This window comes from Vipera berus (assembly GCF_964194415.1).
Source record: "Vipera berus genome assembly, chromosome: 2".
Taxonomy (NCBI): domain Eukaryota; kingdom Metazoa; phylum Chordata; class Lepidosauria; order Squamata; family Viperidae; genus Vipera; species Vipera berus.
Genome location: NC_138203.1, coordinates 1,559,300 through 1,703,478, shown reverse-complemented (window position 1 = coordinate 1,703,478; position 144,179 = coordinate 1,559,300). Strand labels below are relative to the sequence as shown.

The window sequence follows — 144,179 nt, the reverse complement described above, 5'->3', positions numbered from 1 at the left end:
CTTCCAGTATCTCAGGGGCTGCCCCAAAGAAGAGGGAGTCAAGCTGTTCTCCAAAGCGCCTGAAAGAATGCCGACTGGTGGCCCCCAGTCGACCATTCTTTGAAAGGCAGGACAAGAACTAAAGAGAAATTTCCTGACAGTGAGGACAATTAACCAGTGGAACAACCTGCCTCCAGAAGTTGTGGGTGCTCCAACACTGGGAGTTTTAAAGAAGAGACTGGGCAGCCATTTGCCTGGCTGAGGAATTCTGGGAGTTGAAGTCCACAAGTCATCACAGGGCCAAGTTGGAAGACCCCTGGGTTAGAGCAAAGATTTAGGGATTAGGAATTCAATTTGTATTAGTGAACAAGATACTCGGACAAAAACATTTTGTTGAATGATTACTATTGAATTCTATTAAAAACATTAATTAATAAAACTTTATTTTAAAAAAAAATGCAACAGCACTTAAAAAGTGGCCTGTGACCATTTTCCCACACTTAGAACCATTGTAGCATCTCCATGTCATGTAATCAAAATTCAGCCACTTGGCAACTGACTCACAAATATGACAGTGGTCATGTCCTAGGGTCGTGTCCACACTTTTTATGAACCTCTGGCAAGCGAAGTCAACGGGGAAGCCAAATTCACTTAGTAACCATTACTAACTTAAACTGCAACGATTCACTTAGCACCTATAGCAAGATAGATTATAAAACGGGGCAACTTAACAAAATGTTTTCCTTTAGCCATATGAAATTTTGGGCTCAGCTCGGACCATTAAGTTGAGGATTATCTATGTTTGCACATTTTCAGATGCACCCACTGCCCAAATGTTTACTTAGTGTTGGTTTAGGATCAAGGTATTCCTGTGTGTGTCATTGTATCTTGTGTGTAAAAGGAGGGGCTTTTCCAGTGGTGGGATTCGAATATGTGAACAACCCGTTCTCTGCGCGGATGCCACTTCCGGAAGTCCATTCTGGGCCTGGGCAACAAAAAATTAGCTACTAGTTCTGCCAAAGTGGTGCAAACTGGCTGAATCCCACCACAGGAAGGAAGGAAGGAAGGAAGGAAGGAAGGAAGGAAGGAAGGAAGGAAGGAAGGAAGGAAGGAAGGAAGGAAGGAAGGAAGGAAGGAAGGAAGGAAAATGGGAGGGGAAAAGAAGGAAGGAAGGAAGGAAGGAAGGAAGGAAGGAAGGAAGGAAGGAAGGAAGGAAGGAAGGAAGGGGGGATAAAAGGAAGGAAGGAAGACAAATGGGAGGGGGAAGGAAGGAAGGAAGGAAGGAAGGAAGGAAGGAAGGAAGGAAGGAAGTGAAGGAAGGAAGGAAGGAAGGAAGGAAGGAAGGAAGGAAGGAGTTGTGGGATTCAAATATGTGAACAACCGGTTCTCTGCATGGATGCCACTTCCGGAAGTCTGTTCTTGGCCTGGGCAACAAAAAATCAGCTATCGGTTCTGCCGAAGTGGTGAGAACTGGCTGAATCCCACCACTGGGCTTTCCCCCCTTAGTCCTGTGAAATCTTTAAGACAGAAAAATCCAGAGCTATTAGATGTAAGTTAATCAAGAACAGAACTCTATTCATCTATTTTTCCACCATCTTTTCTTTCCTAAGGACCCTGGCATGTCTCCGCAGCCTTAAATATAAATTAGCGTATACATTCTAGGGAACCGTCATCTTGAAACGGAATCGGGCCTTTATCAGCAACTCTATTAATATAGGAGTCGATGCAACCATTCCATTTGTAGGGTTATAATACAGTATCAGTCTTCTTAAAAGGAGCAATTTGCTTGCTGTGTTCCTCTTTCCCATTTCTAGCGTTCTTTATCTTCCTGTTTTTTTTCTTCTGGGTTTGCTTTTTCAAAGGAGGAGGAGGAGGAGGAGGAGAAGAAGAAGAAGGAGGAGGAGGAGGAGGAGGAGAAGGAGGAGAAGGAGAAGAAGGAGGAGGAGGAGGAGGAGGAGGAGGAGGAGAAGAAGCAGAAGCAGAAGCAGAAGAAGAAGAAGAAGAAGAAGAAGAAGAAGAAGAAGAAGAAGAAGAAGAAGAAGAAGAAGAAGAAGAAGAAGAAGAAGAAGAAGAAGAAGAAGAAGAAGAAGAAGAAGAAGAAGAAGAAGAAGAAGAAGAAGAAGAAGAAGAAGAAGAAGAAGAAGAAGAAGAAGAAGAAGAAGAAGAAGAAGAAGAAGAAGAAATTATAAAAGATCGAGGCAAGGAAAGCTACAGAGCAGACAGCCATTTCCAAGAATTCAGCACCACCCAGTGTCAGAGCTTCAAATATCATTGGGGGGGGGAAAAGGAAATTCTCTTAGCAAAAGCGAATTGGGGTTATTCAAAATTTGGAAATTATAAATATTGGATGTTGAATTCGGTTATTGATGGGAAACTAAAAATCGGGAAAAACTAATTGGGACATTGATTGTCTAAAAGGATTGAATGTTAAAGTAACTGGGATATGTATTGATTAAAACTTATTGATGTAATGTAAGAAAATTATTTTTATTTAGTTGATGTAATAAGAATTGTATCAGTTTAAATATGAGACAGTAAATACCAAAGGGAAAAGAGAGGAAATATTTAATGTAACAGTCCGAGATCTGTACTAAAGATATTTGTATGTTATTAAATTACTGATCAACTCAGCCGCCACATTGCTTTTCAAATATTTAAATGTAAAATTAGAAAATCAATTTAATTTTTTTTTTAAAAAAAGGAAATTCTCTTATCAAACATCAGACAATTCTTTCATTGGGCCTAATATTGCCAATATTGGTTCTTAGTACATTCCAAGGCGATCTGATCCACCTTTGAGCCAGACCGGTTCCCTCTTAAGAACAGGCCACATGGATGAGATTGAAAAAAATAAAATACAGGTAGTTCTCAATTTGAAGGGACGCGGTGGCTCAGTGGGTTAGGACGCTGAGCTTGTCGATCGGAAGGTCGGCAGTTTGGGGGGTCGAATCCCGAGTGCCGCGTAGCAGAGTGAGCGCCTGTTACTCGTCCCAGCTTCTGCCAACCTAGCAGTTCGAAAGCACGTAAAAAATGCAAGTAGAAAAATAGGGACCACTCCGGTGGGAAGGTAACGGCGTTCCGTGTGCCTTTGGCGTCTAGTCATGCCGGCCACGTGACCACGGAGACGTCCTCGGACATGCGCTGGCTCTTCGGCTTTGAAACGGAGATGAGCACCGGCCCCTAGAGTCGGAAACGACTAGCATGCATGTGCGGGGGAACCTTTACCTTTTGTTGTTGTTGTTAGCTGCGAAGTCGTGTCCGACCCATCGCGACCCTATGGACAATGTTCCTCCAGGCCTTCCTGTCCTCTACCATCTTCTGGAGTCCATTTAAGCTCACGCCTACAGCTTCAGTGACTCCATCCAGCCACCTCATTCTCTGTCGTCCCCTTCTTCTATTGCCCTCGATCTTTCCCAGCATTAGGCTCTTCTCCAGTGAGTCCTTCCTTCTCATTAGGTGGCCAAAGTATTTGAGTTTTAGCTTCAGGATCTGGCCTTCTAAAGAGCAGTCAGGGTTTATCTCCTCTAGGACTGACTGGTTTGATCGCCTTGCAGTCCAAGGGACTCGCAGGAGTCTTCTCCAGCACCATAGTTCAAAGGCCTCAATTCTTTGGCGCTCAGCCTTTCTTATGGTCCAACTTTCACTGCCATACATTGCAACTGGGAAGACCATAGCCTTGACTATACGCACTTTTGTTGACAGGGTGATGTCTCTGCTTTTTAGTGTGCTGTCTAGATTTGCCATGGCTTTCCTCCCCAGGAGCAAGCGTCTTTTAATTTCTTGGCTACAGTCCCCATCTGCAGTGATCTTGGAGCCCAGGAAAATAAAATCTGTCACTACCTCCATTTCTTCCCCATCTATTTGCCAGGAATTGAGAGGGCCAGATGCCATGATCTTGGTTTTCTTAATGTTAAGTTTCAACCCAAGTTTTGCACTCTCCTTCTTCACCCGCAACAAGAGGCTCTTTAGTTCTTCTTCACTTTCTGCCATTAGAGTGGTATCATCTGCGTATCTTAGGTTGTTGATATTTCTTCCGACAATCTTAATTCCAACTTTTGATTCATCTAGCCCTGCCTTTCTCATGATGTGCTCTGCATATAAGTTAAATAGGCAGGGTGACAGTATACAGCCTTGCCGGACTCCTTTCCCAATTTTGAACCAATCAGTGGTTCCGTGTCCAGTTCTCACTGTTGCTTCTTGACCCGCATATAGGTTTCTCAAGAGACAAATAAGATGGTCTGGTACTCCCATCTCTTTAAGAACTTGCCACAGTTTGTTATGATCCACACAATCAAAGGCTTTAGCATAGTCAATGAAGCAGAAGTAGATGTTTTTCTGGAACTCCCTAGCTTTCTCCATGATCCAGCGTATGTTGGCAATTTGATCTCTAGTTCCTCTGCCTCTTCGAAATCCTGCCTGTACTTCTGGTAGTTCTCGATCCACATACTGCTGAAGTCTAGCTTGTAGGATTTTAAGCATGACTTTACTAGCATGAGAAATGAGTGCAATGGTGCGATAGTTTGAACATTCTTTGGCACTGCCTTTCTTTGGAATTGGAATGTAAACTGATCTTTTCCAATCCTGTGGCCACTGTTGAGTTTTCCAAATTTGCTGGCAAATTGAGTGTAGCACTTTTACTGCACTGTCTTTTAAGATTTTGAATAGCTCAGCTGGAATACTGTCACCTCCACTAGCTTTGTTGTTGCTCAGCTTTTCTAAGGCCCACTTCACTTCACATTCTAGGATGTCTGGCTCGAGGTCAGTGACCAACTCATTGTGATTATCTGGGACGTTAAGCTCATTCTTGTATAGTTCTTCTGTGTAATTTTGCCACCTCTTCTTAATCTCTTCTGCCTCTGTTAGGTCCCTGCCATTTTGGTCCTTTATCATGCCCATTTTTGCATTAAACGTTCCCTTCATCTCTCCAATTTTCTTGAAAAGATCTCTGGTCCTCCCTATTCTATTGTTTTCTTCTATTTCTTTGCACTGTTCATTTAAGAAGGCATTCTTATCTCTTCTAGCTATTCTCTGGAATTCTGCATTCAATTGGGCATATCTATGTTTTTCTCCCTTGCCTTTTGCTTCCCTCCTTTCCTCAGCTATTTGCAAAGCTTCCTCAGACAGCCATTTTGCTTTCTTGAATTTCTTTTTCTTTGGGATGGTTTTGGTTGCTACCTGTTGTACAATGTCGCGAACCTCTGTCCATAGTTCTTCAGGCACTCTGTCTATCAGATCTAATTCCTTAAATCTATTTGTCACCTCTACTGTATATTCAACAGGGATATGATTTAATTCATACCTGACTGGCCTAGTGCTTTTCCCTACTTTCTTCAGTTTAAGCTTAAACTTTGCAAGGAGAAGCTCATGATCTGAGCCACAGTCAGCTCCTGGTCTTGTTTTTACTGACTGTATAGAGCTTCTCCATCTTTGGCTGCAGAGCATATAGTCAATCTGATTTCTGTGTTGACCGTCTGGTGATGTCCATGTGTAGAGCCGTCTCTTGGGTTGTTGGAAAAGAGTGTTTGCTATGACCATCGTATTCTCTTGACAAAATTCTATCAGCCTGTGCCCTGCTTCATTTTGTACTCCAAGGCCAAACTTGCCTGTTATTCCAGTTATCTTTTGGCTTCCTACTTTAGCATTCCAATCCCCCATGATGATAAGGACATCATTTTTTGGTGTTAGTTCTATAAGGTGCTGTAGGGCTTCATAGAACTGGTCAATTTCATCCTCTTCAGCACTGGTGGTTGGGGCATAGACTTGGACTACTGTGATATTGAATGGTTTGCCTTGGATTCGAACTGAGATCATTCTGTCATTTTGAGGATTGTATCCCAGTATTGCTTTTCCTACTCTTTTATTGACTATGAAGGCTAATCCATTTCTTCTGAGGGATTCTTGCCCGCAGTAGTATACCTGATGGTCATCTGAATTAAATTCACCCATTCCTGTCCATTTTAGTTCGCTGATACCTAAGATGTCGATGTTCAGTCTTGTCATCTCTTGTTTGACCACGTCCAGCTTTCCTTGATTCATGGATCTTACATTCCAGGTTCCTATGGAGAAAAAATCTTTACAGCATCGGACTTTCCTTTCACCACCAGACACATCCACAGCTGAGCGTCCTTTCGGCTTTGGCCCAGTCGCTTCATTCTTTCTGGCGCTACTAGTACTAGCCCTCTGCTCTTCCCCAGTAGCATATTGGACGCCTTCCGACCTGAGGGGCTCATCTTCCAGCGTCATATCATTTTGCCTTTTGGAACTGTCCATAGAGTTTTCATGGCAAAGATACTGGAGTGGGTTGCCATTTCCTTCTCCAGTGGATCACGTTTTGTCAGAACTCTCAGCTATGACCTGTCCGTCTTGGGTGGCCCTGCACGGCATAGCTCATAGCTTCATTGAATTACGCAAGCCCCTTCGCCACGACAAGGCAGTAATCCATGAAGGGGACCTTTACCTTTACCTTTACCTTTAGTTCTCAATTTACAACATTTCATTTAGCGACCATTGGAAGCTAACATGGCACTGAAAAAGTGACTTCTGATCGTTTCTCACACTTACAACCATTGCAGAAATACACGTGATCGAAATTCAAATGCTTGGCAACCAACTCGTACTTATGACGGTCGCAGCATCCCGGGGGGGGGTGTTCACGTGATCCCCTTTTGCGACCTTCTGGCCAGCAAAGTCCATGGGGGAAGCCAGATTCGCTTAACAACCTTGTGACTAATTGAACAACTGCAGTGATTCGCTTAAGAACCGCGGCGAGAAAGATCATCAAATGGAGCGAAACTGACTTAACAAGTGTCTCTCTTAGCCACGGAAATGTTGGGGTCAGTTGTGATCGCACGTTGAGGACTAGGTGCATGTAACATGGATCTTTTACCATAAGCCTATCTTCAGATTTTTGCTCAGTAGATGTCTGGTGCGAAGTGTGTTTATTCCCTCCCTGTTTTTTAAGGCTGTGACCGTTCCAAGCAACATATAGCATTGATGTCTCATATAAAGCACACAGAGAAATGCAAAATTAACACCGTCATCAATATTAGGTCAACAATCAAACAGGAAGCCATACCCCAATCCAAGACTACCAACTCAGCGTGTGGTCCTCAATGGAACCGCATCTACATGGAAGGAAGTGTGTAGTGGGGTGCCCCAGGGCTCTGTTCTGGGCCCAGTGCTCTTCAACACCTTCATCAATGATTTGGACGAAGGGATAGATGGGGAACTCATCAAATTTGCAGACGACACCAAGCTGGCAGGAATAGCCAATACTCCAGAAGATAGGCTTAAGATACAGGAGGATCTGGACAGACTAGAAGACTGGATGCTATCTAACAAAATGAAATTCAATGGTGAAAAAAGTAAGGTTCTGCATTTAGACAGGAAAAATCAAATGCACAGGTATAGTATAGGTGGTACCTTGCTCAATAGTAGTAACTGTGAGAGGGATCTCGGAGTCCTAGTGGACAATCCCTTAAATAGGAGCCAGCAAGTGTGCTGCAGCTGCCCAAAAAGCCAACACAGTGCTAGGCTGCATTAACAGAGGGATAGAATCGAGATCACGTGAAGGGTTAATACCACTTTACAAGGCCTTGGTAAGGCCACACCTGGAATACTGCATCCAGTTTTGGTCACCACGATGTAAAAAAGATGTTGAGACTCTAGAAAGGGTACAGAGAAGAGCAACAAAGATGAACAGGGGACTGGAGGCTAAAACATATAAGGAACGGCTGCTGGAATTGGGTAAGTCAAGTTTAATGAGGAGAAGGACGAGGGGTGACATGATAGCAGTGTTCCAATATCTCAGGTGCTGCCCCAAAGAAGAGGGAGTCAAGCTATTCTCCAAAGCACCTGAAGGCAGGACAAGAAGCAACAGATGGAAACTCGTCAAGGAGAGAAGCAACCTAGAACTAAGGAGAAATTTCCTGACAGTTAGAACAACTAACCAGTGGAACAACCTGCCTCCAGAAGTGGTGAATGCTCCAACACTGGAAGTTTTTAAGAAGAGACTGGACAGCCATTTGTCCGAAATGGTATAGGGTTTCCTGCCTGAGCAGGGGGTTGGACTAGATGACCTCCAAGGTCCCTTCCAACTTATTATTATTATTATTATTATTATTATTATTATTATTATTATTATTATTATTATTATTATTATTATTATTATTATTATTATTATTATTATTATTATTATTATTATTATCTCAACAAGCTAGGAGTAAACAACAACCTAAACAAAGGAACCACCAAGACAATCCCCACCAACACTGACAGAGCAAGCCACTAGCAAAGCCCCCCCCCCCCTTCTAGCACTGATGATGTTCCCTAGCTGGGTCATGAAACGTCTGAGCGAAAACAAGCAAGCTCAGAGAGCATCAAGGAACCCACAGTCCTTTCCTCCTCCTCCTCCTCCTTTTCACTCCTTTTTCTCCTTCTTCTTTTCCTCCTCTGCCTCTTCTCCATGACCCCCACTTCCTTCTAGCACTGATGATGTTCCCTTGTTTGGGTCATGAAACATCTGCAAGAAAACCATCAAGCTCAGAGAGCACCAAGGACACCACAGTCGTCCTCCTCCTCCTCCTCCTCCTCCTCCTCCTCCTCCTCCTCCTCCTCCTCCTCCTCCCTGCAATCCCCCCTCCCTTCTAGCATTGATGATGTTACCTAGTTGGGTCTGAAATGTGTGCAAGGAAACCATCAAGCTCATAGAGCACCAAGGACACCACAGTCCTCCTCCTCCTCCTCCTCCTCCTCCTCTCTGCAATCCCCCCTCCCTTCTAGCACTGATGATGTTATCTAGCCAGGTCATGAAACGTCTGCAAGAAAATCACCAAGCTTAGGGAGAACCAAGGACCCCACAGTCATTCCCCTCCTCCTCTTCCTCCTCCTCCTCCTCCTCCTCTCTGCAAGCCCCCCTCCCTCCTAGAACTGATGATGTTACCTAGTTGGGTCATGAAACATCTGAGCGAAAACAAGCAAGCTCAGAGAGCACCAGAGACACCACAAATGCAAAACATAAAATCGAATACCAAAACAATGTTACAATAAGATGAACACTGACCATATCGTTCCCAAATATCCTCCGGAAAAGCTTACTTTTAGACAATTTCCAGCAGAGCAGCAGCCAACAGCTCAAGCCTTAACCAAGAGACCATTGCAGCACTCTAGAACCGCCACCACCCAAGAGAGCCTGCCAGCTGCCCCTTTAAATTGTAGTCAGGAACCCCGCTGGCGCCCCCTGTAGTGCCCAAAGGCTGATTAGGGGATGCCACGTTGCTCTTAGTGACTTGCATTGGCAGATTTTTCTCCGTGATGATCTGCCTTCAACGTGGTCTTCAGGTCTCCCAACACACGTCACTACTCCGATTGAGTCCATCCACTTCACAGCTCTGCTTCACTTATTCAATTTCTTTTTTTCCCTTCCATCTTTCCAGGCACTAGTTGGAACTTGGCATGATGTGTCCGAAATATGATAATTGGAGCCTGGTCTTTTATGCCTGGGATAAGAACTCAGGGTGGGGCGAGTATGTTTTATCTGATATGGGAAAATGCAGGGTGCTGCCTTTTCACCCAACTGCAGTTTTTAGATGCTCTTCAAGGTATTGAAGGCTGCAAAAATCCAGGTGGGTCATGATATATCAGGGGCAAGAAACCCAAGGCCAGAGGTGAACAGCCTCAGGCTGAAGCTTTGCCGTTTATCGCCCATGTTACAGGAATCTCATCAGGCTGTTTGCCTTCAGCTGGGAACTACCCAGGTAAAGCTTTATGGATCATGGGGAAGGTGGTGCTTATGCCATTGACGGCTACACAAAGATTCCAAGCTAGCGTTCTGTTCCAGCCTACGACCGGCCCTGTTTGTGTGTCGGGGACAACCCCTTTTTTCTTTTTACAGTCAATAAGCTGGAAAAAACCCAACCCAAATTTATTTATAGTTCAAACAAAAAAGCAACAGATATTTCCTTCAATAAATGAATCAAAATATCAAACAAGAGTCAACAAACAAGAGTTAAACAGAAGTATCAAGAACAGACCAGGATTCCCTTAGAATGTCTCCAAACGGTTGCCTTCAGCAACCAGCCCTGCCCACACCTTCCCCTCTTATTATCTGTCCCAAGGTGTGGCTTCTCACTGCCTTCTCCTCCTCTCACTGAGTTGCCTCATTGATTTTCTCTGCTCTGCTCTGCTGGATTGCCTTCTGCTTCTAGTGTCTCTGAACAGATTCAGCTGTGACTCTTCTGAGTCCGACACCTCCTCCTCACACAGCTGAACCTCATGAGGAGCATGACTGGAGGGGCCAGGCTGAGAGTCCTGCAGTGCATCAGAGCCTCCCTCCGACACCAAAGGCTCTCCAAACCCCTCCTCCTCCTCCTCAGATTCATCGGTCTCAGCTGTTGGGAGCACAGGCTGACACTGAATCACAACAACTAGGCCCTTGCTTGACGCCTCCATCCAGCCTAGCTGGCAATTCCGTAATATGGTAAAAGCCTAAGTATCTATTGGCAGGCCACTTCAGTTATGTGTCCCATAGCAATTAAATCTATGGCCCTGCGTTCTTTCTCTTTCTCTTTAGTAGGAGACGCTTTCATATGGGAGTCTTAAGAACCCCCTTCCAACTCCAAAAACAAGCTAGCAGTAAACAACAGTCTAATCAAGGAATCAGCAAGAAAAATCCCACCGACGTTGACAGGGGAAGCCATTAGCATATAAGAAGAGGGCAAATCCCACTCCCTCCCAGACCTGATGATGTTACCTAGTTGGGTCGTGAAATGTCAGCAGAAAAACAACCAAGCACAGGTCTTGATTAAATATTCCACACTATCCATAAATGTTCCACGGATAACCAACCTGGGTTTGATGACTGGGATCAGTGGCTGGGTTTGTAATGACCCCCTTCCCCAGAGTTTATTCTAACCATGATTTATATCAATTCACCAATTCCCTGGATTCACCTAACACAAGCCATAAATCATGTCTATCCTCCTCCTTCCGTTATGTATTCAAGATGGGCAGCGATGAATATTTATATGTTACTTATATGTAAGGGGGTGTAGATCTACACATATGTTGTATACACTATGTTTAAATGTGTGTTATGTATGTGTACACTTTGAAAGCAAGCAACTATATTTCATTTTTAATGTGTGCCATTGTGCCCACAGTAAGAAATGACAATAAAAGTTTTCTATCTATCTAGCTAGCTAGCTATCATCTGGCTATCACCTAGCTAGCTAGCTATCATCTATCTATCATCTATCTATCTACGGTATCTGAAGTGAGGAAGGCAAATGTAAGTGGTCAGACCAAATATCTTTCCAAGACAGTGAAATTCTTGATCTGTGAGGAATATTAAGGCCAATAAGTCTAAAGGTAAAGGTAAAGGTTCCCCCGCACTAGTCGTGCTAGTCATTTCTGACTCTAGGGGCCGGTGCTCATCTCCGTTTCAAAGCCGAAGAGCCAGCGCTCGTCCGAGGACGTCTCCGTGGTCATGTGGCCGGCATGACTAGACGCCAAAGGCACACGGAACGCCGTTACCTTCCCACCGGAGTGGTCCCTATTTTTCTACTTGCATTTTTTACGTGCTTTCGAACTGCTAGGTTGGCAGAAGCTGGGACGAGTAACAGGCGCTCACTCTGTTACGCGGCACTCGGGATTCGACCCACCAAACTGCCGACCTTCTGATCGACAAGCTCAGCGTCCTAACCCACTGAGCCACCGCGTCCCTTCCAATAAGTCTAGAGAGTCTAAAATGTCCTAACTGCAACACTATTAGACTTTGCAAAGTTTAATCAGTCTAGTCTAAAAGTCTGATTAGAAGACATTTTTACTTCAAAAACCTATAACTTTTGAACAGGCGATTTTGAGAAATGAACTTAATTTGTACGAATTTTTAGGGCACAGGAGATTCTTAGCAGCAATTTCCCGGCATTGCCAAATATATAATACATAATTCTGGGAGTTGAAGTCCAGAAATGTTAAAATTGCCAAGGTTGGATATCCCTGCTGTACCCAAAAAAAAAAAGTTACATATTTTTCCAATTTGGGGGTAAATAGATGAGTAGGTGGAGAAAACATAACCTTAGAACCTCATAAGGAAGGAAAGTGCCACAGTTAGTAGAGAATAATTCAGTCATTTTGCAGGAAGTTATTTTGTAGGCCATTAAATTAGCAACTGCAATTTCTATGGCTCGAATGCTATATTTTCCCCATGCCCTGGAGGTACAGTCAAAGAGGCCGGGATACCATTGTGTTCCTATAATTATTAAAAGAAAAAGCTAATTGCTTTTCTCAGGAAGGGAAAAACAACACAATTAGCGGGATGTGCTCTGTAACACAACTGTTGTTGGCTTTCCATGATTCTTCCATTTCTGTGGTAGATTCCAAGTCACTTCCAATCCTCTGCTGCCACCGTGTGGCGACGTGATGTGAAACAGCTAATAGTAAGCCAACATGAATCCAACATTACTGTTCGTCTCCGCCCCACTTTTAGGAGAATTCATTCCATTCGGGTTCACAAAACGACAAACAGATTGCAGGGTGCCTTAATGTGATGGTCTGATTCGCACAACTAACGACCTTAATCTAGCATGCTGTACATCTCCAGCAAAGAGGCCAGAGGAGAATAGGGCAGGGAAGACAATACGCCTTCAAGCCTGGTTTGTGCTTTTCGCTGTAAAATCATAGAATACGGAACGGCAGAGTTGGAAGGGACCTTGCAGGTCTTCTAGTCCATCCCCCTGTTTCAGCAGGCTATCCTATACCATCTCAGACAAGTGACTGTCTGGTCTCTTCTTAAAAACCTCCAGTGATGGAGCGCCCACGACTTCTGGTGTCAAGCTGTTCCACTGGTTGATTGTCCTCACTGTCAGGAAGTTTCTCCTTAATTCCAGGTTAGAATAGAATAGAATAGAATAGAATAGAATAGAATAGAATAGAATAGAATAGAATAGAATAGAATAGAATAGAATAGAATAGAATAGAATAGAATAGAATAGAATAGAATAGAATAGAATAGAATAGAATAGAGCTGGAAGGGACCTTAGAGGTCTTCTAGTCCAGCCCCTTGCTCAAGCAGGAGAACCTATACCATCTCAGACAGGTGATTGTCTAGTCTTTTCTTGAAAATCTCCAGTGATGGAGCGCCCACGATTTCTGGTGTCAAGCTGTTCCACTGGTTGATTGTCCTCACTGTCAGGAAGTTTCTCCTTAATTCCAGGTTTAGAATAGAATAGAATAGAATAGAATAGAATAGAATAGAATAGAATAGAATAGAATAGAATAGAATAGAATAGAATAGAATAGAATAGAATAGAATAGAATAGAATAGAATAGAATAGAATAGAATAGAATAGAATAGAAGCTGGAAGGGACCTTAGAGGTCTTCTAGTCCAGCCCCCTGCTCAAGCAGGAGAACCTATACCATCTCAGACAAGTGACTGTCCAGCTTCTTCTTGAAAACCTCCAGTGATGGAGCCCCCATGATTTCTAGTGTCAAGCTGTTTCACTGGTTAATTGTCCTCACTGTCAGGCAGTTTCTCCTTAATTCCAGGTTGACCCCCCTCTTCTCTGTGGTAGCCCCTCAAATATTGGAACACTGCAATCATATCACCCCTGATCCTTCTCTTCATTAGACACACCATTCATCGTAGGGTTTCACCACCAACCCCCTAAGCATCTTGGTTGCTCTTCTCTGCACCTTTTCTGGGGTCTCAACATCTTTCTTGAATCGCAGTGACCAAAACTGGATGCAGCGTTTCAAGAGTGGACTCAGCAGCACCCTAGAAAGTGGTGCTTTCACTTCACAAGATGTTGAAATTATCCTCTAGTATGCAACCTAGGAATGTATTGGGTTTTTTGGCAGTTGCAGCACATGGCTGACTCGTGCTGAAGTGGTGGTCCACTACATTAGGACTCCAAGCATATTTTTCAAAAGGAAATTCTCCAAAGCGCCCGAAGGCAGGACAAGAAGCAACGGATGGAAACTAGTCAAGGAGAGAAGCAACCTGGAACTAAGGAGAAACTTCCTGACAGTCAGAACAATCAGCCAGGGGAACTGCTTGCCACCAGAAGTTGTGAATGCTCCAACACTGGAAGTTTTTAAGAAGAGACTGGACAGCCATTTGTCTGAAATGGTATAAATGGTTTTCTGCCTGAGCAGGAGGTTGGACTAGATGATCTCCAAGGTCCCTTCCAACTCTGTTATTCTGTTATCCTTCCTTTCTTTCTTCCTCCCTCCCTCCCTCCCTCCCTCCCTCCTCCAACACTGGAAGTTTTTAAGAAGAGACCAGACAGCCATTTGTCTGAAATGGTATAGGGTTTCCTGCCTGAGGAGGGGGTTGGACTAGATAACCTCCCAGGTCCCTTCCAACTCTATTATTACTATTATTACTATTACTATTATTATTATTATTATCACCATCACTATTATTATTACTATTAATATTATTATTATTATGCATTTCATTCTGAAGTTTCAAAGCCCAGCCCCACCACCACCACAGTCACACGGCTGCATGTCAGGCACTCACATTTTAGGACTGTTTTCAGCCTCCCGCAATCATCTGACAGCATTTTACATTTTTGCCAAAAAAAAAACAACATTTACTTCTGGGGTTCAGACAAGCTGGCTCATAGCAAACATGAGTTTGGATAAAAGAGGACATTTGTGGAGTTGAAATGAGCTACATCAGTGAGGGCTGGCACGGATGATGTTACCTAGTTGGGTCATGAAACGTCTGCAACAAAACAACCAAGCTTCGGAGAGCACCGAGGACCCCTCAAACATTCCTCTGTTTAATGACTGTCACCTTCAGTTAACCACCGCCAATAATAGATAGATAGATAGATAGATAGATAGATAGATAGATAGATAGATAGATAGATAGATAGATAGATAGATAGATAGATAGATAAATCTGGTCGGACGTTGGGTGATAAGTTACTGTTTTTAAGCCAGGTCTCACCCAATTTGTACTGGTGCCTTTGATTTTTCCTGCCTAAATGTAAAACTTTGCTTTTCTCCACATTAAAACTCATTTTGTTGGATAGGGCCCATTGTTCAAGTCTATCAAGATCTTTTTGGATCCTAAGTTTGTCTTCTGGGGTGTTGGCTACTCCTGCCAGTTTGGTGTCATCTGCGAATTTGATGAGTTTCCCCTTCAATTCCCTCGTCTGAGTCATTGATGAAGATGTTGAAGAGTTTACTGGGCCTCAGACGGAGCCTTGTGGTACCCCTCTGCTTACCTCTCTCCATGTGGATGTGGTGCCATTGAGGGCTACTCATTGAGTACGGTTTGCCAGCCAGCTACAGATCCATCTGGTGGTGATGTTGTCTATTCCGCCTCTTTCTAGCTTACCAAGGAGTAGGTTGTGGTCTACTTTATCAAATCCTTACCTTGCTACCATGTTGCCATTCTCTCCTTGGGCCCACCCTTGAGCTGTATTGTGAGCAGGTGGGGGGGGTCTTCATCTTCGAATTAAATGGGATTTGACTGGGCCAGGAAAGTCAATTTGGATCGGATGGGACAAAGAGCTGGGCCTGGGTTGACTCTGCTCTCCTGCAAAAGACAGCGGAGAAGAGAATTTCTCCTCCGTTTTGTCTATTTTTCTCCCCCCACAAGCAAAACTTCTCCAGGGCACATCTTGAGGTTCTCCTTGCTGTCCAATGACCTGAATTTCAGGATAAAGACAAGGAGCAGAGCACCAAGGTTCCCCAAGCAACAACTCTGTCCTTTCCCAAACTCTACTCTATCATGTCCCCGGACAGACAATGCAAAACAAGGTTCTTGCGGCATCGTTGCCTAGAAGGTTCCATGCCCAAATCTTCCTCGGCGTAGATACGTAGATAAACCTTTATTGCCATTTTTTCTTTTTTCTTTTTTTTACTGTGGGCGCAACGGCCCACGTTAAAAAATGAAATTTAGTGGCTTGCTCTCTAAAGCCCTGTGATCTCGTCTCCTTTCTGCCGCCGCCCCCCCCCCAGTGACATTTGTTTTGGTAACCTGTTCCAGCAGCCTCCCTCTTTCAGCCCGGCCTTTCTCCAAAAAGTCTTATCACTCAGCCTTTTATCTTCGGTCTTCTACGGTGCAATTTCAAAACAAAACAATTCTGCCTCTCCTTCCTTGCGCTGGCTCCATCCAAGTCACGCTGGACGCTTAGCGCCAAGGGCCTTGGACAGCCCAGACACAACTTTGCCTTTGTGGACCAGTTGCTACCCGGAGGAAGTTTTCAAGCCTACACTTGGGGACCCTCTTATCTTCAGGTCTTCCGAGGCTAGCCATGATTACCTTGCATGGCCATCTTATCAGCGGTGTAAATCCGTGGGACTGTCCTTGAGAGTATCTGCCTTTTGCATCGCACTAGTAGTAGTTATTATTATTGTTGTTGTTGTTGAAGAAATATGCTTTGGGGAGATTGGCACAGAAAGGCTAGAATAGTTTACATTTTCAGAATAGAGAATAATAAGAACGTTGGAAGGGACCTCGGAGGTCTTCGAGTCCAAGCAGAAAAGCCGAAGCTGTTCTGGGCAAATGGCTGTCCAGTCTCTTCTTAAAGACTTCCAGTGTTGGAGGGACGATGATGATGATGATAATAATAATAATGATGATGATGAAGAAGAAGAAGAAGAAGAAGAAGAAGAAGAAGAAGAAGAAGAAGAAGAAGAAGAAGAAGAAGAAGAAGAAGAAGAAGAAGAAGAAGAAGTTGGAAGGGACATGGGAGGTCATCTAGTCCAACCCCCACTCAGACAAGAAACCTTATACCGTTTCAGACAAATGGCTGTCCAGTCTCTTCTTAAAGACTTCCAGTGTTGGAGGGATGATAATAATAATAAAGAAATTGGAAGGGAGCTTGGAGGTCATCTAGTCCAACCCCCTGCTCAGGCAGGAAACCCTACACCATTTCAGACAAATGCTTATCCAATCTCTTCTTGAAGACCTCCAGTGTTGGAGCATTCACAGCTTCTGGAGGCAAGGAGTTCCAGTGTTTAATTGTCCTCACTGTCAGGAAGTTTCTCCTTAGTTCCAGGTTGCTTCTCTCCTTGATGAGTTTCCATCCGTTGCTTCTAGTCCTGCCTTCAGGCGCTTTGGAGAATAGCTTGACTGCCTCTTCTTTGGGGCAGCCCCTGAGAGATTGGAAGAGTTGCTATCATGTCCCCCCTCGTCCTTCTCTTCATTAAACAGGACATACCCAATTCCAGCAACCGTTCCTGATATGTTTTAGCCTCCAGTCCCCTGATCCTCTTTGTTGCTCTTCTCTGCACTCTTTCCAGAGTCTCAACATCTTTTCTATATTGTCAGGACCAGAATTGGAGGCAGTATATCAAGTGTGGGCTCACTAGTGTGATATAAGGCAGTACTACCACTTTTAGTGATCTTGGCTACCCAAGAGCTAAGGTTGCCCACCGCTGACCTATATTAATGATGACTCCTTCTTAGAAACCTGAGTTGATCTATATTAGGACAGCCAGCCAACCAGGACTGCACGCTTTTTAAGTCATTTGAGCAATGTAAACACACTACAAAATCTAATGAATTTCGGCCTTAGCTTGGAAAAAATGGCCTTTAGGAAAAGTGCTTTTAGGAAAATCAAATAAGATGCATGAAATACAACAGGAACGCAAGGGTTCTTTTGCACCATATTTTTCACACACACACCCCCAAATGTGGAAAATTGCATTAGAGGTAAATCTTGACTTACAGCCATTGATTGAGCGACCCTTGAAATTTTTGGCAATGCTGAAAAAAGTGACTTATGACTGTTTTTTCATACTTAGGACCATTGCAAGAACATCCTGGTCAAATGATCCAAATTTGGATGCTTGGCAACTGGCGTATACTTGTGACGGTCACAGTGTCCCAGGGTCATGGGGTCCTCTTTTGTGACTTTCTGACAAACAAAGTCAAAATGGGGAAGACAGATTCACTTAACAAATGTCTTACTAACTTAATATGAAAAAGATGTTGAGACTCTAGAAAGAGTGCCGAGAAGAGCAACAAAGATGATCAGGGGACTGGAGGCTAAAACGTAAAAGGAACGGTTGCTGGAATTGGGGATGTCCAGTTTAATGAAGAGAAGGACCAGGGGTGACATGATAGCAACTCTTCCAGTATCTCAGGGGCTTCCCCAAAGAAGAGGGAGTCAAGCTATTCTCCAAAGCGCCTGAAGGCAGAAGAAACAATGGATGGAAACTATTCAAGGAGAGAAGCAACCTAGAACTAAGGAGAAATTTCCTGACAGTGAGAACAATCAACCAGTGGAACCACCTGCCTCCAGAAGTTGTGAATGCTCCAACACTGGAAGTTTTTAAGAAGAGACTGGACAGCCATTTGTCTGAAATGGCATAGGGTTTCCTGCCTGAGCAGGGGGTTGGACTAGATGACCTCCTAGGTCCCTTCCAACTCTGTTCTTCTGTTAACTGCAGTGATTCACTTGACAACGGCGGCAAGGACGGCTGTAAAATGGGGCTAAACTCACTTAACAACTTTCTCGCTTACAACAGAAACGTTGGGCTTCATTGCGGTTGTAACGTCGAGGGCTACCTGCGGCCTGATTGAATTTGCACCCCTGTTTTCCCCCAATGGTCTGTTTGAGGTCTCTGGGTGTTCCACAGAAGGATCCTTCCAGTGGTGATTTAAAGGGGTGGGGGGGGAGAGAAAAAAAACAGCACACACTCACACACGCAGCAGGAGGTACACAAAGTGTTTGTCAAGGAGCAAAAGAATTGCCTCCACTCTGAAGGACTCCGAGCTCTCTTTCCAACTATCTGCTTTTGTAATTCCAACATGCGTGTTTATGAAAATGTGGATTTCATTTGCTTTTTTCCCCCATGCCCCGCCTGCTGCCCCCGCCCCCACCCTCTAAGGCTGCTTGGCTCTGGGTTTAAACGATTCCCAATTTAAATTTCCATGATTAGAGACTCGAGCCCTTTTTATTTTATTTTTTTTAATGTTCCAAATTCAATTTTAAAAAAGTTTCCGAGGGCACGAAGAAAAAGCAGCAGCAGCAGCTTCGGCTTGAAAGAGACCCATTGAATGTATGGAAGCTGTCGGTTCAGTCCAGAAATCGAATCGTTTTCCAATCTGGATTTTTTTAAAAAAAAATAAATAATAAAAATAAAAATAAGCGTGCGTCAGTGTGTGTGCAGACTTTTGAATTAATGCTGTCTCTTGACAACTTCCTGGACTAAGCTTTGCCATTTTCTTTAAAAGATTTCAGAAGTAGCTTGCCTTTTTTTTTTCTTCCTAGCGCTGAGAGAGCAGGAAGAAGTCACCCAGATGTCTTTCTTTCTTTCTTTCTTTTTCTTTCTTTCTTTCTTTCTTTCTTTCTTTCTTTCTTTCTTTCTTTCTTTCTTTCTTTCTTTCTTTCTTTTTTTCTTTCTTTCTTTCTTTCTTTCTTTCTTTCTTTCTTTCTTTCCCTTGCTTCCTTCCTTCACTTTCTTTCTTCCTTCACTTTCTTTCTTTTTCTCTCTTTCTTTCTCTGTCTTTCCCTTCCTTCCTTCACTTCCTTTCTTTCTTTCTTCCTTCCTTCCTTCCTTCCTTCCTTCCTTCCTTTCTTTCTTTCTTTCTTTCTTTCTTTCTTTCTTTCTTTCTTTCTTTCTTTCTTTCTCTTTTCCTTCCTTCCTTCACTTTCTTTCTTTCTTTCTTCCTTCCTTCCTTTCTTTTTCTCTTTCTTTCTCTCTCTTTCCCTTCTTTCTTTCTTTTTCTTTTTCTCTCTTTCTTTCTCTTTCCCTTTCTTTCTCTCTTTCCTCCCTCCTTCTTCCTTCCTTCCTTCCTTCCTTCCTTCCTTCCTTCCTTCCTTCCTTCCTTCCTTCCTTCCTTCTCTTCCTGCCTTTGATATTTTCATAAACAACTCAAGGTTGCTAACATACCTAATACTCTTTCCTATTTTCCCCACAACGCCTTCTCTGTGGGCGCTCCGGATTTATGGAATCGGTTGCCGGTCGAGCTCCGGATGGCGCCTGACCTTCGCTCCTTCCGACGCGATCTGAAGACGCACTTATTCGAACAAGCCGGCCTGGCCTGATGGGGGATGGGTTGGGATTTTACTGTTGTTTTTAATATATCTATTTATTGTTTTAGCTGGGCATTGTGTTTAATTCTTTTTAACTTTTGTATCTTTGTATTTTTATATGTTTGCCCTGTTCACCGCCCTGAGTCCTTCGGGAGAAGGGCGGTATATAAATAAAATTATTATTATTATTATTATTATTATTATTATTATTATTATTATTATTATTATTATTATTATTATTATTATTATTATTATTATTATTATTATTATTATTATTATACTACAATCCTTCAGATAACCTGGTCCCACACCATGTAGGGCTTTAAAGGTGTCCACCAGCATCTCAAATTGTACCCGGTCATTAAAGATTCATCTTGTTGGGTCCAAGAACTTGGCCATCCACCCAACCCACACACCATCTTCAGAGCTATGGATGGCTCCTATCTTCCTAGCTTTGCATTAGAGTTGGCTGTTTCTCCAGGCTTCAGGGCTGAATGGTTAGCCAAGCTCTGCCGGTTAAAGCCGGTTAAGACTTTTTGTCTTCTAATTGGGTTTGCGCTGGTGCCTTCAGGCCTAATGTTTGTGGTTAAATGGGTTGTTTCCAATCCTTCTAGGCCACCCAGAGTCATTTTTCCTGAGCTGGGTGTTGGCCAACTAAACTGCAGAAAGTAGTTTAGTAAATATTTTATTTCTTTGAGGTTTCTCTGCATCAGGTGTCATCAAACTGCATCCAGTTTTGGTCCCCATGATGTAAAAAAGATGTTGAGACTCTAGAAAGAGTGCAGAGAAGAGCAACGAAGATGATCAGGGGACTGGAGGCTAAAACATATCAGGAACGGCTGCTGGATTTGGGGATGTCCAGTTTAGTGAAGAGAAGGGTGAGGGGTGACATGATAGCAGCCTTCCAGTATCTCAGGGGTTGCCCCAAAGAAGAGGGAGTCAAGCTGTTCTCCAAAGCCCCTGAAGGCAGGAGAAGCAGCAACAGATGGAAACTCATCAAGGAGAGAAGCAACCTAGAACTAAGGAGAAACTTCCTGGCAGTGAGGAGAATTAACCAGTGGAACAACCTGCCTCCAGAAGCTGTGAATGCTCCAACACTGGAAGTTTTTAAAAAGAGACTGGACAGCCATTTCTCTGAAATGGTATAGGGTTTCCTGCCTGAGCAGGGGGTTGGACTAGATGACCTCCAAGGTCCCTTCCAGCATTATCATCATTATTGTTATTGTTATTATTATAGAATGGAATGGAAAGAACAGACAGAACAGTAGAGAATACAGGACAGGAGAGGACAGGATGCGGAATGCAGAATAGAATAGAATAGAATAGAATAGAATAGAATAGAATAGAATAGAATAGAATAGAATAGAATAGAATAGAATAGAATAGAATAGAATAGAATAGAACAGAACAGAACAGAACAGAACAGAACAGAACAGAACAGAACAGAACAGAATAGAATAGAATAGAATAGAATAGAATAGAATAGAATAGAATAGAAGAAAATGTGGAATGGAATGGAATGGAATAGGATCCTGAAGGCAGGACGAGAAGCAACGGAGGGAAACTCATCGAGGAGAGAAGCAACCTGGAACTAAGGAGAAATTTCCTGACAGTGAGGACAATTAACCAGTGGAACCACCTGCCTCCAGAAGTTGTGAATGCTCCAACAATGGAAGTTTTTAAAAAGAGACTGGCCAGCCACTTGTCTGAAATGGTGTAGGTTCTCCTGCTTGAGTGGGGGGCTGGACTAGAAGACCTCCAAGGTCCCTTCCAGCTCTATTCTATTCTAGAATTTATGTAGGGTTTGTTTTTTGGTTTTTTTTCTATTTCGAAACCGCTTCTGGACATTTTGCTTGAAATTGGGGGGAAAAACAAAATTGGTGATTAGAATGATTTTGTTGCTGTAGACATGGCTTGAAATGTTTAGACATGCTTAAATGTGTCATTGCATCACAGCCACCATTCCTACTGTCCATATTACCTACAAATAGTAGAAATGATTAGGGTTGAAATCCCACTAGATGGGTCTTGAAATCCTTCTGTGTGGGTATGTGATACATGTGTGGGTGTGTGTACATATATGTGTGTCCATTTCTTGTCTGAAATGGTACAGTTTCCTGCTTGAACAGGGGCTGGACTAGAAGACCTCCAAGGTCCCTTCCAGCTTATTCTATTCTATTCTATTCTATTCTATTCTATTCTATTCTATTCTATTCTATTCTATTCTATTCTATTCTATTCTATTCCATTTCATATTTTCTTTATTCTATTCTATTCTATTCTAGTCCATTCCATCCCATCCCATCCCATTTATTCCATTCCATTCCATATTTTCTCTATTCTATTCTATTCTATTCTATTCTATTCCATTCCATTCCATTCCGTATTTTCTTTCTTCTATTCTATTCTATTCTATTCTATTCTATTCTATTCTATTCTATTCTATTCCATTCCATTCCATTCCATTCCATTCAATTCCATTCCATATTTTCTCTATTCTTTCCATTCCATTCCATATTTTCTTTCTTCTATTCTATTCTATTCCATTCCATTCCATTCCATTCCATTCCATTCCATTCCATTCCATTCCATTCTATTCTATTCTATTCTATTCTATTCTATTCTATTCTATTCTATTCCAGTCCAGTCCATATTTTCTCTATTCTATTCCATTCCATTCCATTCCATATTTTCTTTATTCTATTCTATTCTATTCTATTCTATTCCATATTTTCTTTATTCTATTCTATTCTAGTCCATTCCATTCCATTCCATATTTTCTCTATTTATTCCATTCCATTCCATATTTTCTTTATTCTATTCTATTCTATTCTATTCTATTCTATTCTATTCTATTCTATTCTATTCTATTCTATTCTATTCTATTCTATTCTATTCTATTCTATTCTATTCTATTCTATTCTATTCTATTCTCTAATTCTATTCTGTTCTAATTCTAATTCTAATTAGCCCCCTGCTCAAGCAGGAGACCCAATAGTATTCTGGGAAATGTGATAGAGCTTTGAGAATTTCCCATCAACCCATTTGAGAGCCCTGAAGATGTAGGGCTAAAATGGTCCTTTCCCCTTTGTGTACCAAATACAGAAAAGTTCCTTTCTGATTTCACATTTGCCGAAGGAGGCCTTGCGCTGAACCCAAGTTCCACAGATAAAGTCTGTTCGGGATTAAACCTGCTCACGCCAAAGCCAACTTTTTATAGATCCAAGGAGGCTTGCAGATCCACATTTCCTAATAAGCTGCAGTGGGCTAAAAACACGCACAAAAAACATCAGCGTTAGGGGGGCAGAGGAATTTGTATAGGATGCATCAGTTCAAGCTTAACTGGCAATGGAAAACCTGGGTTAAAAATAAATCAGCTTGAAAGCCAACACACACACACACACACACATACACAAACACACACAGAGAAATCCCAAAACAGACCCTAGCCTGGAGATAATTAAAACCTCCCAACGCCAGTGCACTCAAACGGAAAAGTCCTATTTTCAACATGCGATGCACGGATTGAAAAATGGAGAAAGTATTTGCTGAACCCAATTAAAGCTAAATAAAATTATTCCTTGATTTTCCTCTTCCCTCCCACCCCCCTTTCTGTACTTAATTCCCATTACAATAAGTTCCACTCATCTGGATGCAGAGTATAATTGCCATCACTAGATGCTCTCGGATGGTTCTGGACAATTGTCCCAATAGATCAGGAAGTTACGGAAAGCTATCTGAGTTTTATGTTGTAAACACAGAACAAGGGGGTGGGCAGGGTGGGTGGGAAGGCGATGGGAAATCGTATGCAAAAAAATTTTTAAAAGTGGGTGGGGGATTTCCATTGCAGTCACAGAGCAATTATTTGCAGGCTTTTTAGACCAACTATGAGCAGGGAGACATGGAATAGAATAGAAGCTGGAAGGGTCCTTGGAGGTCTTCTAGTCCAGCCCCCTGCTCAGGCAGGAGAACCTACACCATCTCAGACAAGTGACTGTCCAGTCTCTTCTTAAAAACCTCCAGGGATCGAGCGCCCACGATTTCTGGTGGCAAGCTGTTCCACTGGTTGATTGTCCTCCCTGTTAGGAAGTTTCTCCTTAATTTCAGGTTGCTTCTCTCTTTGATCCGTTTGATCAGATGCTTCTCTCTTTGATCATTATAGAAACAGAAGAATCTGTTTTTTTCCCTTTTTGAAGATGGGAACTACATCAGCTCTCTTCCAGTCCTCTGGTAGTTCCCCAGTGCTCCAGGATCTTTGAAAAATATAGTTCAGTGGTTCTGAGATCACGTCTGCCAGTTCCTTGAGAACTTTGGGGTGTAATCCATCTGGTCCTGGTGATTTGAACTCGTCTAGGCTGGACAGCTGCTCACTTACCATTTTCTTGCCTATCTTAACTTGCGTTTCTATTCTGTTTTTTATGGCACTGGTTTGGGTAGGTTGGACTGTTCTTTCCCTTTGTGTAAAGACAGATGCAAAAAACGAATTAAATAGTTCTGCTTTCTCCCTATTGCTTGTCACCTTCTTGCCACTTTCCCCCACTAATGGACCAATCATTTCCTTCACTTTTTTCTTGTTTTTATATGTTGAAAGAAGCTTTTTTTGTTATTTTTGACTTTGGTCTCAAGCCTTAGTTCATTTTGAGCCTTAGCTTCCCTCACTTCATCTTTGCAGGCACGGGCTATTTGCTGATATTCTGCCTTAGTTATGTGCCCCTCTTTCCAATTCTTATACTTGTCCTTTTTATCTTTCAATTTATCAGAGAGTTCTTTATGCAGCCATGCTGGTTTCTTTCGAGAGCTGTTATTTTTCTTCTTTGTTGGTATTGTGCTAGACTGGGCTTTTATTATCTCACTTTTCAAAATTTCCCAAGCTTCTTGAGTTGTTTTCCCTTTGAGGATTCTCATCCATGGAATTCTTCCCAAGGTCTCTCTAAGTTAATTGAAATTAGCTCTTTTAAAGTCCAAGACTCTAGTCTGGCTGTGTTCTATTGCTTGTGCTTCCAGAATGTTGAATTCCAATATTGCATGATCGCTTCCCCACAAGGTTCCTGTGGCTTCGACACTTTCTATCATTTCATCTCTGTTAGTGAGAATTAAATCCAATATGGCTAATCCCCTAGTTCCCTTCTCTACTTTTTGGGAGAGAAAGTTTTCTGCTAGGTTTGTCAGGAATCTGTTAGATCTTCCACTTGGTGCAGAGTTTGTCTCCCAATTGATATCAGGGTAATTAAAGTCCCCCATTACTATTGTGATGTGCTTCCTACCTACTTTAGTTAGCTGACTAGCAAAAAGTTCATCTATTTCCTCTGCTTGGTTGGGCGGCCTATAGTATACATCTATGGCAATGTCATTTTCCCCCCTTTTATATTGACCCAAATGCATTCAAGTTTACAGTTTTCATCATTGTTGTGCTCTATTTCTGTAGAGATAAAGTTATTTCTTATATAGAGAGCAACTCCACCTCCTCTTTTGTTTAGTCTCTTTCTTTTAAATAATTTAAATCCCTCTAGCTGTGTGTTCCATTTGTGGGTTTCATCCCACCATGTTTCCGTAATGGCAACAATATCATATCCGCCCTCATTTACCTGAATTTCTAGTTCACCCTGCTTACTGTTCATACTCTGCGCATTGGTGTATAGACATTTGTCCTTTATGACTGACCCTGTGTTTACTTGCTACATACTTGTGTAGTGACTGACTTCCCCTATTTTCTTAGATTGCCGGGGCCAGTGATGTTCTGTATCAATTAACTCACTGTCCCCGTTGTTTAGTTTAAATATTCCTCCAGAAAAGCCATGAATTTATTGCCAAGTAACTCAGTCCCTTTCTTGGATGGATGCAGACCATCTCTTTTGTACATTTTTTCATTGGACCAGCTACAGACATCGTGACTAATATAACCAAAGCCTTCTCCTTTACACCACTCCTTTAGCCACATATTAAATTCTGCTATACGCTGGCCTTTTCCATTTTGCTCCTTATACACTGGTAAGACCTCTGAAAAAGTGAGCCTGCAGCCTATTGTGCTGAGTTCCTGGCCCAAGCTCTGGAAATCATTCTGCACAGAGAGTACATCGTTTTGGGACAGATCGTTAGTGCCAAGATGTACAATGGCATCCACACCACAGTCCTTGCTGGCGTTCTTGATTATTTTAGAAATACGCTTCTTGTCCCTACTGGCAGTAGCACCTGGAAGACACCTGACCTCTTTCGAAACCTCTGTGTCCTTTCCTAAATTTACATCCCTTATAATTGAATCACCAACCAGAAGGTGGCTTCTCTTTTTGGATGCCTTTCTGTTCTTGCATGACTGGTGTGTAATACCAGATTCACACTTCTCCCTGTCGAAAACAAGTTTTTCATCTTGGACCACGATCCCCTGCTTATTTGAGTTGTTATCACAGATACCTTTACCCGTCTCCTTAATGTCCCTATTAAGGTCAGCAAGGGCACTGTATGCAGGGACACAGCGAAAGCTTTGGGTTTATGGTTCACAGCTCTCACCCTCCCAGATCCCACAGTTGTCCACACTGCCCTTCTCCTGCAGGATCTTTGCGGTAGAGGGGGTTGATAGCGCGGAGGCTCAGTAGAGTAGGAGGGCTGAACTGAACACCTAATTTCCGCCTGAAGAGCGCAGATTACAGACGCTAGATGAATAATCTGTCCTTGTAGACTAGTGATTTGTGTACAGATAGGAGTTTCCCAGTTTGAAGTGCTGCGAAAGACAGCTGCAAAACAAGTGTTGCACTGAACTAAGCCAGACAAGCTGAGATGAAAGGAATCTCAGATGCACTTGCCCTGAATGTACCATTTTTGATTTTGTTATGTGATTCGCGGGCCGTTCAGCGCGCAGGCTGCTACTGTGCTCCTCCACCCACCTTCTCCTTAACTCACGGTATTGTAGCTTTTCCCAGCAGCCTCTGGCAGTTTAAAAGTTCTAGTCCCGCCTTAGGCACGAAAGTGGCTAGGTGACTTTGGGCCAATCACCGCCAGGAGACGGCATGTTCGAGTCCCGCCATAGGCACAAAAGTGGCTAGGTGACTTTGGGCCGATCACCGCCAGGAGACGGTGAGTTCGAGTTCTGCCTTAGGCACGAAAGTGGCTAGGTGACTTTGGGCCGATCACCGCCAGGAGACGGCAAGTTTGAGTCCCGCCATAGGCACAAAAGTGGCTAGGTGACTTTGGGCCAATCACCACCAGGAGACGGCGAGTTCTAGTCCCCCTTTAGGCATGGAAAACCGGCTAGGTCACTTTGGGCCAGTCCCTCTTTTTAAGCCCAATCCAAGACTGCAGCTGTGGGCGGGGGGGAAATAGAAGGAAAGGGGTCTTAGGCACATTCGCTCGTTTGCCCGATTTTTAAAAGTAACAACGGTAGCTTTAAAAAAAAATCCAAAAATTTTTTGCCTGTGCCAAGACAGTTAAGGCAGACCACGGCATTCCCCTCCGCCATTTTGCCTGACGGTAAATAATCCTGTGATGTACCATTGACTGGAAGGATTGGCTGAAGTCCCCAAGGACGTTTACCTGGCTCAAGGTGGATTCCACGTTGGTTCTCACTCACACGCATGAACATTCAAAGTCACAACAACAACCCACCTTGCTCACACATATGGAGGCCAAGAGCCCTCCCCTGCTCCAGCTCTTCTGAGGTCCCTTCCCTAGCGCTCCCAGAGGACCACCATCCCTCCATCCTGGGCCACCAGAATCCAGACCAAGGGTTTTCAAACGTGGCCGCTTTAAGACTTGTGGACTTCAACTCCCAGAATTCCTCAGCCAGCCCTGAGGGGCTGGCTGAGGAATTCTGGGAGTTGAAGTCCACAAGTCTTAAAGCGGCCATGTTTGAAGACCCCCGATCCAGAACTTCAGAGAAACCTTCTGGGCTCACACACAAGAAAAACCTTGATCGTTGCCTGCCTTGGCTCAAGTTACAGATGTGGCATCACATCCAGATGTGCTACTACAGCGTCCTCCTCTGATCTGGCACCCAGACCTTCGCCCCGGACAACCGTTGGGGCTTGCGTTCGACAAAATATTTTTAAGACACCCCCCCTCTTGTAGGCCCAGCTGGCCGGCAGAGCGTTCCCGCCAAAAGCACCACACGAGAAAAAAAAAGGGGGGGGAGGGGGAGAATTAAAACTTTTATTAGTGTATTCACATATTAGGCAAATGCAACACAGATGAAAGCTTCCCTCTCGCTTTTGATTCATTCATTGATTTATTTATTTTTATTACAAGTTCTACCAATACATATGAGGCGCTACTGGTAAAACTACACAAATTTGGCAACTCTTGGCCCGTTCTTCTGAATCGCCCGGCCCCGCTTGGTTTCCACCCTCCCTCCCATCGGCATTATTATTTATTTATTTTTAAAAAAAAATTAATTAATTTTTAATTTTTTATTATTATTTTTTTTGGTATTGCTCTCATGCCCCTATTTTTGTGACGGCATTTAAAAAATAGAAAATAATAATAACATTAATAATAATAAAAAGAATCCCTCGCTGCCTTCGGTTCGGGCAGCCGATTTACAAAGCTTAACACTGGCCAAAACGTTAGTTGTCAAAAGCTAGGGATTGCCACTAGGTGTACTTACAAAGTACAAGACTAGCGCAGCAAAGTAACCTTTTTGTGGGTGGGTGGGTGGGTGGGTGAAGGAGGGAAGAAACGAGACGAATAAGGCAATCCTGCCACTGCCACGACGACCAGGACCGACAGATAGATCACAAGGCGGTTAGTTCAAAGATGTATATAACTCAAAAGCCGGAAGAGGCCTTTCTGTACAGTATTCCCAACCCAGACGTTATCGGTAGAATATAATTCAAAATATTTTTTACTTTTTAAAAAAGAAAAAGAAATAGCCAAGGGTCCGGATGTAGGAGTGTCTTTTAAGATTCACCCTAACGTGAGCTGCTGCGGAGGGCCATCCTTTGGTCAAGCCGTAAGCAGCCCCACGGAAGCCACGGCTTCTTCGGCCAGATTGTCTCCTGGATGCTCGTGGCCCGGTTCCACCAGCCGAAGCCTTTTGGGCTTCCCGGAGAGCCTCTTTTGCCATCTGCAAGAAACAGCCAAACTTCTTGTGGAGTAGGAACTTGGGAAGTAGGGATTCCCCCCCGCTGCGGTCCAACGGGAGACGTGGTGGTCTCACTCCTCCTCCTCCAGACGTAGCGGAAAAGGGAAGTTAACGGGAGAAGCGGTCCCCCACCCCGTCTGGCCTTCCCCTTTGTCAACTTGATTTAGAAGCCTAGCAAGCAAACGTGTCATTTAAAAAAAAAAAAAACATACTATTTTCAGGGTTGTGTGCAGGCTTTGCAGGTCTCCTCTGCAACCTCCCAGGGATCCCTCCTCCTTTGATCCTGGTAAGAGCAACGATCAATCGAGCTGTGCCTACTCTTAAAAGAGCAATCCGCTGCCCCTCTTCGGTTGAGGTTTGACAGTCTACCCACCGGGGATAGTAAGAGGCGTCCGTGTCTCGAAAGGAGCAGCGGGTGAGAAAAGCTGAGCGATTCCCGCCGCTTAGGGAGAAAAATCTGATCGGCTCATCGGTTACGAGAACCAAGCCGGCTTACGGCCAAGACTACTCCGTGCGCGCGCAAGCGACGCACCGCGAGTCGGAAGGAGCCCAGCGGAGATGGCCAGCCGCAGGTGCCCTTGCTGATCAGACAGGACGTGTCCCAATGAGCGGAACCGGATCATTGGTAAATTCCAGGAGCGAGGAAGGAACTCCGCTTATTTGGTACGCGTTCAGTCTCAGCAAAACTTCGGGCGAGTAAAACCCCCAACGTTTCATCTCTCTACAGTCCGCAGTTCCAAGATAACTGGGAACTGGCAGCTTTGTGTCGCAAAGACTGCTCGTGGGGCAGTGAAAAGCCTGCACACACACACACACACACACACACACACACACACACACACCCGATATGTATACAAAAATATATATTAAAAAAAAATATGGCGAACCAAGTATTTAGGCTCTTTTAGGAGATGCCTGCTTAAGCTGGATCTCTGTAACTGCTGCCTTGCTTTGGAGAGGCTTCCTGACCTATTGCTAACTGTACTGTCCGTGTTACCGGTAAACCTGTAGGATACTCGATTTATATGTACCCAATTTTTTTTTTAAAAAAACACCATTGAAGTCTTTTAAATGTCCCCTCCCTCCTTCGGGAGAAGATGTTTCTATACACTAACATTTCACCTAGTATCAGAGTATAGGAAACGAAATCCACAAGGTGCTTGAAAATTCATGACATTCTCAAGTGCTCTCTCTCTCTCCCTCTCTCTCTCTTTTTCTTTCTCTCTCTCTCTCTCAGAACCTTTTTGGGATAGGAAAACAGTTCATGGAGACCACGCGCGAGTTGACTGCCGGGACTTCCGTCTTCTGAGCCCGCCGAGATTACGACATGCTGGAGCAACGCACGGAGGGGGACCCCATCTGAGTCAATACTTTATCCAGCCACTGGAGAGGCCCGTTCAGGTGCAGCTCGATCCAACAGGGGGTGCTGGTGACCGTCTGGCGCCTGGAAGGGCAAAAAGGGGACGGATGGGGGGGGGGGGAGAAAGAGAGGGGGCAGAGAAGGAAGGAAGGAAGGAATTAAAAAAAAAAAGCCTTTGTGGCGTTGTGAAAACAGCACACCGACCAGAACAATGTGCCTTTCTTAATACAGGCAAATAATAAATAAATAAATATAATAATAATAATAATAATAATAATAATAATAATAATAATAATAATAATAATAATAATAATAATAATAATAATAATAATAATAAAAAAAACAATAACAGAGTTAGAAGGGACCTTCGAGGTCTTCTAGTCCAACCCCCTGCTCAGGCAGGAAACCCTATACCATTTCAGACAAACGGCTGTCCAGTCTCTTCTTAAAAACTTCCAGTGTTGGAGCACTCACAACCTCTAGAGTAGAGTAGAGTAGAGTAGAGTAGAGTAGAGTAGAGTAGAGTAGAGAAGAGAAGAGAAGAGAAGAGAAGAGAAGAGAAGAGAAGAGAAGAGAAGAGAAGAGAAGAGAAGAGAAGAGAAGAGAAGAGAAGAGAAGAGAAGAGAAGAGAAGAGAAGAGAAGAGAAGAGAAGAGAGAAAAAATGGAATGGAATGAAACAGAATAGAGGATAGGATAGGATAGGATAGGATAGGATAGGATAGGATAGGATAGGATAGGATAGGATAGGATAGGATAGGATAGGATAGGATAGGATAGGATAGGATAGGATAGGATAGGATAGGATAGGATAGGATAGGATAGAATAGAATAGAATAGAATAGAATAGAATAGAATAGAATAGAATAGAATAGAATAGAATAGAATAGAATAGAATAGAATAGAATAGAATAGAATAGAATAGAATAGAATAGAATAGAATAGAATAGAATAGATGGATTGGAATTGGAATTGGAATTGGAATTGGAATTGGAATGGAAGAGAAGAGAAGAGAAGAGAAGAGAAGAGAAGAGAAGAGAAGAGAAGAGAAGAGAAGAGAAGAGAAGAGAAGAGAAGAGAAGAGAAGAGAAGAGAAGAGAAGAGAAGAGAAGAGAAGAGAAGAGAAGAGAAGAGAAGAGAAGAGTAGAGAGAAAAAATGGAATGGAATGAAACAGAATAGAGAATAGGATAGGATAGGATAGGATAGGATAGGATAGGATAGGATAGGATAGGATAGGATAGGATAGAATAGAATAGAATAGAATAGAATAGAATAGAATAGAATAGAATAGAATAGAATAGAATAGAATAGAATAGAATAGAATAGAATAGAATAGAATAGAATAGAATAGAATAGAATAGAATAGAATAGAATAGAATAGAATAGAATAGAATAGGATTGGAAGGGACCTTGGAGGTCATCTAGTCCAACCCCCTGCTCAGGCAGGAAACCTTCTACCATTTCAGACAAATGGCTGTCCAGTCTCTTCTTAAAAAACTTCCAGTGTTGGCACATTCACCTTGACTGACAACTGATCGTTCGGAGTTACAACCGTTTGTCACACTTGCTGCATCTGCTGCAAGTCACCCTAATCGAAACTCGGATACTCGGCAACTGGCTCATCTTTGTGATGGTTGCAGTGTTCTCAGGTGTTTGTGTGCGTGTGTGATGTGATTCCCCCCTTCCCAGAAGCAAACTAAAATGGGAAAGCCAGATGCACTTAACAGCCGTCTTACTAGCTTAGCAAATGCAACGAATGATTCGCCGAAGAACTGAGGCTCCTCAGAAGGATCGTAAAACGGGGCAAAAAACTCACTTGACAATTCCTCTCAAGCAGGATTTCAAATCAGAGCCCGTTCTGTTGCTAATTTGCTTAGCAACAGAAATCTTGGGATTCCCTTGTGGCTGTAAGTCCAGGATTACCTTACACAGTCACTTGTCTGAGATGGTACGGGTTCTCCTGCTCGAGCGAGGGGCTGGACTAGAAGACCTCCAAGGTCCCTTCCCGCTCTATTCTATTCTAATAGTCTAATTATGGGCCAGCCCTTGAAGAATAACCTGGCTCCCCTCCCCACCCCCAGCCACCCCCATATCAGCAGTTTTGGTACCGTTTCCACCTCTTGTAACCCCTAACCGTCAGAGGGCGCCTGAGAAGGCAACAGCGCTAAAGCTGTCTGAGTGACCGATTTCCAAAAGTTAGGCTATCTGGTTATTATTTGGGTGGGAAACTACCAGGAACACGAAGCTGATGAGTAGAGCAGAAGTTAAAAACACATCTTGGAAGAGGAAATAGCCAGCTCTTTCCCTATATCTGGCAAGGAAGCCATAGGGAGGTATAAAAAATACAAAGAACGGTTGCTGGAATTGGGTGTGTCCAGTTTAACGAAGAGAAGGGCGAGGGGGGACAGGATAGCAACTCTTCCAGTATCTCAGGGGCTGCCCCAAAGAAGAGGCAGTCAAGCTGTTGTCCAAAGCGCCTGAAGGCAGGAGAAGAAGCAACGGATGGAAACTTATCAAGGAGAGAAGCAACCTGGAACTAAGGAGAAACTTCCTGACAGTTAGAACAATTAACCAGTGGAACAACCTGCATCCAGTTGTTCATGCTCCAACACGAAGTTTTTAAGAGGAGACTGGACAGCCATTTGTCTGAAATGGTATAGGGTTTCCTGCCTGAGCAGGGGGTTGGACTAGATGACCTCCAAGGTCCCTTCCAACTTTTATTATTATTATTATTATTATTATTATTATTATTATTATTATTATTATTATTATTATTATTATTATTATTATTATTATTCACCAGGAGTCAAGCATGAGACTTCCCTGAGAAGGCCAAAGGGGCCCTTGTGGGCAAACTTAATTCTTCTCATGCCATCTAAGTGGGCTTTTTCTGGCTCATTTCCTTCTCAGCTTCCTTCTTTCTCACAGCCACGAAACCCTTTCCCTACTTCACCTACCTCCACGCACACACAACCCTGCGACTCCCTCACCTGCGTTTTTTCACTGGCCTATCAGCCCGGCCTTGAGGGTTGCTGTCCTACTGCGTAAGTCGGAACTGGTAAGCAATTTTATTATCTAGGTTCAAAAAAGCAACCCTTCTCTTTCTTTGCCAAAACAAATGTCATGTCCCAGTTGTTTGGGGCAGTTTATCTTTAAAAGTTTGTGAAATCGTTCGTATTAAATTTTAAGGGTCCATTTTTTCTTTCTTCGGAGTAACATAATAATAATAAAGTTGGAAGGGACCTTGGAGGTCATCTAGTCCAACCCCCCGCTCAGGCAGGAAACCCTATACCATTTCAGACAAGTGGATGTCCAGTCTCTTCTTAAAAACTTCCAGTGTTGGAGCATTCACAGCTTCTGGAGGCAGGTGGTTCCACTGGTTAATTCTCCTCACTGTCAGGAAGTTTCTCCTTAGTTCCAGGTTGCTTCTCTCCTTGATTGATTTCCATCCATTGCTTCTTTTACTGCCTTCAGGTGCTTTGGAGAATAGCTTGACTGCCTCTTCTTTGGGGCAGCCCCTGAGAGATTGCATGGCTGCTGTCATGTCCCCCCTCGTCCTTCCCTTCATTAAACTAGACATACCCAATTCCAGCAACCGTTCCTTATATGTTTTACCCTCCAGTCCCCTGATCATCTTTGTTGCTCTTCTCTGTACCCTTTCTAGAGTCTCAACACCTTTTTTACATCCTGGTGACCAAAACTGGATGCTGTATTCCAGGTGTGGCCTTGCCAAGGCCTTGTAAAGCGGTATTAACCCTTCACGTGATCTCGATTCTATCCCTCTGTTGATGTATTATGAGAGACCGGAAAAGCCTTGATGTGTACTTTAAGTGCTTAATAAAATGGGCTAGGATGGAGTTTGGGAAGTTATCAAGTACTTCATAAGAGTGGTGGGGTGGTGATTTTTTTTAAAATGAATTTTTATTATAGGATGGATTTTTAAAAATATCTAGAGTTGCAAGAAAAAGTATGTGAACTCTTTGGGATTACATGGAGTTTTGCATGAATTGGCCATAAAATGCGCTCTAAACGTCATGTAAGTCACAACAGAAAAACACAGTCTGCTTAAAATAATACCTTGTGGACTTCAACTCCCAGCATTCCTCAGCCAGGCATGCTGGCTGAGGAATGCTGGGAGTTGTCCAAAAGTCATAAAAGGGCCAAGTTTGAAGGCCCCTGAGTTAGAAAATCAAACCCTAATCATGCCTAAAAGAGACCTTATATACTGCTCTTAGATATAAGGATGCAACAAATAAAAAATACTATGTTCAATCATACAAGGATGACGTCTAGAACAATCACAAATCACCACTCACCCCTTTTTAATATTGATATTAAACGTCCTATTTTTAATAATTCAGCCCAATATTTAACTGAAATGTAAACTTTACCCACAAAGCATTATTTTAACCCAGGGGTCTTCAAACTTGGCCCTTTTATGACTTGTGGACTTCAACTCCCAGCGTGGCTGATCTACACTGCCAGAATAAGCACAAGGCCCTGCTCGTTTTGTTTCTGTTTGCTGTCTCTTTCACCCTCAGAAAGTGTTCTCTTACTCTAGAGTAGAGTAGAGTAGAATAGAATAGAATAGAATAAAATAGAATAGAATAGAATAGAATAATAAAATACAGAATAGAATAGAAATATAGAATGGAATGGAATGGAATGGAATAGAATAGAATAGAATAGAATAGAATAGAATAGAATAGAATAGAATAGAATAGAATAGAATAGAATAGAATAGAATAATAGAATAGAATAGAATAGAATAGAATAGAATAGAATAGAATAGAATAGAATAGAATAGAATAGAATAGAATAGGAGCTGGAAGGGACCCTGGAGGTCTTCTAGTCCAGCCCCCTGCTCAAGCAGGAGAACCTATACCATCTCAGACAAGTGAATGTCCAGTCTCTTCTTAAAACCCCCCCGTGATGGAGCGCCCACTGCCAACCTAGCAGTTCGAAAGCACGTAAAAATGCAAGTAGAAAAATAGGGACCACCACGGTGGGAAGGTAACAGCGTTCCGTGCGCCTTTGGCGTCTAGTCATGCCGGCCACATGACCACGGAGACGTCCTCGGACAAGCGCTGGCTCTTCGGCTTTGAAACGGAGATGAGCACCGGCCCCTAGAGTTGGAAACGACTAGCACGCGTGTGCGGGGGAACCTTTACCTTTTTATTTGTGTGTGTGTGTGTGTGTGTGTGTGTGTTTGTGTGTGTGTGTGTGTGTAAATTTTTTGGATTGCTAACAGAATTAAAGGGAGACTGATACTTAACAAATACTTAACATATATGTGTGTGTGTGTGTGTGTGCGCACACACACACACACACAAACCTTGATAAGATTAAAAATGTGCATCCCAGGCATATTAAACTTAACAAACTAAGCGAACACTGGGATGGGATAAGAAAAACTAAAACAGTTTTTATTGCTAAAAGATCAAGCTTTCCTTGGCTAACTGCCAACGTCGTCAGAATGGAAACGCTGGGGTGGGGAGATCGCATTTATACTGTTGGTGTCTGCACTCTGCTCATGGAGCGCGTCACCGGTCTGTTTCTTGACGCTGGCCGTATTCCTTTGAGTTGTATGTACTATATACTGTATCTGTCTCCCTTTATTCTTTGTTAGCAAGCCAAAAAATTTACACAAATATGAGCTGCCACTGCTGTGGCTACTGCCTGTAGATGGCCTTGGGTTAGGCTGAAACAGGAAATAAGATTTGTCCCGTGTTTGGGACCTAAGCAAGTGCATTCTAAATACTTAACAAACATTTAACACATATCTCCCTTGCTTCTCAGTCAACAAAGAGAGAGAGAGCCTGTGGCCTAGGGGTTAAAACAATTGCTTAAGACGCAGTCGGCCCAGGTTCAAATCTCAGAAGGGTATGGCTGACTGATGAGAACAAATGAGTTTGAAATGATCTTATCTGTCTCCCTTTATTCTTTGTTAGCAAGCCAAAAAATTTACACACACACACACATATATATATAAAAGAATGCTGAGACTGGATTCTGTTTAGGGAGGTGGGGAGCGGTGGGGAATTCAACCCTGCCCCAAGGGAATTTTTTGAGGAGGCTCTGCACCCACCTGTATTCAGCTCCCCATCCTTTAACGAAGCTCATCCTGATGGTGCACATCCGGGTCAGCTGATACACGGCTTCGAAGCCCTGATTCACAGACTGAGCCAGGAGAGCAGCAAATTCCTGGTTATTAAAGATCTTCAGGTTGCAACCTATATAAAGGGGAGAAGACAGCTGTGGGTTACCGATGGCCAAGTTACCAGCATCCTCTCCGGGTGCGTATTATATAACCCAGTGGTCTCCAAACTTGGGCTACTTTAAGACTTGTGGACTTCAGTTCCCAGAATTCCTCAGCCAGCAGAGCTGGCTGAGGAATTCTGGGAGCTGAAGTCCACAAGTCTTAAAGTGGCCCAGGTTTGGAGACCACTGATATAACCCTAACCCTTTAAAAGATTCTGCCGCATTCAAAAAAAAACAACACAAAACCTAACAGCTTTTTGGAGACGCTGGAATTCATCTCCCGATATTCCCAGCCGGAGTTTCTGCTGGTTAGAAAATAAGGATTTGAATGTCGAGGTTCCGACAGACACGACCGAGTCGGTCAGGACGCCGAGGCCTGAGACTTGCCTCGAAGAACAGCCGGGTTCGTTGCAGAGTCGACGCTGACGTTCAGAAGATCAAAAGAAGGCGTCGGCCGGAAGACACCCCGCCTTGCAACGCCGGAAATGGATTCTAACGTATGAAATATAAATATATGTATATATATATTTTTTTACTTACCTGGCGGGATTTTGCACACGGTTGCCGGATGCCAGCCGTATCTCTGGTTGCAGTTGGGACTCTGGACGAAGATGGCGCTATCACTTAAGCACTCAGCAAAAACCTCTCCACCGATATAATACAGACGCACTCCCCTTCCTGGGGGTGGGGGGGGGGGTAGGAGAGGGGGGGGAACAACAAGGGACAGAGAAAAGAGAAAGGCTGAAGATTAACATCTGAAGAGCTTAGGTCCCGGACTGCTATTCTTTTATAGCTAGCATGCCACAAAGAACTCAACTTTGCTTCTTCTTGTATTGCTTGTTTAAATGCTTTTATGTAAGTGAAAGAAGACAGAAAAAGAGAAAGACAGAGGGAAAGAGAGAAAGAAAGAAAGAAAGAAAGAAAGGAAGGAAGGAAGGAAGGAAGGAAGGAAGGAAGGAAGAAAGAAAGAAAGAAAGAAAGAAAGAAAGAAAGAAAGAAAGAAAGAAAGAAAGAAAGAAAGAAAGAAAGAAAGAAAGAAAGAAAGAAAGAAAGAAAGAAAGAAAGAAAGAAAGAAAGAAAGAAAGAAAGAAAGAAAGAAAGAAAGAAAGAAAGAAAGAAAGAAAGAAAGAAAGAAAGAAAGAAAGAAAGAAAGAAAGAAAGAAAGAAAGAAAGAAAGAAAGAAAGAAAGAAAGAAAGAAAGAAAGAAAGAAAGAAAGAAAGAAAGAGTGTTGTGATTCAGGGTCAGCCTGTGGGTTCGGCAGTTGGGTCGGACGACTCAGAGGAGGAGGAGGAGGGGGGTGTTGAAGAGCTTGCTGAGGGGATTGGACAGCTTGATGAGAGTCCTCAGCCAGGCCCCTCTCACCTGGTCACCACGGAGACCCAGCTGTGTGAGCCTGACAGCATGGATGAAGATGACCCACAGCTGGCCCTGTTCAAGGACGCCCGACGCAAGAGGCAGTCAATCAGGAGTAAACAGAGGAAGGCAATGGGGCTCCTCGGAAGGAGGCAGAGAGAAGCCACGCCCTGAACTGTATAAAAGGGGAAATGCGTGGGAGGGCTGGTTTGCTGAAGGCAACCGCTTGTAAAGCTCCTGTTTCTTGGTTCGTGTCTTGTTCTATTTGTTTTTGTAGCAATAAATTTGGCAGGCGTAATTCCAGCCTCTTGCCTTCTTGTAAAAGGGGTTGTCCCTGCCTTTTCTGCAGGGCTGGTACAGAACAGAGAGAGAGGGAGGGAGGGAGGGAGGGAGGGAGGAAGGAAGGGGGAGGGAGAGAGGGAGGGAGGGAGAGAAGAAGAAAAGGAGAGGGAGGGAAGGAAGGAAGGAAGGGGGAGGGAGGGAGGAAGAAAGGAAGGGAGAGGGAGGGAGGGAGGGGGAGGGAGAGAGGGAGGGAAGGAAGGAAGGAAGGAAGGAAGGAAGGAAGGAAGGAAGGAAGGAAGGGGGAGGGAGGGAGGAAGAAAGGAAGGGAGAGGGAGGAAGGGAGGGAGGAAGGGAGGGGGAGGGAGAGAGGGAGGGAGGGAGAGAAGAAGAAAAGGAGAGGGAGGGAAGGAAGGAAGGAAGGGGGAGGGAGGGAGGAAGAAAGGAAGGGAGAGGGAGGGAGGGAGGGAGAGAGGGAGGGAGGGGGAGGGAGAGAGGGAGGGAGGGAGAGAAGAAGAAAAGGAGAGGGAGGGAAGGAAGGAAGGAAGGAAGGGGGAGGGAGGGAGGGAGGGAGGAAGAAAGGAAGGGAGAGGGAGGAAGGGAGGGAGGAAGGAAGGGGGAGGGAGAGAGGGAGGGAGGGAGAGAAGAAGAAAAGGAGAGGGAGGGAAGGAAGGAAGGAAGGGGGAGGGAGGGAGGGAGGAAGGAAATAGGGAGGGACGGAGGAAGGAAGGAAGGAAGGAAGGAAGGGAAGGAGGAAGGGAGGGAGGGAGGGAACTGAACTGTGAAGGGCAGAAGACCGTGGAGGACAAAAAAAGGCCGCTCAGCTCTACTACCTATGTGCCGTCTTGTCATCTCCACCGTGGCGTTCCGGTTGACGTTGGAGAGCAACCCTAGGCAGAATCGCTCCGAGTTGGAGGGGTCCGTGAAGCCATCTACAGTCAGCGAAGGCTGCGACGCGTGGAACGTTTCGCCCACTCTCTGATTGAGTTCATAATATGCTATCGAGCACCAAAAGGCCGGCTCCGAATAGGTAACTGGCTGCAAGTCTGGCACGGGGGGAGAAATCATTCTTAAAAAGAATTCTCAATAGCCACGATTGCGCAACAGTCTGGCAGTCCTGGTTCTTTGGAACGAAACCGCCATCAAAGCTCTGTCGCTTATTCTCAAAATTAACCGGTTCCCCTTTCAACAGGCAAAATGAAAATATCACACATTTTATCTAAAAAAGCGTGCTTACTCTAACTCAGCGGTCTTCCAACTTGGCCCTTTGATGACTCGTGGACTTCAACTCCCAGAATTCCTGTTTCATTTTCCCCAGCCTGCCTGGGAATTGAAGTCCACAAAGGTCTTAAAAGTGGGCCAGGCTGGAGACCCCTGCTCTAAATTTTATTTTTATTTTATTTTTTATTTTAATTCCATTTATATCCCGCCCTTCTCCGAAGACTCAGGGCGGCTTACAAGCTTAGCAGGGTTGTGTTTTTTTTGTTTTTTTTTTAAACATGAAACGTGTACCAGGCAGAAGTGCCAACTCATGCAATTTCTGCATTTCTTAAAAAAAAGGTTTTATTAATTTTCTACTTTTACATTTAAATATTTAAAAAGCAACGTGGCGGCTGAGTTAAATCGGTAATTCGATAATGTATAAATATCTTTAGTAAGAGTCTCAAAACTGTTACGTTAAAATACTTCCTCTCTTTTGCCCTTAGCGTTTACTGTCTCGTGTTTAAACTAGGACAATTCTTATTACATCAATTAAATAAAAAATAACTTTCTCACAATTTCTGCTCTTCTTGCTACAGGGTGCCCTTCCTCCTTATCTCTTAAGATCTAATGCAGCTGCTTACCTAGGCTGTGATTGACAGGTGACAGTGTGCTAGGAGACAGCTCTGCCGGCGATCCTGGGAAAACAATCGAAAACGTGGTTTAATTTTTTCCCTCCTGCACGCATGCACACACACACAAACTCAAACACCGAAACACTTCACACAAATCATTTAGAAAGAAATCCAGAGGCTGTATTTTTTTCCCCACAAGCTGGACACAGTAATCAAGAGAGAATCTGGAATCGCTTTTGTTCCTTCCACTCGGTGAAAAGTTGGAAAGATTGGAAAATGTTGGGGGGAACCTTTGATTGCCATGAGAGAATCTTAGTTCTAGTAAGTAGATTAAAATTTATCTTCCTCCTATGAGCAATAACGTAACAGAAATCAAGGTTAGGAGATGAGGATAGGTGACAGCTATTAACCTACTGAAAAGGGCGTTTAACCAACCCTTTGCCATTTTATTTATCTCATAACCCAAGAAACATTAAATGTTCAGGTGGTCCTAGGCCAGGGGTAGGCAGCCTTGGCTCTTTTGTGACTCGTGGACTTCAACTCCCAGAATTCCTGAGCCAGCCAGGCTGAGGGGAAAGGGAGAGGTTTCCAAGCTGAGCCAGGCTGGCTCAGGAATTCTGGGAGTTGAAGTCCACCAGTCATGAAAGGGCCGTGGTTCCCCCATGCTGGCTCAGGAATTCTGGGAGTTGAAGTCCACCAGCCATGAAAGGGCATAATTCCCCCATGCTGTCTCAGGAATTCTGGGAGTTGAAGTCCATGAGTCATAAAAGAGCCAAGGTTGCCTACCCCTGGCCTAGTGCAGAGGTCTTCAAACCTGGCCCTTTTCTGACTCTGTGGACTTCAACTCCCAGAATTCCTGAGCCAGCATGGGGAACTATGGCCCCTTCGTGACTGGTGGACTTCAATTCCCAGAATTCCTGAGCCAGCATGGGGGAACTATGGCCCCTTCATGACTGGTGGACTTCAACTCCCAGAATTCCTGAGCCAGCATGGGGGAACTATGGCCCCTTCATGACTGGTGGACTTCAACTCCCAGAATTCCTGAGCCAGCATGGGGGAACTATGGCCCCTTTATGACTGGTGGACTTCAACTCCCAGAATTCATGAGCCAGCATGGGGGAACTATGGCCCCTTTATGACTGGTGGACTTCAACTCCCAGAATTCATGAGCCAGCATGGGGGAACTATGGCCCCTTTATGACTGGTGGACTTCAACTCCCAGAATTCATGAGCCAGCATGGGGGAACTATGGCCCCTTTATGACTGGTGGACTTCAACTCCCAGAATTCCTGAGCCAGCATGGGGGAACTATGGCCCCTTCATGACTGGTGGACTTCAACTCCCAGAATTCATGAGCCAGCCTGGCTCAGCTTGGAAACCTCTCCCTTTCTCCTCAACGTGGCTGGCTCAAGAATTCTGGGAGTTGAAGTCCACAAGTCATAAAAGAGCCAAGGCTGCCTACTCCTGGCCTAGGGCCACAATTGAGCCCAATATTTCCACAGTTAAGTGAATTGTGCCCCATTTTACAACCTTTCTGGCCACGGCTGTTGGGTCAATCCCTGCAGTCATTAAGTTAGTAACACGGTTGTTAAGTGAGTCTGGATTCCCCCACGGACTCTGCTCGCCAGAAAGTTGCAAAAGGGGATCAGTCACACGACCCTGGGATGCTGCGACCATCATAAATATGAATCGGTTGTCAAACGACTGAATTCTTAAACACAGGACCAAGGGGACGATGCAATGGTCATAAGTATGACAAATGGTTGTTAAGTCACTTTTTTTCAGTGCTGCTGTAACTTAGAATGAGGAGGGGAGGGGAGGGGAGGGGAAGGAAGAGAAGAGAAGAGAAGAGAAGAGAAGAGAAGAGAAGAGAAGAGAAGAGAAGAGAAGAGAAGAGAAGAGAAGAGAAGAGAAGAGAAGAGAAGAGAAGAGAAGAGAAGAGGGAAGGGATCCTGGAGGTCTTCTAGTCCAGCCCCCTGCTCAAGCAGAAGAACCTATACCATTTCAGACAAGTGACTGTCTAGTCTCTTCTTAAAAAGCTCCAGTGATGGAGCACCCACGATTTCTGGTGGCAAGCTGTTCCACCGGTTAATTGTCCTCACTGTCAGGAAGTTTCTCCTTAGTTCCAGGTTGCTTCTCTCCTTGATGAGTTTCCAAGCGTTGTTTCGTGTCCTTCCCTCTGGTTCTTTGGAGAATAGTTTGACCCCTTCCTCTTCCTTGTGGCAGCCCGTCAGATATTGGAACTCTGCTATCATGTCTCCCCTATTTCTTCTTTTCTCTAGACTGGCCAAACCCAAGTCCCGCAGCCGTTCTTCGTATGTTTTAGTCTCCAGGCCTTGGATCATCTTAGTGGCTCTTCTCTGAATTTTTCCCCCCAGACTCTCAACGTCTTTTTTGTGATACGGTGACCAAAATTGGCTGCAGTATTCCAGGTGTGGCCTCACTAGGCTTCTTAAACCAAGGACTACCCGAAATCCATTAGAATAACTGCCGTTTGATCGCAAGATTTGGACGTTTAGGAAATTAAAAAGCGGAATTTAAATCACGATGGTTTTATCGGTGCATTTCTTCTCCCTCTAATCAACGGTGATACTTTATGCCGATTCTGCTATTAAGCTGCAACGGATGGTTGAACGGGCTTTTCCCCTATCTTCAGCATCGCGTCTTTTCTACAGGATGCAGATCGCCAGAGTCCACTGGAGGTAGGTGGCCAATAAGTTTCAACCAACTAATAAACCATGTTGCCTTTAAAGCTTAACCTTGATGCAACCCAAGGACAATTTTTTTTGTCACAGAGATACATGCAAACCTAACACCCCCCCCAAAATGGGCACAAGACTTTTGAGCACCCCATAAAAACGAAGGCATTTTTACCTGTATCCATGCTTTGGTTCAACTGCTGGTCACTTGTCTCCCCATCTTCACTGATGTAGCCAGGAGGAGGTGTTTCTTCCAAGAGGGGAAAAAAAATGCAATGGAGAACCCTTTTAAAATAAAACCTTCACCCAATACCAAGGAGGCTGGATGTTTTATCAATAAACAAAGAACAGACAAAATATTTAGGAATCAAACTGCAGCCCGCGAGCTTATCTAGACCCACCTCTGGGTAGACGTTGCGCTGCCACAATTTGACAGCCAAAACCAAAAAAAAAAAAAAAACCAGTTAATATGAGGTTCGGGGGGGAGAGGGAGGAAAAATCAGTCACTTGCATTTCCCTTCTTTTCTCCTTACCCCAATTCTATAAGCCACAGGTTGCAATCCTTATACAGCGTAGACCTGTTCAGACATTAGAGTTGATACCCTACGTTTGAAGACTGGGGAGTCAGTTTTTGATTTTGAGGAGATTGGCCTTTTCCAAAATGGGAATAGGAAACGGGAAGCTCTGCACATCCTGGTCCCCAGTTTTCCACAGACAGGCATATAAGGTTTTCCCAGTTGCAATGTATGGCAGTGGAAGATGGACCTTAAGAAAGGCCGAGCACCAAAGAATTGAGGCCTTTGAACTCTGGTGCTGGAGAAGACTCCTGCGAGTCCCTTGGACTGCAAGGCCATCAAACCGGTCAGTCCTAGAGGAGATCAACCCTGACTGCTCTTTAGAAGGCCAGATCCTGAAGCTAAAACTCAAATCCTTTGGCCACCTAATGAGAAGGAAGGACTCACTGGAGAAGAGCCTAATGCTGGGAAAGATCGAGGGCAAGAGAAGAAGGGGACGACAGAGAATGAGGTGGCTGGATGGAGTCACTGAAGCAGGAGGCGTGAGCCTCAATGGACTCCAGAAGATGGTAGAGGACAGGAAGGCCTGGAGGAACGTTGTCCGTGGGGTCACGATGGGTCGGACATGACTTCGCAACTAACAACAACAAAGTTCAGACATCTTCAAACTCGGCCCTTTTATGACTTGTGGACTTCAACTCCCAGAATTCCTCAGCCAGGATGCTTTAAGACAGGGATCTTCAAACCCGGCCCTTTTATGACTCCTGGACTTGAACTCCCAGAATTCCTCAGCCAGGAGTCATAAAAGGGCTGGAGTTTGAAGACCCCTGAGCTAGGGAAATGTAATAAAATAATCCTGACGGTTTGCAGCTCTTCGGGGGGAAAGTTTGAGAAAAGGGTCCTTAAAATGAAACTTCGACACAGTGGCGCAAGCAAGACACGAAGAATTTAAGTTGGGTATTCCAAAACAGGGAGGTCTCTTTCAAAAAGAAAAAGAAAAATCTCAAAAGGACGGTTGGAAAAAAAAAATTCGGCAAGAGTTCCTGAACGTTAGGCCCGCATAACTGAAAAGGGAATTTACTCTGGAGTTAGGTTTAAACATTAGGACATTTTATTAATTAAAATCTACCAGAAAAAGCCAGATGGTTGATGATACCCCCTAAGCTCAAGGCATCAACGGATGGTTCAGATGGTTCCGTTGGCAATTCTCCATTAGAGGCAGTTCTCAACTTACAACTGGGATTGGGACCAGACCTTTCGTTGCTAAGTGAATTGTGCTCGATTTTGTGACATTTGGGGGCCATGGTTTCCCCACCCCCCCAGTGACTTTGCCTGTCCGGGAGGGGGGGGGAAAGACAGCAGAGATGGTGATGGCATGACCCCAGGATGGCGCAGTTGCTGTAGAAAATGTGCCGGAGGTTAAGAGTTCGAATGTTGCTCTCGTAACCGAAAGGGTGCCGCCGGGGGGGGGGGGGGGTGGGGAGGTCATAAATGCAGGGACTGGTTGCCAGTCATTTTTTTTCAAGGCTGTTGTGACATTAAACGACAACAGTAAATTGTTGTAAATGGAGGACTATCTATAACAGGCATCTTCAAACTTGGCCCTTTTATGACTTGTGGACTTCAATGCCCTGGCTGAGGAATTCTGGGTGTTGAAGTCCACAAGTCATAAAAGGGCCAAGATGGAAGACTCCTGATCTATCATGTCAAAATCCATTATGGCTAGGCAGACTGGCTGTCAGTGCTGTTAAAGATCTTCATGATAAAAGTATACTGGCAAAGTTTCTGCTGAGAGCACGCCAACAATTATAAAGAAATATCCCCATGCTAGCAAGCCATGCCAGGCTTCCCGTACCATTAAATTTTTATTTTGGCATGTCCCAAAGTTGCTTTTCCCAGGAGGCAACTGGACTTTCTCGATTTTCTTGGAAGACCTTTCGGCTTCTCCTCCAAGAAGCTTCTTCAGCTCTAACTGGATGGGTGGGGCATGGAAGCCAGAACTAGAGAAGCTTCTTGGAGGAGAAGCCGAAAGGTCTTCCAATTAAAACAAGGAAGTCCAGTTGCCTCCTTGGGACAACCAGGAGCCGGATAACTGGGAATCTCCACAGATGCTTTGGCACGCTACACACAGTCGGCTTCGGTTTAGTCCCAACTTGCATTTGCATGAATACCTGGTATGTAATTGCTCTGGGGTTCAATTCCTGCGGGAAAATTAGTGTTTTCAGGAATGGAATGAGTATAGTCATCCAGGGGTGGCAGTTCAGTCAGAATCTCGGCGTGTCGTGGTACCAAAACAGGAGGCAAAACTAGGAAGAAAGAAAACATCCCAAAACGTTAAGCCCAATTTACCACGCTTAAATACACGACGAGACAAATACTCCTCTATAAAACATACAAAAGCAGACTCTTATCGTCAAATGACATGGTTTTAATTCAAAGCGCCGATCGTTCAATTCTTTGCCTATTCAGAATCAAAAGCCAAATTTTGGCAATGGGCCCAGGTAAGCATGGAGAAAATCACAGCAATCAGCATAAAAATGCTAATTTAAGAAACTTGGGGGGTGGGAGAGAGAAGGAGAGAATATATGTCACATCCAAACATCCACGGTGAATATGATTACTGCTGTCTGTAAACTTAGCCGTGGAGTCTCCAAGCATAATGCCTCCTTAAGTAACACCAGCTGCCTGCAATTAGTGCAGGTTCGAGTCCCACCAGGCTCAAGGTTGACTCAGCCTTCCATCCTTCCCAGGTAGGTAAAATGAGGACCCAGATTGTTGGGGGCAATTAAGCTGACTTTGTAATAATGCCGCTTGGGGGGGGTGTGTGAAAGCCCTAACAAGCAGGCATATACACAGAATGAAGGCTACTGCTAAGCTTGTAAGCCGCCCTGAGTCTTCGGAGAAGGCCGGGATATAAATGGAATTAAAATAATAATAAAATAATATTTACTGGGGGAAAAAAGGTTATCGTCCTTATTTCCATGTGTTCTTCTCCCAAGCAGAAATTTGTCTTATTTTTTCCCCCCCCCAGAATCACCTCATGAGTTAAGGGTGGAAATCCAAGGACTGGAAAGCAGTGACTGAACCGAGAGCATGAAGTTATCTTTAAGACTAAGGTCCAAATGGGATCTCTTGCATTCTTGTTGAACCATTTAACAGTAGGGATAGGAGAGGGAATCCAGAGGCAGAATTCATTAAAGTCACCTCAAAGCCTTCCTTAGCTCACATATCCCAACGGTGCTTTTCCAAAAGGCAACTGGACTTGGTCTGTCCTTGAAGAGGTTTCACTTCCCCTCCAAGAAGCTTCCTTCAGTTCTGAGAGCTGAAGTTCTTCAGCTCCTCCAAGAAGCTTCTTCAGTTCAAGCTTCTTGAATGAGAAGCAAAAGGAAAATCAATCGATCGGAAGAGAGCTGGAAGGGACCTTGGAGGTCTTCTAGTCCAGCCCCCAGCTGAAGCAGGACACCCTATACCAGGGGTAGGCAACCTCGGCTCTTTTATGACTCATGGACTTCAACTCCCAGAATTCCTGAGTCAGCATAGCTGACTCAGGAATAGCTGGGAGTTGAAGTCCATGAATCATAAAAGAGCCAAGATTGCCTACCCCTGCCCTATACCATCTCAGACCAGTGACTGTCTAGCCTCTTCTTCAAGATCTACAGTGATGGAGCGCCCACGATTTATGGTGGCAAGCTGTTCCACTGGTTAATTGTCCTCGCTGTCAGGAAGTTTCTCCTTAGTTCCAGGTTGCTTCTCTAACCTTGATTAGTTTCCATCCATTGTTTCTCGTCTTGCCTTCTGGCGCTTTGGAAAATATATTGAAATAAGTTCAAAGTCCAGCTGATTTTTGGAAAAAGCACCTTTTTGGACAACCATGGTCCTGGATGACTGAGAATCTCCATAGACTCTCAGCTCAAGAAACAACAGTTGGAAACTGATCAAAGAGAGAAGCAGCCTGGAATTAAGGAGAAACTTCCTGACAGGGAGGACAATCAACCAGTGGAACAGAAGTTGCCTCCAGAAATCGTGGGCGCTCCATCACTGGAGGTTTTTAAGAAGAGACTGGAGAGTCACTTGTCTGAGGTGGTGTAGGTTCTCCTGCTTGAGCAGGGGGCTGGACTAGAAGACCTCCAAGGTCCCTTCCAGCTCTATTCTATTCTATTCTATTCTATTCTATTCTATTCTATTCTATTCTATTCTATTCTATTCTATTCTATTCCATCTTTATTCTATTCTATTCTATTCCATCTTTATTCTATTCTATTCTATTCTATTCTATTCTATTCAATTCTATTCTATTCTATTCTATTCTATTCTATTCTATTCTATTCTATTCTATTCTATTCTATTCTCCTATAGTAGATCTGAGAATAAATTAGCGCGACAACAGTTCAATCCGTCTCGGTTCCTTGCACCAATGACAAGATAACTATTAAGCAGTAACCTGCCCTGGCAAACGCTTTTTTTAACCCAGCTGAACAAGCTATCCTCCTTTTGGAAATTACAGGGGATGGGGAGAAACAAACCATTAAGCAGTCTTAAGTGGCTGCTCCGGACTGTGGTGGAATCCTTTCCCTGGAGCCGCCAAATAAAGCTGAACAAATGTTATTCGTTCACATGTCTCTATATCAGGGGTCTTCCAACTTGGCCCTTTTATGACTGGTGGACTTCGACTCCCAGAATCCCTCAGCCAGGCACGCGTGCCTGGCTGAGGGATTCTGGGAGTCGAAGTCCACCAGTCATAAAAGGGCCAAGTTGGAAGACCCCCTGCTCTATATTAAAAAAAATTCTTCGAGCGCCTTGAGTCTCCACAACACAGTAAGAAGGAGAGATAATTGAGGAGTGCTGTCGTGTCAATTGCGTTTGCAACCCTTTGCGGCTCCAGGTTAGGCCAGGCCGTGCCAAGCACATGCGTTCGACACCGCGATAATTTACGTGCCACGGCGAGAAATGGAAAACCTTGGCGCGGCTCCCGCTCCAACGCCTTGCGCTTGGCAGCGGAGGTTTAGCAAGCCTGCAATAAGCCAACACCTGCACGTCAGCCGCGCTTGCCATCTTCGTACCTGGAGTCTCCACTCTCTGGTAATGGTAAGGATTGACACACACTTCATCCTTTTTAAGATTAAAAGCATATTCACAGTTCTCAATGGCCTTAAGTTCGTGGTGGCTGTGAAGGTCAGGCCAGCGCCACAAGCGGCAGTAAATGACGTGCGGCAATCCTTTGCGGTGGGACACTTGCAGGCGGCCATCCAGAGACCTAGGGAGAGGGGGGGACGGGGGGGGGGAAGAAACATTCCAGAATGTTCTGAGTTGTTGACTTGCAGCACATTTAAGGCGACCTATTCAAGAACTACGAGGCTTTTAAGAGCACCCTTCCATCCTATCCGTAAAAAAAAAATGCAACAGACACTGATATCCTTCAATCTGATGTTCTTTGTAATAAAAGAGTGCCAACACGGCTTAATTCCTTGGCCCTTGAATCAAAGAATCGGGGTGTGACATAATGGCTGAACAAGAAGTAAGCCTGATCGTCGGCAACGCTTAAAAACTAGGCTAAAAGCCAAAAAAAAATTGTCGCCGTTAAGGAAGACCGGTTGTTTGCGAGACTGCACGCAAAATTGCAGCAGTCGGACACCAAAGGAATTCACGTTGCATAGAAAAGAACAGGGTTTCTCAACCTTCACCACTTTAAAAGACCTGCAGGCTTGCAACTCCCAGAATTCCCCAGCCAGGCATTCTGGGAGTTGAAGTCCACAGGACTTCAAAAGTGGTGAAGGTTGAGAACATGCGGCTTCCACCGGACGCCGCGGCGCGCTTGTCTGAATCGGCGCGCGGCGCTGCACCCCTTGCTCCTACCAGTTTGAAAAGTTTTGCTAGTTTTAAGAGGCGGCTGCCTAGGGCTGCACAAAATGCGGATGAGTTTTATGACTTCATGGGATGGGAAACACAAAAATCTCAGCACACAATGCAAATAGGGTGACATGGGGGGGCGGGGGGGTGGGGGAGAAAAGGAACCGTCAAAAGCCAGACAAGCTCTTATCTTGTCTCTTGAGTGCAAATGCCTAATTCTGTTTTTATTTCTTTTCTTTTTTTAAAAAAAAACCCCGAAACATTAAAATACAAATATATATATATAGTGTGCAAGCATTTTTAAAGACACACTTGGGTAACCTTAGTAAATGATGTTAAAAGGACCCCGGGTGTTGTTCAATGAAGGAAACAAGATCGTGAAGTCACACGCACACACACGCCCCTCCCGGGGGGGGGGTTCCCGCAGCACTAGGACGGAGCGAGCTTGTTTTTGTGGGTTGTGACGTCAAACTGAGAACACAACAGTTGGGTGTGTTTCAATGCTCTGCTGCTAGGAAGCAGGGCAGCTGGACCAGACCCGCTGAAAAGCCAAAACCCGCCCGCCGGAGGTCTAGAATGAGACGCAGGGCAGAATATTCACCTGGTTTGTTCAGAGAAGCTGTATAGGCCTGTTGTATCCCACTGATCTATCGTATTTGCTGTACTCAGTCCCCACATTTCAGAGCAAGTGCTGTGCATAAATCGGGAAAAAAAAGAAAAAAAAAAGGAAAAAAAATTGACGTGAATATGGAGGCATGGTTATTCAAATTACCGTGATGTAAAAGACATGGGAGAAATGCACAGAAAAGCTTCCTTTCACATAGAAAATACTGGCCTTTTTTTTTTCTTTCTTTTTTTTTAAAAAAATATGCCACTCTCAAAATCAGGTATTTTCTATAGGAAGGAGGCCGTATAAAATGGAACATGTGATTTAAAGGTAAAAATGATGCTTTCGAAAACGGTGAGCACGTCTGCTGGATTTATGCAATTCGCATTATCTGTAATGTACCTTAAAACAGGCAAAACCTCCTCAATCTGGCAGTTACACGACAGTGCCTTTGCAAAAAAAAAAAAAAAATAAAAAGTAGGAAAATGTTTTTTGCAAAAAAAAAAAATTTTTAAAAAAAGTCAGTCAGTAACAGTATTAAAGAGTTCGACCAATTGTTTTTTTTTATTGAAAAGTTTTAAAATACATTTTTAAAAACATAAACTCCCTCCCTCCCCCTCCCCCCACTTCCCCTCCCTTTCCCCCCCCCCCCGACTTCCCAGAGCTGAATACAGGGTATAACCTTTAACCAACTTAAGCTAAAATATGCTAATCAACTAAAAAAAGACACTTTAGATTCTATCGCACTTTAACTCCTCTTAGCATAACTAAATAACTAAATAATAACAACTAATTAATAATACATCATATAATTTTTTGAATAACTATCGTCCGGTCTCCAACCTTCACTTTTTAGCGAAGGTTGTTGAGAGCGTGGTGGCGCATTAGCTTCCTCTGTTCCTGGAGGAAACTGATTATCTCGACTCGTACCAATCGGGTTTCAGGCCCGGGCACAGCACGGAGACGGCACTGGTCGCGCTGGTGAATGATCTCTGGCGGGCTCGGGACAGGGGTTGCTCCTCTGTCCTAGTCCTATTAGATCTCTCAGCGGCTTTTGATACCATCGACCATGGTATCCTACTGCGGCGTCTCAGGGGGTTGGGAGTGGGAGGCACTGTCTTGCGGTGGTTCTCCTCCTACCTCTTGGGCCGTTTGCAGTCGGTGTTGACGGGAGGGCAGAGGTCCGCCCCGAGGTCTCTCGTTTGTGGAGTTCCTCAGGGGTCGGTCCTCTCTCCCCTCCTGTTCAACATCTATATGAAGCCGCTGGGTGAGATCATTCGTGGTTTCAGGGTGGGGTATCATCAGTACGCCGATGATACCCAACTTTTTCTTTCCACCCCAAACCAACTCAGTGATGCCCTCGACGTGATGTCCCGTTGCCTGGAGGCGGTCCGGGTTTGGATGGGGAGAAACAGGCTCCGACTCAATCCTGCCAAGACTGAGTGGCTGTGCATACCGGCATCTCGAGTGAACCATTCTATTCCATCTTTAATGATGGGGGGTGAGGTGTTACCCCCAGTCGATAGGGCTCGCAACTTGGGTGTCTTCAGTCTTGAAGATCATATAGGAGCCGTGACCAGGGGGGCGTTTGCCCAGGTTCGCCTGGTGCGCCAGTTGCGGCCCTATCTGGACCGAGATGCCCTGCGCACAGTCACCCATGCGCTCGTGACCTCCCAGATAGACTACTGCAACGCTCTCTACATGGGGCTGCCCTTGAGGACCACTCAGAGGCTTCAGCTGGTGCAGAATGCAGCCGCGCAAGTTGTGATGGGAGTCTCCCGATACTCCCGTGTAACGCCTCTTCTCCGCGAGCTGCACTGGCTTCCGGTTGCCCTCCGGGTGAGATTCGCTGCCGGCATCAAGTTCCCTTCGTCCTGTGCGCTCCCATAGGGAGGGCCTTCTCAGGGTGCCGCCGGCAAAAGACTGCCGGCAGGCAACACCCAGGGAGAGGGCCTTCTCTGTGGGCATGCCTGCCCTTTGGAACCAGTTACCCGTAGAGCTCAGGACTGCCCGTGATTTTCGTTCGTTCCGCCGGAACCTGAAGACCTGGCTCTTTGAGCTTTCCGGCCAGGACTGAGAATTTTAAATTTTTAACTTACTGTAATTGGGTTTTAATCAGTTATAGGAGTTTTAGATTTTTAATCAAGGAAAATTTAATCTATTTTAATTGTTAACTTTTTGTGTTGTTATGTTGTTTTAATTGCCTTGTGAACCGCCCTGGGTCCTACGGGAGAAGGGCGGTATATAAGTTTAATAAATAATAATAATAATAATAATAATAATAATAATAATAATAATAATAATAATAATAATAATAAATAATAATAATAATAATAATAATAATAGTTCATATACTAAATGAAACTTTCTAGTCCCATATTTATTCTGAATATGATCAATCCATCTTCTCCATTCCAAAATATATCTCTGGTGCGAGTGTTCTTTCAAATATGCTGAAATCTTTGCCATTTCGACCAATTGTTAAAAGCAGAATTCAGGAGTCACCAAAACCAATGTGTTAATAGCTGGAAATGTGCAAGTTTTCCATTCTTTGCCTTTAATGCCATATGAAAGGATACATCCGAAGTTTGCTGTTAATAAGTATGCAAATACAAGGTGAACTCCAACAGAATTAAATTAAATTATCAAATTAAATTAAGAGGGGGGAAAACCCTGATGTCAAAGGCTTTCCCTTTCCTTTTTATTTATTTTTTATTTATCTATATCCCGGCTTTCATTATTTTTACAAATAATTCAAGGTGGGGAACATACCCAACACACTTCCTCCTCCTGTTCCCCACAACAACAACCCTGTGAGGTGGGTTGGGCTCAGATAGTGTGACTGGCCCAAAGTCACCCAGCTGGCTTTCGTGCCTAACACAGGACTAGAACTCACCGTCTCCTGCTTTCCTGGAGGAGGTATACGTATAGGTTCTCCTGCTCCAGCAGGGGACTGGACTAGATGACCTCCAAGGTCCCTTCCAAATCTTCTCTTCTCTTCTATATTTTCTTTATTCTATTCTACTCCATATTTTCTTTTTTCTGTCCTATTCTATTCTATTCCATATTTTCTTTATTCTATTCTATATTTACTTTTTTCTATTCTATTTTATTCTATATCATATTTTCTATATTCTATTCTATTCTATATTTTCTTTATTCTATTCTACTCCATATTTTCTTTATCTTATTCTATTCTATTCCATATTTTCTTTTTTCTATCCTATTCTATTCTATATTTTCTTTATTCTATTCTATTCTATATTTTATTCTATCATATTTTCTTTATTCTATTCTATTCTATATTTACTTTTTTCTATTCTATTCTATTCTATATTTTATTCTATACCATATTTTCTATATTCTATTCTATTCGTAGTCTATTCCATATTTTATTTTTTCTACTCTACTCTACTCTATCCTATCCTGGTGCCTTAACCAAACTGGCTTTCCTCCATCTCTCAAAGAGAACTGTCATTTCACAGGAATCTCAGCACTAACTATTTGAAAAGCAGTTATCACCACAAAAACCTTATTTACAGCAACGATCCCAAATCTACCAAACGTTATTTCGTCTGCTTTTGTATTTTTCCAAAAGCGGTTCGTGCGCTTTGCTTTTCATGAACCAGAAGGAGAAATGCTACCTAAGACCTAATCAATCGGGTACAATAAGCAGCCAGAGTTCAATACACTGTTCTAATGTCTCCCCCGGGGGGGGGGGAAATTATCACTCAAAACTTCCAGTACTTACCAAAAAGGCAATCCAATTAAAGTTGAAACTGTGTCCGCCTTGCAAGGCTGGTGATAATATTCTGGACAGTATTCGAAGTCGATACAGGTAGACCGTTTACATGTTTAGTGGGATTATCATGGACCTTGAGAAGAACTGCCCAAGATAGCAGGGCTTCTGAAAAAGTGCCACTACGTTTTCCCCCGATTTTCAGCAACCACAAAATAACAGGACTATGTATCTAAAGCATTTTCGAAAACCCTTTTTCTGCTCCAGTCAGCAAAACAAGGCCACAACTGCTTATTTGTTGGTCTCAGGATATGAAATGTATACAATTATGTCAATCTCCGAAACAACACGCGACCATGCCTTAAAACTCGGGATACCTGACTGTACTTAAAAATCATTTGTTATCTAGATGCAAATTCTTTCTTTCCTATTCCTAGCCAGCACCAATTCTGAAATGTTAAATAGATGCAGAAAATTCTGGAAGCAAGAAGCTCAGCTAACACACTGCTCATGTTCACAAAACTTTTATTTCCACTGGCAAAGCCTTTTTTCCAAAGGTTCCCCCCCCCCCCCCGAGACAAGAGCGTCGCCATATATTATGAATTAAGGCTACCATTATCTCTTTTTTTTTGTTGGTAGCGCTTTCATATGTTTTGCTGTTATCTCTGCAAAATTGAGGATTAGTGCAGTCATAAAAAAAATTAATCACAACCTAAGGATCAGTACATCTTTCCTCAGATGAATCTCATCTCTTTGATGATACGTCTGATCAAATGCCAATCGAAATGTGCATTAAAGTTAAATTAGGAACCAAGATCGGGGGATGGGGAAAAGAAATCTATGCATGCGAAAACAGAATCCAGCAGTTATAATACATAATCATCATGGGTGTATTAACTGGCATAAATTTCTAGAGTCTCAATGTCTTTTCTGCATCCTGTTTGGGTCACCACGATGTAAAAAAGATGTAGAGACTCTGGAAAGAGTGCAGAGAAGAGCAACAAAGATGATCAGGGGACTGGAGGCCAAAACATATCAGGAACAGCTGCTGGAATTGGGGATGTCCAGTTTAATGAAGAGAAGGACCAGGGGTGACATGATAGCGGCCTTCCAGTATCTCAGGGTCTGCCCCAAAGAAGAGGGAGTCAAGCTGTTCTCCAAAGCACCCGAAGGCAAGAGAAGAAGCAACGGATGGAAACTAATTGAGGAGAGAAGCAACCTGGAACTAAGGAGAAATTTAATGACCGAAGTTTCAGCGGTACTGAAAGAAGCGACTTATGACTGATTTTCAAGCTTATGGCCTTTTCAGCCCCCCCCCCCCCCCCCCGTTCTCCTTTTTCAGAGACTCCTCTGAAAGAGAGAAGCAACCTGGAACTAAGGAGAAACTTCCTGACAGTTAGAACAATTAACCAGTGGAACTACCTGCCTCCAGAAGCTGTGAATGCTCCAACACTAGACATTTTTAAGAAGAGACTGGACAGCCGTTTGTCTGAGACGGTGTAGGTTCTCCTGCTTGAGTGGAGGGTTGGACTAGATGACCTCCAGGGTCCCTTCCAACTCTATTATTATTATTATTATTATTATTATTATTATTATTATTATTATTATTATTATTATTATTATTATTATACGGTAAGGCAACAACACACTGACCTTCTCAAGAAATTTGCAGTTCCTGAGATGGTAACTAGAAGAGAACTAAACTGTATCTTGGAAGGTGTTAAGGGATCTCTCAATTGCTCGTAGCCCAGATCTACTAGAATCTACTGCCTGTCCTTCAGAGGGACCATTTGCAAAGCGGATGGTACAGATGCAGCCTAAAATTGCTGCCACTCCTGAACCCACCGCTCAAAACATTCGTTTCCTCTCCCAAAGGCCCAGCGCAGCCACGTCACTCTAACCTCTAATCCTAGCCTTCCCACCGTAGATTCAAACAAGCCTTTTCCAAGATGCTCTTTCTGAACGGTTTGCCCAAGCCTATAAGCAACAGCCAAGCGGCTCCTAAAACAAAAAGGAATCCACAGCCCTTTATTCCTGCATTTTATTAATAATCTTCGTGACACTAATAATATAGCCTGGACACCAGAATAAAAAAAAGCTACTACTGAAAAACAGTTGCACAAGCCTGCAAACAATTTGCTCCTTTGGAAGAAGCCTGCATACTTAAAGGATTGGTTCATATTTGGCACTAGCTGCCTTCTCCATGCTGGGAAAAGTTTTGAAAATTAGTACCTCTAGCGTTGACCAACACTTCCTATCAAACTAGTGATTAGTTTACAGCAGGGTTGTTTCAACCTTGGCCACGTTAAACTTGCCCAGAATTCCCCAACTAGCCATAGGGGCTGGAGAATTCTGGGAGTTGAAGTCCACAAGTCTTAAAAGTTATCAAAGTTGGACACTCCTGGTTTACAGAAACTACATCTGTTATCTCCTTGCAAATGTTGACAAAAAAATATCAATGTATCAGAAATCAAGATACATTTTTGCTATCCTGATTTTTGTTAACCTCCTGAGGGTATAACTCAAAATTTACAAAGTCACTGTAAATGACATCATTTTAGCCCCCAAACCCCTATTTTCCAACTGTCTCTGGTGAAATGTTTGTGAGAATAGTGCTTGATAAAGATTAATGTGATGTATTTATTATATATGTGGGGAGGCAGACCTGGGTAAGATATACATGGGATCTGACATATCCATTCTTCATGCATGAAATTCTCTGATTCAAAATTGTCTCCATAACTTTAGAGATGGGAAAGAATGACAGCAATGGGGGGAAAAAGCTGAGCTGAATTAATCTGTATTATGCATTTTCAGAAAATATTTCTGTTTGGTGGGGAGTGGGGGGAGAAGCAACCAAGGTAAACTATTTGTCTGACAGTTAAATGGAACTGTCTTTTAAGGATTTAACTCATCTGTAAAGTTCTGCGTCATTTTAGTGTGTAAAACTTACAAACGAGTTCAATACAAGCCAGTCTATCTGAGATTTTCATTAATATTTGCCTGGCTCAATTTATTTTAGCTAGGGTCCTTACGTGCAATACTCCCATGAAAACTGCTTTATAAATTCCCACCAATAAAACAGACTCCAAGAGATGGAAATAATTTTTTTTAAAAAAAACCTGGAGGGGACACAATTTATGAAGCGCAGAAAAGAGGTTAAAAAGTATTGAATAAAACCCAGGCTATTAACCTAGGTTTCATGCCCAAAATATCAGAAGAATCGTGAATGAAAATGTAGCTCTCAACAACACCAATTTCGGTCCCTGAATGAATAGAGTTATACTTTTGGGGTGGGTGGGTGGGAATGACTCCCCTCCTGCAAAACGAACAATAAGCGATCTCTTCGGAAGGTTGAATGAACGCAAGAAAATGCTAAGCAAGTCTTCAGAGTGCTGGGCATTACACAAATATGGGGAAGACGCCAACCTGAAATAAATGAAGCCATCAGAACCGGAGACGTTTCTCAGCTAGGGTTCTCAAATGTCACTGAGAAACCTTAGGAAAACTCAAATATCACTGGAGGCAATATAAAGTGGCAGAAAGGACATCTACTGGATGTCATCTTTAGGGGCTATACAGTCTAGTCACAAAAAAGACGTTGTGAGTTTGGAAAAAGTTCAGAGAAGAGCCACTAAGAGGATCCAAGGCCTGGAGACCAAAACGTACGAAGAACGGCTGCGGGAGTTGGGTTTGGTTAGTCTAAAAGAAAAGAAGAAATAGGGGAGACATGATAGCAGGATTCCGGCGTTTGAGGGGCTGCCACAAGGAAGAAAAGGGGGTCACGTTATTCTCCAGAGCACCAGAGGGAAGGAAGAGAAACAATGGTTGGAAACTGACCAAGGACAGCAGCAACCTGGAATTAAGGAGAAACTTCCTGACAAGGAGGACAATCAACCAGTGGAACAGCTGGCCACCAGAAATCGTGGGCGCTCCGTCACTGGAGGTTTTTAAGAAAAGACTGGACAGCCACCTGTATGAAATGGTATAAGTTCTCCTGCTTGAGCAGGGGGCTGGACTAGAAGACCTCCAGGGTCCCTTTCAGCTCTATTCTATTCTATTCTTTCATTCCATTCCATTGCATATTTTCTATTCTATTCTATTCTATTCTATTCTATTCTATTCTATTCTATTCTATTCTATTCTATTCTATTCTATTATTAATTATATTATATTCTACTCTACTCTACTCTACTCTACTCTACTCTACTCTACTCTACTCTACTCTACTCTACTCTATTTTCTCCCCTATTCTATTCTATTCTATTCTGGTCCGGTCCAGTCCAGTCTAATAAGGATACAAACCAATTTGCTTATTTGTAACTGTTTGTAACTTTCCAGTAACACCTGAAATTTCGAATTTTCAATCCTTGGCTTTTATTTTTTATTTTTTATTTATTTTAATTCCATTTATATCCCGGCCTTCTCCGAAGACTCAGGGCGGCTTACAAGCTTAGCAGTAGCCTTCATTCTATGTATATGCCTGCTTATTAGGGCTTTCACACACACCCCAAGCGGCATTATTACAAAGTCAGCTTAATTGCCCCCAACAATCTGGGTCCTCATTTTACCTACCTCGGAAGGATGGAAGGCTGAGTCAACCTTGAGCCTGGTGGGACTCGAACCTGCACTAATTGCAGGCAGCTGGTGTTACTTAAGGAGGCATTAGCCCACTGCTCCACCAAGGCTTTGTGTAGGATCCATTGTAAAAGCCAAATTAAATGCTATGGAAAAGGCTAGTCAAATTGTTGCATTGCGTGTGGATAGGGTGCGTGTGTATATATGTGTGTGTGTGTGGTGATGTGTGCAACCTCAACTGGAAGATGGCAACCCCGACCTTGAATGCAGGTGAAGTCACCCCACCCTATTGCCATGAAAAATGAATTTGCCAGACTCTGTTTTTATGCTGGAATCCTACATTGGTAGAGAGCTTACGAGAGATGTACGCTGATTTCATACGAGACAGGGAGTGAGATCCCACGAAAGAGCCGTTGAAGAGGTCCTCCCAAAATGTCAGAAAAAGTAGAAAAAGTAGTTGTTGGCTTACAAGTTTCTTTAGTGACCATTCTAAGTTGTAACAGCAGTGAAAAAAGTGACCTATGACAGTTTTTCACACATCCCCCCCCCCGCCACGTTCATGGGATCAAAATCCAGCCGCTTGGCAACCGACTCATATGTGTGACGGTCAAAGTGACCTGGGGGATGTGTGTCACGTGATCCCCTTCTGTGACCTTCTGACAAGCAAAGCCAATGGGGAAGCCAGATTCACTTAAGAACTGTGTTGTTTCTAACTTAACAAACGCGGTGATTCGCTTAACGACGTGAGCAAGAAAAGCGTAAAAGGGGCCAAAAACCACTTGACGACTGTCTCACTTAGCAACAGACGTTTTGGGCCCAATTGTGGTTGTTCAGTGGACGACTACCTGAAGGTGACTAGCAAACAACCAGCTGCATGTTACTGTTCTGTACCAGCCTGCTACCGGCCTTGCAGAAAGGCAACCCCTGTACAAACGGCAGAGGCTGGAATACGTCTGCCAAATTTATTACACAAACAAACAACAAAACATGAAACAAGACACCGGAGCTTTGATCCTCTATCGGAGCGGTTGCTTTCAGCAAACCAGCCCTCCCCCAAACACTCCCTTTATAAGAGTTCAGGGCGTGGCCTCTCTTTGCCTCCTTCCGAGAAGTCCCACAGCCTTTCTCTGCTTGCTCCTACTTGACTGCCTCCTGCGTTGGGCGTCCTTGAACAGGGCCAGCTGTGGGTCATCTTCATCCACACTGTCGGGCTCACACAGCTGGGTCTCCACCAAGTAAGAGGGGCCTGGCTGGGGGCTCTGCGGAGCCTCCAAACCATCATCAGCAAGTTCTTCTTCAACACCCCCCTCCTCCCCCTCATCTGAGTCATCCGAGTCATCCGACCCAACTGCCGAACCCACAGGCTGACCCTGAATCACAACAGTTACTAGGAAGCAACCTGAGCAAGCTAGAATCTGCAAGCAAGGTTGGAGAGATTCTGCATGCGAGAAGCAGTCACCAACACAATGGAAGGATAATGCTGAACTCCTAAATGGAAAGGCTTTATCCTATCCTTGATCCATGCACTGGCACATGGGCCTCCCGCTGAAAGGACAGGGACGATGGCTCATTTGAACTCCGGAATGTTTGGAAACGCTGTGATGAACACTAACAGATCCCATATGTCTATCTCTAAAAAGGTTCATGAAGAGGCATAGAGCATGACAGAGCAACGTGCTCATTGTTTCCGTCTAGCAAAGACACGATAGCTAACATTTCTGTGCACTTCAGAAATTTTAGGCGGATGGACAGACAGACAGACAGGATAGATGATACACAGATAGGTAATATAGATAGAGAGACAGATATACTATATATATATATAGTACATACAACTCAAAGGAATACGGCCGGCGTCAAGAAACAGACCGGTGACGCGCTCCATGAGCAGAGTGCAGACACCAACAGTATAAATGCAATCTCCCCACCCCAGCGTTTCCATTCTGACGATGTTGGCAGTTAGCCAAGGAAAGCTTGATCTTTTAGCAATAAAAACTGTTTTAGTTTTTCTTATCCCATCCCAGTGTTCGCTTAGTTTATTAATATGCCTGGGATGCACATTTTTAATCTTATCAAGGTGTGTGTGTGCGCGTGTGCACGCGCACACGGACACACACACATATATGTTAAGTATTTGTTGAGTATCAGTCTCCCTTTAATTCGTATATGTATGTATGTATGTATGTATGTATGTATGTATGTAGATCTTTGGTCATTTGGGTTTTTTCCCACGTAGAATTGAAGGTGGGGAAAAACCCGAATGACCAAAGATCCACATACAAACACCTGCGAAAACCTCAGAAAACAAATATATATATATATATATATATATATATATATATATATATATGTATATGTATATGTATATGTATATGTATATGTATATGTATATGTATATGTATATGTATATGTATATGTATATGTATATATGTATGTATGTGTATATGTATATGTATGTATATATATGTATATATATGTATATATATGTATATATATACATATATATATATACATGCATATATACATACATACATACATACATACACATACATACATACATACATACATACATACATACATACATACATATATATATATATATATATATATATATATATATATATATGTAAAGGTAAAGGTTCCCCCGCACATGCGTGCTAGTCGTTTCCAACTCTAGGGGCCGGTGCTCATCTCCGTTTCAAAGCCAAAGAGCCAGCGTTTGTCTGAGGACGTCTCCGTGGTCATGTGGCCGGCATGACTGGACGCCAAAGGCGCACGGAACGCTGTTACCTTCCCACCGGAGTGGTCCCTATTTTTCTACTTGCATTTTTACGTGCTTTCGAACTGCTAGGTTGGCAGTGGGCGCTCCATCACTGGAAGTTTTTAAGAAGAGACCGGACATTCACTTGTCTGAGATGGTATAGGTTCTCCTGCTTGAGTGGGGGGCTGGACTAGAAGACCTCCAGGATCCCTTCCAGCTCTATTCTATTCTATTCCATTCCATTCCATTCTATATTTCTATTCTATTCTGTATTTTATTATTCTATTCTATTCTATTCTATTCTATTCTATTCTATTCTATTCTATTCTATTCTACTCTACTCTACTCTAGAGTAAGAGAACACTTTCTGAGGGTGAAAGAGACAGCAAACAGAAACAAAACGAGCAGGGCCTTGTGCTTATTCTGGCAGTGTAGATCAGCCACGCTGGGAGTTGAAGTCCACAAGTCATAAAAGGGCCAAGTTTGAAGACCCCTGGGTTAAAATAATGCTTTGTGGGTAAAGTTTACATTTCAGTTAAATATTGGGCTGAATTATTAAAAATAGGACGTTTAATATCTATATTATAAAGGGGTGAGTGGTGATTTGTGATTGTTCTAGACGTCATCCTTGTATGATTGAACATAGTATTTTTTATTTGTTGCATCCTAATATCTATATAAGGTCTCTTTTAGGCATGATTAGGGTTTGATTTTCTAACTCAGGGGCCTTCAAACTTGGCCCTTTTATGACTTTTGGACAACTCCCAGCATTCCTCAGCCAGCATGCCTGGCTGAGGAATGCTGGGAGTTGAAGTCCACAAGTCGTAAAAGGGCCAACTTTGAAGACCCCCGATCTAGATGAAATTCCCTCCCAGCACCAGTTTTCTCAACAGCAGAGTTTTTCAACACCTCTCATCCTTCCCTCCTGGAAGAAGTAGGACATCCAGCCTTCACTTCTATTAAAACAGCAAGCAGTGAGAAAAATGAACACCAAACCTGGGATTTTTGTCTGAAGAAAGGACGGCACACCCAGCTATGCCCAGAACACACTTGGGAGTAACTAATCTATACTAGACGGTCCAGGATTGGGGGGAAAGCTGGCTTCCTTATGGACCAACCTATCCCCTCAATCTAGAAGTCACCAACCTCTAGGTCGGGGGTCCCCAACCTATGGGCCATGGCCTACTGGCCACAAGGCCACGGGACAAGCTGGCCAGTGGGTGCATGTGTGTGCGTGCACTCACCTCTACTCGCCCTAGCGCCCGCAGACCTGTTTGCGCATGTGAGGGGGGAGTAGCAGAGGTGGCTAGCACCTGCACGCCTGTGCAAACAGGGCCGCTAGCGTGCAGGCGGGTTGTCCGGCCCGTTTGCGCATGCACGCAGGGACTCGCGGTGGGGGCTAGCACCTGCGCACCTCAATAAACAGAGCCGCTAGCGCTGTGCAGGTTGCGTGGCCCGTTTGCACAGGGGTCTGGGGCTAGCGGCGGCAGCTGGCGCCTGCACGCCTACACAAACGGAGCCCCGTGTCAGCCTGCGTTCCTTTCCCTCCGGGCCGCCTGCGTGAAAAGATCGGTGACCTCTGCTCTAAGTAAAACAGGAGGGGAAAGCTCTTATTGATGCTGTTGAGTTGGACTGGATTAAAGGAGTCCAGAGTACCTTCAAGCCTGCAGCATTCTGCTCCCCTTCACAGGCCCGTCTCCGGAGACTGCGCTGCCTCCGTTTGCTTGCACGAAAGACAACTAAAAAGGTACAAAGGTTCCCCACAGGAAGAGAGCAGGAAAGAGTCGTAGAGAGAGAAGCAGCGGGAAAGGAAATTCAAGAGTACTTGCTTGGGAGTTGTTGAGATCAAATGTCTTAAAACAGGGAAGGAAGTCTTTCACGGCTGCGTTGGCTCAGCAAACAGTCAAGAAACTCGAGTTTTGTCTTGTTTTTGTTTCCCGAATGTGTGATCAAGAACGAGAGATTTCTAGAGGGGAGAATAGTGACAGTTCACATGAATGGACATTCCAGAGATTTTTCAACTCTGGATTCTAGAATGCTGCGATAAAGAAGTCGGGGAGGATGTTGGACCTGGCTATTAAAAGACTACCTACCAGTTGCACTAAAAAAAACACAAGGGGAACACTGTCTCCCCAGGTCACATCCTCAGCTGGTGAAGCCAAGACATAAAAGCCGTCCCTTGACATTTGGCCATCGTCCTTGAGCGATGTAGGCACACATTCATTTCCTTTTCATTCCAGTACTGTTCTCCCATCTTCATTAAGGATTTTTTTTTGGGGGGGGGGGTGAAGGTTTCTTTGGCTAGATTGGTTTGTCTTTTTTTTTCTCTCTTCCCTTTGTTCTTTTCGTATTTTTATTTTCAGGAAATTCCATTCATTCTAAGGCAAGCAATCATTAGATGGAGCGCGTAAAAAGGATGGCCTTGAGGAAGAGAGGGCAGGACCGTTAGGAAAGGCACAAAAAAGAAGAAACGGATTTAAGTCTGGGACAAGTAGAACGGGTGCGCAAACATCTGAGATAAGACACACACCCCTAATTCATGTGGTTATAAAAAAAAGGAAGGGGAATCACTTAGAACAATTAAAGCTAATCCAAATAAAAATAGTCTTTAGTCTTCTATGGAATTCATTTCTAATGGGATAGGGATAGGGATAGGGATAGGGATAGGGATAGGGATAGGGATAGGGATAGGGATAGGGATAGGGATGGGATGGGATGGGATGGGATGGGATGGGATGGGATGGGATGGAATGGAATGGAATAGAATAGAATAGAATAGAATAGAATAGAATAGAATAGAATAGAATAGAATAGAATAGAATAGAATAGAATAGAATAGAATAGAATAGAATAGAATAGAATAGAATAGAATAGAATAGAATAGAATAGAATAGGAATAGAATAGAATAGAATAGAATAGAATAGAATAGAATAGAATAGAATAGAATAGAATAGGGTGGGGTGGAATGGAATAGAACAGAACAGAACAGAACAGAACAGAACAGAACAGAATAGAATAGAATAGAATAGAATAGGGTGGGGTGGAATGGAATAGAATAGAATAGAATAGAATAGAATAGAATAGAATAGAATAGAATAGAATAGAATAGAATAGAATAGAATAGAATAGAATAGAATAGAATAGAATAGAATAGAATAGAATAGAATAGAATAGAATAGAATAGAATAGAATAGAATAGAATAGAATAGATTTTGGAATATAGAATAGAATAGATATTGGAGAATAGAATAGAATAGAATAGAACAGAACAGAACAGAACAGAACAAGGAATAGGAATAGAATAGAAAATAGAATAGAATAGAGAATAGAGAATAGAGAATAGAGAATAGAATAGAATAGAATAGAATAGAATAGAATAGAATAGAATAGAATAGAATAGAATAGAATAGAATAGAATAGAATAGAATAGAATAGAATAGAATAGAATAGAATAGAATAGATTTTGGAATATAGAATAGAATAGATATTGGAGAATAGAATAGAATAGAATAGAACAGAACAGAACAAGGAATAGGAATAGAATAGAAAATAGAATAGAATAGAGAATAGAGAATAGAATAGAATAGAACAGAACAGAACAAGGAATAGGAATAGGAATAGAATAGAATAGAATAGATTTCTGGAGGCAACTTCTGTTCCACTGGTTGATTCTCCTCCCTGTCAGGAATTTTCTCCTTAATTCCAGGTTGCTTCTCTCTTTGGTCAGTTTCCAAACACTGTTTCTCGTCCTGACCTCTGGTGCTCTGGTGAATAACATGACCCCCTCCTCTTCTTTGTGGCAGCCCCTCAAATACTGCAATACTGACATCAGCTCAATAAGCTATCAACAACCTGACTTTCTTATATACCCCTTGAAGTCTTGGCTTACTCACAAGAAACAGTCATTTAATGACTCAAACAGAAAATCAGTTCTCAGGACACAGTTCTTGCAATCAGCAGCTACGCAGAAGATGATCATTTGACCCCTCACCATTGCATGCACAACTCTTCACAACACACAGCTTCCTTGACCGTTCTCCTTTCTCTCGGGTATCTTTTCCTCCTGCTGAATTCCACTGGAAAATTCCCATTTGCTCTTTCTAACCTTATGCAGTTCTGATAATCAGATATTGTTATTATCTGTGCCGTTTCCTCCATAAATTGCACTTACAAACAAATCTGTGGCTAAAAAAAAAAGGACACAGTACTAGTATCTAAAAACTGTCTGGACCTGGGCACTAAGTTCTCCACAGACAAGATAAAATCTCCCGTGCTGTGAACATCCTTGAAAGTTTTAACTTTGCAGGCTTTTTTTTCATACCTTTTTATTCAGCTTCACATCGTAAAAAATGAAAACAACCTTTAACTCTTTTAAACCACGAGTCCTTTGGTGGGTCCGGAAGCTAGGATTATAGAATTTTAAAATAAAATTTAAGAATAATCGTGTCTTGAATGTGAAAACATTCAAATTTGAGGCTGGGGGGGGGGGGGGCTGGTTTTGCTTACCCTACGGTTTCAGGGGTAGGCAACCTCGGCTCTTTTATGACTCATGCAATTCAACTCCCAGAATTCCTGAGCTGGCTGACTCAGGAATTCTGGGAGTTTATTTATTTTATTTATTTATTTTAATTCCATTTATATCCCGCCCTTCTCCGAAGACTCAGGGCGGCTTACAAGCTTAGCAGTAGCCTTCATTCTATGTATATGCCTGCTTATTAGGGCTTTCGCCCCCCCCAAGCGGCATTATTACAAAGTCAGCTTAATTGCCCCCAACAATCTGGGTCCTCATTTTACCTACCTGGGAAGGATGGAAGGCTGAGTCAACCTTGAGCCTGGTGGGACTCGAACCTGCACTAATTGCAGGCAGCTGGTCTTACTTAAGGAGGCATTAGCCCACTGCTCCACCAAGGCTTGAGTTGAAGTTGAAAAACTACAGTTGAAAAAATGAGTTGAAAAACTACAGTTTTTCCCTGCTTGACATTACGGAGAACGGTTTAATAAGCGAACATTCTCTTCGATTTTAATTTCCGTCCAAGACCAGTTTAAAAAAAAAAAAAAGAAAGCGAACACATCGGAGAATGTCAAAGGAAACAAACGAACAAAAAAGAAAGAAAGAAAGAAAGCTGAAGGCAGTGGGAAGGGGATACTTAAGGCAGCCTGTCTGGAAAAAGGAGGGACGGGATTAAGAATGAATAACGAATACTGCAGACTGAATACGTCAGTCAGTGAGCGGAATGAGATGGCTGGATGAGATCGAGAGAACTGAGAACCAAATTGCAAAGCAAATAATACGATGGGAGAGTAAATGGGCCAAGGGGGTGGTGTGGATGAGATCTTCAAAAGGAGACTTGAGAAGTTTAAAAAAGAAAAGGGCGTGTGAAGAGGTGTGTGAAAACAAGGATGGTGAATAATAACGTTAGATTTCTTTCTCTTTCCTTCTACCTTTCGCTTACTTTCTTTCACTCTTTTCTTCCAAAGTTTGGTTTGTAACACTGCTAGACAAAAGGGAACAGCCTTGGTGGCGCAGTGGGCTAATGCCTCCTTAAGTAAGACCAGCTGCCTGCAATTAGTGCAGGTTCGAGTCCCACCAGGCTCAAGGTTGACTCAGCCTTCCGTCCTTCCGAGGTAGGTAAAATGAGGACCCAGATTGTTGGGGGCAATTAAGCTGACTTTGTAATAATGCCGCTGGGGGGGGGCGAAAGCCCTAATAAGCAGGCATGTGCATAGAATGAAGGCTACTGCTAAGCTTGTAAGCCGCCCTGAGTCTTCGGAGAAGGGCGGGATATAAATGGAATTAAAATAAAAAATAAATAAATAAAATAGTAGGTACATATGCAACCAATGAAAACAAAGTAGGCACAAATGACAAATGACAAGATGTTTTCAAAGGGGCAGTCCACTCTTTAAAAAAACACCTTGCGTACCTCATTTGTCATTTTATGGCCATTTGGCCACAATAATCTCCTTTCAAGGAACAGCAATAATGAACTGAAATCACAGGAAATCTTATTAGCTGTAAAAAAAAAATTGCTGAAAATTAGTTTCCTGGATGATGTCCAAGGGAATTCCTCACTGAGTCCACTTTCATTTCTTTAATAATCAGCTTTTTTTAAAAAAAAACTTATCAGTCACCAAGGTTAGTTATTAATAGTGACATAACTACCTCATATAATAGTAGCACGCCAAATATTTACTTTGGCATTTAGTCAATGAAATTCATACTCCTCTGAAATAATTCAAATCATATGTAAAGTATTATTGTATTTAAACTGGATTCAACATTTAAGTAGCAGCCTGAAATATAAAGGTCAGAGTTACTGGGGCTAGCAGATTTAATGCATCAGAAGGTTAAAATAATTGCTTTCCCGAAAAGCTGCTGCCGCTGAACTAAAAGTGCTGCCTGCCTAATCCAACCATCCAAAGTTTGAATTCTAACAAATGCCAAGTCTTTGCAGACCAGGTGTGTGCCAGACACCCTTCTTCCAAAGTCAGCAGCATTCAACCTCTTTAGTTATTTCTCCGAGACTTCCAATTGTTCCTCCACATTTTGTTCAAGGCTACAGAGAAGTCAATGCTGCACTTTTAACTCTACGTTAGTAATGTGGGCTACGACACCTCAATCTACTTTTTTCAAGATTTTCTTTTTTTTTTTTTGTAAGTGCCATCCAATTATGCCAATCATTGACTCAGTGAACGAAACAGTCGACTAACAGGTTTAACTGGAAGCCTTGTGAAAATGTTATTTTTAATGCAAGTGTTTTATTCGCTTTTTGCACCCTGGAAGAGAGAGAAACTGGGGCTCAACTCCCTATGCACTTTCTGCAGAATAGGACAAAGCCATGACCCCATTCTTACTCTCAACTGCCTATCCTGGTGTTGGCATTTAAATTATTCAAGATGTCATTCATAGTGGTACATAATAATAATAATAATAATAATAATAATAATAATAATAATAATAATAATAATAATAATAATAATAATAATAATAATAATAATAATAATAATAATATAGTTGGAAGGGACCCTGGAGGTCATCTAATCCAACCCCCTGCTCAGGCAAGAAACCCTATACCACTCCAGACAAATGGCTCTCCGGTCTCTTCTTAAAAACTTCCAGTGTTGGAGCATTCACAGCTTCTGGTGGCAGGTTGTTCCACTGGTTAATTGTCCTCGCTGTTTGGAAGTTTCTCCTTAGTTCTAGGTTGCTTCTCTCCTTGATTAGTTTCCATCCGTTGTTGCTTCTCCTGCCTTCAGGGGCTTTGGAGAACAGCTTGACTCCCTCTTCTCTGGGGCAGCCCCTGAGATATTGGAAGGCTGCTATCATGTCCCCTCTCCTTCTTTTCATTAAATGAGATATACCCAATTCCAGCAACCGTTCCTGATATGTTTTAGCCTCCAGACCTCTAATCATCTTTGTTGCTCTTCTCTGCACTCTTTCCAGAGTCTCAACATCTTTTTTACATCGTGGTGACCACAACTGGATGTCCTATGCACAGACTATCATGTGCACAGAGCAACTGGTTCCACGTGCTCCATATGTGGACTGAACATGGAATGTTCTGGGGTAGCAATGACTGAGGTGGGGATGGTAAGCGGGAAAAACATCCCAAAATCTTAGTAACCCTTAGTTTTAAAGCACAACCTATCTACCTAACCAACTCACCTACCTACCTGCTTGCTTGTTCAGGTGCAAGAAGTCAGGAACCAGGATAGAGTTCAGAAGTACGACAACTTTATTTCATGCTAGCTATACCCAAGAATCTGAACTAACGGTCAAGGAGAATTGGCGCCAGATAAGTCAACAGACTTCAAAGGGAGGCTGGACTTAGAGGTCTCTTACATGAGCGCAGATTTTATTTTCCTGGGCTCCAAGATCACTGCAGATGGGGACTGCAGCCAAGAAATTAAAAGACGCTTGCTCCTGGGGAGGAAAGCCATGACAAATCTAGACAGCACACTAAAAAGCAGAGACATCACCCTGCCAACAAAGTGCGCATAGTCAAGGCTATGGTCTTCCCAGTTGCAATGTATGGCAGTGAAAGCTGGACCATAAGAAAGGCTGAGCGCCAAAGAATTGAAGCCTTTGAACTATGGTGCTGGAGAAGACTCCTGCGAGTCCCTTGGACTGCAAGGCGATCAAACCGGTCAGTCCTAGAGGAGATCAACCCTGACTGCTCTTTAGAAGGCCAGATCCTGAAGCTAAAACTCAAATCCTTTGGCCACCTAATGAGAAGGAAGGACTCACTGGAGAAGAGCCTAATGCTGGGAAAGGTTGAGGGCAAGAGAAGAAGGGGACGACAGAGAATGAGGTGGCTGGCTGGAGTCACTGAAGCAGAAGGCATGAGCCTAAATGGACTCCAGAAGATGGTGGAGCACAGGAAGGCCTGGAGAAACGTCCACGGGGTTGCGAGGGGTTGGACATGACTTCGCAACTAACAACAACACATGAGCACAGCAATTCCAAACTCATGGTGCATTTGACCCTGCCCTCTGGCTCAGCCTGGCCAGCTCCTACATTACTCTTCCCAGAGGCCTCTTTTCCTAGTCTCTCATTAACCACTTCCATTTGGCGTGAAAGCCGGCTGGATGACTTGGGGCCAGTCCCTCTGTCACAGCCAACCCAACTCATGGGATTGTTATTGTGGGAAATTAGCAGGCCAAAGTATTAAGACAGGTCCACCACCTTGAATGACATGTACAGCGGTGCCTTGATATGCAACCGCTTGGAAACTCATCCAATTTGGTACTCAATGCTTTTTGATGCAAACATTTTGTCCCAGTACTCATCGTTTGTTTGGTGCACAAGCTAGAACTTGTGTGTGTCGGCTTGCCTTGTGACTCTCTACATCAGGGGGTCTTTTAAGCTTGGCCCTTTTATGACTTGTGGACTTCAACTCCCAGAATTCCTCAGCCAGGAGGAATTCTGGGAGTTGAAGTCCACAAGTCATAAGAGGGCCAAGTTTGAAGACCCCTGCTCTACATTATTCGTTATGGGGAAAAACTGTTTGGTACTCAGCATTTTCTTTTTTTTTCTTTTTTCTTTTGTACTCACTGTACCCCCTGGAACCAATTAATGATGAGTACTGAGGGACCACTGTATAAAAAAAGGCATGATTAAAAACAGAACAACAAAAGACTGTCTTGTTCACGCACAGAAGCCTTTTTTAGACTCATCTGGACCCGAGATTCCTAGCTGGAAGTTACCCTGTTGTGCATGCCTGGCCCACTCAGCTCCCATTTTTTCTTCACTTCTCCCAAGACTGAAAGCCCTTAATGGGATGAGCATTAGTAGGGGAACAAGCGAGTGGTTGTATTAATACACAGATGACCATTCAAAGACTACTTTGAGAGGAGACACAAAGAGATTGTGACTGATCTCCCCTGTATTCGAACAGTACACGGGCTACATTCCCATGAAATATTCTTGATTTGACTCTAGCTTCTAGATTTATCACACCTACTAACGTGTTGATTGGATCCTGGGAGGCTGCCTGCCACTAGAGATAACTGGTGTGCGTTGGTATATTTTCAGAACGGTCCAATCAGGCACCGAAGGGAACATCATTTCACACCTGGCTGTGTGTTGATTTGACTGACTGCAACTGAAGTGTTGGAGACAATCTGTTCTATCCTTGTTCAGAGTCCTTGTTCAGATCTGGGACGCTCCTTGCGTATAATCCACGCCTCTTGACAACCGATAATGACCTCAGCTTTCTTGATGATGCCAACCTCCTCAGATACTTTGTCATGCAGAATGTGCTCCCGAATCTGTTTAGGTTTATACTGCTGGTCAGAAATAATATTGGAAGTGAATTCTCTCTTAAAAGTTGGGAGACTTGCCTGCCACTGCTGACTACTAGGTGTTAGTGTTATAGTCTGGCTTAAGAGGAGAGATCCCTGAATGACTTTGAACTAGTAACTCTTCCCTTCTCTCACTGGATTGTTTATCCATTTATCTATTTAAATTGTTTTAACCATTTTATAGTTTTAGAATTGTAAGCTGCCCAAAGTCACTTGGCTGAGATGGACAGTCATAGAAAATAAATAAATAAATGAATGAATGAATGAATGAATGAATGAATGAAATTATTGTGGGGGAAAGTATAGGAGGGAGCATTACATATACCATCCTGAGCAGATAAGTAAATCAATAATGGGGAAAACGTGGCCTCAATCAAGTTTAGCAACACCCAATGTCCTGAGCAGAGACGTCACCCTGCCAACAAAAGTGCGTATAGTCAAGGCTATGGTCTTCCCAGTTGCAATGTATGGCAGTGAAAGCTGGACCATAAGAAAGGCTGAGCGCCAAAGAATTGAAGCCTTTGAACTCTGGTGCTGGAGAAGACTCCTGCGAGTCCCTTGGACTGCAAGGCGATCAAACCGGTCAGTCCTAGAGGAGATCAACCCTGACTGCTCTTTAGAAGGCCAGATCCTGAAGCGGAAACTCAAATACTTTGGCCACCTAATGAGAAGGAAGGATTCACTGGAGAAGAGCCGAATGCTGGGAAAGGTTGAGGGCAAGAGAAGAAGGGGACGACAGAGAAGGAGGTGGCTGGATGGAGTCACTGAAGCAGGAGGCGTGAGCTTAAATGGACTCCAGAAGATGGTGGAGGACAGGAAGGCCTGGAGGAACGTTGTCCATGGGGTCATGATGGGTCGGACACGACTTCGCAGCTAACAACAATAACAATGTTCTGAGAAGATGTAAAGTAAAACCGGTATCCCAGGCAAGTTATGACCTGGAAGTGGGGTGAGTTGTCCCTTCAAGCATGGATGGACCTGTACTTCTTTTAACCTGAAGTAAGCTATGAGTACTACGAGGTACTTAAGCTTCGGGGGTGGGGGTGGGGGTGTCCCCAACAATCCAAAAAGGATCTGAACGTTTCCATTACAAAAAAAGGGTATCCACATGCATAAGAACGTATGGCATTTTTGTTGTAGAGTAGGACTTAAAAACAGCCATCATAAATCCGTTTTGTCAGAATCCCTTCAATCTGAGAGATCCTGAATCCAAGGATCAAAGGGAAAATCTGGGGTGAAAGCTAGAGTGAATAGTCAGATCTAAATTACAAGGGGGTGTTATAGAGACTTCCATGCGTAACAGGTAATAGTTGGGTGATGCAGGAAGAGCGTAATGCTCACTGCAGTGGGCCCCCCCTTCAGAACCAAGAAGGAAAAAAAGATAAAATGCTGGATCTGTGGATTTAGTATTGATGAGTTATATCATATTTGCGGCGGTGGCAGGCATGCCGGTGGAAGCCCCACCGGAGGTGATACCACCACACAAAGTAGTTTGTGGCAAAGAGGCTGAATTCTTTTCCACTCAGGTGCTGTCACCCATCCTTTTAAGAAATCTCTTTGCACAATTACAAGTTGTGCCTCCAGCAGGTTTGTGGGCAAGCAATTTCCACTGTAGGCGAGATCATGTGTCACGTTGTGACATGATTAGGGCCGATTACAAACCGAAGGAGCTCCGTGAACCTGGTATCAAAGATTTGGTTCTTAATAAAACCTACTAAAGTTTCTGGCAGTATATATATAGGCCTCTCCCAAGAGAAGAAGGTGAAGTGAGCACCTGCAAGCCAGGCGTCATTTACTGCCACGGTTGGTGCATCTGTGATAAAGGACCCTAGAGGCCACACAGCAGGCTTTCTGCATGAAAGGCTACCGCCAGCGACCTCAAAAACAGCACAGACTATAAAACAAAACCCGTTGCTTCGGTCAGGCAAAAGTTCTCAGTGAGGTTACTGTTGTAATACTCAAACTTAACTGCGTGCGGTTCAACCAGGCCCTTCTCCCTTACGACTTACATGGTGTGCTCTCCAGAGTCAGATGGAGATGGGGGGGAGGCTCTACAGCAAATTGAAATAAACACATGGACACGTTTATTTATATATCCATGTATGTGTTTTATTTCAATTTAACGCAGCTACTCAGTTCCAGCTGCGGAGCGCGCCAATAAAGTCCCTACAAACAAATAAAACTTTTAAAACCACACTGATAGCCTAGAGCAGGGGTGTCAAACTCAATTGCATGGAGGGCCGCATCAGCATTGCGGTTGCCCTCAAGGGGCTGGGCGGGCGTGGCCTACTGGGTGGGCGTGGCCTACTGGGTGGGCGTGGCTAGAGTGCGTATGGCCTGCTGTTGGCATCCAGGGTGCCTATGGGGGCCTGGGCAGGAGTGGGACAGATCTGGGGGTCTCTGGCAGAAGGAGGGTCTCTGGGCCAGGGCCAAGGTAGAAGGGGCCGTTCCCTCACTGTTTCCAGGATGGCTTCGCGGGCCGCATGAAACCACTTGGCGGGCCGGATCCGGGCCCCGGGCCTTGTGTTTGACATGTCTGGCCTAGAGTACGGGAACAATCTCAACATGGTACAAACCAAGCAAACGAGAAAGGCGAAACACCAGTCCCCCAAAATGTGTTTCACAGCACATTAACCCCAGGCCAGGGGCCAAAAGCAGTTTTAAGAGCTCGCTGGAACCCTAAAAAAGAAGGCACCGTCCTTGTGACTGGGAGGAGGAGGAGGAAGAGGAGGCTGTGACGAAGAAGGCCAGCTTTCTCAGTGCTGCAAGGAGACAACCTTTAAAAGAGGCGACCTGGAATGCAGGAAGAGAGCGGGCGTGCACGAAGGACTGAAGGCAAGTGTCAATCAGAGATTTATAAAGTAATGACTGGCAGCTTGGACTGGACTCAGAAGCCAACTGGTGACCAATAATTCATCCAAGCTGAGTTCTTTCTTGTTCTAGAGACATTTATACTCAAAATCCTGCCGTGCGGAGGAGACTGCTATCCGCAACTACGACACACTCTGGGAACTATTAGAGACTTCACCGTCTTTCTCTCACACACACCTGATATCTGGGCCGAGTCGCCTCTTACTCCTCGGGGGTCGCGTTCCCTGCCTCGTGGGGGATCCAGCTCCTCGTTTTATTTATTTATTTATTTAATTGGATTTGTATACCGCCCTTTCCCAAAGGACTCAGGGCGGTTTACAGGGAATTAAAACAAGAAATACAAAAATTAAAAACAATTAAAAAGATTATAATAGTCCCTGAGAAAATAAAAACCCCAGTTAAAATTAAAATTAAAGTTAAAATTCTCATCCTCGTTAAGACTCTATCACGCTTACCCGCTATCGGTAGTGTAAGACTTGAGCAAGGACACACCTTTAACCTGGGCTGGGCCACTGCATTTTGAGTCAGCAACAGTTTCTGGGTGGAGTCTACGTGTGCGAGGGGGGGGCACCTTTGAAGATCACTACAACCCAGTCGCTAAGTGACCAAGGCAGGAGTAAATTGTTCCAAGGACTTTCTGAAAGAGCACAGCTGCCTTCCCCGCTGACCCTATGCAAAGGCCCTCCTATTCCGTTCCGCTCCGGTCCAAACGGCCTCCAGACAGAGTCAGTGCATCAGTTGTTGTTGTTGAATACCTACGCCTTTAAATATGTCGGCTGTCTCTAGCCTTGTCTGATAAAGTCTCTTTCAAAGGAGCTGGACCTGAATACTCTCCAGGGATCTCTGCAGGATAACGCACGTTTGCCACATTCCCTTTCCTTTAAGCTTTCCATCATACTCCTACGTTCCTAAGACTATCGTTTATCCTTTATAAAATAATTATTCATATCAGATCTTTTGGTTTTCGTTTGGGTGTTTCATCACTGTATATACTATTTTTATTTTATTTTTTTTAAGAAGGCCAGGACGCATGGAATCGGATCCCAGCGCATAATATTCCAAAAGAAAAAGTCCCATTTTTTTAAAAAAAATAAATAAATAAAAATAAATGAATCCATATTCTTCTTCTGGTAATGCTACCCAATTCATCACACGTACAGTTTCCCAACTTGTCATTTTAAACCCACTAGTAAAAAAACAACAACATCCAGACGTTCTTGATACTCAAGTAAGAAGAAAAGTACGACATCCCGGAACCAATATTGACAAATTCTTATAGTCAACCTGCGGCTTACGAGACAGAAGTTATCGTTCCAAATGGATGACAATTAAATATGGCTAACTGACTGAAGAGCCAACGTACCCACAGTGATGGCAAACCTTTTTGAGACCAAGTGCCCAAACTGCAACCCAAAAACCCACTTATGTATCGTCGGGTGCCGGGTGGGCATGGCCGCGGTGGTAACGGCAGACTGGGTGGGACTAAAATGTTCAATCGATTCCAACTTTGCGAGATCTTTTTTTCCCCTGCGAGAAGTTGAAATTGATTGATTGAACCTTTTTTTTTTTGCACACGGCGGCGGAGGCCTAAGGCGAAAAGGTTTTATAAAACCCAGCGGAAGGCCCAGGACTGGGGCGTGCCCGCAGAGAGGGCTCTGCGTGCCACGTGCCATAGGTTCGCCACCACGGCCCTAGGAAATAGGTACTGCCATAACCAAAATGTTTGATCGATAAGGAACAGGGGAACAAGACTGAACCCTAGCTGTAGGCTTAATTAAATAAATCACAGCCCATTTTCGCTTTGGAAAGTTCTTACCTTGGAATTGTGACACATTTTGTATTGCAGTTCTGTGTAGTGATGGCTTTTTCAAGCTCGTCCAGTTGTCCCGTCTTCTTGAGCTTCTTAACCAAACTCTTCACAGCTTTTTCACACCATTTCTCTTCCTGTCCATTCTGCTCGCCTCCCCCAGCTCCTCCGGAACCGCTGGCGGACTTCTTCCACCCTAGCAGCCTCTTCACAACCGGCGGGGTAAAAGGCAATATAGATGACATGGCCCAGCTAGAGGACACCTAACACAATTCAGCTGCCTTTCACGACCTGGGGGGGAGGGGGCAGGGGCGGGGGGGGGGGGGGAGGGAAGAAAGAAATCCATTAGAAGATTTTAAATAAAAGAATTCCCTGTTCTTCCATTTTGGCCAGACAAAATGGAGACTTCCCACACTAATACTGTTATTTGATATGGGCCTATTTCTAACTATGATATATAATAATAATAATAATAACAACACGCCAGATATCGCAGTCGTAGAGAACCGAAGCGTACAGTTGATTGATATAGCTGTACCAGGAGATGCCAAGAGTCGAAGAAAAAGAACTGGGGGAAAATTGCAAAATACCGCAACCTGGCCATCGAAACTGCGCGATTATGGATGAAACGTGTAACGGTGACACCCATTGTCATCGGGGCAGTGGGAACTATGTCCAAAAGCTTTGCAAAGTACATCAAGAAATTGCAGCTTCCTGCAACAACTCCAGCAAAGCTACAAAAAACTGCGCTACTCGGAACATCTTACATTTTAAGGAGATACCTGGTTGATACCTAGGATGCTGGCAGCAACCCGTGTCAACCATTAGTGCCAGTCAATCTGAATGTTCAGTTGACTGAGTTTCATGTCTTATGAATAAAAGTTTTATAATAATAATAATAATGATGATGATGATGATAATGATGATGTTGGAAGGGACCTTGGAGGTCTTCTAGTCCAACCCACTGCTCAAGTAGGAAACCCTATACCAGACATGTCAAACACAAGGCCCGGGGCCTGGATCCGGCCCGCGAAGTGGTTTCATGCGGCCCGCAAAGCCATCCTGGAAACAGTGAGGGAACGGCCCCCACTGCCTTGGCCCTGGCCCAGAGACCCTCCTTCTGCCAGAGACCCTCAGATCTGTCCCACTCCTGCCCAGGCCCCCACAGGCATCCTTGATGCCAACGATGTAGAGCTGGCCACGCCCACCCAGTAGGCCATACGCACTCTAGCCACGCCCACCCAGTAGGCCACGCCCACCCGGGCCATACCCACCCGGGCCCCCCGAGGGCAACCGCAATGCTGATGCGGCCCTCAATGAAATTGAGTTTGACACCCCTGCCCTATACCATTTCAGAAAAATCTAATTTGTTTCCTTACTAGGAACTGCTTCTATCCTGCGACAAGATCTATAATACCATCAACCATCCACATCTGCCTATCCGGGGTCCTTGGTAAGGATTTGGAAGGTAGACAAAAATGCCAAATCCAGTCTGAACATCTGGCTGGCTGTGCGATGATCAACAACAATAATAATAATAAAGATGGAAGGGACCTTGAAGGTCATCTAGTCGGAACCCCTGCTCAGGCAGGAAACCCTACACCATTTCAGGAAAATCTAATTTGCTTCCATGTAATAAATAAGCTAGAGTCTGACTGAAAGCTTCTGGACCAAAGTCACACAGCTGGCTTCCAAAGATGAGGGTCCATTAAAATCTAGGACTCCACATTCGTTGACCGCTACAGACCGGGTTTCTGCAAATTTACTGCCCTGAAGATGTGCATATTTCAACTCCTAGAATTTTCTAGCATTAGCTATATTGGCTAAAAAAAAATATCAAAGAGCTGGTCTACCTCTTTAAGAGTTATCCAGGGTGAGTAGCCAAAGGTTAAGACAAGCTAAACAAGCTGGTATTGGGTTATAAGATGCCTCCTTTGCTTGATATCAGAAATCTATCTTTATCAATTCTCAAGAAAGCAAATCCTGTTCCCTTCTAGTACTGATGATTGTTACCCAAGTTGGGTGATGAAACGTCTACAAGACAAAAAAAACAAGCTCAGAGAGCGCCAAGGACCCCACACTTCAATCCTGAGCTACAAATATTCTCCTCTGTTTACAGTTATTTACAGGTGATCAGTGCATTTTCTATCCTAAAATATTGGAATTTCAACTTATCATTTGCCATACTTGATGCTAGGCATATGGTATTACAAGAAAATGAATGTACACAATTGCTTAAAGCATAGCATTTTGATATATGGTACATATAACTGTCAATCCTAATAATATGAATTGAAATCTATACAAAAGGGAAAGATTGTGTCCTGTTTTGATTAGTAGGGAGGGGGGGAAAAGATCAATCAACATTTCTTGAATCCCACCTTTAATATCTAGAAATATTATTTTTTGATCTTTCAGTATAATTATTTTGCTATTCATAAAACCTTGACGGATCCAGTGTTTCTCAAAAACAGTCAAATTCCATAATTTTGGATTATAATTCAACACAGCTACCATACATTTTTTAAAATAGAATTCTTCCATAAAGTTAAATATTCATATGGCTGATCCCTCAAAATCCAACCTATAAAGGCAAGTATATTTTATGTTTGAAGTTCTTCTCCTGCAATTCCAGCAGTCAGAACTCCTGGATGCCCAAATCTCTGCACATGTGCAATGTACACACAGAAGCCTCTTTGGATGAAATGAATCCCTAGGATGGGCTTCCAGGGAAGTCTGAAATTATTAAATATTTAACCTCACATTTTTACTGTAATAGGGGGGGGGGAAATTGTACACATACATTCCTGCATATGCAGAAACCATGATTTTTAGACCATCTAATTATTTATGATCGTGTCAAGATGTCTCAGAATTTCACAGTCAGAAAAATGTTTGCAATAAACCATTTGCACTATCATCGCTACATCCCATCACACATCAAGTAAAATAATCACAACCAGAAGCGGTGGCTGGGGATAATTACTGAAAGGGAGCAATGGAGAAAAGGAATAGAAAAATGTATAAACCGACGCGTCTTATTATATACACAGAAAAATGCAATCCCCAATTCACAATATTGCACAGAGGAAGCTAGAATCTTTCTGCATAGGATAAGCAAAACTGTGTCCCTATTTATGGTTTGGGGATCCGGATTTCACTTAGCAAAGGAATCCTTCCATTCTCCAAAGTTCAGTTCCGCCAAAAGCCCCTACAACCAGCCAGGGTCACAATGAGTCATGCGCCGTCTCTCAGCCGCGGGGAAGGGAAGCAGCAGCAAACCATTTCTGGAAATAATGTTGAGAAAACTGCGGGGATTGACCCAGGCATTTGTCAGGACTGACTTGAAGGCAGACTCTCCTGTTTCAAAAAGCCATATATGCATGTGTCTACGTGAAGTGCTTTGCACAAATGTCTGATATATGTTGGGAAATTATTCACCAGTTCAAATGCAGTTTCAAAGAATGGCAAGGAAAACCGTGGCATGAATACCTACAACAATGGATAGGATGGGATAGGATAGGATAGGATACGGAATGAATAGAATATGAATAGAATATGAATAGAATATGAATAGAATATAGAATACAATGGAATGGAATGGAATGGAATGGAATGGAATGGAATGGAATAGAATAGAATAGAATAGAATAGAATAGAATAGAATAGAATAGAATAGAATAGAATAGAATAGAATAGAATAGAATAGAATAGAATAGAATAGAATAGAATAGAATAGAATAGAATAGAATAGAATAGAATAGAATAGAATTATGGGATAGAACAGAACAGAATAGAACAGAACAGAATAGAATAGAACAGAACACAATAGAACAGAACAGAACAGAATAGAATTATGGGATAGAACAGAACAGAATAGAGCCGGAAGGGACCTTGGAGGTCTTCTAGTCCAGCCCCTTGCTCAAGCAGGAGAACCTATAGCGTCTCAGACAGGTGAATGTCTAGTCTCTTCTTGAAAATCTCCAGTGATGGAGCGATTTCTGAAGGCAAAGCTGTTCCACTGGTTAATTATCCTCACTGTCGGAAAGTTTCTCCTTAACTTGAATGTGTACATAAAGCTTTATTTCAATGCAATATACTGCTTACAATCAAAATTTAATTTATGAAGTTCCATGTAACATAAGCATAATTCTGGGAAGGGGGGAATAATAATAATAATAATAATAATAATAATAATAATAATAATAATAATAATAATAATAATAATAATAATAATAATAATAATAATAATAATAATAATAATAGGAGGAGGAGGAGGAGGAGGAGGAAGGAACCTTGGAGGTCATCTAGTCCAAACCCCTGATCAGGCAGGAAACCCTACACCATTTCAGATAAACAGTAATCTATTCTATATAATTGTAGATAGGATGTAATCTACCCAGTTAATCTAGTATTAACTCCTGGGGGGACTCCTCCTCCCTGCTTACGTACATCTACCCATCCCACTTGGTCCAGAAGGAGAGACTTGCTATGGATCCTGCCTACTAAGGAGTTCCACCTGATGGGACCCAGATGATGACACCTTCTCTGTTCTGGAACCCATCCTAGTGGACACTGTCACCCTCTGCCCCAAAGTGAGATTAGCAGAGACCCCACTGATTTCCTACAAAACTCTTAAAACTCAAGTTTTGTCAGGAGGCTTGGGGAATCCCACTGAAGTGGCAGGAAAGATCTTGCTTTAGTTATATTTCTGTTTTTTAATGTTTTAAGGTTGTTTTTTATTGTTCTTATTACATGCCCCTTCCCCAGTGTCACATCCGTGCGATAGGCAGCCATGTAAATTTGATAAATTAAAGAACCTACAATACTACAGTACAATAAATGAGCTACCGCGTGTTTGCACTCCTTATGTAAAATCATGGGACGGCTCATTTCACAATCTCCTTGCTTAGCAACAGGGATTCTGGTCCCAATTGTGCTCGTTAGGTTGAGGACTCCATTTAGTCAAATCAATGGCTTGGCTGACCCCTTCTTAGGCTGCAAAACACATTATGCTGCAGTCACAATTATTTTAGGTTTTAAATAGCTTCCGGGCACCACGAAGAGCTGAGACCGTCTTGATTTTTTTTTAGTCTCTTTTTCACCCGTGCCCTCGTATTTTAGAAGCTTCCTCTTCAGAAGTCAAAAGTAACCAGCTGTTGGAACTGGCCGGTCATTTCCCACTTTACTCTTATTTTTTCAGAATTGCACCATAAGCCTTTTGGCAACAACTCCTCATGTTGTGCAATACATCACCCGTTGAAATTTTACTGGAAAGGAAGAGAATAAAGCAAATACTATGGAAATATTTCAGGGCTGGCCTTAGAGCATTGGTTAGTTCTTCAGATCTAAGGAAGGCATTGTCCTCAATATGACCAACCATATCTCTCTCTCTCTCTCTCTCTCTCTCTCTCTCTCTCTCTCTCTCTCTGTGTGTGTGTGTGTGTGTGTGTGTGTGTGTGTGTGTAAAATGTGATCAAAATTCGAACATTTGGCAACCGGTTCATATTTATGACGGTCACAGAATCCCAGGGATCACGTGATCCCCTTTTGCAACTTTCTAAGAAGCAAAGTCAATAGGAAAGCCATATTCCCTTAAAAAATGTGTTACTAACGTTAACAATTGCAATGATTCACTTAGCAGCTCTGGCAAGACAGGTCATAAAATGGGGCAAAACTCGCCTAGCAGCCATCTCACTTTAACAACGGAAAATTTGGGCTGTTACGGTTTGAAGGCCGAGGACTATATGTATGTGTTTCTAATGTTTCGATATTCTAAGTAAGTAAGTTTAGTTATTACTTTGTAACTTCACAAAAGGAGTAGTTAAATACTGTTAAGAGAGCAACACAAAACTTTCAGAAAGCAGTATTTATAGCTCACTTAGCAAGTTAAGCTCTTGATGCTTCCAATTGCAGATTTGCGTGGACGGACCATTAATACAAAGTAGTCTGAAAACTGCCTCTGAAAACTCTATATACAGACAGAGAACAGGCAACGTTTTGTCTACTATAAACCAAGTCCATTGTTGCTGTCCAGATCAAGGATCATTTATGAATATGCAAGTCCAGACTCTTAATTTTTCAGAAATGAGTTAGGATTGGCAAATGGATGTAGATTTTGAGATAGTAATACAGTATACTGACAATGCAACATATAAGGCTCTGCACTTAGGCAAGAAAAACCAAATGCTCAGTAGTTGTAACTGTGAGAGGGATCTCGGAGTCCTAGTGGACGATCCCTTAAATAGGAGCCAGCCGTGTGCTGCAGCTGCCAAAAAAGCCAACACAGTGCTCGGCTGCATTAACAGAGGGAGAGAATCAAGATCACATGAAGTACTAATACCACTTTACAAGGCCTTGGTAAGGCCACGCCTGGAATACTGCATCCAGTTTTGGTCACAATGTAAAAAAGATGTTGAGACTCTAGAACTGCCGGCCCACCCCACTGCTGGCAATGGGGAAAAAGTCACGATATGTCGCACAACGTCACATTATCTATCTATCTATCTATCTATCTATCTATCTATCTATCTATCTATCTATCATCCATTATCTATCTATCCATCCATCCATCTTATCTATCTATACAACTGCCCATTCCAACAGAAGCAACACTGGGAAAAGCACAAAAAGGTTTAAAAAGTGTAATAACAAATACATTGAAAAAAACAAAGACATACCCCAGGCCAGGGGGTAGGCAACCTTGGCTCTTTTATGACTGGTGGACTTCAACTCCCAGAATTCCTGAGCCAGCATGGGGGAACTATGGCCCCTTCATGACTGGTAGACTTCAACTCCCAGAATTCCTGAGCCAGCCACGCTGAGGAGAAAGGGAGAGGTTTCCAAGCAGATCCAAGCTGGCTCAGGAATTCTGGGAGTTGAAGTCCACGAGTCCTGAGGGGGCCATAGTTTCCCCCATGCTGGCTCAGGAATTCTGGGAGTTGAAGTCCACCAGTCATAAAAGAGCCAAGGTGGCCTACCCCTGGCCTAGGCAATAAGAGGGATAGAAATGGCCACCTCAATAAGTCTCCAGCACCTGGATAGGCCTAGATCTGATAACAAAACCAGGTCTCCAGGGCCTTTTGGTAACGTTCAAAGGGATGGGGCTGACCTAATTTCCGGCAGGAGGAGGTGTCCCGTAAGGCGGACTCCAGGCCGAAGGCGGCCTGTCTCCCGCTACCCATCAAATGCAGGCGCTAGGGTGGAGGGTCCGGGCTGATGGAACAGGGGGGAAGCGTCCCTCAGCCTGGCCCCAGGCAATGAAGGGCCGGGAAGGTTAAAATCAGCACCTCGGGCTGGAGGAGCGGGAAGCCGACCGACAACCCGCAGAGCAAAGCCGCAACGTGCGCTGTGCTAGGAGTGCATTAAATCGGCCCACCCCGCGGCTTTCTCTTCCAGCTGAAGCCCCCCGATACTCTTCCTTCCAGCAGTCCAATCGCGGCTTTGCTAGGCCTTCAGTGGCCGTTCAGAAACTCGGGTATTTTAGAAAAACTCTTTTTTCTGTCTTAAATAAGTTCTTGACTTGGGTTTGGCCCATCTAAAGAAAAGAAGAAACAGGGGCGACATGGTAGCAGCGTTCTGGTATTTGAGGGGCTGCCACAAGGAAGAGGAAGGGGTCAAACTATTCTCCAAAGCACCAGAGGGAAGGACGAGAAACCATGGTTGGAAACTGATCAAGGAGAGAAGCAACCTGGAATTAAGGAGGAATTTCCTGACAGGGAGGACAATTAACCAGTGGAACAGCCTGCCACCAGAAGTCGTGGGCGCTACCTCACTGGAGGCTTAATAAACCTTAATAAACCTTTTGAGAAGAGACTGGACAATCACCTGTCTGAGATGGCGTAGGTTCTCCTGCTCCTATTCCATTCCATTCCATATTTTTATTCTATTCTATCTCTATTCTATATTCCAATATCTATTCTACTGTATTCTATTCTGTATTTTCTATTCCATTCCATTCCATATTCTATTCTATTTTCTATTCTATTCCTCTATATTCCAATATCTATTCTAGTTCTATTCTAATTATTTTCCAATATCTATTCTACTCCATATTTTCTATTCTATTCTTCTATATTCCAATATCTATTCCAGTTCTATTCTAATATATTTTCCAATATCAATTCAACTCCATATTTTCTATTCTATTCCATTCCATTTTATTCTATTCTATTTTCTATTCTATATTCCAATATCTATTCTATTCTAATTATAATTATAATTATAATTCCATTCCAGAGTAAAGCATTGTGGGACGGTGGCTCAGATGCTGACGGGCCCTGAAAACATACCAAGGATTTATTCACCGCCAAGGAAGTTCACGGATCAACTCACGTTAATGTTCTTTCTCAGCCCAACCTCCTCACAGGTGTTACTAAGAGGAGGATGGTAGGAGAGGCACTGCAGATGCCACCTTGAGGTGCTGAACAAAAGGCGAGCTATACATTTAACCCCCCAAAAAAGCGCCCTAATCCTTTTAAAATTACTTTTAAATTAGTACTCTCGTCAACCGTGACAAATGGCTTCGGTAATTAGATGCCGAATGAAGTCATATTCTCTTTAAAGATTAAGGTTAAGATCTCCTTTGAACCAAGCTTAAGTCTTAGGTAATTTTACTTCCCCCTTCATGGATTACTGCCTTGTCGTGGCGAAGGGGCTTGCGTAATTCAATGAAGCTATGAGCTATGCCGTGCAGGGCCACCCAAGACGGACAGGTCATAGCAGAGAGTTCTGACAAAACGTGATCCACTGGAGAAGGAAATGGCAACCCACTCCAGTATCTTTGCCATGAAAACTCTATGGACAGTTCCAAAAGGCAATACGATATGACGCTGGAAGATGAGCCCCTCAGGTCGGAAGGCATCCAGTATGCTACTGGGGAAGAGCAGAGGGCTAGTACTAGTAGCGCCAGAAAGAATGAAGCGACTGGGCCAAAGCCGAAAGGACGCTCAGCTGTGGATATGTCTGGTGGTGAAAGGAAAGTCCGATGCTGTAAAGATTTTTTTCTCCATAGGAACCTGGAATGTAAGATCCATGAATCAAGGAAAGCTGGACGTGGTCAAACAAGAGATGACAAGACTGAACATCGACATCTTAGGTATCAGCGAACTGAAATGGACAGGAATGGGTGAATTTAATTCAGATGACCATCAGGTATACTACTGCGGGCAAGAATCCCTCAGAAGAAATGGAGTAGCCTTCATAGTCAATAAAAGAGTAGGAATGCTAAAGTAGGAAGCCAAAAGATAACCGGAATAACAGGCAAGTTTGGCCTTGGAGTACAAAATGAAGCAGGACACAGGCTGATAGAATTTTGTCAAGAGAATATGATGGTGATAGCAAACACTCTTTTCCAACAACCCAAGAGACGGCTCTACACATGGACATCACCAGACGGTCAACACAGAAATCAGATTGACTATGTGCTCTGCAGCCAAAGATGGAGAAGCTCTATACAGTCAGTAAAAACAAGACCAGGAGCTGACTGTGGCTCAGACCATGAGCTTCTCGTTGCAAAGTTTAGGCTTAAACTGAAGAAAGTAGGGAAAAGCACTAGGCCAGTCAGGTATGAATTAAATCATATCCCTGTTGAATATACAGTAGAGGTGACAAATAGATTTAAGGAATTAGATCTGATAGACAGGGTGCCTGAAGAACTATGGACAGAGGTTCGCAACATTGTACAAGAGGTAGCAACCAAAACCATCCCAAAGAAAAAGAAATGCAAGAAAGCAAAATGGCCGTCTGAGGAAGCTTTGCAAATAGCTGAGGAAAGGAGGGAAGCGAAAGGCAAGGGAGAAAAAGAAAGATACGCCCAATTGAATGCAGAATTCCAGAGAATAGCTAGAAGAGATAAGAATGCCTTCTTAAATGAACAGTGCAAAGAAATAGAAGAAAACAATAGAATAGGGAGGACCAGAGATCTTTTCAAGAAAATTGGAGAGATGAAGGAAACGTTTCATGCAAAAATGGGCATGATAAAGGACCAAAATGGCAGGGACCTAACAGAGGCAGAAGAGATTAAGAAGAGGTGGCAAAATTACACAGAAGAACTATACAAGCATGAGCTTAATGTCCCTGATAATCACAATGAGGTGGTCACTGACCTCGAGCCAGACATCCTAGAATGTGAAGTGAAGTGGGCCTTAGAAAAGCTGAGCAACAACAAAGCTAGTGGAGGTGACAGTATTCCAGCTGAGCTATTCAAAATCTTAAAAGACGATGCAGTAAAAGTGCTACACTCCATTTGCCAGCAAATTTGGAAAACTCAACAGTGGCCACAGGATTGGAAAAGATCAGTTTACATTCCAATTCCAAAGAAAGGCAGTGCCAAAGAATGTTCCAACTATCGCACCATTGCACTCATTTCTCATGCTAGTAAAGTTATGCTTAAAATCCTACAAGCTAGACTCCAGCAGTATGTGGATCGAGAACTACCAGAAGTACAGGCAGGATTTCGAAGAGGCAGAGGAACTAGAGATCAAATTGCCAACATACGCTGGATCATGGTGAAAGCTAGAGAGTTCCAGAAAAACATCTACTTCTGCTTCATTGACTATGCTAAAGCCTTTGATTGTGTGGATCATAACAAACTGTGGCAAGTCCTTAAAGAGATGGGCGTACCAGACCATCTTATTTGTCTCTTGAGAAACCTATATGCAGGTCAAGAAGCAACAGTGAGAACTGGACACGGAACCACTGATTGGTTCAAAATTGGGAAAGGAGTCCGGCAAGACTGTATACTGTCGCCCTGCCTATCTAACTTATATGCAGAGCACATCATGAGAAAGGCAGGGCTAGATGAATCAAAAGTTGGAATTAAGATTGCCGGAAGAAATATCAACAACCTAAGATATGCAGATGATACCACTCTAATGGCAGAAAGTGAAGAGGAACTGAAGAGCCTCTTGTTGCGGGTGAATAAGGAGAGTGCAAAAGTTGGGTTGAAACTAAACATTAAGAAAACCAAGATCATGGCATCCAGCCCTCTCAATTCCTGGCAAATAGATGGGGAAGAAATGGAGGTAGTGACAGATTTTATTTTCCTGGGCTGCAAGGTCACTGCAGAGGGGGACTGTAGCCAAGAAATTAAAAGACGCTTGCTCCTCAGGAGGAAAGCAATGACAAATCTAGACAGCACACTAAAAAGCAGAGACATCACCCTGTCAACAAAAGTGCGTATAGTCAAGGCTATGGTCTTCCCAGTTGCAATGTATGGCAGTGAAAGTTGGACCATAAAAAAGGCTGAGCGCCAAAGAATTGAGGCCTTTGAACTCTGGTGCTGGAGAAGACTCCCTTGGACTGCAAGGCGATCAAACCGGTCAGTCCTAGAGGAGATCAACCCTGACTGCTCTTTAGAAGGCCAGATCCTGAAGTGGAAACTCAAATCCTTTGGCCACCTAATGAGAAGGAAGGACTCACTGGAGAAGAGCCTCATGCTGGGAAAGGTTGAGGGCAAGATAAGAAGGGGACGACAGAGAAGGAGGTGGCTGGATGGAGTCACTGAAGCAGTAGGCGTGAGCTTAAATGGACTCCAGAAGATGGTAGAGGACAGGAAAGCCTGGAGGAACGTTGTCCATAGGGTCGCGATGGGTCGTACACGACTTCGCGACTAACAACAACAATTTTACTTCATCCCATTGCTATACTCCAGGAAGTTTTATTCAATTTAGCACACCTGCCCCTACAGCCCTGATGTTCCTTGAAAACCTCCCAGTTTGCTTAGCACCCGAGCTCTAAAGTCAACCAGGAGTTGCCAAGGATTGAGGCAGGGCCATCTCTTTAGGTGTCCTAAATCAAAGTTAATCCAATTTATTGGCAGGGGGTCTTTGACTTACGATGGCAAGTGGGACCAGGATTGCTGTCATTAAGCCAGTGTGGCCGTAAAGAGAGAGACACCACGTGGCTGCACCAACTTATGACAGCAATCACAGCACTCCCCACTGTGGTCACTAACCGAGAATTGTGGTTTAAGTGAGTCTTTCTTCTTCCTCCGCATACCCACCCCAAGCCAAGCCACTCCATGCTGGGTCCCTCCCACTCCCAAGCCGTAAGGTAAAAGACTAGCATGGTAAGGGGCTGCTTCCAACTCCCCCACCCGTCTCCCACTTTGCTCTGCCCTTTGGCCGCCCTGCAGCCTGCCCCAGTCACACCCCAGGAAGGGCCAACAAGCGTTCATTTCCCTAGATGCCCTCTCTCCCACTCCCACTGGGCACCACAGGGTAGTCAGCAAACACACCAACAAGGGTTCTTCACACCCTAGGACAGGGGTCCCCAACCCCCAGGTCCGTGGACCGGTACCGGGCCGTGGCATGCCAGCAACCGGTCCGCACAAACAAGCAAAGCCCCATCCGCGGGATGCAGGCAGCGCACAAAATCACACACTCCCTCTGGTCCGTGGGTAAACCTCCCTCCACGGAACGGATCCCTGGTGCCCAAAAGGTTGGGGGGGGGGGCACTCTGATCTAGGCCACCCCAGCAAGCGCCAGCAGGCGTCTTTGTTTGTTGTGGTTGTTGCTCCCCAGCCTACTTCAGCAAGCACCCACTTGTCTTCTCCCTGTATCCCTTCGATGTGCAAGGTATGGTTTGTCACGCGACCGTTTCTCCTTTCAGCAGAAAGCGAAAGAGGAATTAAGAACCTCATTTCCAGCTGAAAGAAATGTCTCACAAAGGGCTGTTCGCTTCTGCCGCAGGTGACCTACCAGCCTTACCTGGGAAATAGGCAAGTTCTCTCCGGAGAAAGCAGAAGGCATTTTTTTTTCCTCACTTCCGGTCAGTCCCCAAAGAGAAATTGCGCGGTCGGAGAACTTGCCCATCCTGGCTCTTAAACAGAATACAGGTGGTCCTCGGCTTAGAACAGTCCCTTTAGCGACCGTTTGAAGTCACAAGGGCACTGAAGACAAGTGACTTCTACGGCCATTTTCCACACCTACGACAGATGTACATTCGGAGGCTTGACAACAGACTCACACCAATAACGCCTGCAGCATCCCCCGCAGGTAGGGGGGTCCCCTCTTGCCACATCCTGACAAGCAAAGCCATTGGGGAAAGCAGGTTAAACTTCATCCCCGTCATCACCGTCTTGTTTAAATTTAAGAAGCACAGCGATTCGCTTAGCACACGGGGCGAGAAAAGTCATAAAAAAGGGGGGGGACTCACGGAACAGTCTCGCTTAGCAATGTAAAATTTGCGGCTCAATTGTGGTCGTTGAGGACAACCTGTAGTCACAATTCTTAAACAGAATCCTTTTCAAAGCAACCATGAATGCTTGCCGGCGCTCGGTGGGCTGGGCTGGGCAGAAAAGCCAGCTGGGTGAACATTTCCTGGAAACCCCCCGGTCTATGGACCGGCACTGGGCCCGCGGCCTAACAGCAACCGGTCTGCACAAACAAGCAAAGCCCCCTCCGCGGGATGCAGGCAGCACACAAAACCAGGCCCCCTCCCGTCCGTGGGTAAACCTCCCTCCACGGAACCGGTCCCTGGAGCCCCAAAGGTTGGGGATCTCTAGATTAGGATATATTGTTATAGTTTCTAAACCAACTTTGCAAGCATGTAGGGCAGGGGTCCCGAACACCGTATCGGTCCCTGGCATGCCAGCAACCAGTCCGCACAAACAAGCAAAGCCCCATCCGCAGGATGCAGGCAACACACAAAACCACGCACCCTCCAGTCCACGGAAAAACCTCTCTCCACGGAATGGATCCCTGGTGCCCTAAAGGTCGGGGGGCGCTGATCTAGGGCCTCTCTGAACATCAGTGTAGTAATTTAAGGGAATCAATCTGTCTGGTTCCAGCAGTTTCACTAATGCCCGCAACCCACCTTTTGCATCTAGCTTGGGGACCTTTAATTGTGAGTGTGTTTACTTAGAAGGCACTCTGTACAGGAATGTGCTTGTCAACCAGGGCTGTGTAGCGGTTGCAGCTTCCGTAAAACATGAATTAGATCACACTTGGTGCCTGCTTGGCTAGCTTGTGACTCGGTGCGTTGTGTAAACCAGGGCTCCCCAACTCCCCAGTCCGTGGACAGGTACCGGGCCACGGCATGCCAGCAACCGGTCCGCACAAACAAGCCAAGCCCCATCCGTGGGATGCAGGCACCACACAAAAACACACACCCTCCGGTCCATGGAAAAATCTCTCTCCACGGAACTGGTCCCTGGTGCGCAAAAGGTCGGGGGCCTCAGTGGTAAGCAGCCCCAGACCCATGCAGTTCTGGGGTTGCTTGTCACCCCACAAGGCAAGGCAGTCGGGGCCCAAAAGGGCATAGATGGGGGCAGATGGGTGAGTGTTGCCCTGTGGTTGTAAGAGCAGGCAGGCTGTCCATCACTGGACTTTCGATTGCATGACCATGAGGGCACTGCAGCGGTCCTAATTTCGGGCATGAGTTGAACGTCCCTTTTTCCAGCATTGTAGTAAATTCAAAGAGTAGCTGAACAAACGGGCCGTCAGCCGAGGACTATCTGAAAGCCTACACGAAAAGCTAAATGGCTTGGGTCCGGGATATCTGAGGGAACACCTGCTGCCGGCATCAAGTTCCCTTCGTCCTGTGCGCTCCCACAGGGAGGGCCTTCTCAGGGTGCCGCTGGTCAAAGACTGCCGGCGGATGACACCCAGGGGGAGGGCCTTCTCTGTGGGTGCGCCTGCCCTTTGGAACCAGCTGCCCCTGGAGCTTAGGACTGCTCCCAACCTCCGTTCATTCCGCCGGGACCTGAAGACCTGGCTCTTCGAGCTCTCTGGCCCAGGCTGAGAATTTTTTAATCTTAATTTTAACTGGGTTTTAATTTTCTCAGGGTTCTATTTAATCTTTTTTAATTTGTTTTAACGTTTGTATTGACTCTCTTTTAAATGCCCTGTAAACCGCCCTGAGTCCTTCGGGAAAGGGCGGTATATAAATCTAAATAATAATAATAAATAAAGAAGAAAAAGAGAGAGAGAGAAAGAGCAGCCTGATTTTTACCTTTACACCGTCTTTGTAACTGACTCACTTTTACTTCTGGACTATAAATGGAGGAGACCCTCGGGAAGAGCTGCAAAACAAAGTGAGGGAAAGAGGCTCATCGGAGCAGCAAAAAGGAATTGCCCCGGAAATATTCCCAAAAAAATAACAGAAGAGAGTTGGAAGGGGCCTTGGAGATCCTCTAGTCCAACCTCCTGCTCAAGAGGAAGACCCTAGACCCGGGGTGGAGAACCTATGGCACACAGAGCCCCAATCCTAGGCCTTCAGCTGGGTTTTATAAAAACTCTTCGCTTTAGGCCTCTGCTGCCATGTGCAAAAAGAAAAAAAAAGGGGGGTTTCAATCAATAATTTCAATTTCTCGCGGGGGAAAAAAAAAGATGTCGCAAAGTTGGAATTGGTTGAACTTTTTAGTCCCACCCAGTCCGCCGTTACCACCGCAGCCACGCCCACCCAATAGGGCCACGCCCACCCAATAGGGCCACGCCCACCCGGCACCCGAAGATACCTAAGTGGGTTTTGGGTTGCAGTTTGGGCACTCGGTCTCTAAAAGGTTCGCCATCACTGCCCTAGACCACGTCAGACCAATGGCTGTCCAGCCTTTTCTTGAAAACCTCCAGAGTTGGAGAACTCAAGAGTTTCCAAAGGCAAGCCATTCCACGGGCTAATATTCACACTGTTAGCAAACTGCTCCTCTTTGATCGGTTTCCATCTATTCTTCAAGTCCTTTGGAGAACAGGCTGACTCCCTCTTCTTGATGACAGCCCCTTACATCCTGGGGGTTAAGATATTGAATAATGTTTGAAGAAATGGAACGCAAGTCCCTGGATGTCACATCTCTACAAAGCGAGACAGATGCTTTTGAAGAGAGAATACACACACACACAAAAAGGCTTGTAAAGATGAAAGAGGAGATGAAAGAAGTAACGTCGCCGCCGCCACCAAATTGAAGGATCCGGAGAGAATCTAAACTTTAGAAGTGAAACAAATAAGCCGCAAAGTGGAAATGTTAAGAAAGCAAAACAGAATAAACAAGAGAAATGGGGGGGGGGGGGAAACGTAAGAGACAATTTGGTGACACGGGATTTGAGAGAAAAAATAACCATCTCTGCCTGAGATGATTGTATTTTTAACCCCACATTTAGTAGGTTTTATAACAGAGAAGAGCAACAAAGATGATCAGGGGGCTGGAGGGTAAAACATATGAACAATGGTTGCTGGAATTGGGGGTGTCAAGTTTAATGAAGAGAAGGACGGGGGGGGACAGGATAGCAAGACTTCAAGTATCTCAGGGGCTGCCCCAGAGAAGAGGCAGTCAAGCTGTTCTCCAAAGCACCTGAAGGCAGGAGAAGAAGCAACGGATGGAAACTAGTCAAGGAGAGAAGCAACCTAGAACTAAGGAGAAACTTCCTGACAGCGAGAACAACTAACCAGTGGAACCACCTGCCTCCAGAAGCTGTGAATGCTCCAACACTGGGAGTTTTTAAGAAGAGACTGGACAGCCATTTGTCTGAAATGGTATAGGGTTTCCTGCCTGAGCAGGGGGTTGGACTAGATGATCTCCAAGGCCCGTTCCAACTTTATTATTATTATTATTTTCCCCACAACAACCCTGTGAGGAGGGATGGACTGAGAGAGATGGATTGGTCCCAGGTCACCCAACTGGCTTTCATTAAAATTTAGACCCTAGGACAGCACCTTAACCACCACACCAAACTGCCTCTCAGCTTTCTCTCTCAGGATCCCGGAGAAGACACTAATGCAGGGGTAGGCAACCTCGGCTCTTTTATGACTCATGGACTCCAACTCCCAGAATTCCTGAGTCAGCTGACTTAGGAATTCTGGGAGTTGGAGTCCATGAGTCATAAAAGAGCCGAGGTTGCCTACCCCTGCACTAGACTAGAGGAAAGATTGTTCCATCTTTAACTCATCATTTCCCTCTTTTCTTTAATCTCTGGAAAACACTTTTTAATAAAAATTATATAGATGAAAAAGAAATGGTCATGGGCGATTCAATCAACCTCATTAAGACAATGCAAGTTCTCGATGTGACATGGACATCAAATTTCCACGCGTCTGAAATGGCCACCTTGGAATAGATGGTCCACAAGACCAAAAAAAAAAACGGGACACTTCATCCTATGTAGTGCCCGTAATTTTATCCTAAAGTTACCGATTAAGGAATTGTGATAAGTTAATATTTAAACCTTCTGTATCTTTCTTTGCTTGCTGGAGAAGGCCGTCACACTGCCCGCACGAAACGCACACTTCCAAGCAGATTAAGAAGCAGATTAATCGAGACGGTTATGTCTACATGATGCTACAAATTATTAAGAGCCACCACTGAATCTCAAACAATACAAACCTCAGATCAGTGTTATCTTTTAGATGCCCTAAGAAGAATTAAATACTGGATAGAAGAGCTTTTTCAAAAAAAAAAGGGAGGTTACGTCCAAACAAGAATAAAGAACATAAATTCTCGGGGGACGGGGAGGAAGAATGTACGCTGGACATGTTCACCACCCCAAATAACGAGTTTAGCAAAAAAAATGTTTAAAAATATGTCAAGATAAATGTTGGAAATGCAAACATAAGTCAGGTACTTATTATCGTGTATGGTGCACATGTGTCGAAGCAAAGAGGCACTGGGCAAAAATACACACTTGGCTAGGAAAGATGTTGGGAAAGCACGCAGATTTTACACCTGAACTTTTTTTACCAGGTACAATGCCAGAAAAGATTGATAAACGAAGTATATATTTGATTTTGCATGTGACAAAAGCGGCAAGAATCATAATTTGCACAATATTGGCACAATGAAGGCATGCCACCAGAGGAAGAAATAATAATAATAATAATAATAACAACAACAACAACAACAACAACAACAACAATAATAATAATAATAATAATAATAATAATAATAATAATAATAATAATAATAATAATAATAATAAAAAATACTAGAACGTGTGGAAATGGACAGACCTACTATGAGGTTGAAAGAAAAAAGAAGAAACAGGACATTTTCAAACTTGAGACTCATTTTATCAATGGCTGGAGAAAAGATGTAAAGGATTAGGAATTAAATTTGTATTGGTGAATGATAAGCTCCAGACAACACGTTTGTTGAATAAATACTACTGAACTGTATGAAAAAAATAAATAAAAACTTTACCCCAAAAATAAACAAACAATATTCTGTCCATTGTACAGAAACCGCCCCAGAGTGCTTGACTTGTCTCGGGAACGGATACGTAAGAATCTACGGAGTTAAGTGAGATCAATTCAGGATCTATTGCAGCTACGCAAGGATTCCAGGCTAATTCCCAGCCTGCCTGCCTACCTACCTAGTTGGGCATTTCCCAACAGGCAGTCAATCAGGTACGCCTCCTACCAAGAACATACAGCAAGGGAAATGAAGATGAATCAATGTGTTTTCGTCACATTCAGAGCAGGAAACCAACCAGCATTAAAAAGTGTGCTAATAAAGATGGGAAAATAGCAGAGAAACTTTAAACGATTCGTCTTCCTCGCTTCCTGACGACGTAGGACAGATACCGGCATACAAAACCCTTTCTCAAGAAGACTTTCAGAGGAACTTAGGCAAAAGGAGGCAATGTTAGGTGAAGTTCTAAGGTAGGGGTAGGCCACCTCGGCTCTTTTATGACTCATGGACTTCAACTCCCAGAATTCCTGAGTCAGCTCTGCTGGGAGTTGAAGTCCATGAGTCATAAAATGAGGACCCAGATTGTTGGGGGCAATTAAGCTGACTTTGTAATAATGCCGCTTGGGGTGTGTGTGTGAAAGCCCTAATAAGCAGGCATATACATAGAATGAAGGCTACTGCTAAGCTTGTAAGCCGCCCTGAGTCTTCGTAGAAGGGCGGGATATAAATGGAATTAAAATAAATAAAATAAATAAAATAAAAAGAGCCGAGGTGGCCTACCCGTTAAGGCAAACTAAGAATAAATCAAACCCAGTTCAGGATGATACCCATCGAAGAGTTCTTGATGAACTTTCGTATGAAATAGTTGAGCTTTGGGGAAAAAAATCGCATAACTTCCCTTTAACAGCAGCACAGGCAGTCCTCGACTTAGCGAATCGGGCTTCCCCACTGACTTTGCTTGTGAGAAGGTTGCAAAAAGGAGGCGCGTGACTTTGGGACACGGCAAAGGTCGTTAAGGATGACCCTTTTGAATTTTGATCACCCGATCACGGGGATGCTGCAAAGGCCGTACCTGTGAAAAATGGTCACAGGTCACTTATTCAGGGGCCTTGCGACTTTGAACGGTCACTAGATGAATTGTTGTTAAGTCGAGAGGACTAAGCCGTATCTGTCTTTGAGACTGGGAAATAGGAGCTGCGGCCCTGATGTTCAAAGAGATCACTCAGTTGAAGGAAAGTCACCTGTCGCCTAAGAAACGGCCGAAGAGAGATCAAAAAGAAAATAAGCAAACACCAAGAAGAAAGTACCTTTATAAAAAAAAAAAAGGAATCAATATGACAAGATAAAATCTTAACCTCGCTAACCTTGAAGATTTACCTAAAACCATCAACGGCCATTAGGACAAAAAAAACGATCCGATAAATATTACATACTTCCATTTTTAAAAAAGAAAAGGTCTTTGAAAAATTCATTCATCCAAGGCTCCTGAACAAATTCAGTTGCCAGGGGTCATGAGGACCAGTAATTTCACAAATTGGCTATTAATTAAAAAAAGAAGGCAGAGAACAGGAACGAATAAGCAATCCTAATAGATGGGCAAAGTGGGTTTCTCCAAGAAGCAGCGTCGGAGCTGATGAGTTCAAGCTCACACGTAACAACTCTGGAGTTAGGCTTGAGTAGCGAGGAAGCACGCATACTGACATTTCCAAAGAGAATGTGAAGAACTTCTAAAGGAAAAACTTCAGACCAGATAAATGAACTCTGCAGGGCAAATGTATTTCAGTATACAGATGTAAAATTATGGAGGTTGGAGGAAAGCAACGTTAAAGAGTCATGATGTAGAGCTTAACGAAAGTATCAACCCAGCGTGCAAAAAGCTGCAAAAAGTCTTAATTCCACACTTGAAGACCCAACTGCCAATACGGTCGTGTCTTTATACAAATCCACGGCAAGCACACACTTGGAATATTGTATACAGCTCTGGCCACCGCTCCTTACGGTTATGATAGAAACTGAAAAAGATGCAAAAAAAGGGGGGGGGGCAACCAAATAATCAGGCAGCTGGAGCAGTAACTAGAGCTATTCAGCTTCGAGCAACAGGAGAGCAAGGAAAAACATACCGATGCCTCGGTTCACACATTGCTTAGATAATATGAAGAGTTATCCTCTGTGTCTCAAAGTTAGAGCCGCAAGATCGGCTGCTGAAATTAAACGTGGGGAGAGAAGGAAACACTCATTCATACAACACGTAAGACTGTGGAGTTCACTGCCAGCCAACCGTAATTGCAGCCAATGTCAATACTTTAAAAAAGGAGAAGAGTTATCGATGCTTACTAATACCGATGGCTCTTGACTGATCTTTCTGAATTTACCAATGCATACCTTCTATCCTGGCTGCTAAAAAGCCACAGAGGAAGGGGGTTATTTTATTGCTAGAGTTAATTCTATTTTCCTTCTGCTGAGCATCGAGGTTGACAGCTCAAGGGGGAAGGGGCTGCTTCGCAAAGCAACTCCCCTTTGTAAGTGGAAGCTTGTGTCTTCTGCCTACCCTGCTCGCAGATGCCAAACAGCCTATGTTTTTTACAACATCCGCTAAAAAACTCGTAGCTTTTCCCGCCACTGAGGCAAGAAACAAAATTGTAAAACAAACCGTGAAATACATCTGCCGTATTTTCTTTAAAAAAAACAAAACTCTTTACTCCTCCCTCTCCCCAAATCAGAACATCCTAGCCTTGGCCACACACTTACCCCAATCATCTCAAACCAAACGATGCCTTTGTCTTCCTCATCTTCACCGCCCTTTAACCGAAACGTTGTCTATTTCTGCAGAAGCTTTTCCTAATAACCTCTTCTCAATTTTCTTTGTTTTTTTTTCCTCAAACTGTGTCTCTCCTTGTCCTTACCTCCTTAAATCTTTTGGCCCTGGTGATAATCTCTCCCCCACAGACACACACTTTTCAAATCCTGTCTTCCACCTTGTTCTTCTCCGACAGAAGTTTTAAGTCTCCCTACAATCTTGAGAGACACAGTCAGGGCATCCCTCTCTCAACTTTGCTGTGTCCAGGCTGGGCACCAGGATGTCTAGATACTTTGTAAGTTTTCCTTCTGGGCTAACGCTCCTCTCAGCCTCTTGTCAAAACTCCAGGGTCTCCTAAATCAGGAAGACCATTGACCTATAAAGAAGTAGATGTGCCAGAGTCAGCGTCATTCTCAACTTCCTCAAACCAACAATACTAGTAGTGTATTACTTTTAGTAGTAGTAGTCATCTACCATTTACATTACCAAAATAATGCACAACTTACAACAGGTCACTCAGGGACCAAATTTACAACGGCACGGGAAGAATGTGACTTGTGATCAATTTTCACCTTTACGCCCGTTGCAGCATCCCCGTGGTGCTTGACAACTCACATTTATGACGGTCACGGTGATCCCCTGCTGTGACCTTCTGACAAGCAGAGTCAACGGGGAAACCAGTTGCACTTAACAACCGTGCTACTCATTGAACAACTGCAGTGATTCAGTTAACAAAAATGTGAGAAGTCACAAAATGGGGCAAAGCCCCCTTAACCAATTTCTCATTTAGTAACATAAATTTTGGGCGCAACTGTCGTCATTCGAGGACTAACTGTATTTCCATCCCAATTCTCCTCAACCCACTTCTTCACACCGTGAGTTGTCTTACTAGATGGCAGAGAAATATTTGGCACAAATGGTTCTGCAGTCAGAAATCCAAATCAGTCTCCATCTATAGATGAAAAAAGCAGTATCTTAAAACCCAGATGTTGCACTTTTTAAACCGTAGCTGTTAGTGTGCTAAAATGTTGACAACTGCCTTAATTTTAATATACACAAGTAAATATGACACATTCAAATGTAGACCCAATTACCATATTAGCCATAGGTGGCCTTGGGCAAGTCAACTAGTTTCAATTCCCTTTATGTGTTATAAGAACAAAAAGCAATCTATTTTCATAGGATTTCTGCAAGATAAAGCACAAAATGTTGCTATTTTAAAGATGCATGCACTATGCTGTAAAAAAATAAAAACTCTACCTTTCAGAATACAAAACTGGCAGTGTTCTTGAATTCTTAGGGCTCTTCCAACGTGGCCCTCTGATGACTTGTGGACTTCAACTCCCAGAATTCCTCAGCCAGGCATGTGTGCCTCGCTGAGGAATTCTGGGAGTTGAAGTCCACAAGTCATCAAAGGGCCAAGTTGGAAGCCCCCTGTCTTAGCTGGCATAAGAAAGATTTTGCAAACCTGCACAAGAAAACGAAATCTGACTGCCTCATTTCCAGACAATAAAACCTGCAAAAAGTTAAAACTACCAAAAGAAGTTACTAATTTTCTAGCTCAAGTTTCACATACCTGCTATCAATAATACGAGCATTAAAAATATTTTTTTTAAGAATGCCAGTGTCATCAATTTCAGTCAAACTTTCATTCCAAGAAAGGTGTCAGAATCAGCACTATTATTAAGTGTCTTCAATTATAGTTACTTTAAAACAGCTCTGAGGCAAAGAGGTATTTTACAAGGCTGCCACAAAGCTAGGGCAAATAATCACAAGACATTACCTTGCATTTTGTTGTCAAAAGAACAACAGAAACGTTGTTAAATGTTGAAAGTGTTAAAACTATCTTTCAGAATAACAGAGTGGGAAGGGACCTTGGAGGTCCTCTAGTCCAACCCCCCTGCTGAGGCAGGAAACCCTGGACCATTTCAGACAAATGGCTGTCCAGTCTCTTCTGGAGGCAGGGTGTTCCACCGATTAAACTTTCTGTCAAACTAATTTTAAAAGACCAACTAACTTCATAAAGTATCTGTGTAAGCAGTATCAAACGCCAACAAAGCTGACTCTAAGTTTATAAGTTGGCTTTTAATGTATTATGGCACTTTACTGCTAAAAAAACTGCTTCTATCAGTGGAGGTAGAGGACCAAGTCTCCTTCCCTGTTGCAATCCGGGACTGCACTAGAAAACTCCTGCAAATTTATATTTTGACTAAATTTGGGGATCAAGTGGAGCAGGAGAGAGAACTTACTGGTATACCATTAGACTTCACGCTGTAACTGTGCCTCAAAAAGGCAAGCAAGGGATGTTTTTACAAGTAAATACAATTAGTGAATAAAGTCTGGAGGCTTTCTAGAGATTGCTTTCCCCTTATCAATAACTGCAAATTGTCTACCTTGGGAGAACATGCCTCATTTAGAATTCTTTCAAACAGAGGCTTTGTTGCTGGCCCTGTGAGCATAAGAGAAGGCGGTTACAGTCATGTTTTCAAAATGCATTTTCTTCATAATGAAACCGGGCACTTGTATAAGAAAGGGGGGAAATAAATTACTCTGAAGTCGCATCCACTCAACGAGAATCAACATTTCCTGTATTACCAGCATGATTTTATCCCGTTCCCACTATTAGCTCAGAAGCCGAACGGCAGCCAACATCCCAACAAGGACACCAACAATTCCCAGAAACCATCCATGTTGTTGTTAGCTCACAGTCAGAATGTTGTATCGAATGAAAAGACCAAGTTTAAGTGCTTACCACTAAGACCTAGGGTAGGTGATAACACACCTTAATCTCTCAAAGCATCCTCCCATTTCAGGTGTTGATTAATTCATCTAAATGCAGGCAATTGTGTACTCTTTTGGTCACAACCCTGGCTTTCTGAAAGACAATATTTTCTCCATTAATTGTTTAAACAATATTGCGAGTGGCCAAAATCGAGGGGAAAGGTGCAAAAAAAAAAAGGGGGAAAAAGAGCGGGCGGATTCCTTTCTTGGTATGCCACAGTTGCCCCAAACAATCTTCAAATGTCTCATCCAGAAGTAATTTTGCGCCGACGATATTTTGTAGCACTGTTTCAGAAAGAAGAGATGGACCTTGAAGTCTCTTATATATCTTATTACTGGTTTATCATGGGGACAGGAAAAGGAAAGGGGTAAATGGCATTAAAAAAACAAAACAACCTCGGCTCTTTTATGACTCATGGACTTCAACTCCCAGAATTCCTGAGTCAGCTATGCTGACTCAGGAATTCTGGGAGTTGAAGTCCATGAGTCATAAAAGAGCCGTGGTTGCCTACCTTGAGTCTATCCTAAAATACATGGTTTGGGTCCTTCCTTCCTTCCTTCCTTCCCCTTTCTTTCTTTTTCCTTTCTTTCTTTATGGAAACTATTTAACCGTGGATATTTAACCCTCTCCCTATTTAAAGACCTAAAGGGGACCTAAAGACCTTCCCATCTCACGGAGACCGCCATCCGTGTGCGCTTTTGGAACCTTTTTTCTACAGAGAGAGGGAAAAAAACACGGCAAACCCGCACCCGGAGTATGCAAAGCCACACAACACTGACCCTATTTGCCAATACTGACCCTATTTTAGTCTACCCCCCCCACCCCCGGTATAATTCGCCTGCACGGAGGTGGCTTTAAACTCAACCGCCCTGCAAGAAAGCATTGGCCAAGATTGCAAGACAGGAGGAGGAGGAGGAGGAGGAGGAGGAGAGGATGCACGTTTCCATCCTTCCTCCTCTCTTGCCAATCCATGCCCGCCTGGATACAAACCCGGCCTCTCCAGGGGCTTCCGATGACCGCCCCAATGCCCCTCGAAGAAGGGAAAACTCGGGGGGGGGGAGACTTTGCAGGCCAGCTCCTGGGAAGCCCACGCTGCTCTTCCTCCTCCCTGTAATCTCCGCTCCTTTCTAGCATTGATGACACTCCCTAGCTGGGTCGTGAAACGTTTGCAAAGAAACCAGCAAGCTCAGTGCGCCAAGGACCCCACAGTCCTCCTCCTCCTCCACAATCCCCCCTCCCTTCCAGCACTGATGCATGTTACCTAGTTTGAGTAACGAAGTCTACAAGAAAACCAGCAAACTCAAGAGAGCGCCCAGGACTCCACAATCCTCCTCCTCCTCCTCCTCCCTGCAAGCCCCACTCCTTACTAGCACTGATGAGGTTACCTAGTTTGGTGATGAAACGTCTGCAAGAAAACAAGCAAGCTCAAGAGAGCAGCCAGGATCCCCTACTCCTCCTCCTCCTCCCTTCTAGCGCTGAGGATGTTACCTAGATGGGTAATGAAAGATCTGCAAGGAGACCACCCAGCTCAGAGAGCACCAAGGACCCCACAGTTCTCCTCTTCCTCCTCCCTGCAACCCCCCCTCCCTTCTAGCACTGATGATGTTCCCTAGCTGGGTCCTGAAACATCTGCAAAGACCCCACAATCCTTCTCCTCCACCATAACCCCCCCCTCCTTCTAGCACTGATGATGTTCCCTTGTTTGGGTCATGAAAGGTCTGCAAGGAGACCACCCAGCTCAGAGAGCACCAAGGATCCCACAATCCTCCTCCTCCTCCCTGCAAGCCCCACTCCTTACTAGCACTGATGAGGTTACCGAGTTTGGTGATGAAACGTCTGCAAGAAAAGAAGCAAGCTCAAGAAAGCAGCCAGGACCCCAGAGTCCTTTCCTCCTCCTCCTCCTCCTCCTCCTCCCACAAACCCTACTTCCTTCTAGCCCCCATGATGTTGCTTAGTCGGGGAAGGAAATGTTTGCAAGAAAACCACCAAGCCCAGAGAGCACCAGGGACCCCCACACTCTTCTCTACCTGCCATTCTCCTCCCTCTCCTCCTCCTCCTCCTCCCCCCTTCTAGCACTGATGGTGTTCCCTAGTTTGGGTCCTGAAACGCCTGCAAGGAGACCCCCCCCAGCTCAGAGAGCCCCAAGGAACCCCCCCAGTCCTCCTCCTCCTCCCCCTCCTCCCTCCCTCCAAACTCCCTGCTAGAACTGAAGATGTTGCCTAGTCTGCAAAAAAACCAAGGACCCCCCCAGTCCCCCTCCCCCCTGCAAGCCCCCTTCCCTTCTCGGCCTGATGGGGTTACCTAGTTTGCTGACGAAAGGCCTGCAAGGAGACCCCCACCCAGCCCCAGGGACTCCCCCCGTCCTCCTCCCCCTCCCCCCTGCAAGCCCCCCCTCCCTTCTCGGCCTGATGGGGTTACCTAGTTTGCTGACGAAACGCCTGCAAGGAGACCCTGCCCAGCTCAGAGAGCCCCAAGGACCCCCCACCAGTTCTCCTCCTCCTCCCTCCCTCCAAACTCCCTGCTAGAACTGAAGATGTTGCCTAGTCTGCAAAAAAACCAAGGACCCCCCAGTCCCCCTTCCCTTCTCGGCCTGAGGAGGTTACCTAGTTTGCTGAGGAAACGCCTGCAAGGAGACCCCCCCCAGCTCTCCTCCCCCTCCCCCCTGCAAGCCCCCCTCCCTTCTCGGCCTGAGGAGGTTACCTAGTTTGCTGAGGAAACGCCTGCAAGGAGACCCCCCCCAGCTCTCCTCCCCCTCCCCCCTGCAAGCCCCCCTCCCTTCTCGGCCTGAGGAGGTTACCTAGTTTGCTGAGGAAACGCCTGCAAGGAGACCCCCCCCAGCTCTCCTCCCCCTCCCCCCTGCAAGCCCCCCTCCCTTCTCGGCCTGAGGAGGTTACCTAGTTTGCTGACGAAAGGCCTGCAAGGAGACCCCCCCCAGCTCTCCTCCCCCTCCCCCCTGCAAGCCCCCCTCCCTTCTCGGCCTGAGGAGGTTACCTAGTTTGCTGACGAAAGGCCTGCAAGGAGACCCCCCCAGCTCAGAGAGCCCCAAGGACCCCCCCCAGTCCTCCTCCTCCTCCTCCTCCTCCCTCCCTCCAAACTCCCTGCTAGAACTGAAGATGTTGCCTAGTCTGCAAAAAAACCAAGGACCCCCCCAGTCCTCCCCCTCGGCCTGAGGAGGTTACCTAGTTTGCTGACGAAAGGCCTGCAAGGAGACCCCCACCCAGGCCCAGGGACCCCCCCGTCCTCCCCCTCCCCCTCCCCCCTGCGAGCCCCCCCTCCCTTCTCGGCCTGATGGGGTTACCTAGTTTGCTGACGAAAGGCCTGCAAGGAGACCCCCCAGCTCAGAGAGCCCCAGGGACCCCCCCCCAAGTCCTCCTCCTCCTCCCGAGCTGCTCCCTCCCTCCCCGGCCCGGCAGCAGCCCCGCTTCGAGCCCGGCAGGCCGCGTCGGCGAGAGCGAGCGAGCGGGGGGGGGGAGGGGGGGGAAATCCCGCCCGGGCGCGCGCCCGAGGAGGCTCCTGGAAGGGGGGGGCGACGGGGGGGAGGGGAGCCGGGCGCGCTCGCGCGGTGGGCGGGGTTTCCCTCCTCCCCCTCCCTTCCCTCGCCGCCCCTCCCCCCCCCAGCCCGGGAAGGCCTGCCCCTCCCCCACCACCACAACAAAGCGAGGCCGCCTCCCTCTGGCGCGGGCCGGGCCGCGGCGCCTCAGGCCGCCCCTTCGCTCCGCGGCCGCCCCGGGGCCCTGTGCCCGGCCCCCCCCCCCCCCCCGAGACCCACCTCCGCGGCCCCGAGCTGCGCCTCAGCCGCCCTCGTTCTTTCTCGCTCGGCTGCCTCCCCTCCTCCTCCTCCTCCTCCTCCTCCCCCGCCATTGGCTGCCTAGGCCCGGCCCGGCCCCGGCCCGCCCCTTCTTCGCTCCGCCCGCCAACCCCCCGCTCCGCGCCAGGCCGTTGGCCGCCGTCGCCGTCCATCTCAGGAAGCGCCGGCGCGGATTGGAGGAAGTGGGGAAAGAAGGCGGGGGCTAGTCAATCGACCGCCTCTCTTTCCTCCCCTCCTCCCCTCGCCTGCCGCCTTCGGGCCTGGCGTAAGCCCCACCCCTCGCTCGCGGCGATTGGTTGTCGGGAGAAGGCCGCCCATGGCTCTGACGCGAGGCGCGCTCCCTCCACTAGAGGAGGGAAGAGAGCTGAGGAGGGCAGGAGGCAGCTCCGGATAGGTCGCAGCGCGCATCAAATCAACCCTCCGGGCTCTGCGTCCCGCCTCTTTCCCCGCCCTCCTCTTCGAGTTTTCGAGACCCGAGTCCGGAGAGGGCTCGGCAAAAAAAAAAAAAAATCGGGTTGCGCCGCATGTGGATCCCTCCGTCCTCTCTAGTTCCGATAACCTTCCGCGCAGCAGGAAGAGAAGAAATAGTCCCGGCTACCGCCACGTCCCAAAATCCAAATTATTTGAGAAAAACAATAAAGGCTGATTCTCTTCTCTTCCACCCACAGAAAAGCCCTTCTGGTCCCAGAATTCATTTGTTTTTCTCTCTCAGAAACGTTGGCTTTCTTACCTCAGCACCACGCCCAGGTGTGAGAGAAAAAGGCAGCCCAGACTTTCTCCAAATTGAATGGGGAAAGCCTGCAGCTGGACCTTTATTTTATTATTGCAATCAAATATTCTGGTGGTTGCACGAAGGGAGTTGTGCACTGTGTGTTTTGCACGTCTTACATGCGTGCATTTGATTTTGTGTGTGTGTGTGTGTGACGCAACCTCAGCACCAGAGATTTCCAAATGGTGGAGTGTATATTAACTGGCTTTCTTTTCTTTTTCCCTGCAATGCAAAAGTAGGCATTCAAAAGGCTAACAAACCCAAATCCAGAGGGTTTTTTTTATTATTATTATTATTTTGGTTTTGCACAACCTTTTAGCCAGATTTTGCTGATCCACGTTGACCCATGATGGGGAACTGAGTTAGGAATTCATTAGGGATTGTGGGTTGGGTTTGTTTGTTTGTTTGTTTTTTGGTGGGTAAGTGAGTTGTGCAAACCTCTAGCTTGGTTAGTTGTGGCTCAATGTCCTGGGCGAACCCAGAAAGTGGGTCGATCCAGCACTCCGGTTCCAGTACGTGTGAATGCACCGCAGCATGGCGTGAAGCTGGTTTGCACAGGGATTCTGGCCAAGGGAAAACTCATTTGTGCAACCCCAAAAACAAGATTATTGCAAAGGTCATGGACTTCCCACCCCCACCGCTATCACATTTTCAAGGAGTCAGTAATAATAATAATTATTTTCTATGTTTAGTCAATTGCCAAACCTAAAAGACCAGCTTAAGGCTAGATTGTCATGGAGAAAATCTTATCTATCTGGTCATTAGGAGTGAAAAGGACTTAATGGCCCAGAATCAACAACTGATCATGTTATTATTCATAGGCCAAGGCAAGGGGGGGGAGAGTTTGCAATCCACATTTTTAATGCATTTTAATGATTGAGCTTGCCTTCAAAAATCGTGGGTGCTCCGTCACTGGAGGTTTTTAAGAAGAGACCGGACAGTCACTTTTCTGAGGTGGTATAGGCTCTCCTGCTGGAGCAGGGGGCTGGACTAGAAGACCTCCAAGGTCCCTTCCAACTCTATTTTATTCTACCCTATTCACAGTCGTGACTTCGGTGCTGTACCAAAATCATCAGTTGCTAAGAATCTCAGTAAGAAATGCCCAAGGTCAGAAACAGCAAATGCCAACTTAGAATAAAAACATCACCCAGAACACTACTTATAGCCCCCCGTTTTCTCTTTTCTTTGTCTCCCACTGTTCCTTTGGGGGAGAAAAAGAAGGAGAGATTACAGGTAGTCCTCAATTTACAACAGTTCATTTAGTGACCATTCAAAGTTACAACAGCATTGAAAAATGTGACCTATGGCCAGTTGCAATCTTTGCAGCATCACCATGTCTCACTTAGCGGCAGAACATTCCGAGGACTACCCGTGCAATATGCAGAGAAGGATCAGAGGAACATAAAAAGCCACCTGCTTTTCCTTCCCTTTCTTTTGCTATCACCTCATTTTCATGCATTATTGATTAAACTATTGGCTGTTTTGCAACCATTTGTAAAAATAGCTCCTAACTGCATCGTTCAGATGGGCAGGCGGGGTGCGGGGGGGGGGGAATAAAAAAATTCTCCGTCTTGATAAAAGTGTGCCAGCAGTAACATCCCGCTTCTTCCTATCTACCACCACACTCTGCAAATAAAATAATAGTAATCACAAAAAGCAAAAGGAAACCTCCGCCTTAACATCCTCCTTGGCCAATTCCCCTCCCCCCCCCATCCTTAGAGTGCAAGTTGCATTAATTTTATTTCCCAGGAACATTCTCTCCTCTTAACAATTTCCCACCGGGCACTACAGCCGCGCGGTACCTCCTTTCCTTCCTAAAAAATGATCTTTTTTTTTTCCAGAGGGAGGGAAAAACAGTTTCTTTTGCTGATCTACAAAGTGCCAAGGACACGGAGCTAAACCACCCTGCCGTTTTGTTTGGTTTAGGGATCAAGGAGGGGGAAATCCAGACATTGTTTGCAAGCCAAGGTTTAAGGGCTTAACTTTAAGTGTGGATTCGGTAAAGGTATCGGATGAATGACCTTAGCTGATAGTCGGGAGGGAAACAGGCCATCAGGTCTGAGTTACCTTTCCTTGCTGGTGCTAAATACAAACTAATCACCATCATAATAACTTGGGGCCTTGCTTCAAGGGAATAAGTTCCAAGGGTTACTTCTCTCTAGGAAATAATGCCACCTTTGTCAGAGTTATCTACCCCGTAAGGGTGGTTTTCAGATAACCTGATCTGCAGCCATTAACAAATGCTAAAGAGTGCCCCCACAACCAGGTTTAGACAACAGAGGTTGCCAATGCTTTCTTTGCATGCTGTGAAAATTCTGCATACCAGCCAGTGTTTCAAAGGCTGTTGCATAATAAGCCGTTAATGGTGGTTGCATCTTTCCTGGCTGGGCCTTATGGTTACTTGAATTACAATGGCTTCCTTGGGGATTTGCTGCAACCAGACAGGCCTTGGCTAGCAGACTCCCTTGGAAAAGTGAGGGCCAACCGGCCACAGGTGTGTCAGAGATGACATATCATATTTTGGGGAGCACGCCAGCCAGCCTTCACCCGTGGCTGACAACAACAACAACTTCAGAAACACATCTCCAGAAAACGAGTTGGTTTTCCTCATATTTCATTTCTGTAATTAACTGAGGTTTATATCATACATGTGCGGGGGAACCTTTACCTTTATATCATACACAGCGCCATTTGTGACACTGTGTGGTTTTTTTTTAAAAATTAAAATACATAAAGAATTGTTCCTCTTTTGTTGGAAGAGGGGTGGGTGTGTGTGAGACAATCCAGCAAATTCAAGTTAGGGTTTTTTAAAAAATAAAAATAAAAATTAACCACCTGTACCCCCAAAAGTTCAGCATTACTGCCCAAGGCTAAAGACAGCCTCAAGATGTGTTTGCAGGAATACAAATTTCAGGTAATGGAAGCTAGTTCATCTTCAAAAAGAATTTCAGCAGAAGGTTGCAGTGAGTATGTAAATAAAGGTTTTCTAGGTGGGTTTGGGGAAAAGGAAGCTCCTCTTGGCATTTGCAATGCAACCAGGTTAGTCTGCGATTTTGCATAACAAGTATTTAAAATATGGAGGAATTACTTCCCCCTTTGAAATGACCACCGGAGGAGAGGGAAATTGTGGGATTTATAGGCTGCTGTAATGTGATTGCTAGAAATTTCAATATTCCTTCCTCCTCCTATTTTCCCCCGTAACAACAACCTTGTGAAGTAGATTGGGCTGAGAAAGAGTGATTGGCTCAAAGTCACCCAGCCAATTTTGGTGCCTAAGGTGGGACTAGAACTCTCAGTCTCCTGGTGACTGGCCCAAAGTCACCCAGCTGGCCTTCATACCTAAGATGAGACTAGAACTCACCATCACCTGGTGATCAGCCCAAAGTCACCCGGCCAATTTTTGGTGCCTAAGGTGGGACTAGAACTCACCGTCACCTGGTGATCGGCCCAAAGTCACCTGGCCAATTTTGGTGCCTAAGGTGGGACTAGAACTCACCGTCACCTGGTGATCGGCCCAAAGTCACCTGGCCAATTTTGGTGCCTAAGGTGGGACTAGAACTCACCGTCACCTGGCGATTGGCCCAAAGTCACCCAGCCAATTTTTGGTGCCTAAGGTGAGACTAGAACTCACCGTCACCTGGTCTCTAGCCAGGTGCTTTCACCACTGGACAAAACTAGCGATGTTTTATGATAGTAAGAAACATACAACTATACATACCCAAGCAATGAACTGATAGACTCTGAAAAGTGTTAAAGTCATACAGAAAAATTAGTAAGGAAAAACTTCACATCCATCAACTGTATTTAGCTCTCTTTTTTTATGAGCCCCTGAAGCTAATTTTCTTTTTATATTCTCCTTTATTTTGCAAAACTCACTGGCTTGTGCCAAGTTTGTCTTGTCTGTTTGCCATTTTAATTCATGAAACTATATTGAAAAATATAATCGAAAAACAACCTTGCGCTTGCTTTGTTTGGATTCTGATAGTCCCTGATTTTTTAAAAAATCTATTTACCATTAAAGGTAAAGGTAAAGGTTCCCCCGCACATGCGTGCTAGTCGTTTCCGACTCTAGGGGCCGGTGCTCATCTCCGTTTCATAGCCGAAGAGCCAGCGCTTGTCCGAGGACGTCTCCGTGGTCATGTGGCCGGCATGACTAAACGCCAAAGGCGCACGGAACGTGTTACCTTCCCACCGTAGTGGTCCCTATTTTTCTACTTGCATTTTTACGTGCTTTCGAACTGCTAGGTGGGCAGAAGCTGGGACGAGTAACAGGCACTCACTCTGCTACACGGCACTCGGGATTCGACCCGCCAAACTGCCGACCTTCTGATCGACAAGCTCAGCGTCCTAACCCACTGAGCCACCGCGTCCCTATTTACCATTACCAGTGCTTTTTTTGTATAAGTGTACGTTATAAAAATGTTTCATAAATATATAGTTCTTATGGACCCCTTGAATTCTCAGCTAATATGCATTATAAATCAATAAACCATGCCAGGTTTTATAAATTGCACCATGCCTTGGCAGACAATTTGCTTTTTCCTTGCCTATTTAAATTCAGGATTTCTGAAGTGTGAGTTCTTCAAACATTAAGATTAAATATGATGTTTATGACTATAAGAAATTCATACCAATTTAAAACTTCAACAATTTGCTTTTGTGTGTAATGCATTGGAAGAGGAATTGAATACAGTTATATTGTCAATCTTTGAACACGTATTTTTTCCTTTTATGTATTTGATATGCAAATTCATGAGTACTAATATTTTTTAAAAAATATACATTAATACGGTGGATATTCAAATGGCAATAACTTTTTTTTTAAATTCTATTTATATCCCGCCCTTCTCCGAAGACTCAGGGCGGCTTACAAGCTTAGGTCGTTTGTGAACCAAGCTATTCTTAAAAATGCAACTTATCCTTCTATCTGCAGAATAAAGATTAGAATAAGATCTTAATTCCAAATTCATGGGAAATAACAGTGGCTACTAACCTTAACAGATGCTTAGTATCTCCGAAATGCCAGCTGCAAAAAACAATACGAAGAACAATTATTGTTGTTTGGTTCATATTTGCTTGATTCCCAAATATAAATATTTGTCCATCCCAAAACACAGAATGTTATTCTAGCAAGGGCATTAACCAGGATCATTCTTAAGTTTTTATATGTTGCATTCTTTTGAACAACATAATCCTAAAATGTTAAACAAATCGAGCTTGGAGAAAACTAAGTCTGAAACAATTCATTTATTTCTATCTCCTAAGGCTTTGTAATGCTGCATTCCCATCAGATATAACTAGTTTCCAGAATGCCACAACGATTAAAAATTAAGAATAAAAAAATCTAAGATATAAACATCCCCAACCAAAGATGGCAAGAAATTTACTGGCTTCATTAAACGTGCATTTGTCCAGATTAGAATCTGCTAAAGATTTATACTAATTTTATATATACTTTTTGCCACCTCTGGAAGGAAACTCAGGTCAGAATATGTTAATATAGTTGTGTGTGCAAATTATGTACTCCCCCTATTTAGCTGACAATGCATTTACATCGGTAAACGTTCATTAACGCTACACTGGAAAACATACTTTTTTTTCAGTCTGCGTGAGGTAAGGCTAACAATTAGTAGAGAAATTAGTGGGTGGTCACTAATTATTCAGTGGCTCTGCAAATCTTCCTTGGGTATTCGTGTTTCTCTGCTTCAAGCTAAATTGCTTCTAGTATTTACTCTCAAACCACTGCATCCTAAGATCTAATTTGAAATGCTAAATCATGGTTTGCCCCAAATCTGTTTAATGTCGGTCCGATTTGGATGCGGGTGTTGAAATTCCCAACAGGACTTACAAACCGACCCATGGTTAGCTGTTTGCAGTGCTTTTTTTGTAAAAGAAAAAGGTGCCGGAACTCACACATGTCATACAACCCGCCTTGCCTACCCTACAAGGTTCCATCCAGAAAAGGTGCCGGAACTCCGTTCTGAGCGTTCTATGAGAAAAAAAGCCCTGGCTGTTTGTAAGAGAAGGGGATCCAGTAGATTCTAAAGTGGCAGATGAAGGGAAGCGAAAAGAACCAAACACCCCAAAATAAAGAAGGAGACAAAACAAAAAATTGCAAAAGTAAGGGAAATTAGACAATAGTTTCACCAGAGAGATTGCTAACTGGGCTTCCTCCAACTTGTTCTTCAGCTGGGTTGGAACTGCGTTTTTAGAAGTCAATGGGTTGGGGTTTCGTTTTTTTGTTTTTTGAAATTTATGGGTTTTTTTAACCCTTTCCAAAGAAATAAAATGTAATTCAGAAACAGCCAGGTGCAGAAAGAGGTTTGAAAAACATGCTTTTGAAGAAAAAATATACCGTTGGGTGCAGTGGGACTTACCTCCCGTCAAGGTGTGACCATTCAAGACGTTTCTCCTGCGTGGACAGCCAGCCACCGGTCTGAGACGGAGAGACCAGCTACTGGTCCTATTTTAGACCAGGGGATGTAAACAATTTGGTTTGCATCACTGACCTTCTGTGTTTCTATGCCAGACGTTCATATCTTGTGGAGAGGTGGAAACCCAAATATCCTTATTCCCCAGTTGGGTGAAAACGTTTTGTCTACTGAAGTGTGCGGCTGTTTGGAGGCTATGAAGGCCTTCAAACAGCCATCAAGGAAAGCAAAGGTTGCGGTGGTAGCTCACACAATCTCTTATTTTGGGCTGTGCTTGGCAGCGCTGAGGTGCAACAAAAGGAAAAAATCATTAATTAAATGATTTTCTCCAGGATGATTTCCGCTGATTGAGAAAAGAACCCCCGGGCATTGTATTTCTCTTGTAAATCTCTCCCACCGGCAGACTATTTCCTTGTGATTTTTCAGGTGGATTAATAAGCCACACAACTGTTCTACACTTTTCTCTAATATCACCAGCACCACCATGGGTATTTTGGCTTTTGTCCTGAAAGGACTTGTAGAATCTTAAAGATTGAAGTTAGGGTTCGCCTTATCAGATGCAGAGGACAGGATCCAAACAAGGCAGTGTTAGTGATATAAAGGGTTGGGCTTAGCACAACAAACCTGGGACAGGTTTAATGGAGGAATCAACTTTCCCAAGAGTCTCTACCTGTCCAATTTGATCTAGCACAGGGGTCCCCAACCCCTGGTCTGTGGATCAGTACCGGGCCGCGTCAGGCCAGCAACCAGTCCGCACAAACAAGAGAAGCCCCATCTGCGGGATGCAGGCACCACACGAAACCACGCACCCTCCGTTCCGTGGAGAAACTTTTCTCCACGGAACTGGTGGTCCCTGGTGCCCAAAAGGTTGGGGGCCTCTGAGCTAGCAGGTTGGGCATGCTGCAGATACCCACAGTCAAAGAGTGTCAGCTGGTGGGAAGTGGAAGATGGGCTATTTCCACAGTGGCCCCTGCTCTACACAACATCCCCCCTTAGGAAATCAGAATGGTGCCAACCCTGTTCTGCCTCCACTATACTATAAAAAAAGATGTTGAGACTCTTAGAAAGAGTGCAGAGAAGAGCAACAAGGATGATCAGGGGAGTGGAGGCTAAAACATATGAATAACGGTTGCAAGAACTGGGTACACCTAGTCTAGTGAAGAGAAGGACTAAGGATGACATGATAAGAAAAGGCGGAATAGACAACATCACCACCAGATGGATCTGTAGCTGGCTGGCAAACCGTACTCAGTGAGTAGCCCTCAACGGCACTACATCCACACGGAGAGAGGTAAGCAGTGGGGTACCACAATGCTCAGTCTGAGGCCCAGTAAACTCTTCAACATCTTCATCAATGACTCAGACGAGGGAATTGAAGGGGAAACTCATCAAATTTGCAGATGACACCAAACTGGCAGGAGTAGCCGACACCCCAGAAGAGAAACTCAGGATTCAAAAAGATCTTGACATACTTGAACAATGGGCCCTATCCAACAAAATGAGTTTTTATGTGGAAAAAAGCAAAGTTTTACATTTAGGCAGGAAAAATCAAAAGTACAGGTACAGATTGGGCAAGACCTGGCTTAAAAACAGCAACTGGGAGAGGGACTTTAGAGTTCTAGTGGACGATCGGTTAACCATGAGCCAGCCGTGTGCAGCAGCAGCCAAAAAAGCTAACACAATCCTGGGTTGTATAAACAGAGGCATTAAACCAAAATCATGAGAAGTACTATTACCGCTTCTTAAGCCCTAGTAAGGCCACACCTAGAATACTGCAGCCAATTTTGGTCACCATACCACAGAAAAAATGTTGAAAACTTGGAACAAGTTCAGAGAAGAGCAACTAAGATGATCCAAGGCCTGGAGACTAAAACATTCAAAGAACGGCTGCGGGACTTGGGTCTGGCTAGACTAAGGAAAAGAAGAAATAGGGGAGACACGATAGCAGTATTCCGGTATTTGAGGGGCTGCCACAAAGAAGAGGAAGTGGATCAAACTATTCTCCAAAGCACCAGAGGGAAGGATGAGAAACAATGGTTGGAAAGTGACCAAAGAGAGAAGCAACCTGGAATTAAGAAGAAACTTCCTGACAGTGAGGACAATCAACCAGTGGAACAGCTTGCCACCAGAAGTCGGGGGTGCTCCATCACTGGAGGTTTTTAAGAAAAGACTGGACAGTCACTTGTCTGAGATGGTATAGGTCAGGGGTAGGCAACCTCGGCTCTTTTATGACTCATGGACTTCAACTCCCAGAATTCCTGAGTCAGCTGACTCAGGAATTCTGGGAGTTGAAATCCATGAGTCATAAAAGAGCCGAGGTTGCCTACCCCTGGTATAGGTTCTCCTGCTTGAGCAGGGGGCTGGACTAGAAGATCTCTAAGGTCCCTTCCAGATCTATTCTATTCATTTCTTCAGCCTTCTGGAAAGGCTGCCTCCAACAGTTGACAGTTGACTTAATAATACGGTAATTGACATTTGCAGCACCAAAGTAATTTGCCCTTGATCAGGGAACAAGAAAGCAAACAAACTCATTCTCCAACAAGAGAGGCTACAATTGTTTCGCAAGCCTGAAGGTAGGATGTCAAAGGCAGAGAGATAAGATATCTCGTCCACCCTGGGGCTACGTTTACTTAAAGGATGGCTTGCTGGAATCAAGTGTTTTGGATGGGAGAGGTGAATAATTTAAAATACTGTACTGTGTAATGGGCAGATTCCACCCAAGGTGCCCCAATAAAATATTACAGACAATTCTTGACTTACAAGGAAGGAGGGTGGGGGTGTTCACCAGAGCACCAGAGGGAAGGATGAGAAACAATGGTTGGAAAGTGATCAAGGAGAGAAGCAACCTGGAATCAATGAGAAACTTCCTGACAGCGAGGACAATTAACCAGTGGAACAGCCTGCCACCAGAAATCGTGGGCGCTCCATCACTGGAGGTTTTTAAGAAGAGACTGGACAGCCACTTGTCTGAGATGGTATAGGTTCTCCTGCTTGAGCAGGGGGCTGGACTAGAAGACCTCCAAGGTCCCTTCCAGCTCTATTCTATTCAGATTCCACCCAAGGTATCCCCAATAAAATATTGCAGAGAGTTCTTGACTTACAAGCGTTCTTTTAGCAACTGGTTGACCTTGCATTTATGCAAACTGCAGCCTCCCTCCACAGTCAGGGCATCACTTAACAACCATCTGATTCATTTACCAACCACCTTGCTCAGCTATGGAAATTCTGGTTTCCATTGGGGTCATAAGCTGAGGAATCTCTGCGACTGCTTTCTAACCAACGTGCTGGGTGAAGAAACCACGATTCTCGGTTTGCTTTCAGGGTTGAATAAGGAATCTGAAAGCCATTCAGACAGTCCTCAACTTAGGACAGTTCCCTTAGTGACCGCATGTGTTGTAAAATGGGGCAACTCTCCCTTTACCAGCTTCCCGCTTGGCAACATAAATTTGGGGCTCAGAAGTGGTCGTACGTTGAGGACTGCCGGAGAAATCTCGCCCTCTTCAACTTCCTCACTGCTGTGAGGGTCCACACTCCGCCTCGATTTCTGCCATTTTGTTTCTTTTAATATCCCAACTTTGAATTCTTGCCGGATTGTCTGTATTATAACATCTGGGCTAGAAAAAAGGAGACGGTCCTCTTGATGTCTTCCGCGTCTCGTGCCTGCCACCTGGTGGTGGCTGTGATTTATTTCAGCCTAAATCTTGACTTCTTAGCCCAGGGGTGTCAAACTCAATTTCATTGAGGGCTGCATCAGCATTGCGGTTGCCCTCAGGGGGCCAGGTGGGTATGGCCTGGGTGGGCGTGACCTACTGGGTGGGCATGGCTAGAGTGCGTATGGCCTGCTGGGTGGGCGTGGCCAGCTCTACATCGTTTGCATCAAGGGTGCCTATGGGGGCCTGGGCAGGAGTGGGACAGATCTGAGGGTCTGGCAGAAGGAGGGTCTCTGGGCCAGGGCCAAGGCAGTGGGGGCCGTTCCCTCACTCTTTCCAGGATGGCTTCACGGGCCGCATGAAACCACTTCGCGGGCCGGATCCGGGCCCCCGGGCCTTGTGTTTGACATGTCTGTCTTAGCCTATACGGGTAATAGAATAGAATAGGAGCTTGAAGGGACCTTGGAGGTCTTCTAGTCCAGCCCCCCGCTCGAGCAGGAGAACCTATACCATCTCAGACAAGAATGGAATAGAGCTGGAAGGGACCTTGGAGGTCTTCTAGTCCAGCCCCCCCCCCCCGCTCAAGCAGGTGACCGTCCTATACCATCTCAGACAGATGACTGTCTGGTCTCTTCTTAAAAAGGTCCAGCGATGGAGCGCCCACGATTTCTGGTGCCAAGCTGTTCCACTGTGGTAAGTCAAGGACTGTAGAAAAGCTGAAAATGGAATCTCAAGGAAAGTATAATGAAAACGACGCTTCTGAATATGCACAAAGCCTCCGTTAAAATCTGAGCGTCCTACGTGAATCTCTGCTCCACCTAACACCTTTAAAGCTGCAGTCCACAGCCCTTCTGTCTGGGAGTAAGTAGTATTTTTATTTTATTTTATTTTTATTTTAATTCCATTTATATCCCGCTCTTCTCCGAAGACTCAGGACGGCTTACAAGCTTAGCAGTAGCCTTCATTCTATGTATATGCCTGCTTATTAGGGCTTTCACACACGCCCCAGCGGCATTATTACAAAGTCAGCTTATTGCCCCCAACAATCTGGGTCCTCATTTTACCTACCTCGGAAGGACGGAAGGCTGAGTCAACCTTGAGCCTGGTGGGACTCGAACCTGCACTAATTGCAGGCAGCTGGTGTTACTTAAGGAGGCATTAGCCCACTGCTCCACCAAGGCTGAGTAAACTACTACCACCAAGTAGTAGTAAACATAAAAGTATCTAGGACCGTGCTTTAATAGGATGCAGTAGTAAAAGGATAGGTGCTTCTAAGGGTAATATACAGGCAGTCCTTGACTTATGAACATTCGTTTAATGACCGAAGTTTCAGCGGTACTGAAAGAAGCGACTTATGACTGATTTTCAAGCTTATGGCCTTTTCAGCCCCCCCCCCCCCCGTTCTCCTTTTTCAGAGACTCCTCTGAAAGAGAGAAGCAACCTGGAACTAAGGAGAAACTTCCTGACAGTGGGAACAATTAACCAGTGGAACCACCTGCCTCCAGAAGCTGTGAGGTCCCTTCCAACTCTTGTTATTCTGTTATTATTTACACAGATAGTGCCTGGTTTCTTTCAGATAGCCCCTCCCAGTTTGAGGCGGTTTTATCCAATGGGTTTTGTGAATGCTCCAACACTGGAGGTTTTTAAGAAGAGACTGGACAGCCATTTGTCTGAAATGGTATAGGGTTTCCTGCCTGAGCAGGGGGTTGGACTAAATGACCTCCAAGGTCCCTTCCAGCTCTATCCTATCCTATCCTATCCTATCCTATCCTATCCTATCCTATCCTATCCTATCCTATCCTATTCTATTCTATTCTAATTAACCAGTGGAACAACCTGCCTCCAGAAGCTGTAAATGCTCCAACACTTGAAGTTTGTCTGAAATGGTATAGGGTTTCCTGCCTAAGCGGGGGGTGGGGGGTGGGGTGGGCTAGATGACCTCCGAGGTCCCTTCCAACTTTATTATTGTTATTATAGAAGAGGAGACGGTTGTCCGTCTCCATCCTTCTGTGTGGCCACCAGCATAGCTGCTCAGATCCTTTCAGGAAAGGTCTACTCTGGGACAGGACCCGGGCCTCGTCTTGGGCAGAAGTTCTGAGGGTGCAGAACCTCCCAAACTGAAGGTGGCGTCCAAAGCTTTGGCATCTCAGCAAAGAGAACTACAGTTCCTTTCGAGTTGAGCTCCTGGTAACTTCATGGCCCCTCCAGGGAGGTTGGGTGCCAATCATGCGGATGTGGTTTGCCATCTGCCTCCTCCAGGATGTGTTGTCTTCCCAGTGGGGTCTACAGCCCACCTGCTTGGCCAAAGGAGCCATCTCTGGCTGCAGAGCATCCACAGCCAATCGGTCTCTGGATGTCCTCCTAGGCGTGTAAAACAGGGTCCCGTCTGGTTGGGGTTTGGATGAAAGATGGGCTGGAGGTCCCTGAGCTGTTGACCAGACCGGGGGTGCTAATAAGGGAGAATATTTGTAGCTCAGGGCTGATATGAGGGGTCCCTGATGCTCTCTGAGTTTGCTTGTTTTCTTGCAGACGTTTCATGATCCAACTAGGGAACATCATCAGTGCTAGAAGGAAGGAAGAAGAGGAGGAGGAGGAGGAGGAGGAGGAGGAGGAGGAGGAGGAGGAGGAGGAGGAGGAGGAGGAGGAGGAGGAGGAGGAGGACAATGACTGTGGGGTCCTTGGTGCGCTCTGAGCTTGCTTGTTTTTTTGCAGATGTTTCATGACCCAAAATAGGGAATGTCATCAGTGCTGGAAGGAAGGAAGGAAGGAAGGAAGGAAGGAAGGAAGGAAGGAAGGAAGGAAGGAAGGAAGGAAGGAAGGAGGAGGAGGAGGAGGAGGAAGAGGAAGAGGAGGAGAAGGACTGTGGGGTCCTTGGTGCTCTCTGAGCTTGGTTGGTTTTTTTTGCAAACATTTCATTACCCAGAGAGGTAACATCATCAGTGCTAGGAGGGAATGGGGTTTGAAGAGAGGAGGAGGAGGAGGAGAAGGAGGAGGAGGAGAACTGTGAGGTCCTTGGTACTCTCTGAGCTGGCTTTAATGACCGTTTGAAGTTACAGCAGGACTGAAAAAGTGACGTGACCAATTTTCAAGCTTATGACCGTTGCAGCATCCCCTATAGTCACGTGATCAAACTTGGCCACTGACTCACATTTACGACAGTCACAGTGTGTCTGAAATGGGGGGGGGTTCACGTGATCCCCTTTTGCGACCTTCTGACAAGCCAAGTCAAGGGGGAAGCGGGATTCACTTAACAACCCTGCCACTAACTGAACAACTGCAGTGAATCATTTAACAACCGTGGCAAGAAAGCACGTAAAACGGGGCAAAATTCAGTTAACAAATGTTTCACTTGGCCCCAGAAGGGTTGGGCTCAGTTGCTGGGTTGCAAGTCAGGGACTGTCTCTCTCTCTCTACGTCCTACTCTTTGTGCGAGAATGTCACATTGCAGAGTTGACGTTGGTTCGTCTCTTCCTCTGGTAGATAATCACAAAAATGGATTAAGTCAGGAATTCATTTACAGGTCTTTGCCATTTCCTTCTGTCGGCATTTTATGTCAGTCTGTACCAATTGTCCCAGAACACCAACACCATCCCTAGTACGGAACAATGCAGTCAGGCTTGGTCACCACATCACAAAAAAGACGTTGAGACCTTGGAAAAAGTTGAGAGAAGAGCAACTAAGATGATCCAAGGCCTGGAGACCAAAACATACGAAGAACGGCTGCAGGACTTGGGTTTGGCTAGTCTAAAGAAAAGAAGAAGCAGGGGAGACATGATAGCAGTCTTCCAGTATCTGAGGGGCTGCCACAAAGAAGAGGAAAGGGTCAAATTATTCTCCAAAGCACCAGAGGGCAAGATGAGAAACAATGGTTGGAAACTGACCAAAGAGAGAAGCGACCTGGAATTAAGGAGAAACTTCAATACAGTGAGGACAATTAACCAGTGGAACAGCTTGCCACCAGAAATCGTGGGTGCTCCATCACGGGAGGTTTTCAAGAAGAGTCTGGACAGTCACCTGTCTGAGATGGTGTAGGTTCTCCTGCTTGAGCATGGGGGTGGACTAGAAGACCTCCAAGGTCCCTTCCAGCTCTATTCTATTCTAATACCTGCAATTCAAAGTTCATCTGTAGAGTCCTTGGTGCTCTCTGAGCTTGGTGGTTTGTTTGGGTAATGAAGAGTTTGCAACAACAAAAAAAAAAAGATCAGAAAGCACCAAGGTCTCCACGTGTCTTCTCGTTTTTTTTGTTCCCAGCCCTTGAACTCAATTGCACAGTAGCCAGCAGTCTGCCAGGAAGACCAAAACATTAACATCAGCCAGTGAAAATATCATCCCAAAGGTTATTTCAGCTCTACTGAAGAGTAACCAGAGTTCACCTGATATTTCAACCACCTAAATTGAATCTCTGAATTACCTAAATCTATTCTATTCTATTCTATTCTATTCTATTCTATTCTATTCTATTCTATTCTATTCTATTCTATTCTATTCTATTCTATTCTATTCTATTCTATTCTATTCTATTCTATTCTATTCTATTCTATTCCATATTCTGTTCCGTTCTGTTCTATTCTATTCTATTCTATTCTATTCTATTCTTACCTGGAACTCTGTCCACTTCACGATCCGCCTGCCTGGAGTTACGGCAGGAGACAGCCCTGCCAGGCTTGCCGTCGCTAAGTGAAGCAGTCCTGTGGACATCTTATTTGGTGACCACATCACGCTTAGCGGCCCCAGTTGTGGTTATTAAGTCCAAGCTTACCTCTATTGCAGTCTAAGTTTATTTGTCCCAGCCCCAAGTTATTTGGTGTCATCAGCCACACAGGTTACCTTCCCTGCCCCAGTGCGAATTCACCCGTGTCCCACTTTGGTCTGGCATCCAGCTGGCCTTTCTGAAGTCGGGTTTTCCTAACCTAAAACTCACGAGGCAGGAAGACGGGGCCAATGTTGGTTTGCTTTGCTGAAGTCCAAGTCTGCCTCATACCTCAAAGGGGGGAGAGCAAGAGTATTCCCCCTACATCAGAGCCCCTCCCCACAACCTTTTGGGCACCAGGGACCAGTTCCGTGGAGAGAGTTTTTTCCACGGACCGAAGGGTGCGTGGTTTTGTGTGCTGCCTGCAGATGGGTACAGAACAGGTCCACGGACCGGGGGTTGGGGACCCCTAGTTTACACAACGCACTGGAGTCATAAGCTAGCCAAGAAGGCACTAAGTCCACTACTGTTCACCTTGATGACCCACGAGTGCTGTGCCTTATCTGCTAGGAATCATATTGTGAAGGATTCAGACGACATGGCAACAGTGGGTCTTATCCGGGATGACGATGAAGATGCTAATATGGAAGAGGTGAAGGCTCTGGTGGGCCGGTGCAATAAAAGTAACCTGGCTCTAAATATTGATAAAACAAAGGAGATCATTGTAGATTTCAGAAAGAGCCAGCATACCCGTACTCCGCTGAGTATCAAGGATACAGCTGTAGAGGTGGTCAACAGTATTAAGTATCTGGGGGGTGCAGGTAATTAACACGTGGAAAGAATTGGTCTTTCCACACATCCCTGTGAGCGTGCAAACCAACGTCTGCATTTCCTGCGTCGGAGGAGGAGAGCATATCTGTCTCCTTCTGTCCTGGCCACTTTTTACAGAGGCATGATTGAGAGCGTCTTAATAAACTGCATCGCTGTCTGGTTTGGTGGCAGCAGAACCTCAGACAGAACGTCCACACAGAGAGTGGTGAGGACAGCCAAGAATATCCTCGGAAGCTCGCTTCCCATGATTCAGGAGGCTGCTTACAAGCGCTTATATGTGCTTAGAGCTCAGAGCATCGTTAGAGACCCCCCCACCCCCCCACTTCACGGTCTGTTTCTGTTGCTCCCCTCTAGGAGGAGGTTTTGAAGTATTTAGAGCAGAACTCCCCAATTCTAGAATAGCTGTGTTCCCTTTGCCTTCCATCTGGTAAACTCGTAAGATTTGTTTTTCTCGCCATGCACATGTATACAGAACCCGAACTAGACTGTTTTTCTTTTTTGTCATATAATATATGTGGGTATACGTGTAATTCTGTATTTATTTATTTATGCATATTTATGTAGTGTATATCAGAGGTGGTGACCCCTTGAGAGCTGAATGCAACAAAATTTCATTTTAATGTATGCCGATTAGTGTATATTCAAAGTGACAATAAAGTTTCTATTCTATTCTATTCTATTCTATTAATTCCATTCCATTCTGTATTCTATTCCATTCTATTCTATTCTATATTTTCTATTCTATTCCATATTCTATTCCATTCCATTCCATATTTTCTATTCTATTCTATTCTATTCTATTCTATTCTATTCTATTCTATTCTATTCTATTCTATTCTATTCTATTCTATTCTATTCTATTCTATTCTATTCTATTCTATTCTATCCCCCATTCCATATTCTATTCTATTTCCATTCTATTTTCTTCTGTTCTCTTCTCTTCTCTTCTGTTCTATTCCATTCCATTCTATTCTATGCCATTCCATATTTTCTATTCTATTCTATATTTTCTATTCTATTCTATTCTGTTCTGTTTTGTTCTGTTGTTCTGTTCTGTTCTGTTCTATCCCCCATTCCATATTCTATTCTATTCTATTCTTTGATCTAATTTATGTTGTACGGAAGCTGCAACCGCTATACAGCACTGCTTAACAAGCAGATTCCTGTACAGCTGTTGCGAGTGCCTTCTAAGTAAACACACAGTTAAGGGTCCCCAAGCTAGATGCAAAATGAGGGTTGCGGGTGTTAGTGAAACTACTGGAACCAAAGAGATTGATACCCTTAAAATACTACACTGATGTTCAGAGAGGCCCTAGATCAGGGGTCCCCAACCCCCGGTCTGTGGACAGGTACTGGGCCAGGCATGCCAACAACCGGTCTGCACAAACAAGCAAAGGCCCATCCATGGGATGCAGGCAGCACACAAAACCACGCACCCTCCGGTCCGTGGAAAAACCTCTCTCCACGGAACCGGTCCCTGGTGCCTAAAAGGTTGGGGGCCTCTGCCCTAGATAATTTCGGGCTGAAAGATCTGAGGTGAAAAACTCTGATGGCCAGCAGATGGCAGTAAATAGATGCTACCATCTAGTGGTGATCCAGATTTTAGACCGGGTCCGATAGCCTAAGACAGTTGCTAAACTATAAATGAATACATTTTGACAATACGAATTTGGCAAATTCGGGTCATCCTGGACTTGCAACCGTTTAGTGACCATTCAAAGTTGCCGCAGCACTGAAAAAAGTGACTTATGACCGGTTTTTTTCACATTTATGACTGTTGCGGCACCTTTGTGGTCACATGATCAAAATTCGGATACTTGGCAACTGACTCTTATTTATGACGGCTGCAAGGTCCTGGGGTCACGTGATCCCCTTTTGTGACCTTCTGACCAGCGAATCAAGGGGGAAGCCCAGTTCACTGAACAACTGTGAATTTGTTGTAACTTAATAACTGCAGGGATTCACTTAACAAACAGTGGGAAGAAAGGTCATAAAATGGGGCAGGACTGGTTTAAGAAATGTTTCGCTTAGCAACAGAAATTTCGGGCTCCACTATGGTCGTTAACGCACGGATTATCTGTACATTTTACTGAGTGGAGTCCTTGGAGCTCTCCGAGATTGGTGGTTTGCCTGCAAACGTCCCATTGCCTGGTTAGGTAACATCACCAGCACTGGGGAGTGGGGGTGTCAGCACCCCAAAACCCTCCTCTGTTCTCTTGGCCACGTATTCTGCTTTTGGGGCCTGAGGGGAGGGGGAGCTGCTTGGGATAACTTTCGCTTTCTATATTCCCCTCCTCCCTCCATCTGTCAACGCTGCAAACATTGGATGTTTTTTGCTCTGACAATATGACACAGTTTTTTTACTTTAAACTGTTTGTTCTGAAAATAATAATTAATAATAAATAATAAATATAATAAATATAATAAATATAATAAATATAATAATAATAATAATAATAATAATAATAATAATAATAATAATAATAATAAGAAGAAGAAGAAGAAGAAGAAGAAGAAGAAGAAGAAGAAGAAGAAGAAGAAGAAGAAGAAGAAGAAGAAGAAGAAGTTGTTGGAAGGGACCTTGGAGGTCATCCACTCCAACCACCTGCTCAGGAAGGAAACCCTATACCATTCCAGACAAATGGCTGTCCAGTCTCTTCTTAAAAACTTCCAGTGGTGGAGCATTCACCACTTCTGGAGGCAGGTAGTTCCACTGGTTACTTGTTCCAACTGTCAGGAAGTTTCTCCTTAGTTCCAGGTTGCTTCTCTCCTTGACTAGTTTCCATCCGTTGCTTCTTATTTATTTATTTATTTATTATTTATTTATTTGATTTATATACCGCCCTTCTCCCGAAGGACTCAGGGCGGTGTACAGGGCAATAAAAATAAGAATACAGGATACTTGTCCTGCTTTCAGGTGCTTTAGAGAATAGCTTGACTGCCTCTTCTTTGGGGCAGCCCCTGAGAGATCGGAACTCTGCTATCATGTCACCCCTCACCCTTCTCTTCGTTAAACTAGACATTCCCAATTCCAGCAACCGTTTCTTATATATTTTTTAGCCTCCAGTCCCCTAATCATCTTTGTTGCTCTTCTCTGCACTCTTTCTAGAGTCTTAATATCATTTTTTATATTGTGGTGACCAAAACTGGATGCCGTATTCCAGGTGTGGCCTTACCAAGGCCTTGTAAAGTGGTATTAACCCTTCACGTGATCTTGATTCTATCCCTGTTAATGCAGCCTAGTACTGTGTTGGCTTTTTTGGCAGTTGCAGCACACGGCTGGCTCATATTTAAGGGATTGTCCACTAGGACTCCGAGATCCCTCTCATAGTTACTACTATTGAGCAAGGTACCACCTATACTATACCTGTGCATTTGGTTTTTCTTGTCTAAATGTAGAACCTTACTTTTTTCACCATTGAATTTCATTTTGTTAGATAGCGCCCAGTGTTCGAATCTGTCCAGATCCTCCTGGGGGGGAGGAGCATGCTAACCTGGTTGTTTTAAAAAGATAAGGAATGGCAAGCTACAGAAAGGAAGTGAATCTTTGCATGTTAAACTAATTGGAGAATGTGATTTATGATGTGTATACAAAGGGAGGGAATTGTGGTTGATGCGATGTGTTCAGGGGAGGAGAATTCAGATTCTGGCATCCATCCGTGAGTGCCGATGCTTCGTTCTCATTATTATAGACTTTTTAGAATAAATGCCTGAATGTTCTTTGATCTGTCTCATTAATCGGAACCATGACACCAACCTCTTGAGATAGGAACGTGTCTGCCTTGATCAGGGAGAGGGTTACGGAGAAACGAAACTGGAGAAGACCATTGAGATGCCCGCCAGCTGTGCCAGTTACCCACTCATCAGACCACCTGTGGATGGGCTGGATTTCAAATGGACATTATGACTGAGGTGGGAGGAGGAAGATTGCTTGCTTAGCTATACCGCTCAAGCGGGCTTTTCCCCAGATCTCGCCTTGACTTCCCCATTGTCACTGACCCCTAATAAAAGTTTCCTTTTGAGACAATGCCCGTTTCAAAAGAGTTCTGCTTCCTTGGGTGGTTAGTTGAGGTGGGACCTTACAGTGGGAGTTGGTCCCTATTTGCCTTGGGTCAACAGTGGGCACAAGAAGGTGGCAAAGCCAGCTGGAGTAGCAGGGGTGGCTGGCGGTGCACTGGGGGCCAAAATGGGAGATAAGATAGGTGAAGGGGAGATAGATAGATGGGAGATAGATAGGGGAAGGGGGCAGTTGAAATACTCTGCGGTCTTGTGCAAGGACTGCCCACCACTGAAAATTGTGTGACCGTGGAGGCTCTACAATGGCTGTAACTTCAGGGACCAGTCCTAAGTCCAGTTTTTTCAGCTCCAACGTAATTTTGAATGGTCATTGAATGACTGGTTGCTAGTTGTGGACTACCTGCACGCTCTCCCTCCTCAAACCTAGGTAACAGCTCCCAAAACCCTATGAAGAGTTACTGCTGAATTGTAATTTTAATGTCACAGAGGGTGACAGTTTGTTCTCTGAACTTGTGGGTTGGTTCCCGAATATTTTGTTACCAGGCTAGGCAACATCTTCAGCAGAGTTTAGGCCAGGGGTCAGCAGCCTGAAACAGTGAAAGAGCCACTCGGAACCGGTTCCCTCACAAAAGGAAAAACTGGGAGTTGCAAAAAATGTGTGTGCATGCGTGTAAATGCGCGCATGCGCAGAACAGGGTTTGACTGAAGAGTGGAGCCAAGGCGAGATATGCACCTACCCTGCATATTTGAATTGATTGGTTGAACTTTTTTAGTCCCACTTTTTTTTTTTTGGACTGCACATGGCAGAGGACTGGGAGCCGCAGGAGACGGCTGAAAGAGCCGCATGTGTTGTGATTCAGGGTCAGCCGGTGGGTTCGGCAGTTGGGTCGGACGACTCAGAGGAGGAGGGGGGTGTTGAAGACCTTGCTGAGGGGGTTGAAGATCTTGCTGATGATAGCCCTCAGGCAGGCCCCTCCCACTTGGTCACCATGGAGACCCAGCTGTGTGAGCCTGACAGTGTGGATGAAGATGACCCACAGCTGGCCCTGTTCAAGGACGCCCGACGCAGGAGGCAGTCAAGTAGGAGTAAACAGAGGAAGGCAATGGGGCTTCTCGGAAGGAGAGAAGCCACGCCCTGAACTCTTTATAAGGGGAATGTGTGGGGAGGGCTGGTTTGCTGAAAGCAACCGCTCAGATAGTGTTTCAAAGCTCCTGTATCTTGGTTCGTGTCTTGTTTGTTTTTGTAGTAATAAATTTGGCAGACGTCATTCCAGCCTCTTGCCGTTTGTAAAGGGGTTGCCTTTTCTGCAGGGCTGGTAGCAGGCTGGTACAGAACAGCATGCGGCTCCGGAGCCGTGGGTTGCAGACCTGTGGTTTAGGGGATGTCGGTGTTCTTCTGTGGATAAGGGCTCCAGGTGTGGGTGTGTCAAGCGAGGGCCTTGTGGTGGGTCAGGTGTGAGTCGTCAGTGATAGTCTTATGGTGGGTCATCAGGTCAGGTTCATTGGGAGGCGAATAGCTGGTGGAGTGGGGGATTGCGCGGGATGGTTAAGGTCAGCGCTGCCCCTGGTTGACTGTGTGTTTGATTTGGATTCTGACGGGTTCACAGGCTGGTTGCAGGCAGATGTGTCTCTTGATGGAATTGCTAGTGGAGTGCAAGACTTGGACGAACTCACGTGTGTGGCGGGTGGTCGTGTGGCCGATGATTTTAGTGTTGCTCCAATCGAACTGGTGTCCTTTGGTGTCAGTGTGGGTAGAGATGAAGGATTTCGGAGGGTGGTGTTTGACTGCCCGCTGGTGTTTGTGGATCCTGGCTTTTAATTGACGCGGTGTTTGTCCCATGTAGAATCGGTTACAATAGCTACAGTTGGTTTTGTCGATTACATTGTTTCTTTCATCCTTCCGAGTCTGGTTCTGAATCATTCCTGGTGGACTGTGGCGGTGGGTTTCTGGGCTACATGCTGACACTGACATCGCCTAAACTCTGCTGAAGATCTAACCTAGCCCGGTAACGTGACATTCAAAAACCAACTCACAAGCTCGGAGAACGAACCGTCGCCCTCATCCTACACCCCAACTACAGATATTCACCACTGTTGCAAATAATAATAATAATAAAGTTGGAAGGAACATTGGAGGTCATCTAGTCCAGGGGTCAGCAACCTGAAACAGTGAAAGAGCCACTCGGAACCGGTTCCCTCACAAAAGGAAAAACTGGGAGCCGCAAAAAATGTGTGCACATGTGCGTACATGCGCGCATGCACAGAACAGGATTTGACTGAAGAGTGGAGCCAAGGCAAGATATGCACTTACCCTGCATATTTGAATTGATTGGTTGAACTTTTTTAGTCCCACTTTTTTTTTTTGGACTGCACATGGCAGAGGACTGGGAGCCGCAGGAGATTGCTGAAAGAGCCGCATGCGGCTCCAGAGCCGCGGGTTGCAGACCTGTGATCTAGTCCAACCCCCTGCTCAGGCAGGAAACCCTATACCATTCCAGACAAATGGCTGTCCAGTCTCTTCTTAAAAACTTCCAGTGTTGGAGCATTCACAGCTTCTGGAGGCAGGTTGTTCCAAAGGTTAATTGTTCTGACTTTCAGGAAATTTCTCCTTAGTTCTAGGTTGCTTCTCTCCTTGACTAGTTTCCATCCATTGCTGCTTGTCCTGCCTTCAGGTGCTTTGGAGAACAGCTTGACTCCCTCTTCTTTGGGGCAGCCCCTGAGATATTGGAAGGCTGCTATCATGTCACCCCTAGTCCTTCTCTTCATTAAATTAGACATCCCAATTCCAGCAACCATTCCTTGTATGTTTTAGCCTCCAGTCCCCTGATCCTCTTCCTTGCTCTTCTCTGCACTCTTTTTAGAGTCTCAACATCTTTTTGACATTGCGGTGACCAAAACTGGATGCCGTATTCCAAGTGTGGCCTTACCAAGGCCTTGTAAAGTGGTATTAATAGATCAGGAGTAATTAATATGTGTTTGCTATATTTTACTATATCCTCCATTTACAACAGTAATGAAGCCTGCCCATTACAGTCACAAGTCACGAAGGCTGTAAAACAGGTCATCATGTGACTGACCCAACTTTTGGCAGTCTGGAGAATTCTGGGAGTTGAAGTCCACCCACCTTCCAGTGACCAAGGTTGGAAAACCCTGCTCTAACCCCTTGTTCCTAATTCCAACTTTAGGAGAACACTGCTTTGGTGAGAATTCCTTGAACCCACATGAAATGTTGGCCAAGCTGAAGGTTTCACATGTGTCTTCCTCATCCACAGGGCTCAGAAATATGTACTGAAAATAAGAAAGGAACTGCAGCAGAACTCTGAAGGATCCTGAGACCAGGTGCCATGGGAAAACCAGGTGCTTGGTCCCAACTAGAGACTGGACAATCCAGAAGGGTCTATGACAATTTGCCAACTCACCATAGGACAACTCGCTGCGGAACAAGAGTTACACTATAACAGGGGTAGGCAACCTTGGTTATTTTTACGACTCGTGGACTTCAACTCCCAGAATTCCTGACCCAGATTGCTCAGCTTGGAAACCTCCCCCTTTCCCCTCAGCGTGGCTGGCTGAGGAATTCTGGGAGTTGAAGTCCACGAGTCATAAAAGGGCCAAGTTTGAAGACCTCTGCACTAGGCCAGGGGTAGGCAACCTTGGTTCTTTTTACGACTCGTGGACTTCAACTCCCAGAATTCCTGAGCCAGCCTGGCTCAACTTGGAAACCTCTCCCTTTCCCCTCAGCGTGGCTGGCTGAGGAATTCTGGGAGTTGAAGTCCACGAGTCATAAAAGGGCCAAGGTTGCCTACCCCTGCCCTATAACATCAAAGAAACGGCAGAATAGAAACATTAAAGGAAGGATGCAAAAGGAGGGACAGAATGAAATGTCAATGGCAAAAATTAAAATATTTTTTTTAAAATTTATTTTAAATAATTGAATCAAATTGTTAAACCGCCCCATGGCGAGTTGTCCCGCAGTGAGCTGGCCATCAAATTCCAACCCGGAATGACGAACCTTTCTCTCCCACCATCAAACAGCGGTAACAACATGACCCCAGGGGTGTGGGTCGGTTGCCCGACAGTAAACATCCAGAAACTTGCTAGAACGTTAATAAATGTCTGTAATGGTCTTCCCGCCAGTAAAAAAAACAACAACCACGGAAAAATGAATCCATCCAGGAACCGGTTAACTGATAAACCGTGAAGATGATCCAAGGGCAATCAACCTTAACTTTTTTAACTACGGGGACATAAGCAAGCCCCGTTGGTCCTCGAATCGTGGAGAAGATCAGGTGAGGAAGTCCAAGGGAAAAGGACCTTTGAGAAGGACCCCCTTTTGTGTAGGTCCCTCACTCCAGCAAAATGGCCCAGATCTGGTCAGTTGTGTGGGATTAAATTTGGAACCTCGATTAACACAGCACTTTCTGCAAGTGTCCACTTAAGAGGGCATACGTCACGATAGAAAGCAGGAACTTTGCGGCCCAACAACGTTTGTCTTCCCCAGGTTTGACTAACAGGCACAGCAAGCATCCTGCAGAGGGCCAATAATTTAATAAAATCCGTTAATACTGCTCAATAAATACGCAAAGCGTATTTACCTGCCTTCTAGAAACCCCAAATCTAGAACTTCAGCCCAAGTTAAGGATGATTGTCCCTCGATTATCTAAGGCAGGTCTGTCTTTTCTTGTGGCTTTTTCTTTCTTTCTTTACATAAAGCAATCACATAAAAATAATTATAAATAGAAAAATTTCAAAGGATTTCCCGCCCTTGCTACCACATTGCCCCCCCCCCCATTCCATCATTCAGGAAATGTAACCAAAAAAGGGGGGAAGCACCCAGTTCTTTTTTAGATTTTACAGTCTTTAGAATCTTTGGATATTTTACAAGGACTCCAGGTTGTATAAGCAGCCCGAAAAAGCGTGTGTGTGTGGGGGGGAAGAGTCAAAATCCAAAATCAACCCCCCCCCCCAAAATAAGGCGTAAAAGAGTCACCTGGAAAGATAACAAACCAAGAAAGAAAAAGAAAAAAGTCTGAACTTGCTGCTGGAAATTCTGTTTTCCTTCCCTGCATTTGTTGGAGCAAAGAAGAGATGTCTTTTTGGGGGGGCATTTTGAAAAAAAGTTCCAAAGGGAGCTTGATTCTCAAGACAGTCCTTTTATAAAGGAAAAAATATGTCCTTGCTTCTTGACTGGGAACCAATGCCGTACTGGAGGTCTGTAGGTAGAAAAAAAAAGGGTGTGGGGGGGGAGAAAAATAAATACTCTTTTAATCATATTTCCTCCCATTTGTATTTGTTAGCTGTACTTTCTCTGCTGACCGTGGCCCAAGGGTTCTGAGCAGCTAACATTCATCATTATTATCGTTATTATTAAAGCTGGAAGGGACCTTGGAGGTCATCTAGTCCAACCCGCAAGAAGCCCTACACCATTCCAGACAAATGGCTGTCCAGTCTCTTCTTCAAAACTTCCAGTGTTGGGAGCATTCACAGCTTCCGGAGGCAGGTTGTACCCGTCAATCAAAATAAATCCACCCTAAAAATTAAAACCTCAAGGGATAAAACATTTGAAGTCGTGCATCTGGCAGCACATCCCAACATTCGGAATATGCCTGCCACTTGGTCTAGAATAGATGGGAAAGTGGGGACTTGCCTAGGCTTCTGAACGCAGGAGGGGAGGGACAGCCTGCATCTCCATAGGGAGGTGGGGTCCCCATAATAGGTGGCCAGCAGCCGGGTCTCCCAGGGGATGTGTTTCTACAACAAGTATGGGAACTAATCAAGGAGAGAAGCAACCTGGAATTAAGGAGAAACTTCCTGACAGTGAGGACAATCAACCAGTGGAACAGCTTGTCACCAAAAGTTGTGGGCGCTCCATCACTGGAGATTTTTAAGAAGAGGCCGGACAGTCACTTGTCTGAGATGGTATAGAGTTTCCTGCCTGAGCAGGGGGAGGGGGTGGGGGTGGACTAGAAGATCTCTAAGGTCCCTTCCAATTCTATTCTATTCTGTTCTAATCAAATTATTATTCTTATTATTCTATTCTATTCTATTCTATTCTATTCTATTCTATTCTATTCTATTCTATTCTATTCTATTCTATTCTATTCTATTCTATTCTATTCCATATTTTCTATTCTATTCTATTCTATTCTATTCTATTCCATATTTTCTATTCTATTCTATTCTATTCTATTCTATTCCATATTTTCTATTCTATTCTATTCTATTCTATTCTATTCTATTCTATTCTATTCTATTCTATTCTATTCTATTCTATTCTATTCTATTCCATATTTTCTATTCTATTCTATTCTATTCTATTCTATTCTATTCTATTCTATTCTATTCTATTCTATTCTATTCTATTCTATTCTATTCTATTCTATTCTATTCTATTCTATTCTATTCCTCTTGAACAGGACCTCTGGAGCTTGTTTGGGACCGAAGGTGAATAAATTATAACATAATCTAGATCAGGTTGAATAATGTGGGTCGTGTAGTTGACCAACCAGAGTGAAAAGGTGAATTTTGTCCTGGATGACACTGAATTCTTGAAGAAGCCAACTGGTAATTTATGATGCTCACCTGAGTTTACCTGAGCACGTATAACACTTTCCCTAGCCAAGGCAGCTGCCTTTTAGCAGTTCTGGCCACTGAGGCATGCTCACTCCTATCCTTCTCCTTTATTCTACTCTATTTGTGGGGCTGCTTGTGAAAATGCCCCTTCATGGATTGTCTTGTCGTGGCGAAGGGGCTTGCGTAATTCAATGAAGCTATGAGCTATGCCGTGCAGGGCCACCCAAGACGGACAGGTCATAGCAGAGTTCTGACAAAACGTGATCCACTGGAGAAGGAAATGGCAACCCACTCCAGTATCTTTGCCATGAAAACTCTATGGACAGTTCCAAAAGGCAAAACGATATGACGCTGGAAGATGAGCCCCTCAGGTCGGAAGGTGTCCAATTTGCTACTGGGGAAGAGCAGAGGGCTAGTACTAGTAGCGCCAGAAAGAATGAAGCGACTGGGCTAAAGCCGAAAGGACGCTCAGCTGTGGATGTGTCTGGTGGTGAAAGGAAAGTCCGATGCTGTAAAGATTTTTTCTCCATAGGAACCTGGAATGTAAGATCCATGAATCAAGGAAAGCCGGACGTGGTCAAACAAGAGATGACAAGACTGAACATCGACATCTTAGGTATCAGCGAACTAAAATGGACAGGAATGGGTGAATTTAATTCAGATGACCATCAGGTATACTACTGCAGGCAAGAATCCCTCAGAAGAAATGGAGTAGCCTTCATAGTCAATAAAAGAGTAGGAAAAGCAATACTGGGATACAATCCCCAAAATGACAGAATGATCTCAGTTCGAATCCAAGGCAAACCATTCAATATCACAGTAGTCCAAGTCTATGCCCCAACCACCGGTGCTGAAGAGGATGAAATTGACCGGTTCTATGAAGCTCTACAGCATCTTATAGAACTAACACCAAAAAATGATGTCCTTATCATCATGGGGGATTGGAATGCTAAAGTAGGAAGCCAAAAGATAACCAGAATAACAGGCAAGTTTGGCCTTGGAGTACAAAATGAAGCAGGGCGCAGGCTGATAGAATTTTGTCAAGAGAATACGATGGTGATAGCAAACACTCTTTTCTAACAATCCAAGAGACGGCTCTACACATGGACATCACCAGACGGTCAACACAGAAATCAGATTGACTATGTGCTCTGCAGCCAAAGATGGAGAAGCTCTATACAGTCAGTAAAAACAAGACCAGGAGCTGACTGTGGCTCAGACCATGAGCTTCTTGTTGCAAAGTTTAGGCTTAAATTAAAGAAAGTAGGGAAAAGCGCTAGGCCACTCAGGTATGAATTAAATCATATCCCTGTTGAATATACAGTAGAGGTGACAAATAGATTTAAGGAATTAGATCTGATAGACAGAGTGCCTGAAGAACTATGGACAGAGGTTCGCAACATTGTACAAGCGGTAGCAACTAAAACCATCCCAAGAAAGCAAAATGGCTGTCTGAGGAAGCTTTGCAAATAGCTGAGGAAAGGAGGGAAGTGAAAGGCAAGGGAGAAAAAGAAAGATACGCCCAATTGAATGCAGAATTTCAGAGAATAGCTAGAAGAGATAAGAATGCCTTCTTAAATGAACAATGCAAAGAAATAGAAGAAAACAATAGAATAGGGAGGACCAGAGATCTTTTCAAGAAAATTGGAGAGATGAAGGGAACGTTTAATGCAAAAATGGGCATGATAAAGGACCAAAATGGCAGGGACCTAACAGAGGCAGAAGAAATTAAGAAGAGGTGGCAAAATTACACAGAAGAACTATACAAGAATGAGCTTAACGTCCCTGATAATCACAATGAGGTGGTCACTGACCTCGAGCCAGACATCCTAAAATGTGAAGTGAAGTAAGCCTTAGGAAAGCTGAGCAACAACAAAGCTAGTGGAGGTGACAGTATTCCAGGTGAGCTATTCAAAATCTTAAAAGACGATGCAGTAAAAGTGCTACACTCAATTTGCCAGCAAATTTGGAAAACTCAACAGTGGCCACAGGATTGGAAAAGGTCAGTTTACATTCCAATTCCAAAGAAAGGCAGTGCCAAAGAATGTTCAAACTATCGCACCATTGCACTCATTTCTCACGCTAGTAAAGTTATGCTTAAAATCCTACAAGCTAGACTCCAGCAGTATGTGGATCGAGAACTACCAGAAGTACAGGCAGGATTTCAAAGAGGCAGAGGAACTAGAGATCAAATTGCCAACATACGCTGGATCATGGAGAAAGCTAGGGAGTTCCAGAAAAACATCTACTTCTGCTTCATTGACTATGCTAAAGCCTTTGATTGTGTGGATCATAACAAACTGTGGCAAGTTCTTAAAGAGATGGGCATACCAGACCATCTTATTTGTCTCTTGAGAAACCTATATGTGGGCCAAGAAGCAACAGTGAGAACTGGACACGGAACCACTGATTGGTTCAAAATTGGGAAACGAGTCTGGCAAGGCTGTATACTGTCACCTATTCAACTTATAGAAGGGCAATAAGAAGAAGGGGACGACAGAGAATGAGGTGGCCGGACGGAGTCACTGAAGCAGGAGGCATGAGCTTAAATGGACTCCAGAAGATGGTGGAGGACAGGAAGGCCTGGAGGAACGTAGTCCATAGGGTCGCGATGGGTCGGACACGACTTTGCAGCTAACAACAACAATTGTGAAAATGATTTCAAAGATTCCATTGGTACAATTGAATGTTTTGGGTCCAGCCAGAAAACAGATTCAGTCAGGGACCAAGTTAAGGGTGTTATTTGACTGCAGCTTTCCCTGCATGTTGGTAGGGAAATCCAATAGTAATCCTCCAAAATTGAAAGAAATTAAGGGGCAGATGCATTGGTCTAATTGGGGAGGGGAATAGAATAGAATAGAATAGAATAGAATAGAATAGAATAGAATAGAATAGAATAGAATAGAATAGAATAGAATAGAATAGAATAGAATCTGGAAGGGACCTTGGAGGTCTTCTAGTCCAGCCCCCTGCTCGAGCAGGAAAACCTATACCATCTCAGGAAAGTGTTTAGGCTCTTCTTAAAATCCTCCAGTGATGGAGCGCCCACGATTTCTGGTTAATTGTCCTCCCTGTTAGGAGGTTTCTCCTAAATTCCAGGTTGCTTCTCTCTTTTGTCAGTTTCCAACCATTGTTTCTCGTCCTTCCCTCTGGTGCTTTGGAGAATAATGTTACCCCTCTGCCTTGTGGCAGTCCCCCAGATACTGGAATTCTGCTATTATGTCCCACCTGTTTCTTCTTTTCTTTAGACTGGCCAGACCCAAGTCCCGCAGCTGTTCTTCGTACATTTTAGCCCCCTTGGATCATCTTAGCTGCTCTTCTTAACTGATTAATTAGAACAAGGGTGTCCAACTTTGACCATTTTAAGACCTGAGGCTGTTGTGATTCAGTGTCAGCCTGTGATACCAGCAGCTGAGTCTGATGATTCTGAAGAAGAGGAGGAGGAGGAGGAGGAGGAGGAGGGGCTTGGAGAGCCTTTGATATCAGAGGGAGGCTCTGATGCACTGCAGGACTCTCAGCTTGGCCCCTCCCGTCATGTTCCTCATCAGACTCAGCTGTGTGAGCACGAGGTATTGGACGTAGATGATTCACAGCTGGATCTATTCAGGGATGCTAGGAGCAGGAGGCAATCCAGCAGAGTAGAACAGAAAAAGGCCATGAGGCAACTCAGTGAGAGGAGGAGAAGGCAATGAGAAGCCACGCCTTGGGACTGCTGATAAGAGGGGAAGGTGTGGGAAATGCTGGTTGCTGAAGGCAACCATTTGAAGATCTTCTGCTGGAGTCCTGGTCTGCTATTCCTGTTTAACTCTTGTTTGAACTTTTGGTTTAACTCTTGTTTGAACTTTTGATTTCTTTGTAAATAAATTTGGTTGGGTTTTTCCAGCCTGTTGACTATAAAAAGGGATTGTCCCTGACATTCAAACAGGGTCGGTTGTAGGCTGGAACAGAACAGAGGCCTTCCACTCCCAGAATTCCCCAGCCAGGCCTGTTGGACAGCTCGGTAGCTGGAAGCTACCTAGAGCCGGTCTAAACTAGAAGCTAACTGGGGGCGGGGGGAGATGGATGGATTGGGAATTCTGGGAGTTGAAGTTGCCAAGTTTGTTCCCCTCTTGGATTAAAAGATCTCCAGCCCTGTCTAACCCTGAGTCCACAGCAAGCCCCCCTCTCATCTGAAGGGGCTGCCTTTCCACCACCCTCCCTTTCCTAGCAGAATTATCCACCTGTAGAGAAGAGCAACGAAGATGATTGGGGGACTGGAGGCTAAAACATACAAGGAACGGCTGCTGGAATTGGGAATGTCCAGTTTAAGGAAGAGAAGGACCAGGGGTGACATGATAGCAGTCTTCCAGTATCTCAGGGGCTGCCCCAAAGAAGAGGGGGTCAAGCTATTCTCCAGAGCACCGGAAGGCAGGACAAGAAGCAACGGATGGAAAATAACCAAGGAGAGAAGCAACCTAGAACTAAGGAGAAACTTCCTGACTGTTAGAACAATTATCCAGTGGAACGACCTGCCACCAGAAGTTGTGAATGCTCCAACACTGGAAGCTTTTAAGAAGAGACTGGACAGCCATTTGTCTGAAATGGTATAGGGCAGGGGTAGGCAACCTTGGCTCTTTTATGACTCAAGGACTTCAACTCCCAGAATTCCTGAGCCAGCATGGCTCAGCTTGGAATCCTCTCCGTTTTCCCTCAGCGTGGCTGGCTCAGGAATTCTGGGAGTTGAAGTCCACGAGTCATAAAAGAGCCAAGGTTGCCTACCCCTGCCTGGTATAGGGTTTCCTGCCTGAGCAGGGGGCTGGACTAGATGACCTCCAAGCTCCCTTCCAACTTTACGATTATGATTATGATTACCCCAAAGAGATTCACAGGAATGTCTGGGCAAGTTGTGTGCGATGCACTGAAAGCTGCGATTTTCATATTTCTCCTAGCAGAGAAAGCATCAGGAGACCAGGCATGGTACGTACCCAACCCGTCTTACGAGGAGAAGGCAACTCAGTTGCTAGCTTCAGAGAGAGGGGCCAGGGGGTTGAGAGCCGCCAGTCCGTTGAAGCCCGAGACCCAGGGATCCGGGAGGGAGAAATAGGGCCGTCCCGAGAGACCCTCGCCGTGGCTCAGGGCAAAGGCGAAGAGGCCCCCGTTGTGTTCCAGGTCCAGGTGTGTCCGCCCAAACAGCTTCATCTGGGTCGCCTCCAACTGGCTCTCCAGCTCCTGCAGATTCAAGCCGTTCTTGGCCCCTTCCAGGAAGGGGCTGGGGCCCGCAAGGCACAGCCCCGGTGCCCCCAAGTGGCCCCCCATGTCCTCCAGAGCTGGGGGCACCAGGAAGCTCTTGTTGTCCGCTGGTCCGGCCGGGGCGAAGAGCAAGCTGGCCGCTCTCCAGGGTGCCGACTTGCGTCCTCTCCTGGGCCGGGAGATCCGGCAGCTCTGGCGCTTGACGTGGCGGTGCAAGTGGTCCGAGCGGGTGAAGCTCTTGTAGCAGAACTTGCACTGGTAGGGACGAATGCCGGTGTGGATCCTCATGTGGTTTTTCAGGTCATAGTTGTGGACGAACCTGGCGCTGCAGTGGATGCAGAGGTACGGCCTCTCCCCCGTGTGCTTCCGCATGTGGATCTTCAGTTTGTCTTGCCTGCCCGGGGGAGAAGCAAGGGTTAACTCGGGAGTGGATCACCGAAGGCAGAGAGGTCTAGGGAGATCCTCCCTCATCCCGGTCCTGGTTGTCCCAAAGTTGTTTTGTTTTTTCCAGGAGGCAACGGCACTTTCTGGTTTATTTTTTTCCTTTGAAGAGGTTTCGCTTCTCATCCAAGAGGTTTCTTCAGGTTCTGACTGAATGGTGTGGGAAATGGGAGGATTTATACTCCTTGCAGAGAGCTGGTCGTTTGCATTCTCTAAGAAGCTGAGGAAGCTTCTTGGATGGGAAGCGAAAGGTCTTCAAAGAAAAACAAGGAAGTCCAGTTGCCTCCTGAAAAAAAGCGTCTTTGGTACAGCTGGGTTTGTTTCTAGGAGTTGTTCTCATCTGGGGCAAAAGGTTCTCCACTAGACTGAAACCATAGAATCGTAAGACAGGGGAGGGACCTTGGAGGTCTTCTAGTCCAACCCCCCTGCCCAAGGCAAGGCTCCTTATTCCATCCTGGCCAAATGGTTGTCCAATCTTTCTCAGTCACCCAGGTCATAGTTATCCCAAAGATGCTTCTTCACGAGGCAACTGGACTTCCTTGTTTTTCCTATGAAGACTTTTCACTTCTCCTCCAGGAAGCTTCTTCAGCTCTGACCCGATGGTGGAGAATGGAAGGATTTATACTCCTTGCAGACAGCTGGTCGTTTGCATCCTTTTAGAGGGTCGTTGAGGCCACTCGGAGGCTTATCTCTGTGTCCTCAGGGTCAATCTGAGTGGTGCAAAGGATGTTTCCTGTCCTGGGTCCCTTCCCTGTTGAAGGGACTTTGGGATGGACACCCTTCGGATGTTGCAGGAGCCTGAACGGATTTCCAGAAAACATTGTGGACTACAAAAACCATCTGCGCTTCAGTTGGAGATGCAGACAACACAAAACTCATCCCCATCAGCCTGCGCCCGTCTTCAAGAGAGAAGGGACCCAGGGCAGGAAACATCCTGCAGCCAAGGAGGCTCCACACCCCTTTGCCCCACTCAGGTGACCCTGAGGACACAGAGATAAGCCTCCAAGTGGCCTCAACGACTCTCTAAAAAATGCAAATGACCAGCTGTCTGCAAGGAGTATAAAACCTTCCACTCCCCACCATTCAGTCAGAGCTGAAGAAGCTTCATGGAGGAGAAGCGAAACGTCTTCAAAGGAAAAACCGAATAAATAAATAAATAAATAAATAAATAAATAAATAAATAAATAAATAAATAAATAAATAAATAAATAAAAACAAGAAAGTCCAGTTGCCTCCTGAAAAAGCACCTTTGGGACCAAAGTTGAAAGCTTCCTGAGATGGGATGAGGAAGAGGCAAACTCGCTCCTGAAGTTCTCAGAGACACCTGGAGACGATTTCCCAGGCAAAACAGAAGGCCTTGCCTTCGGCTAGAGTAGGGGGTCTTCAAACGTGGCCCTTTGATGACTTGTGGACTTCAACTCCCAGAATCCCTCAGCCAGGTGCTTCTATGATTAGCCCAATTCTGCTTGTCAAGAGCAGCAGCCCCAAATTTCTGTGGCTAAGCTAAGACAGTTGTTGAGTTGAGTTTTGCCCCCTTTTAACAACCTTTCCTCCCACGGTCGTTAAGTGAAACCCCTGCGGTTGTGAAATTAGTCACACGGGTGTTTAATGAGTCCAGCTTCCTCCCCCTGACATTGCTGGTCAGAAGGTCGCCAAAGGAGATCCTGTCTCACACACACACACACACACACACACCGGGAACATTGCAACCGTCATAAAGACGAGTCAGTCGCCAAGCGTCCGAATTTTGATCATATGACCCCGGGGGAGGCTGCAACAGTCGGGGAAAGTGTGAGCAAAGTATGCCGTTACAACCTTGAATGGTCGCTAAATGAACCGTTGTAAATTGAGGACTGCCGGTATTGATGCCTACCTGCGATTATGGAAGTAGTCTATGGGTCTCCATGAGCCAAGGTGAAACTACCTTTCCTCTCTAGACCATGTTTCTCAACCTCTGGTCACTTTCCAATGGGTGGACTTCGAGTCCCATAATTCTGCAGCCAGCCATGGAGTTTTTCCACTTCAAGAGGAGCTCAATCCCACTTCTAAATCCTGCTTAAGCTATTTCTGAACAGGATGCAGGGACGCCTCTTCCAGTGCAAACACTCAGCTATCCTGGAAATGCTGCCTTCTAACGCAGGGGTCCCCAAGCCCCCAGGTGCGTGGACCGGTACCGGGCCAGAGCATGCCAGCAACCGGTCCGCACAAACAAGCCAAGCCCCATCCGCGGGATGCAAGCAGCACACAAAACCAGGCACCCTCCGGTCCATGGAAAAACCTCTCTCCACGGAACCAGTGGTCCCTGGTGCCCAAAAGGTTGGGGGCCTCTGGATTAGAGTCTTTTGCTTGAGCAAGGGGTTGGACTAGATAGAACAAGGGTCCCCAACAGAGAAGAGCAACAAAGATGATCAGAGCACTGGAGGCTAAAACATATGAATTGGGGATGTCTAGTTTAGTGAACAGAAGGACGAGGGGTGACATGATAGCAGCCTTCCAATATCTCAGGGGCTGCCCCAAAGAAGAGGGAGTCAAGCTCTTCTCCAAAGCACCTGAAGGCAGGACAAGAAGCAACAGAGGGAAACTAATCAAGGAGAGAAGCAACCTGGAACTAAGGAGAAATTTCCTGACTGTGAGAACAATTAACCAGTGGAACTCCTTGCCTCCAGAAGCTGTGAATGCTCCAACACTGGAAGTTTTTAAGAAGAGACTGGACAGCCACTTGTCTGAAATGGTATAGGGTTTCCTGCCTGAGGAGGGGGTTGGACTAGATGACCTCCAAGGTCCCTTCCAACATCATCATCATCATCATTATTACCCCCGGTCTATGGACCAGTACTGGGCCACGGAATGCCAGCAACTGGTCCGCACAAACAAGCAAAGCCCCATCCGTGGGATGCAGGCAGCACACAAAACCAGGCACCCTCTGGTCCGTGGGTAAACCTCCCTCCACGGAACCGGTGGTCCCTGATGCCCCAAAAGACTGTGGGGAGGGCTCTGCTCTAGAGGCGCCGGACTTCAACTCCCATCGTCCCACAGTCACCAAACAGGCCAAGAGCCCAAAGGAGCAGTGAGCACCGCGACCAGCAGGTGGCAGCGCAATCCCGCATTGCCAAACATTAGGAAGCTATTGACTTCCCTTGATGCCATCCCAACATGACAGACCTCATCAGAAACAGCATCCACACCCCGAGACGTTTGGACCTTGGCTTTCTATGCAAATACAACCGTGCAGATTGGCTTCCTCACTAAAGCTCAATTCTCCTCCAATCTGGAGGATCCGGGAGCTGCTTTAGGAATTTGTCAGAGTTTTAGCCAGCTTGATGATGATGATGATGATGATGATGATGATGATGATGATGATGATGATGATAATAATAATAATAATAATACCGTAATAATAATAATAATAATAATAATAATAATAATAATAATAATAATAATAATAACAACAACAACAACAACAACAACAACAACACAAACTAATTACAAAGCTAGACATGACTGAGTTGCTAAATTAATCCACTGGGGCATTAACCAGGGGAACTCCTTGACTCCAGAAGTTGTGGGTGCTCCATCACTGGAGGTTTTCAAGAAGAGATTGGACAGCCATTGGTCTGAAATGGTATAGGGTCTTCTGCTTGGGCGGGGGGTTGGACTAGAACACCTTAAAAAGTCCCTTCCAATTCTGTTGTTCTGTATTCTGTGTTCTGAACTGGGTATGTCTAATCTAAAAAGAGAAGGACTAGGGATGATATGATAGCAAGACTTCAAGTATCTCAGGGGCTGCCCCAGAGAAGAGGGAGTCAAGCTCTTCTCCAAAGCGCCCAAAAGCAGGACAAGAAGCAACGGATGGAAACTCGTCAAGGAGAGAAGCAACCTGGAACTAAGGAGAAATTTCCTGACAGTCAGAACAATTAACCAGTGGAACAACCTGCCTCCTCTTCTATAATAATAATAATAATAATGCAAGGAGTCTCTGAAAAAGGAGAACGGGGGGGCTGAAAAGGCCATAAGTTTGAAAATCGGTCATAAGTCGCTTCTTTCAGTGCCGCTGAAACTTCGGTCATTAAACGAATGTTTATAAGTCAAGGACTGCCTGTATATTACCCTTAGAAGCACCTATCCTTTTACTACTGCAGCCTATTAAAGCACGGTCCTAGATACTTTTATGTTTACTACTACTTACTCCCAGACAGAAGGGCTGTGGACTGCAGCTTTAAAGGTGTTAGATGGAGCTGAGATTCACGCAGGACGCTCAGATTTTAACGGAGGCTTTGTGCATATTCAGAAGCGTCGTTTTCATTATAATCTCTCTCTCTCTCTCTCTCATCTCTCTCTATCTCTATCTATCTATCTATCTATCTATCTATCTATCTATCTATCTATCTATCTCTATCTATATCTCTCTATCATCTCTATCATCTATCTATATCTATCTATATCATCTATCTATCTCTCTATCATCTCTCTATATCTATCATCTCTCTCTCATCTATCATCTATCTATATCTATCTATCATCTATCTATCACATCTATCTATATCTATTATCTATCTATATCTATCTCTCTCCTATCATCCATCCATCCATCCATCCATCCATCCATCTATCATCTATCTATCTATCTATCTATCTATCTATCTATCTATCTATCTGAAGTTACAACGGTACTGACCACTTTTCACCCTTATGACCGTTGCAGCCTCCCCAGGGTCACATGATTAACATTCGGATGCTTGACAACTGACTCATAATTATGACGGTCGCAGCGTCCCGGGCTCCTGTGATCACCCTTTGAAACCTTCTGACCTGCAAAGTCAATGGGGAAATCAGATTCACTTAACAACCATGTTACTAATTTAACCACTGCAGTGATTCACTTAACAAATGTTGCAAGAAAAGTGATGAAATGGGGGCAAAACTCACTTAACAAATGTCTCATTTAGCAACAAAACTTTTGGGCTCAATGGTGGTTATACGTTGAGGACTATCTATATCTCTGTTATCCATCCACCCACCCACCCACCCACCCATTCATCCATCCATCCATTCATCCAATCCAATCCAATCCATCCATCCACCCATCCATCCATCCATCCATCCATGCACCCACCTGCCCACCCATCCACCCATCCAATCATCCATCCATCCATCCATCCACTCATCTATCCATCCATCCATTCACCCAGCTATCCTTCCAATCCATCCAATCCATCCATGCACCCACCCACCCACCCATTCATCCATCCATTCATCCAATCCAATCCATCCATCCATCCACCCACCCATCCATCCATCCATCCATCCACTCATCTATCCATCCATCCATTCACCCAGCTATCCATCCAATCCATCCAATCCATCCATGCACCCACCCACCCACCCATTCATCCATCCATTCATCCAATCCAATCCATCCATCCATCCATCCACTCATCTATCCATCCATCCATTCACCCAGCTATCCATCCAATCCATCCAATCCATCCATGCACCCACCCACCCACCCATTCATCCATCCATTCATCCAATCCAATCCATCCATCCATCCATTCACCCATCTATCCATCCATCCATCCATTCACCCACCCACTCATTCATCCATCAGCCATCCATCCATCCATCCACTCACCCACTCATCCATCCATCCACTCATCCATCCATCCATCCATCCACTCATCCATCCATTCACCCATCTATCCACCCATCCATTCATCCAATCCATCCATCTATCCATCCAATCATCCATCTATCCATCCATTCACCCATCTATCCATCCATCCATCCATTCACCCATCCAATCATCCATCCATCCATCCATCCATCCATCCATCCACTCATTCATCCATCCATCCATCCACTCATCCATCCATCCATCCACCCATCTATCCATCCATGCACCCACCTGCCCACCCATCCACCCATCCAATCATCCATCCATCCATCCATTCACCCATCTATCCATCCACTCATCCATCCATCCATCCACCCATCTATCCATCCATGCACCCACCTGCCCACCCATCCACCCATCCAATCATCCATCCATCCATCCATTCACCCATCTATCCATCCAATCATCCATCTATCCATCCATTCACCCATCTATCCATCCATCCATCCATTCACCCATCCACTCATCCATCCATCCATCCATCCATCCACTCATCCATCCACTCATCCATCCACTCATCCATCCACCCATCCATCCACCCATCCCTCCCTGCCTCCCAGCACGTTCACCATAACTTCGAAAGAATGCCGACCTGGTGAACCGGACCTCACAGATGCTACACATGTAGGGCTTCTCCCCCGTGTGGGTCCTCATGTGCCGCGGGAGCTTCCCAGCCCCCATGATGATTTTGTTGCAAATGGGGCACTGCTGGGAGGCTTTGGGCTTGATCTTCCTTTCTTCCGGCCAGCCGGGAAAGACCCGGCCAAAGTGGGCGGAGCTCAGGAAGTTCAGGTAGGCGCCGTAGTCGCTTTCGGCCTTGACGTGCCCCAGGGGGGCGGCTGCCGTGCTGGCGAAGACCTCCTCGAAGAGGCTGTTGGGGAAGGGGCCGGCCAGCGGTTCCTCCTTCTGCTCCTCCTTGATCTTTTGCTTCCTGATGACCAAGTCCAAGGGGCTGCCGTCTGCCTGCGGCGCCTCTACTGGGGCGAAGGGGCCAAAGTCTCCCTTCCATAGATGGGGGAAGAGCTCCGGCATGAAGGGAGACAGGACCGGCCTGCGTTCTGGAAGGCTCACTTTGGGATACAGGTTCTCCCTTAAGAGGGATTCAATGGAGAAGTCCCGGATAAGGCCAAGGGAGCCACTGGAGCTGCTGGATGGAAATCGGGTGGAGAAGACATCGGGGGTCTCCTGAAAGGGTCCTTCAGGAAGGTCTGGCTTGGAGGGACTTTGGTGGCAACTGAGATCTTGAGCATCGGATCGACTCCCATTGGTGAAGCCACCCGCTTCTTCCTCCTCCTCCTCCTCCTCTCCTTCTTCCTCCTCCTCCTCTTCCTCCTCCTCCTCTTCCTCCTTCTTCTCGCCTTCCGCCACTTCCCCAGGCTGTATTATTTCGAGGCAGACGTTAATCACGCAGGGGATCTCCAGCATCTTGGCCGCGTTGAGGATGTGCTTCACGTTTGCCGCGGTGATGGTCAGAGTGGAGGTGTAGGCAAACTCCAGGATGGCCGAAAGGGCTTCAGGCTTCACAAAGTCGATCTCGTATATGTAAGGCTGGTCTGCTAAAGTGCCGGTCGTGAAGAGTTTTTTAAAATATTGGCTACAGGCAGCCAGCACAGACTTGTGGGTTCGGTATTCCTGATCCTGGACCAGGAGAATCACGTCGCACAGAAGGCCGTTGTTCCGCTGCTCGTTGAGCCCACAGAGGACTTCACTGCTGTGGTTTGGGAAGGGGATCCCGATGAGGTCCTCAATGCCATTGGCCATATTCTCCTGTGGAACCCTAGAAAGAGACACACAAACGTAGACGTAAGTCGAGTTTGCTGACTTTACCAGAGTCGCCCAGTGGTTGGAAGGAGGTACTGCAGTCCGACTCTGCCAACTGCCAGCAATTCGATCCTGACCGACTCAGGATTGATTCAGCCTTCCATCTTTCCGGGCTCAATAAAGTAAGGACCCAGACTGTTGGGGGGGCCCACAGGCTGACTGCTTAGAGAGGGTTGTAAAACACTCTAAGTGCTCTTGCTAAGTGCTCATACTTTCAGCCACAAAAGCTACTGCTTTGCTAGACTAAAACATACAAAGAACGGCTGTGGGACTTGGGTTTGGCTAGTCTAAAGAAAAGAAGAAATAGGGGAGACATGATAGCAGAGTTCCAGTATTTGAGGGGCTGCCACAAAGAAGAGGAGGGGATCACATTATTCTCCAAAGCTCCAGAGGGAAGGACGAGAAACAACGGTTGGAAAGTGACCAAAGAGAGAAGCAACCTGGAATTAAGGAGAAACTTCCTAACAGGGAGGACAATTAACCAGTGGAACAGCCTGCCACCAGAAATGGGCGCTCCATCGCTGGAGATTTTTAAGAAGAGAATAGACAGTCACTTGTCTGAGATGGTATAAGGTCTCCTGCTTGAGCAGGGGGCTGGACTAGAAGACCTCCAAGGTCCCTTCCTGCTGTATTCTATTATTGTATTATTCCATTCCATTCCATTCCATATTTTCTATTCTATTCTATTCTATTCTATTCTATTCTATTCTATTCTATTCTATTCTATTCTATTCTATTCTATTCTATTCTATTCTATTCTATTCCATATTCTAATTCTAATTCTAATTCTAATTCTAATTCTACACAGCCTGAAGCCCAGCATCACACCCAGCTGCCCAAAGCCACGACTGTGGTTCCTTCACTCCCTCCAGCCATTGATATTAAATCGTCATATTTAAGATGAAAGAAGGGAAACATTAAGAAAAACACGTATCATCAAGGTAGCTGCAAGCAATGCAATTTAAATCAAATCAACAGGAGTTTGTTCTTTTAGTTTCACCTGTTCTTGGGAATGAGGCCTCCGGCGTTTTTGGAACCCAAAATGCCCCCGATGCCAAAAAAAAAAAAAGAAAGAAAGAAAAGAAAAAAACTGCGGAGGAAAATTAATATTAATTTGTTCTCTTGGCATGCAATTTCTCCAGCCCGCCCTTTCCGAAGGGAGACACAGGAAT

The 144,179-nt window shown here is 44.7% G+C and overlaps 2 protein-coding genes across 6 annotated transcripts; both read right to left on the bottom strand.

The window, feature by feature from the left end:
- Positions 1-28,622: 28,622 nt before the first annotated feature.
- Positions 28,623-102,919, bottom strand: SMAD2 (SMAD family member 2). Of its 5 annotated transcripts, XM_081319274.1 has the most exons (12): positions 102,843-102,888; positions 96,243-96,667; positions 75,383-75,664; positions 49,807-49,896; positions 48,419-48,612; positions 45,530-45,664; positions 43,019-43,093; positions 40,154-40,207; positions 39,143-39,355; positions 37,217-37,354; positions 36,504-36,648; positions 28,623-30,500 (listed from the first exon to the last, which is right to left on the bottom strand). In XM_081319274.1, the coding sequence occupies exons 3-12, from the start codon at positions 75,616-75,618 to the stop codon at positions 30,377-30,379; spliced, it is 1,404 nt and encodes a 467-aa protein (XP_081175400.1). In that variant the 5' UTR covers positions 75,619-75,664; positions 96,243-96,667; positions 102,843-102,888; the 3' UTR covers positions 28,623-30,376. The 5 variants fall into 5 exon arrangements, with proteins under 5 accessions (XP_081175400.1, XP_081175398.1, XP_081175399.1 ...); XM_081319272.1 differs by lacking the exon at positions 96,243-96,667 and having other exon boundaries at positions 102,843-102,919; XM_081319273.1 differs by lacking the exon at positions 102,843-102,888 and having other exon boundaries at positions 96,243-96,707.
- A 31,915-nt stretch (positions 102,920-134,834) lies between these two features.
- Positions 134,835-142,959, bottom strand: ZBTB7C (zinc finger and BTB domain containing 7C; the record flags this gene model as incomplete). The annotated part of the gene is made up of 2 exons (XM_081321580.1): positions 141,779-142,959; positions 134,835-135,465 (listed from the first exon to the last, which is right to left on the bottom strand). Exons 1-2 carry the CDS (start codon positions 142,945-142,947, stop codon positions 134,835-134,837), a joined length of 1,800 nt encoding a protein of 599 aa, XP_081177706.1. The 5' UTR covers positions 142,948-142,959.
- Between the last annotated feature and the right edge of the window lie 1,220 nt (positions 142,960-144,179).

Excerpts from the sequence above, each read along its gene's own strand:
- SMAD2 (XM_081319272.1), bottom strand. The coding sequence starts at position 75,618 with ATGTCATCTATATTGCCTTTTACCCCGCCGGTTGTGAAGAGGCTGCTA. Across the intron at positions 40,208-43,018 it reads GAACCAAAGCATGGATACAG|GATCGCCGGCAGAGCTGTCT; the intron begins GTAAAAATGCCT and ends TTGTTTTCCCAG. Across the intron at positions 30,501-36,503 it reads GGATGGGGAGCTGAATACAG|GCGCCAGACGGTCACCAGCA; the intron begins GTGGGTGCAGAG and ends TTGCCCTTCCAG.